This window comes from Lepidochelys kempii, chromosome 12 (genome assembly GCF_965140285.1).
Source record: "Lepidochelys kempii isolate rLepKem1 chromosome 12, rLepKem1.hap1, whole genome shotgun sequence".
NCBI lineage: Eukaryota > Metazoa > Chordata > Testudines > Cheloniidae > Lepidochelys > Lepidochelys kempii.
Window position 1 is genome coordinate 12,000,380 of NC_136391.1, and position 139,653 is coordinate 12,140,032.

Here is a 139,653-nt window from a genome sequence, read left to right on the forward strand (position 1 = left end):
GCACGTTTTTAGGGAGAGAGAACGCTGTGTCTGGGAGTGCAAACGAGCAGGGCCTTGTCCAACACTTTCCTCTATCAGAAAATGGGTTACCAGGCCATCTCTTACTCTATTAGGGACTTTGTGTGTGTGTTGGGGGGGTATCTTCAGAGTTTGGGATCTGTGGGGGAAGATATGGGGGGGTCGGGGGGCTTCTAAAGAAAGTGAAGTGACAGAGATTTGAGCTTGGAGCCATATGCCTCTTCTGAGGGAGTCTGTTTCTAGGAGGTAGGAGGGGGAGGAATTTTTATTCTTCTGCAGGGGTTGCAAAGAGGTCCCTGGAATTACTGAGCTGTGACAAGGGATAGCGTAAGAGGGGCGTTCGCTTTGCTAATCCTGAGATTTATGAGACTCTGCCTCTCCCTAAGTAAACATGTAGTGGAGTTGGATGGACTCTTTCTCTCCAGTGTCTCCTTACCAGAAATGGGTCTTAGGGACCACTCTAAGGCATGGGGAGGGTCTGCTCTCTCAAGCAGGCATCTGTGTGTGGGGACGGAAATAGTGAGTTACTGCTTGGCTGGAGGTGTCAGACACACAGGTTCTGCTATGATGGGAGCCATTTAGCTGAGCCATCTCACAGAGGTTGTGAGCCTGCTTTGCCTGAGCAATCTTTCATAAAGGCTGTGGTTGAAGCCTAAAGAAGCTGACTCTGTGTGAGGCATTTGCTACTTTCCCCAGTGAGACACAGGAACACACTGAGGAGATGGTACCTGAAAGGAGCAGGATATGGCACCAAATCTCTCTAATTCCTGACTGATGCTGCTTTGATGGACATATTGTCCATATTGCCTTACAAAGTACAGAGTGAGTCTTTAGCACATTGTTCACACAATCAGGCATGGCTTCCTTGAAAGTATTTTAATTACTCAGCAGGCCCTGAGGTCGCATCTAATAGCAACATACTTTTCTGTCATCCAGGGGATGTGATAAAGTGACTCATCTTGCGCCCTCATTTAATGGAGAATCAGGGACAACATTTTACATCTCTGGGGCAGAGGAAATGCCTCGTAATAATTGTGAGAGACTTCTTCTGGCTGACACTCTGAAATAAGGACCAATCATGCAAGCTTTACTATCCTGAGTTGTCCCATTAACAACAGAATTCCTCTGTCTCTCAGCTCCACCTATTATTCCTTGTCTTATACTTAGGCCTGGTCAATACTAAAAAGTTAGGTCAACCCAGTTATGTCACTCAGAGGTGTGAAAAATCCACCCCCCCCGTGCAACACAGTTAAACTGACCCAACCCCCGGTGTAGACAGTGCTAGGACCTAGCGACTGCCTCCAGGAGGTAGAGTACCTATGCCGAGGGGAGAACCCTCATGTCAGCATAGGGAATGTCTACACTGATGCAGTTGTGCCACGGTAACATTTCAAGTGTAGACGAGCCCATAGATTGTAAGCTCTTTGGACAGGGACCATTTTCTTGTTCTGTGTTTGTACAGTGCCGAGCAGTGCTACCTCAATACAAATCAATAATAATGTAACGAGTAATCACCCTAGCCTTGGGCATAGCCACCAGTGGAAACTACTCACAGTAGTAAGAACCCCGTGAGTATTTGCAGGATCAGGCCCCTTACATGCTGGTTGGAGGAAGCGCCAACGTCCCTTAGGGCTAGTCTACACTGGCAGCATTTTCACGTGGCTTGTGTAGTCACAGCAGAGCGCTGAGAGTGAGCTCTCCCAGCGCCCTAAAAAAACCACCCAGCGCTGGGGAACTGTTTACGCTGGCACTTTACAGCGCTGAAACTCACTGCGCTCAGGGGGGTGTTTTTTCACACACCCCGAGCGAGGGAAGGAGGAGGATCCTGGGAACTACAGGCCAGTCAGCCTCACCTCAGTCCCCGGAAAAATCATGGAGCAGGTCCTCAAAGAATCAATCCTGAAGCACTTACATGAGAGGAAAGTGATCAGGAACAGTCAGCATGGATTCACCAAGAGAAGGTCATGCCTGACTAATCTAATCGCCTTCTATGATGAGATTACTGGTTCTGTGGATGAAGGGAAAGCAGTGGATGTATTGTTTCTTGACTTTAGCAAAGCTTTTGACACGATCTCCCACAGTATTCTTGTCAGCAAGTTAAAGAAGTATGGGCTGGATGAATGCACTATAAGGTGGGTAGAAAGTTGGCTAGATTGTCAGGCTCAACGGGGTAGTGATCAATGGCTCCATGTCTAGTTGGCAGCCGGTGTCAAGTGGAGTGCCCCAGGGGTCGGTCCTGGGGCCGGTTTTGTTCAATATCTTCATAAATGATCTGGAGGATGGTGTGGATTGCACTCTCAGCAAATTTGCGGATGATACTAAACTGGGAGGAATGGTTGATACGCTGGAGGGCAGGGATAGGATACAGAGGGACTAGACAAATTGGAGGATTGGGCCAAAAGAAATGTGATGAGGTTGAATAAGGATAAGTGCAGGGTCCTGCACTTAGGACGGAAGAACCCAATGCACAGCTACAGACTAGGGACCCAAAGGCTAGGCAGCAGTTCTGCGGAAAAGGACCTAGGGGTGACAGTGGACGAGAAGCTGGATATGAGTCAGCAGTGTGCCCTTGTTGCCAAGAAGGCCAATGGCATTTTGGGATGTATAAGTAGGGGCATAGTGAGCAGATCGAGGGACGTGATCGTTCCCCTCTATTCGACATTGGTGAGGCCTCATCTGGAGTACTGTGTCCAGTTTTGGGCCCCACACTACAAGAAGGATGTGGATAAATTGGAGAGAGTCCAGCGAAGGGCAACAAAAATGATTAGGGGTCTGGAACACATGACTTATGAGGAGAGGCTGAGGGAACTGGGATTGTTTAGTCTGCAGAAGAGAAGAATGAGAGGGGATTTGATAGCTGCTTTCAACTACCTGAGAGGTGGTTCCAAAGAGGATGGTTCTAGACTATTCTCAGTGGTAGAAGAGGACAGGACAAGGAGTAATGGTCTCAAGTTGCAGTGGGGGAGGTTTAGGTTGGATATTAGGAAAAACTTCTTCACTAGGAGGGTGGTGAAACACTGAAATGCATTACCTAGGGAGGTGGTAGAATCTCCTTCCTTAGAAGTTTTTAAGGTCAGGCTTGACAAAGCCCTGGCTGGGATGATTTAATTGGGGATTGGTCCTGCTTTGAGCAGGGGGTTGGACTAGATGACCTCCTGAGGTCCCTTCCAACCCTGATATTCTATGATTCTATGATTCTAAGTTGCAGCGCTGTAAATTGCCAGTGCAGACAAGCCCTTAGATAGAAGAAGGGAAACCACACAGGCTTCAGAATGGCATGCTGGTGTGAGAGCATTCTATCTGCAGCCATTTCACTGTACATTGACAGATTTTCACAAATAAACTTTGCTGTAGGTTGTTAGCCTGCATGTTTACTATTTATGGGCAGATCTAAAGGAATATGACGTGATGACACATGATGACTGGCACATTTAGCAGTCCCCTAGTATTTCTCAATTTGATAGCCATAACCGTTCTGAGAAGCTTTTGGGTGACCTCAGAACAGTGATTGTGCAAGCTATACCATTCTCAAAATAAGATTTATATCTACAAAATAAGGACCCCAGCATAATTTTAAGCAGCAACGTTGATTAGAGTGACTATATAATGACCATTTAAAAAAGAATCCTAAACTTATTTTCCTCTTTATAGAAGATGTTGTTTGGACTCTTAGGTAATTACAGTACTTTAATTTTAACATTTTAAACTCCTTGATTTTTGTAAATAAATTACAATAGCTGTCCTACCAGGTTACTGTCCATTAGCCTGGGTAAAAAGCTGACAATGCCCTTTGGGATTAAAACACTGTGTTTTGAAGAAGAAAAAAAGAAGACAATGACAATATTCTGTCACTTAGACACTGAAAATAGAAGAGAAGCTATTTTTAAGAACTGTTAAATATTTCTGGCTTTTCAATCACGCCTTGGGCATAAAGGATAAAGTAAAAAAGAGAAGTAGATATATTTCAATTCTATTAGAAACATTGGGGGTTGGAAGGAAGTCAATGGTTGTTAAATGGAAAAGGACAAAATCAATAGGGAAAACTTTTATTTTCAGACTTCAGATGGTGGTATAAAAAATTAAGAATTAAAAAAAATATAAATAACCATTAAAATAGGAAACACTACATATATTTAAAAAATCATTAAGAAACTGAATTGAACATATAAAGGCAAAGAAATTCAGCATTAAGGCTCTAACTCCAGACTAGATTCAACTGAGAACCTGCTGTCTCTAAAATTTAGAATAGTTCTTGTAGTAAGTAATTCACAGTTACTGCAACCTAGTGATCACTGGGAAGATATGACTTTAAAACAGTGACCATACAGAACAGCACCCAATCACACTAAGATTGCTCTGTATTTTCTAGCTGGCATAAAGCTGCTTGAAATACACAAGGGAGGGAGTAGGCCTAGATAATTGAATTATGCCTAGAAGACCCCTCCATCCAAGATGTTGTACACAACTCTTAAAACGCTCCGGCAGTTGAACCTAGAGGACATTTATAATAATAGTGCACTTGCACAAAGCCAACATTTGATATTTTGGTGCCACTGGATAGAGTGGCTTATTCTAAAAATCATTGTCTCTGTTCCTATATATTTATATATACTGTACATTCTTTGTCACACAATATAACAGAATGTAGAAGGAAAATCTGACTACTTGTAAATATTTTTGGTGCTTAACTCAACATCTGTAGAATATGGATCATGTGATAGATAAAGCCATTTTAATAGCTGACAAAAAGGAATATGTTTGCATTGTTAAGTACAGCGTATTGTTAAACTACTTTCTGTACTCAATAGCCACAACAATAGGAATTTAATTCCATCCCTGTTACTTTTCGGTGTGTATAGTTCAACTGCACAGAAATGGCACAGACATATACAGCAAAGACAACCTTCTTCACCAAGAGAAGAGACTAATAACAAACCACTGAAAGTGAAGCACTGAGTCTTCACTTCAGAAGGATGCAAAATTATATCCCAAAGGATAGTATTGAAAGAAAGCAAATGACATGAATGTGCACTTAAAGTCACTCTTGTCTCATAATTGAGATGCATCCATCTCTGTGTATATAGTTGGTCTCTAAACAATGAGGTGGCAGAAATTTTTAAAGGAATTACGTTTTTTATTTATTTCTCCAAGACAAGAGTTTCTTTAATTAATGCTGATTTTCTGCTCCCTCCTCCACTTCTATCTCTATCAAAGCTCACAAATTTGGTCACTTATGGATTTTATGGCACTGAAAGATATAAGGAAATGGAAAACCAGTCTGTAAGTTCATTTGAAACCAAGTAATAGAAAGGAGGCATTGAAAACAGAGAGCAGAAGCTGTCTTCCCTCAAAAGATCAGTAGATGAGCTCTGAGCCAGCCTGGTCCAAGCATAATCAAGAGAGCTTTGAACTTGACTTTTCGTTTATTCCCAGTTTAGTTTAATGTATTGGCTTTTTCCTCAACCTGTCAGTTGTCATATTGATAGCCAGTGTTGAAGCTGAAAGGAAACAGAAGCCATTATTTATTTGATAATATATTATTGATTTAAATTATAGTGATGAGAGTAAGTATGAAATAAGGGAGATGACAAATCTTGAATTACAGAAAAGCAGGAAAAATTTACTACCAGTATTATTTTCAAAAGGAATCCCAGTTTCTATTAACAACCAGTTTATCTGATACAGCGATCATTTAATAATCTGACCGTTTTAAAATGCACAACAATTGGACATTAGGGAAACCTAACTAAGATACTAGTTGCATCATAAGATAGGCACACTGCTTAATGTTTTGTTAAGATGCTTAAATGAGATTAACGTCCAAAAATCATGATGGTTTTCTGCTACTGATGCTGGCTATTTGGAAACAGTAACTGAAGTCAATACACAGGCTTCAGTGATTGACACAGCATCCAAGAACTCCATTGGCAGAGCCTCGCTCCTGCTTTTTTCAAATTATGCCTTTCTACTTTTTGTATATTTTCCCAACCTCCATAATTTAAATCCAAAACTGCTGAAAAGAGGTGTTCTACCATTATGTATTTGGGTTCACGTGTTCAGAGTGGTGCAGAAATGTGTGCGTATAACCCATGTCTGCATGTTCATGTGCAGTAATTACAGCGAAAAGATGGAAACACACATTTGAAAACTTGAGCCATAATCACTTACATCTGAGGCATTAAAATAGAGGGGAAGCTATCTATACTATATCCCTCTAAAATATATAGAAAGAATTCTCCTTCATATATAGCGAGGGTTTTGCCTATTCAATTTCTTGCTTTTGTTTCCAACTAAATACAAAGAGCCAAATTTTCACATTATTTTTCATGACCAACGTCTGAATCAGCAATGCAAGTTTTGAGCTATTGTGCATAATTCTGAGTTACTTTTAACCATGAAGGCAAAAAATGATACAGTATGAATGTTGATAGTGCAGAATGGGCTATTTGTATCCTTTCTCACTTGTAGGAAAGCATTTTTCAACAGTCTCATTTTATTTGCTAAGTCGAAGGCATATTTGACATGGTTGCTTGAAGACCATCCATGCAAAACAAGGAACATGTTCAACCTGTAAGCATATGGGGGAAACCTATTACATCTCAGTATCGGGTCATCTCAGCATGACCATTTTGTAAATGTGTTCTTGTCACAGGATATTTGCTTGTCTCTTTGTCATGACTGGTGGCACATATTTGGAGTTAGAGGTAGAAACCATCAATCCAGATCCCTATGAAATAACTTCTGTGAGGGAAGAAGCATCTCATAATGCTTTATTTTTTTAAAAACTGCACGATAGTCTGGGATCAATCCTTGCCAAGATGTCCTTTGATGAGATCTCACCATGATCACATATGAACAAAAATGCTTGGAACTAGATCTGCTGTGGGATAACCTCATGGACTCTGTAGGGTCATATTGTTAAAATGGTAAAAGATAGGTACCAAAAGTCCTACAAGGCCAATGCCCATGGCATTTTCCCACCCATAAAGCAACATACTGGCAAAAAAGCAGAAAGGAAATAAACCCACTTTCATTTGCCAATCAAGCTTGCTAAGGGTGCAAAGGATAAGGGAGCGGGCAGGGAGGTAGGGAAAAGGAATACACACCTTAAACTGCCTCACGTTCCCTTGTGCCACAAGATGGTGTTCGTTCTCAGGTGTGATGCAGTAAGCTAGTCTCTAAACAAGAGTGGAGGCACACAGGAAAGAAAGATAGCCATGTTAGATCTGCAGATAGGGGATGCTACCCCTGGGTTTACAGGGAAATAGTGTGAGTTTTATACAAATCAGTGACTTAATTTTTCATATCATTGAGCCCAGAGAGGACCTAATCATTGAGAGACCAATGTGTATTATAATTTATAAGCTTCTTGATGGTAGTCCTAATCCTACAGCAACAGCAGAATGTTTATGCTAAATTTTAGCTGGTCCCTGCCAGCATGGGAAAAGGGTCCCAGGAGCTACTCGGCATCACAGCCCTTGAACTCCCTGAATGCAAGGATTGCTGGAGGCTAGTAACAATGCAAACAGGTGAAGAAAGGTGCATGGAAGGGTACCCCTCCATATTATCCACAAAGCCTAGGTTGTAGTGTCATTTGGGAGCATACACAAACGTTGCTCTGGTATGCACTTCTATGGGCATTGTGCATGTCTCCAGGAGCATGCACTATTGTAGGTTCCCTCTATTGCAGCCCTTTTAGTTTTGGGTATTGCTAAGGTTCAAGCTTTGTGAGCAAACCTGAGCTTGCCCTATAGTTTTGTGTCATCAGATTGTGCAAGCACGTGAAACTCAGTGGGTTAGAGTGAGGTTTTGTGTGTCGCTTGAAAGGGATTTGCAAACCCAAGAGAACTGAACAAAATAAAGGGTTTGCACAAACCCCAGTGAAATGAAAGCCAAAGGTTTTGCAGAACACTTATTGCACAGGGCTGGATTGTAACCCTACAAACCAACAGGAGTAAAAGGCAGTGCAGGAATCAGATTGTAACTCAGAGGGCCTCAGTCAGGTTCCTGGCTCCTTGTTTGCAGTGGTTCTGCTAATTAACCTGGTGTGTTGGGGGGTGGAGTCAAATCTTCATCTGCTCCCTGCCCACTCTCATCCATCTGAGCAGGAGAAGGAATAGCCGACCAGCAGTGGTTGCTGTCTTCTCCATGCTTGTACTGTAGGTAGCCTGCACAGTGGTATAAGAAGGATCCTACTCCTTCTTACTCCCCCATGCATGCAAGAAGGCTCACAGTTGAGCCCAGGACATTGTATCTCTTACCTTTCTCTTGTCCTAACATATAGGAGACTATTTGAATTTGAAGCTCAGAAATAAAAGATTGAACTATATAATAATATGCCTGGCTACCTGACAACTCTATTTGTACAACAATTTAAAAGAGAATTAAATTCTACCTGAACTAAAGGGCCAGATCCAAAACCTTTTGAAGTCAATTGTCACCTTTCCATTGGCATCAGCAGACTTTGCATCAGACCCACAGTGCATTTTCTGCACTTGTTCCACACACAGATCTTCTGCTGAGGTCAATAGAACATCTGCGTGCAAAACACATGAAAAATATGAAGTGTTCAGGTCATGTGCTGGGGAGAAAAAAGGAAAAACTGTTGCAGTCGTTGGCTATCATCAATTGTTTCTAAGAAACCATAAAATGCTTCTTCATGGCAGTCTGAATTTTGACAAACCAAGAGGCATCTTTTCAGATTATGGACAGATACTATGATTGGAATCCAACTGTTTGCAATAAACCAGATGGTATTCAAACTGTGCTTGCCTGAGTTTTAAAATACTGGACTATAAGGAAGATAAAACAATCGACATTACATTTCAATGTCTTCGGAGTACGTTTGGTATTTTTAAAGGGCTGAAAACAGATCTAAAGGTGGCTTCACTTTCTAAGCCCTATTTGTGGATTCCTTTGGAGCATGGATAAGAATTTCCAGTGACAGTGATGAGAAAATTAATATGATCAGTGAATATTAAACTTGTGTCATTTTGAAATGGTAATTTGAGGCAAGTACAGAGCAGTGAAATTGTAACGAAAAATAATTAGATGTATTTTTTTCACCATAGAAACCAGGTTCCTCTTAAGCAGAACAATAACACATTAGATTAACATTACACACAATAACAGTATGTTAAAAGAACATTTTTAAGGTAGCATAGTCAAGCACTCAGAAGTTAGGAAATTAGGTCAGAATTAGGGTTACCTATGGAACTTTTCTTCAGCCCCTTTCTGTGTATGCATTTGATAGTCTTTCCTTACATGACCACATACTAGTTTTGCCACAGGATGCCTGCCTCAGTCAGTGTACAGGACGGATGATGCTCAATTCATGAGCAGCTATTCAATATCCTGTTTTCTCCTCATTATTCAGTGTGTTGCCTCATGCCTTATTTACTGCATGCTAGTCAAACCCTGCTCTGAAGATAGAACTATTAATTTCCATGTGGGCTTTTCTGTGGTGCTCATCATTACCATATTGGAGCGGAAGACAAACTTTAATTTATTTTTCAGCATCTCTGTTAAATGAGGAGGTGTTAGCCTCATTTGACAGATGGGGAACTGAGGCACAGAGTTAAAAGTATCCACTAATATTGAGTGCCCAGTTTGAGGTGCCTGGGATCGAATTTTTCAGAGCACTTAGCATTGTGTAGCACTTTGCGGTATATCTTCAAAGCAGTGCTCCCCTTGGCTTCAGTTGCTTCTCTGAGTGCTCAACACTTCTGCATATCAGACCCCAGGCACCAGGAAAATAAGGAACACGCAATTAGTGACCTCCTGGAACAGTTTGTTTTAAGTGACTGAGCCAGCATGACACAGGAACTTAGTGGCAGAGGCAGGGGTAGAATCCAATTCCCCAGGACAACATTCAACTGCCTTAACCACGAGACCTTCTTTTCTCTTCTTGCAGTCCCCTGCCTCATTTTACTACTAGGGCTAAATGGGAAAGTGGAATTCCACTTCATAAAAACTTTCAAGAGTTCAATATTTGTTTTTATTCTACATCCAAATAACACAGGGAACTTTCACAAAAATGTGTGTGTGTGTTTGTGTGTGTGTGAGAAAGAGCGAGAGAGGGAAAGATCCTCCCCACCCCAGAATAGCCAAGATTTTAGCTATTAGCTATAGGATTTAGTTAATCTAATGTGTTATTGTTCTGCTTAAGAGGAATACTTACTAGGATACTCACCTGTGATGTGGAAGACCGAGGTCAAGTCCCTACTCCAAATCAGGCAGACCAACAACATGCATGTCCCACATCCCAGCTTTCATCAAAAAATTCCCATTCAGCACTGTCCCCTACACACCTTTCAACTTCTGTAACAAATGTAACAAGGGCCCTACAGATATCCTCTCCAGAACAGGTCCATCCTGGGAAGTTAATGAGGCAGGGGTCACGTGGAAAAAATATGTGATCATGTGATTTAAGACTGTAATGCATGTGCAAAAGAGGACAGGGCCGGATTAATGCAGTGGCTATAGGAGCTGCAGCCCAGGGCCTCGGGCTAAGGATGTGGCCCACTGCTTCTTTTCATCCAGCCCATGGCAAATCTCTGTACTGTGGGCTGGACACAGGTCCTCGAGCCGCCTGCAACCCCTAGGCAAAGGGCATTCAGTGAATCTCTGCATGCTGCCCCCCTCCCCAGTGCCAGTTCCACAGCTCCAATTGGCCGGGTACTGCAGCCAATGGGAGCTGCGAGGGTGGTGCCTGTGGGCAGGGGCAGAGTGCCCTGTGCAGAGCAGCCTGGCCCCTCTGCGTAGGGGCTGGATATGTTGGCCACCTAGCGGGGCAGAGCAGAGTAGCACCAGGGCCGGCAGGGATCCTGCCTTAGCCCTGTTGCGCTGCCAACCAGGAGCTGCCCGAGGTAAGCACCTCCCAGCTGGAGCCTGCAACCCACACCCCCTCCTGCACCCCAATCCTCTGCCCCCGCCCTGAGCCCACTCCAAACCCACAGGGGCCCCACAAAATCTAATAGCCCCGGGCCCACAGGAGAGTTAATCCAGCCCTGAAAGAGGGCCAAATTAGGATTTCAAAGGCAATCTTAATTCTGGCATTTCTAACTTCTGAATGCTTGACTTTGCAACTCTGATATTCTTTTAATGTAGTTTGCCTGTAATTTCCTATAACATATAAAATGATATAGGTCCTAAAAATACCTATAAAACAAAAACCAACATCCATCATATGATCTGATATATTTACACCTACAAGGTACATCAACAGGGTTGGAACATTTAGACCCAACACACAGACCTCTGCTACTTGAACTAATGGAGTAACTGATAGCAGTAGTAGCTTGTCATCCTCTTTGTTGAACAACACTGGAGGGGGATGAGACAATTTGCCAGTGGGTTTCGCAGACATTTACTGACAGCAAAGGAATGGTGAGACATGGGAATCTTGGGTTCCGTTCAAGGCTGCAGAGGGGAGTTTGTCTAGTGGGCACAGCCTCTTCTGCGCATTTCCCCCAAAGCTTGAATTCCTTTTGTCCCATCCCCTCCAACCTGTCCCTGTCTCCTCATCTCATTGCCCAGCAAATCCTAGTCTCACCCCTCTGGACTCCCCATACCAATCCCCTTGCCCAGCAATTCCCAGTGCTACCCCAAACACACACTTGCCAACATTAGACAATGGCTCCTTGGTCTAGGGTATGATTCTTGCTTTGGGTGTGAAAGGGCCCGGGGTTCAAATCCCGGACAAACCCGCTGCAAAGGGGGGCGTGAGCCTTTCTATTGGGGGAGGTTTTAGGTCGGATATTAGGAAAAACTTTTTCACTAGGAGGGTGGTGAAGCACTGGAATGGGTTACCTAGGTAGGTGGTGGAATCTCCTTCCTGAGAGGTTTTTAAGGTCAGGCTTGACAGAGCCCTCGCTGGGATGATTTAGTTGGGGATTGGTTCTGCTTTGAGCAGGGGGTTGGACTAGATGACCTCCTGAGGTCCCTTCCAATTCTGATAGTCTATGATTCTATGTTTCCAATCCCCATATAATCTATTCCAATCTGCCTCCCAGGCTCCTCATCCAATCTCAGTGTCCCCCAGCCCCCACTCATTGTCCACTCTTTACCCACCTACTGGCTCTGGTATCTCCCCATTTCCCTCCCTAGCCACTCCCAATCTCCATCCCAACCTAACTCCCATTCCCAGTTTCCCTTCTCTACTCCCCCCCCTCAATCTTGCACTACCCTCTTGTCCTTTTCCCAATCTACTCCCCTTTCCTCTTTCACAGGTCTTACTCTCGCCCCTCTGCATTCAAATCAGGCAGCTGCCTGGGCCCAGCATGGGGAAGTCATTGAGAGTCCAGGAGAGACGGTCTCCCTGCTTTCAGTTCAGGTGCCTGGCGGAGCCTGCAGGAGCCCAGAGCTGCAATTGCAGGGAACAATATGCTCAATCCCAGGTTGGAGCATCCCAATGTGGACTGAATCTTTGGGGAATCTAGCTGCAAAAATCTAACAACTTGTCTACTTGAAAGTTAATTTGGATAAAGATATTAAAGCTTAATTGCTATTCCTGAATAGCTGCCCCTCAATAACTCTGTGTAGACAAGCCTTCAGAAGTCTTTACTAAGCACATGTGAACGACAATTTTTCAAAGCTTATCACTTGCCCACATTTCAGCTGATTTTCATAGGGATAGCCAAAGGCACATTCCTGACACAAAGTCTACCCCCTACCAAATTCCAAGTCCCTGCTCTAAAGCATGGGGGCTCTCGGGCGATTCAAATTTCCCCCAGAATTTTTTAATAAGAACGTATTTTTCACAACTTCATTTTTGGTAATGACTCCTCTATTTTGGCTGACATTTTCCAAGATTATTCAGCCTGAGGTAGGCACCCAGCATGAAAACATTATAAGCAACTGAAAACAGGGTCTATTAATGGGAAGTGTCAAGCAACCTTCAAACCAGATGATGTCACCAGCTCCATCTATAATTACCCACCCTCCAACTTTTTTGTAATATCAACTATATCAACAATAAACATTTGGAACCATATTTTCAGATGAAAGGCCTAATCTCTTTTAATCACCTCATGAAGTGCCCAGATTTTCAGAGATGCACAGCACTCCTGTTGTGAATCATGGGCCAAATTGATGGCTAGGGAAAGCAACTGGAATGGGTCCACTCTTTATTCTGGATGCTGTATTTGAAGGCATCCATTTATATATGTTGCTACAGTTGAGAAAAATCTATTAATTCAACTTCAAAATGTGCATAAATCAAAAAAATATGCTTTTATGAACTATAATGGGGCATTCTGGCAGACTAATTTCTGTCTAGAAACTGGAATAGGGTGTATTAAATCCAGCTTGTAATTCCAACCAGTTAGAAAGCTGGATCTGAAAGGTCACATAACGAGGAATGTGTCTAGGGAGCTAGAGAAGCAAACTGTTAGCTCAAATCCAGTACATTCATTTCATCATAACATTTCATGACATTTTATTAGCACTCCACTTACTTCTTTAAAGGTCCCACGCACGTTCAGAAATTTATAGATAATGTAGGCAGGCACAAGGATCATTGAAGACAATGCTATTCCCCAGCCAATGCGATTTGCCCAGAAAGGGAAGGTATAGTCATCATAGGTCAGAGGTTTGAAGTTTATAATACTGACTATCACCACAAACTAAGGAAGGAAAAATAGAAAGCACCACAATTTTAGTCCTTTGGAAAAACTCCAAGTGGAAAACAAGCCTCATCTGTTAGATCAGGCAGGATGCCCAGTGCAAAGGGGATACTTAGACCCGTGCAATAGGCCCTACCTTCAGCCTATTTACAATGTGTCCCTTTTAGATGACAGTGTGGAACCTTTTAGGGCACTCACGAATGATATTAATGGTCAGAAAAATCCCAAAATTCCAGCCAGGCTATTTGTATCTGCCCTGTGTACTAGTGAATATCACCGGCAGATGACACACTGCTGTGGAAGGGGTATTTCGTCCCCTACTTCTGAAGCAGATGGGGAATCTGACTTGTTATTCTGTAGTTTACACTAGAGTTAGAGATGGGGAAGTTCTCAAGGCTGAAGTCCTGGGTCCAGGACAGGACTACAGGCCGAGATTTTAAAAGGGTCCCTGAGGACTCCTCAAGATCCCTCTTTGTCCTTTTCCCCAGGGTACTAGTAATGCTTCATAAGGATGGAACTGTCCCAATATACCTTTCTCTGCTAGACTGAAGAGCCTGTTATTAAATATTTGTTCCCCTCATAGATACTTACAGACTGTAGTCAAGTCACCCCTTAAGCTTCTCTTTGTTAAGATAAATAGATTAAGCTCTTTTAGTCTATCAGTATAAGGCAAGTTTCCTCATCATTCCTGTGGCTCTTCTCCGAACCCTCTCTAATTTATCAACATCTTTCTTAAAATTGTGGGCATCAGAACTGGGCATGCTATTCCAGCAGTAGTTGCACCACTGTCAAATATAGAGGTAAATAACCTTTCTGCTCCTACTTGAGATTCCTCTGTTTGTTCATCCAAGGATTGCATTAGCTCTTTTGGCCACAGTGTCGCATTGGGAGCTCTCGTACACCATGAGCCACAAATCTTTTTCGGATAGAATCCTCTATGCTATAAGTATGACCTACATTCTTTATTTCTAGATGTATACCTTTACTCATATTGAAATGCATATTGTTTGTTTTCAAGCAGTTTACCAAGTAATCCAGATCCCTCTGACTCAGTGACCTGTCCTCTTCATTATTTACCACTTCCCCCATTTTTTGTGTCATCTGCAAACTTTATCTGTGATTATTTTATGTTTTCTGACCGGACATTGAGAAAAATGTTAAACAACGCTGGGCCAAGAGCTAATCCCTGTGGGAACCCACTGGAAACACAACCACTCAGTAGTTCCCCATTTACAATTACATTGTGAGACCTATCAGTTAGCCAGTTTTTAATCCATCTACTGTGTGCCATGTTCAGTTCATATCATTAGAAAGGTTTCTCAAGTGTGTGTGTGTCCACCTGTCCCCAGAATAGCCATTAGCCCAGTGGTTACAGCATGGATGTGGGAACCCAGATTCAAGTCTCTGCTCCAAACCAGGCAGAGCAGGAATTTGAGCCTCTCACATCACGTGTGTGAGTGCTCTCACCACCAGGCCATTTGGTATTATTGACTAGACTCAGATTGGACTCTGTGTGTGTTGGTTTTATTTTGTGACAAAAATGGAAAGGTTTCTAGTTTCATCCTGATGCGGATATGGAGTGGGACAGTTTTTGAAAATATTTGTGGGTCAGGAAAACCATTGCTTGCATGCTCAAGGAAAAAAGCCTTGGTGGGTAAAAAAGCTCTTCTGACTAAAGATTTTTGGGACAGCTTAGCCAGATGTCCCACTCTCTCAATGTACAGCAGCACTTTCTATCCCACTTAAACAAATAAGATGCTTGAGGGTATTTTTTTTTTGTAGGTGCTGCTCTATGTTGAACATGAGCTACTGAAAACTGGAAAACTCAGCCACTCTTATGCCCATCAAAATGTATCTTCCTTGGATTGTGTGTCCTATTGAAAGAAGTTAGATTTGTAGTACAATGCAGGCTAGAAACATTTTGAATCACTTATTGATTCAGTATAATATGTTTAAGTTTTGTTAGAGATATTGTAGTACAATACTAATAGAATCAGTCACCAGAAATATCTTTAAATGTTGTATTTGTCAGAAGATAGATTGGATGACTATCAGTATGTGTATATCATCTCAATGTGCAAAGTACATTGGTAATTTCTTTTTGTCCCCTGGGCTATTCCACCTTGGGCCGTGCAACCACTTCCGATTAAAATGTCCAGAGACTGGGGGTTTCTCTACACGTGAAGGGCTACAGAAGCACTTCAGTGTAGACACTACCTATGCTAACGGGAGGGGTTCTCCCATCACCATAGGAAATCCAACTCCCCAAGAGTTGGTAGCTAGGTCAACAGAAGAATTCTTCCGTCACCTTAATGCTGTCTACACGGGGACTTAGGTCGGTTTAACTATGCCATCCAGGGGTGTGGATTTTTCACACTCCTACACAACGTAGTTAAGCCAAAGTAATTTTCTAGTGTAGACCAGGTCTCGAAAGTCAAAGGCTACTGAGATAGCTTTTTCAAATCAGCAAGAATGCCAGCAATGCTATCTACTCACAAATGTTGGTTCATCTCGTGATTTTTTTTTTTTTTGGCTGGCATTCAATAGCTGTGAGAAATGTGGGCATAATGCTTCAACAAGACACTTCCTAATGCGAAGATAGATATGTGGATATCTAAAACTCCTAAGATAAATGTTTGATATAGTATTCTATGGAAATACCCGTTTATATTTAGGAACATAGGAATTGCTATACTAAATTAGAAGAGGGAGCTTTCTAATCCATTATCCTGGACAGTGGTCAGTACCAGATGCTTTTGAGGAAAGTGAATAACCTCTACACTAGGCAATTATGGGATAACCTTCCCCCAGGTAAAATTTTCTCTTAAAAACCATTTGTTAGAGGCCGGTTTATGTTGTGAAGCATGCAGGTTTAATCCCTTCCAAAATTATTTTCAAATTAAACATGTAACTATTATAACTCATTATTTTTGGTATCCTTTTTTGACCAATTGTTTTTTGAATCCTGCAAAGTTCTTAGCCTTGTTGATCTCATGTGGCAATGAGTTCCACAGGGTAAGTTGTGTTAAAAACTATCAGCTTTGTATTTGTCATCTTATTCTTTCATTATAAGGCTAACAGAAGTCCTTGATCAACCTTCTCTGTGCCATTCATTATACTGTATAATTTATGCCTCCTCTTATTAATATCCTGTAAATTAAACAATCCCACTCTTTTCTCATTGTCTCTGAGCCCCCTCTAATTCTGCTACATCTTTTCAATTCAGATTTTCCCTCTGGTTTAAAACAAAACAAAAAAAAAAAAAAAGAAAGAAAGAAAAAAGCATTTCCATTGCTTTATTTTCAGAATTTATAATGGATACAAAATATAGATTTAAAAATTGTATGGACTATGTTTTTCCCCTAATAAATCATGTTTACAGTGTCCATATAACCTTTTAAGACACCTGAAAAAAACCAGACTATTAGAATCAAGCTACTCAATGTTCTCTAAAATGGTGTACTCTCCCCACAGGTATTAGAAAGTATCTATCTATAGTAGTTACACTCAGTCAATGATTGACAATATTGGACCTTAATTCTGGAAGTCTTCTAGGACTGTATGCATGGCTAGAGGATGCAGCATCCACTGATCCAGAAAGGTGCCTATTTTCATTTTTACAGTAGATATTAAAGCATATACTTCAGAGAGATTAGCAATTCTTTTTTAATTCGCTTTCCAATTATCTCCTGCCTCCACTGAAGTGGGTAGTTATCTAACCCTGACCATGCAGTTCATCACCAAGTAATTGAGAGAACAATTGGTAACATATTTATATCAGAATGAGCTTATTTGGAAAGACAGTGTCCATTATGATGCAGCCCACATCCTACACACAGACATCTGTGAGCAATTGTGTGATTGAAAATAGAGCCAAGGTTATATCCCAAATACCCAAATTGACATGAAGCCTGGTAGCCAGGAAAACACCATAAGAACATCTTTCATTTACTTCCCTAGAGCTAGGTTCATGCTGTAAAATTGAATCCAGAACTTGGCTTTCCGTTCTCAAAAGTTGGGTTGGAGGGAGTGTGGTACACAAGAAAGCTAGATCCAGCATTTTCATTCAAACTATTGTAGATTGGGATCTGAATCCAAACATTTGTGTGGATTTGGTTGCAGGATCTATCCCTGAGGGTCACAACTGATACTAAGTTTATATTTATAACTAGCATTTAGAGGGCTGCTAAAGGGTTTATTAAATGGTTAATCAATCATTAGAATTTAACAGGTCAACAGGTTGTTTATATAATAATGATTTATAACCATCTCTATATACCTTCTACTGATGTGGTTATAATTATCTTCAACATACAGTCTTCATGTCTGTAACATATTTATAACATCTTTTGATAATTTATTAACCTTCTATAGAACACCTACAAATGGAACATTAATATAAAGTACGACTGACTGACTTCAGTGTATGCTTCATTGGCTCATTACTGATTGGATGCTACCAGATGCTAGGTATGCTATTAAAATGTTTTCCTTTTTAAAAATGTATCTGTGTATCCCATCATAAATATGTCTTGATAAGAATGTCTTGTGTCATTAACAGTTTGATAGCTAATTTTGATCTTTGAGACAATATCGGATCCAGATTTGATGTAGCTATATGGCAGATCACTACTGCTTTAAATTTGAAATTGAAGGCATAAACTTTAATGCAACGGAAAATATCCTAGGTCACAGTGATGTCAAAATCTCCATATATTCACCATGACCTTTTGATCTACAAATAAACTGGAGTGAATGTATAAATACCCAATATAAAACTGCAGTCTTTAGTTTCGACTCTAACCTTTACATAAAACTACCAAATGCTACCTTCACATTTCAGGGAGAAAAAATCCTCAAATGTAATGAAACATCTGTTTATTTTCCTTAATACACGTCAGAAGGCTTACAAGCTATATTTAATGTGTCTCTTTCCTCTCTATGTCACACAGCTAACCATTTGGAGTAATTGCACCCTCCATATTCTAGTACATTAGTCCACATTTGTGATCTTCATACCCTCCAAATAAAAAATACACTAATAACTGAATTATGTTCTATAGTACATATATAACAAATAGTTGTAAAAATTTTATATGTAGTCACAGTCTTGTGCATATTGTTGTGATTTTACTATTCAAAAACAAAGCACATACATAAATGGTAACGCCTCAAGAAGTTATGTGCTTAGTTGACACACATTTGTTTAATGATGGCTGAGTGAAATTTAGAACTGAATAACCCCTTCCTTCCCCCAAATATTTTGATTTGCCTAAAACATTAGGTATAAACATCACCACTCCATATTGAGTTATTTATTTTACATTTTGGGGCTGGCCCTGAATTGGCAGCATGTTATTTGTGTTGAGATTAAGTCGATTGGAAGACAGCATTTGTACATTTTGCTCTGAATGTTACAAACATGATAGTTTCAGTGGTATAATCATTAAATAGTTTCCCTTTGCACTGTGTGTATTATACTTTTGAACTTCATCAATGAAGTATCAATAGGAAACATATTGGATACTGCTTTTACCAGTTATGTTTCACATTTTGCACCAAGCATTTGCCTATCAAAAGCTAAACTCAGTTATAGTCAGGGGTGTTACTCATCAAAAGATAAACACCGAAGCCCCAATAGCTATGAGAAAAACATTTCTCCCCTTGGACAAGTTATTGCAAAATTGTATTTCAGGGATTTTACATCTTCCATTGAAGCATCTGATATTGACTGTGGTTAGAAAGAGAATATTGGACTAGATGCTAGATGGACCCTGGTTTGATCCGGTATGGCAATTCCTATGTTTGGTTCCTTATGGAGGGCAATCTGCAATTCTGTATAACTGGCAACATCTGGAATCATGTACCTGATTACCCTATAGATTTCTTTGTGGGGAGGAAAAAGTTGTTCTTTTGGTTATTTTTTAAACCAATATGTTTGACATCTGCTGGGCATCAGTGAAGTCATAATGAGACATATTTATCCTTGAAGTGGAAGCACAGAACCACAGCCAGTGATGGGCAGAGGATCCAGAATACACAAAGTAGATTGGATTCAGTTTCCATCTATAATCATATAATTCCTTCCAGACAGTACATGCAGGATTTTCTTTAATATCCAGTAACTGAGTATAGTTAGCGTTAGCTTTTTTTTGTTTTGTTTTGGTAACATCTCTGACCTCTTTGGTAACATTAGTTTCAATCAGACTGATTAAGAGTAGCAATTTCACCTTTAAATGAAAGATATTGTGGTTAAAAAACAGGGAATGGGAGTCAGGAGATTTTGGTTCTCTTTCCGGTTTTATCACAGACATTCTCTGAGATCCAGGGGATGTGATATAAACACTCTCTGCCTCCTTGTCTCTATCCGGATAACAAAGATAATATGTACTTGTGTCAAGGGTATTGTGGGAGCCTTATATAGTTATGTGTAAAGAACATTGAGATCTTTGAATGGAAAGTGATGCATAATATGTACAAAGTATTATCTCAGCTAATGGTTTTATCAAAATTGGACAAAACTGGTGACATTTCTTCTATGAAGTTTCTCTCTCTGGTTTTCACTAGTCATTTTGTGTAGTTTTTAGGTCCTCAGAATTGAACTTCCCTGAAACTGCAAATGCCCAAAACATAATACAGATCGGTTTGCATTTAACACTTACAAATTTGAAGCTGTCATTTTACATATTCAAAATTTTGTACAAAAGTACTAGGACAACTACCATCTTGGGCTTACAGAGAGGAGACAGGAAGGGGAAAAAGCCCCCATGGATACTCTTACCCTCATATCAAACATGCTTCCAGAGGCACAACTGGTCAAAAGGAGGAGGAAATGTACCATGGTGTGATGAAAGCAGACCAAGTGCAACACATGCCAAGGCCCCAGACCTTACTGAACACTAACAAATGCATAGTTGGAAACCAGCCTTGCTTACCTGTGTGTTAGCATCATCAGAATAGATATTAGATGTTAAGTTGATAAGAATGTGTTTAGTGTTTAGACTTTATATAATGCTTGTAGGACGCTGCATTACTGATCTCACTTATAACCTCTATAGCCCGTGGTATAAAGTTATATTGAGTGTTTGCATTGTAAACCTCTGTAATTGTGTAACTCACCGAACAGGAAAAGAAGCTTTAATTAAGGGAAAGTGCTCATCCTGAATACAATCAGATGGCCCACTGAAGGCAAATGAGGCATTGTGTAGCATCAAAGGACAGAGGCTGTGTTGACTGCATTCCTAACTCCCTCCAGGAAGGAGAGACCTACGCATGAACTCAACCCACCAGTTTTGGACTCTGGAGTAGAGGGGATAAAAACCCCCTGACAAGGGGAAACTGAGGCTATGTCTACACCACATCATTGGCAGCAGCACAGCTGCATCAATGCAGCTGCGCAGGTCTAGCACTTCCGGTGAAGACGCTCTAGGCCGATCGGTGAAGAGCTTTCCCACGGCTTAGTAACTCCTGCCTCCATGAGAGGTGGTAGCTCTCCTGCTGACATAGTGCTGTCTATGCCGGCGCTTAGGTTGGTATAACTTATGTCGCTCAGGGGTGTGGATTATTCACACCCCTGAGTGACAAAGTATACCACAGTAATTTGTAGTTTACACACAGCCTGAATCTCTTTTATGCTGTCTGGATTCTGAGGGACAAGGATTCTTAAATATAAGTATTGAGATCCCCATGCTTGGTGTGGGGTAGCCTTGAAAGACACTGGTCAAAAGTGATTTGGCAGGTTACTACAGCTTGGTCACTTTTTGAATCACAAACTGAAACTCATTTATGTATACATGCTTGCTTGCATTAACCTGTAAATAAGTGGGAACAGGTAGGAGCCCATATCCTGTTGCAGTAGAATTTCTGACTCTAGAGGACCAAGGAGTTGAGGACTTGAACAACCAGGAACTTTAGTTGTACTGTACAAGAGGATGATCTGCCTGCAATACAGCCATGGGCTGATATTCTGTGTCAGATAATGCAGGTAGCTGGGTAGTCTATGCCTTTACTTCATCTCCAGTGGAGTTCTCTTCAGAAGGACAGGTCCTGACACTTTAGATTTCTCTTCCTTCCCTCCCCCTTCCATTCATGTTCCCAAGAAGGAAGTCAGTCCAAAAGGGGTGTGCTTTTAAAATGGAATTCATGGCAACTGAAATGAGGGAAGTGAATTTGAAGCTGGGGGCATAATGACTGTTTTTGGTAAGACAGAACATAAACTTGACCTATAACCCAACAAGACACCAAGGATTCATCAGCCTTATAGTCTGTACAGTGATCAGAGGAGAATAAAATGAGAAATATGTAAACCTCAGCATTAATATAAACACTTACCACCACACACACACACACAGTTCTCCAAGCCAACTTCAATAGAGCCAATAGATCTACACACAGATCTGATGATGGAGATACCTCAAAAGATTAAAATGTTTAGTTGAACCTCTTGAGGACCCTTCCAGGCCAAATGGCCTTTAAATCCCATACAGTTAACCTCTACCTCCTACCTGGTGTTCACTTTCTGCAAAAAAGAATTTGAGGACTGTACTGCTCCTTCCTTCAACACACACACACACACGCACACTGTCTTCGGATAGGGAGAGCATTCCCACCATCAGAGGGTTTGGTGGGTTACCAAGCAGAGCCACTATCTCCAGTTTGGGGAACTGCATTAGGTGGTCTTGACCACTACCCATTGTTTTCCCTGTCTGACAAATTTCACCCAAAATGTAGCCTCTCCAAATGTGAAAACGAGTCAAAATGGCTTCTGCTATCCTGGCTGACAACATTGGGGATAACAGCGAGTAACAGAGCCAGCCTTAGGGTCCAGTAATCAGGGCAGTTGCTCTGGACACCTGGTTCTGAGGGTGCCAAATTAACATCCAGGATGTGTGTCTGCATCCAAATTGGGTGGGCAGAGTATTTGTTTTGTTCTCCTCAGCTGTTTGGAGAGCACTGGAAATCAAAACTGCCCTGGGCAACAAAACATGTAGCGTAGGCCCTGATGAGTAATGTTATGAATTTGCTTAATATCTTGCTTTTAGTATGAATAAGCTGGTAGGAAGCATCCTCATAGTGTTCTTTCCAGGACAAAATAAATAAATAAATCACCCCTTACCAATAAAAAAGCAGGGCTAACAAATTTCCAACACAGTCGCCAGTAGAGGCCCGGTTTGAAGCCCATCATTTGTTGGATGTCTTCACTGAATCTGTCCACACCTGCAAGTTAAGCACAAACAGAAGATACACAGACTTCAAGTTGGCAAAAATGATTAGACGGTGGCAAAAAACCAAACAAATTTGTTATTTGTAGTCTCAGAAAAATATACATGAGTTACTTCCAAACCAGAAATTGCGTAAGGATGAAGGACCCCATTTTAGCTAACAGGAATTTTGCAATGGAGTTCAAAGGGACCAGGGTTTCTCCCTAATTGCCCATTCACATGATATTCTAACTGTAAATCACATGACTGCTGAGAAAGACATGTTGAGCTTCATTTTCAGTTAAGCCACAATGCATTTCAAACATTAAAGTGGCAAAATGAATACAGATGCTTTTTTTATTATGCCTATAGGCTATTGTACTTGTAGTCAAATTACACAACTCACTCATAGTCATGTAAAAAAACCCACAAAGAAGGCACTGATTGTAAAGTAAATCCACATATTTGTAAGTCTTCAGAGGAGCTACCAGTTTTTCAGCGCAGTGTGAAGAAATACACATTCCCTTTGTAATGCATGCCATTTCATCTTTCGGTAACCTTCTCTAGAATCTGCCTAGTTGCTTATCTTTCAGTTTAGAATAAGAATATGAGCCACCATACTGGGTCACACCGTGGTCCATCTTGCCCAATATCCTGTCTCCATGCTAGAGCTTCAGGGGGATTGTACAGACCATGGCAATTATGGAGTGATCCACTCCTGTCTTCTACTTCCAGCTTCTGATAGAGGTTTAGGGTAGAGACCTACACGGGACAAGTGTAGAGACCTGCAGTTCCACGGGACCCACTGCCATAATAGCAAGTGTGAGTGGGAGCAGGATTAAGGAATAGCCCCATGCAGGGCTCTAGTTTAGGGTTTCCCCAAGCCTGGTGGTGGTTCCTTCATAACTCGGCTAATAGCCATTGCTGGACCTATCACCTATGAATTTATCCAGTTCTTTTTTTAAACCAGTTATACTTTTGGCCATCACAACATTCCATGGCAATGAGTTCCACAGCTTAGTTGTGCATTATATGAAAAAATACTTCCTCTTGTTTGTATGAAACCTGCTGCCTATTAATTTTATCAGGTGACCCCTGGTTGTTGTAGTGTGAGAAAGGGTAAATAACACTTCTCTGTTCACACCATTCATGATTTTAGACCTCTATCATATCCCTCCTTGGTCATCTCTTTTCTAAGCTACCCAGCCCTAAACTCATAGATAGACTCATAGATACTAAGGTCAGAAGGGACCATTATGATCATCTAGTCTGACCTCCTGCACAACTCAGGCCACAGAATCTCACCCACCCACTCCTGCAATAAACCTTTCACCTATGCCTGAGCTATTGAAGTCCTCAAATCATGGTTTAAAGACTTCAAGGTGCAGAGAATCCTCCAGCAAGTGACCCGTGTCCCATGCTACAGAGGAAGGTGAAAAACCGAAGCCTTTCCATACCCTTGATAATCTTTGTTGCCCTTCTCTGAACCTTCTCCAGTTCCACTGTACATTTTTTGAGATGGGGCAACCAGAACTGTCCATAATATTCAAAGTGGGGACATATCATAGAGTTATATAGTGGCATTATGATATTTTCTGACTTATTTTCTATCTATTTCCTACTAGCCCTAATATGCCGTTAGCCTTTTTGACTGCTGCTGCGCATTAAGCTGACATTTTCCTATAATTATCCACGGTGATCCCAAGATCTCTTTCCTGGGTGATAACAGCTAATTTAGAGCCCATCCTTGCATATGTATAGTTGGGATTATTTTCTCCACTGTGCATTATTTTGCACATATCAATGTTGAATTTCATCTTCCCTTTTGTTGCCCAGTCACCCAGTTTTGTGAGATCCTTGTGTAACGCTTCGCTGTCTGCTTTGAACTTAAATAGCTTGAATAATTTTGTAGCATCTGCAAACTTCACTGTTCACCCCCTTTTCCAGGTTATTAATGAGTATAATGACATAACAAGAAGGCTACAATGCCCTGGTTTAGATTTCCCAAAGCATTGCAGGAAACTACTCAATAATACCAAAACTATTATCTCGGTACACGTTGTCAATATCTCCTAATTTAACACTGCTGACAGAGAAGATACCTTAGAAAATAAATGACATGTTCACATGTGTAAAAAAGTAAAAAGCAGCAATTATAGGAAAAGTTTGGGAGTTTTGATTGTTGAAATCATTGGGCAGCCAGGGACAGAGGGTTTGCTTGATGAGACTGCAACATCAGACTCTAAATAATTGTAATCAAACTTGCTGTGTTAAATGAATGACATAGAACATGTGTTTATAAACACGGCAGACTCACCTGGATCACTTGATCAGCATTTATAAATTCGTATTAGCAGTTGCAAATACATGAGCCTATTACTTTCGTCATGAGCCAAACCTTATATAACCAAACACTACTTAAAAACTGTAGCTGAAAGTTAGCTACATCCAATGGTTGTTACTGTGCTCTGTGGAAAGAGGCATCCATGAAAATGAGAAGCAGAACAGACTTCTATGCAATTGACATTGGCTAGAGAAGAGTAGCAGACAGTCTCTCTCAAATTAACCAAACTATCATTTAAGCACTTAGGTGTTCCTCTAAACCATCTAGATAGCTAAGGTTCTCAATACCTTATTTGTTTCTTCTTCTTCTTTGTGTGTGTGTGTGGTACGTGTGAGAGGTGTCATGTATACAGCACTAAAAGCTAGAACCCTCTGGGTGACCAGACACAGTATACACAGTGGCAGTACAAGTTTCTTCCTACTGTCCTATCAGTGAACTGGAGGAAGCTCCTGGGCCTGTCCACTTAAGGTCTTTCTAAGGCACCCATCAAAAAGTGTTATTTGGGCTAGGACTTCAAGATCAGAATATAGTTCAGCTTCCATTGTGACTCAGTCTTTGGAATCTCTGTTGAAATAGCATCATGGTTGCCAATTAGTGCCAGCATGAAACTGGTGTGAGAGGAGAATCAGGCCCTTAAAGGAGAATCAGGCCCATATCTCATCAGGAACATAAAGCCAAGGATGAAATATGATTATTTTCATGTATTTCCTTTTAGATGATACACCTAAATTCTCATGTATATATATTTAATATATAGACATAAGCAGCAGTGGAAGACATAAAAATAAAAACTTCTGGAGCCACCCAACCTACCTGGGCAAGCACCCATCCTTTACCTCACTGACACCATCCTCTACTTGTCCCTTTCTCAGAAGCCTGAGAAAATAAACATTTTTGTAGCATTTTCTTTAAATTCAGGGTGTCAGGCTCCATGGGACCAAAGATGGACATTTGTTCCAGAGATGAGAACCTCTCGTAGGAAACATCCTATCTCCAGCCACAGCTCATTTAACTCGAGGTCTGTTAGCGTGAGTACCTCCGCACATATCATATTCTGTGGCAATGCATGAGGAAAAGGATATGGTTTTTTTCAGATAGGCAGGCCTTAAACCCTATAGAGCTCCATAGGGCTTCTAAACCATATTTCACCCCTGAACAAGTTGGGAGCCAATGGGTAGGCATGAGGTCCTTCCTGTGAAAGTCTCCAGTAGGCTACCGTAGTCTGCAGTAGCTGAAGGTTCTGAGAGTCTACAGGGGTAGTCCCATGTAAAATGTATTGCAACTAGTCTCAAACTGATAAAGACATGTCTAATTGTAGAAAGCTCAGTATACGGAAGAAAAAATTATAAAAATCATGCTAACTCATATTCATTGGATCTTTCTTGAACTTCATTCCTGACTGAAAATACTTACATTCCACCCATAGTATTTTATTAGAACAGAAATTTATGTATTAACTGGCAGTTTTAATTTGTTATGCAAAATAATTGTAAAATGTCCACCTTCCATAAGGTTAGAATGCAAATTTCTCCCCCCGCCCCCCCAACCTCCAGCTTTGTATCTGTTGCTGAAATCCTTGAATTGAATTTCTCCTGGTAGCCTTTCCCAATAGGACATATCACTTTGCAAAAGTTTAATCTGTGCCAAGACTATTTTCCCACATCAGTTTATAATTACATGACCACTACTGCTGTGATAGCTTGGAAAAAATTTCCTGGTCAGAACCACCATAAAATAAACACATAAATAAAAAAAGATTCCTTGCTTGTAAGCCTAGAGACAACACAAATAAAGTAATTAGAGAAATCTTCAAGAGAAAAAATGGCTCTTGGCTTCAGTGCTCAATACTTCTCTTTGACCGGTGTCACACGCTCATGTAGATGTACTGAACTTCCAAGTATTAATACACTGGAGAAGGATGTTGCAGCTTGCAGGTTTGTTTTTCATCCCAAAACTAATGGGCAAAGAGCCACAAGTTTGAAGGCTTTTTCTCATAGGAACTTGTTTACGAGAGTTGAAAGGTGTCACCACAGTACTAATGCCTATTCTTAGGGAACAATTCAAATGGAACCAGTTGACTTGCATAACTTCGCTTCAGTAACCACATTTAACTAATTCTTTCCCCCCAGCATAGCATTTTGTAACTAAAGTCTTTTCGATCATGGGATATATGACTTGCAACTCTGCAAATAAAGGCACTTTGTTCCCACATCCCCCTCTTTGCAGTTTCAATATAGCAGTACAGCTCTGCTCCATCACTGTCAATATGAAGAACATACCAAATCCTTGATATTCTTAACCTACAATTCTTCACCTATAGAAGGATTTTTTTCCTATGATCTGTTTCTGTGTAGCTACAGGATTCAGCCCACCTGCTTGCACTGTTTCTCATATTTTATTAAACTTGTTTAACTCTGATATGCTGGCTTTAAAATTTTGTAGGAGCTGATTCTCATTTACATCAGTGTCTCTTTACATGGTCAGAACAGCAACTGAGAATCAGGCTTATAGTCCATCAGACAATACTGCTGTTTAGTGCTTTAGAAATGTGCAATTTAAAGGCCTCAATTCAGCAACATACTTGAGCATCTGCTTAACTTTAAGCTCAGGAGTAATCCATTCCTTTTCAGCAAAACACTCTAGCCACTTTACTGTAGTTACAATGCATACTTCTTTATTCTTTTATTTCTATTCACACTCTGACAATCTCAAACTAACTCTGCAAACCTGTGCTGACTATCATCTCTGTAAAGTTTACTTTTATTTTTAACATTTTAAATGGTTATATATAAAATCTTCTCCCCCATTTTAATCATGTGACTTTAACATTTGACTTTCCTAATTCTGCCCAGTTCAGTTAGATAAAGTATTCTTCCCAACTTCCTATCCTAAATTCTTTGAATCTTGATTTGTACGGTTGATCAGTGGCTGCATGCCACCAAAGCAGCTGTCTGTTACTATGGGTGATTTATACACGCTCAACAACCTTTTGCAACCCTAAAAACAGAGCATGTAGGTTCTATAAATATAAATTAGTAACCTTTATTAAGTGCTTCTGAAATCTTTTAAAGTAAAAAGAGTCATATACTTTAAATGTAAGAGGTGATGATACATGCTTCAGTTAGTTGCCTTGTCCTTTAAGATCAAACCCTGCTCTCTCATCATTTGAGTCCTCTAAAAGTAGCTTTCAAATGACATGCTTCATTTTTGTTTTCAAATAATAGCTCTGAAAAGGGGCCTCCATAGCAGACGTGTATATATATCTATATATATTGCTCACTTTCTTCACATTTCTTGAAAGCCACTTTCCCAGTTTCATTTGTGCTTCTATAACATGGCACATGGGGGAAAAAAAACCCCTACATATTGGTGGCTCTTGCAATCATGAGAAGGATTTGATATCATAAACCCAACATTTGATTGAATCACCAGTTGAGAGAATCTATATCACTTTTAATACATGACTGCCAGGGTGATCTCTGTTTCTCATTGGGAAAGTAGTTATGATGCGCTTAAGTTTTATGACCAAATACCCTAAATAAATACATTTGTGCTAAAGAGAATTTCACTGCAATCTCTGAAATACATAAACAGCAAAGCTGTTTTATCAATGTGTCCACACTAATGTTTTGTTTCAGAGTAGCAGCTGTGTTAGTCTGTATGCGCAAAAAGAAAAGGAGGACTTGTGGCACCTTAGAGACTAACAAATTTATTTGAGCATAAGCTTTCGTGAGCTACAGCTCACTTCAAATAAATTTGTTCATCTCTAAGGTGCCACAAGTCCTCCTTTTCTTTTTACTAATGTTTTGTTACTTCACTTATGACAGTTGGCATGGTTCTTGCATAAATAATTGTTCTGGACATAGCCATCAAATTTATAGGTGTAAAAGAACAGCTTAATAAAAATATGGCAAATAGATCCCAGTTGTAACTGAAAATTATCCTTTAACACAGCAATATTCTTTCATCTCAACTGCATAAAGACTACTGTATTTAGTCAGGGTGAAATTTCATACACTGCAGATGCCCCTGCACAATTGTCTGCTGTGTGATTTGCTTATGGCGTCATTATGGATTTAAGGAGTAAATCATCCCTGTGCTGAGGGCTAGCATGAGGCCCAGAGACCACTCAAATCCTACATAAACCACAGTGGAGCCCACTGGCCCTGGAGAGAAACTGTTTTCTCTTATCTGAAAGAAGTAGGTGTCCAAAAAGTAACATGATGATCAGTTCTCAGTATCTGGAATCCTAAAGTTTTATATATATATAAAGAAGTAACATCTCCCCAATGTATTCATGAATTCCAAATTTCTGTTCATTCCAACCACATTTGCACCATTTGTGTTTGCTTTTTCATGACTATTTCTGTGACTGTTTTTGTTCGCATGAATGTTTGTAGAGGTATTACATTCATGCTTGTACTGGTATCTATGCATGGGTGCCAGAGATGGGGAAGGAGAGTCACTGTCCCCCACCACTTTTTAAACAAGGGGGGCATGCCCTCCCCCCCACTTTTGAGAATCTGAACTCAGCAGGGGCCCAGCTGAGGTTCCCACCCTCCTAGTCTCTGACTGGAGCTGGGTGGTGTAATGGCAGATTCCATTCACTGCTGGCATGATGGAGGGGTGGCTGGGCCAAATTTGAGTGAGTGATAGTGTGACCTGGCACACAGAATTACAACGCCACTCAAGTTTGGCCCGTTTTGATTGCTTCTCCTCCCTCTTTTGCAATCTGTTCAGCGGCACTCCTGTATCGACGTGTGAATGGATGTGTGCATGAACAAAAGCATAATGTCGAAAGTCAGTTCCTGGCTAATATTTGTCTCCCCATCATCCAAATGGATCCACCCATTTAACTCAAACATTCCGAACAAACCCACCCATGGGTTGAGCCCAAGTATGGAAAGTTTCAGTCCAAATGGATTTTTTTTTTTAAGAAGATTCTGAGCAACTGAAAATGCGAGGCAGGAATGGAAATAGGAATTCATTTTTCACAAATGTTAAGCTTATTCCTTCATAGAAACATGCCATGACAGGGATTGTGACTTGTAAAGCCTATGTGGAACTTTTCCTGGCAGTGGTGCTAATTAACAGATTTTAATTTGGGGTGGGAGGGGTTTTTCTGAGAATGTGTATCAAGCAAAGCATACCTTATGTAAACACAAGGAAAACTGAATGCCAACTAAAGTATTGTTACTTGCTTAAACAAACCAATTCCCACTCCCCTGTAAAAAAATCTTTGGAACAAAAGCTTCACAGTTAATGGACATAGGTATTACGTGAACTAAATATTTCCACATTTTTGGTCTGTGCCAAAATGTCAAGTTTGCCTTCGGGCTAAGCTAATGTTCCTGCTGGGTCGCTAAGGGAACTGGGGTCTATCAGAAAACAAAAGGTGGTCAAGACCATGCCAGATTAAATCAGTCAACGATTTAAATAGCACCTGGGGCTGCAATAAATTGTTCTTTATAGAGCAGCAGCTTTTATTGTGTCAGTAAAAACATTTATCAGCTGCTTGAGACAAACTAATAGCTATTTTCCCAATTATAGGGGGGGGGGGGGCAGGGAAAGAGATGATGAGCAAAGAGAGAAGTTCTACCAAGTAAGTGAATTCTGACTGAGCTCAGATCATAGAATCATAGAGTATCCGGGTTGGAAGGGACCTCAGGAGATGATTTACTTTGTGGACTTCATCCAAGCCTAGCTATTGTGAAGCACAATAAATCCCATTTTAATAATGGAAGATAACTCTTCATCACTAAAGAAACAATGCTATTTTTATGCCTCAGCTGCCAAACTAGAGTAGGAGCATCCCTCTCTTTGACACATTTACCTCTCTTAAAAAGCAGTTTCCTCTAAAATCTAGTGCCTTTAATTGTTTTATAAGAAAGCAGCATTAAAACCTGTGAGATTTACACTACCTCTGATGGACAGAATTACCATTGCAAAGATTGTGTGTTTGACGTTCTTTGCTTTCCTTAGATGCAGCAATTGTGGACGTCACCCCTTCAGATCACTTGCTTGCCAAAAATTTCCATTTGGGAGTTTAACTAGAAAAATAAAGTGATGTGTGCAGGTGGGATGAGATGACGGCCGAGGGAGGCAAATGGGAGTAGAGCAAGGGTACCTGAGAACTTTATAAAGCACACAATGACAGTTATAAAGCACTATCTCTAAAAAGAAAATAAGATGACTGTCAGGAAAAGAAGAATAATTTCACCAGTAATCAGGACAGCTAGCTCAGTATATACTTGGATGAGTCACAAAGTCTCTAGGGGAAAATATATGCTTGAATGCTGGCCGGCTATGTCCTTGAACTCTGATTATGGTGAGGAGAGAAGAGGTGGCTGGATAGAAAAGAAAGAGTGAGAGGTTGATTAATGTTTTTGACTTTTTAATGGCAACTATCTTAAGGTACGATAGATGAATTGATGCTGTCAAAACAGGACTATTTGCCATGAGTAAGAACTATTTACCCAAGTACAACTTTATATTACGGGACCCTTAGGACATTCAATATATTCCTAAAGTGTGTGGTGGAGCAAAGAGATAGGCTTACTATTAATATTGCATTGCTCAGATGATTATCGTTTGAGTGGTCTACTGAATTGCCAAAATATTTAGAATGCCTTTGACAGAACTGGGGGGGGGAAGTCTTCCTGGATGGTGTCCTCAATAACTGGGAAACAACTGGCTTGAAAGCAGAACAGAAATTAAAAATAAGCAAAGTAACCCCAAAGTCACCAAAGGAGGAGCCTGGATGGTGCATTGTATTTTGAAAGAGGAAAAGTGGAATTGTTGCATGTACCTTGTATCTGAACTCAATACAGAGCTGCTTTTGCTTACAGAATAGTAATTTGGAAGCATGTTTTCAACATTTATGCTGTCTGAAAAGTCAGCCAGAAACATGACAGATGGGGTTACAAAAAACATGGCAAATTTAGTTGTATTCAGAGTTGGGGCATTAGTTATTTGCAGGAGAATTTTGAAAAACCCACACCACCACCACCACACCAGGTGATTTGGGAATAGGTGATTGGGAATAAAAATAGGCCATTACACTGTATTATGATTTACACTGCCTGATGTATATTTGTGAAAATGTACATTAGCAGATCATTTAAGGAAAAAAATATGCCAGAGGTTTATAATATAATATAGTTTCCCACACTCATTTCAAGTTACATTATGGAATCCCCAGGGAGAATCCAGAATTTCTTTGAACATTTGGCTATTCAGAGAAGGAGGTTATTATAATTTCATCAGCTTTGACAGGGACAAGTTCAAGAAATGCTATAGTCCCTCCCAAGAGAAGTAGAGTATCATTTCCATTACATATGTAGAGTACAATATGGCTAATACAGACCAAATTCTGCCCAAAGTGTTCAGCATGATTCAGTGACCAATGGAGCTTTAAAGTGCCCTCCATTTCTCAGCTGGTGTTCTTCCTTGCATTGGACAAACATTGAGTTTCAGTTTTGTTTTTTTTTAAAAAAGAAACAAATATCTGGAGCCTTAAAATTCCACCTGTTCTGTAAGAAGTTAACAGCCCCCAACATTTAGTCCTTTGGGTTGAAAGGACATGAGAAGCTTCAGGGACAATGGCTAGTGAGCGTTAAAAAACCCATTGAGCATCACATGCTGAACAGAAGAAATATAGGCCTGATTCTTCCAGCTTCACTCACATTTATTATCTTACTATCCCATTGCTATCCAATAATTGGCAGAACTGAGCCCTGGGTACATAGTATCCTATTAATCCAAGTAACAAACAGTTTCACTTCCATTCTTCAGGAATAAAAAAAGTCTCCTCTGTCATTGCTGAATTGTACAGGATCATTATGTTGCATATATAAACACAATCATGTTAATATACAGTAATAAGTGCCATTTATTGTTGATACACAGTGGAGCTATCTAGCTGCCTCACAAACAAGAGGCAATCAAAACTCTTAATTTTAGCAATAGAAAAGCCTGCCAACAATATAAAAAGGAGTTCAGACCCTTTTTAAGACAGATAATTCCTTGTGTCTTCTCAAATCAGAACGAAACACAGTCTAAAGGTCTAAGGCAAAAATACTGACACTCTGCACCTGAAACCAAAAGGTGGCAAGCACCACCTGAGGAGTTTAAGCTGGAAGAAGCTTTTATCCATCTGAAACCCAGTCCGCTATAGGCAGGAATACATTTTCCAAAGCAAAATATATAAGAAAAAAAAATCAGTTTACGTAATGTAAATTCTCTACATAAGCATGATTTGATACAACTGATCACAGGTATACAGCAAAGCAGTGAACGAGGTGGAAGGGTTGTACATTTAGAAATAGTAGATGCTACAATTCCATTAGCAGTCAGGGTTATCTTAGATTTCAAGTGGCTTTCCAACAGTTTCATCGCTAACACTCCTGTTTCTTGGCAGACATACACGACACAGGACATTTTCTACAAGATTACACCAGTTTTAAAATTCCTGTCATTTAAGTACTGAGTCTATCCCGATTTAGTGTCCCATTATATTAATAAACTAAATACACTTGCTGTTCCTCTCGCTAAGGTCACCTAAATGCATTTATATTGGTTTGGAGGAAAATGAGCAGTGGCTGGCTGCCAACGTTGGGTTATTTTTGCACTGGGAAAGCAAAAATAAATTTCACTGTTTCTTCTTCCTTATGTAACTGTCCTGTATTTTTAATGCTCCATTCTGTGTTTATAGTACTTGAGGGAACAGAAAATACAAATGTCCAAATTCTGCTTTTCAGATATTGTTTGTGCAACTGCCAAGGAGATAAATGGAAGCCATGTGCATGCATTTGAGAGCAGAATTGGACCCATACTTTGTGTAAGCATTATTCTCCTTTAGGGTTCACTGGCATACCATTGCATTGGGGTTGGTGCAAAGCCACTCCGGCATGAAGGGAGTTCCAGTGGCCGTCAGAATATCTCCTGAAGCCTGGCCTGCAAGGGAGTTTGCTGTGCACCCCCGGGATAATAGGAACAGAGTTGTCCCTAAACTCTCACTGTGCCTTGCCCTTATGGAAGTCTCCTTATACCCCTCCAAACCCCCCAGTATGCATCCCTTTTGGGGGACATGCAATCAGGTGTTAGGTGCCCCGTTATCATTGACTTTTAATAGGAGTTGGGCACCTAACTTCCTTTTGCACCTTTGAAAAATCTCCTCAGAATTACCAAAGTGTGTCAATTGGGAAAGATTGCTGTTTGGATTTATGGAACGGTCTCACACAGACCTTAGTGTCTATGGAGAGCTCCCAAGCCTGGCTCATCATATCCTTGTTAATATACATAATTATGGTGACACCATCCTTTGGGCTGATGCATACAGAGGGAGATTTTTAAAGGCGCAAAGGACAGTTAGGTGCCTAACTGCCATTAGAAACTAAACTGCTACACAATACCTCATGTTAATATATATGTCCTATTTCTAGTGTTCACCAGTTCATTGATGGATATGCTCATACACTAGGCATCATACGTTGACAGATATAACAAAACAAAATTCAGTGCTACAGGAGTATTTCATCATCCACTATATTACTAAAGCAGACAAGAACTGCGCAGTAAGAAATGAATACAAGCCTATAGGGTCAAGCCACCATGTGTCCATTGTGTAGGTCATGGAGAGACCACAAAGATTCCACGGTCCCTGTGGGTAGCAGACAGGTTCTGTGGGAGGTAGGGACAGTGTCCATGGCTCCGCAACTAAGCTAATCCACTAGCCTGAAATTTTGCATGGTTTAGAGGCATGATTGCAATCCAAAGGGTGTATTAACAGCTGTAACACCTTGGGAAGAGTGGGAGGATTCTCCCTCTCCAGTGATCCTCTGCCCAAGACAGTTTATTTTGGCTTTGTGCAAGGCTCCAAAATTTGGCCCATAGAACATATATATTCGTGTCACTATTTGTAAATCAGATGAAGATCACTGCATTGAAACTACTGCTCTTCTGATTTCTCCTATACAATATACTTCCATTATTACTTACAGCTGTGGGCCACTGTATCATGGGGACAGCAAACATTTTACAAGACTTTTTGTCATCACAAAAAAAAGAAAAGAAAAGAAAAGAAAAGAAAAGAAAAGAAAAGAAAAGCACTTACCATAAAACCAGGAAACTCCAATTGCCTCCATTAAAACAGCAAACAGGATTGAAGTTCCAGCTGCAAATGTATCCAGTAGTGTGAGGATGTAAATTCCTCCCTGTGGCATAAAAAAATCCAACAAGTATCATAGATTCATAGATTCCAAGGCCAGAAGGGACCACTGTGCTCATGTAGTCTGAGTTCCTACATAACATGGGCCAGAGAGTGTCCCCAAAATTATTCCTGGAGCAGATCTTTTACAAAAACATCCAATCCTGATTTAAAAATGGTCAGTGAGGGAGAATGCACCATGAGCCTTGGTAAACTGTTCCAATGGTTAATTATTCTCAACATTAAAAACATATGCCTTATTTCCGGTCTGAATTTGTTTATCTTGAATTTCCAGCCATTGGATTATGGTATACCTTTCTCTGCTAGATTGAAGAACCCATTATTAAATATTTGTTCCCCATGTAGAGATGTATAGACTAATCAAGTCAGCCCTTAAGCTTCTCTTTGTTAAACTGAATAGATTAAGGTCATTGAGTCTATCACTAGAAGGCAGGTTTTCTAATCCTTTAATCATTCTTGTGGCTCTTCTCTGAACCCTCCCAATTTATCAACATCCTTCATGAATTCCCCTGTTGATGCATTGTAGGGCTCCATTAGCCCTTTTGGCCACAGCATCACACTGGCAGTTCATGTTCCCCCAAATATCCACCACGACCCTCAATTCTTTTTCAGAGTCACTGCTTCCGAAGATGGAGTTTCTCCATCCTGTAAGTATGGCCTACATTCTTTGTTTCTAGCTGTACACATTTAGATGTAGCTGTATTAAAACTGTATAAGTGACCTGCCCTTTTCATTATTCACCACGCCCCCAATTTTTATGTCATCTGCAAACTTTATCAAGGATGATTTTGTATTTTCTTCCAGGTAATTGAAAAAATGTTAACTAGTGTAGGGCCAAGAACACATCCCTGTGGGACCCCCATTTGAAACACACTCGACGATGAGTCCTCATTTATAAGGCCTATTATTATCTGGGACATCCCTATTAGCCTTTTAAATATTGGCACATTTTCTTTCTTCCAGTCTTCTGGAACTTTCCCCGTGATCCAAGACATTGAAAATCAACATTAACTGTCTAGTGAGTTCCTCAGCCAGCTCTTTTAAAACTCTTGGATGAATGTCATCTGGACTTGCTGATTTAAAAATGTTTAACTGTAATAGTTGCTGTTTAACATCCTCCTGAGATACTACTGGAATGGAAAGAGTGTTATCATCATCCGCTTCCCCCCCCAAAATACAGAATAGATATAGATATTGAACACTTCTGCCTTTCTGCATTATTACTGATAATTCTACCATTTCCATATAGTAATGGGCCAATACAATTGTCAGGATTGTTCTTCCTAGTATCCTTGTCGTTAACTCTGATGGTCATATATTTCTCTTTGTGTTCCTTTTCTTCCTTTATCAGTTTCTATAGTTCCTAGCTTCTGATTTATATTCATAATTATCAGCTTCCCCTTTCTTCCATTATTATATATTTTTATTTTTTATATTTACCATCACTTCCCCTCTAAACCAGGTCAATTTTTTAAAGCAATACAGCCTTCCTTGATTATGAGATTGTGACTTTTTGGGCATCTAGTTAAGTGTTCTTAAACAATCCCCAATTATGATTCAGATTTTTCTGATTAAATTCTTCCTCCCAGTTGATCTGGCTCATAATTGTTTTCCGCTTTGTGAAACTGGCCCTCTTAAAGCACCAAATATATATATTACTGGTCTGCTTCATATTGTAAATATGATCAAGTCATGATCACTTGTTCCTAAGCTACAATTAAGTTTTAATTCTTTGATCAGTTCCTCTTTATCTGTCAAGATTCGATCTAATATAGAATTCCGCCATGTTGGATGCAACAGCTTTTCATTTAGCAAATGGTCGTCTATAATATTTAGAAATTCCAAGGATATTTTAATACTGGCAGCATGAGACCTCGAGAATGTGTCACTCAAATTGAAATACCCCACGGTCACGCAGTTTTTCCCCCCTACACATTATGGTTAGAGCGTAAGGAGCTGGTCATCCCGTTCCCTAGTGTGATTTGCTGGTGTGTAGCAAATGCCAACTAATACTCCATCTTGTGCTTTATACATTAGGACACTGATTCATAAGCATTCAAGATCATTTTCCTTGGAGTTATGAGTGACTCAGAAACTGATAATGCCATTTTTGACGTAGAGCGCCACTTCCCTTTTGCCCACTCAATCCTTCCTAAATAGGTTATAACCACTGCTTTTAATATTCCAGTCTTACACATCATCCCACCAGGTTTCAGTTATACCAACTAGATTGCTTATTTATGAGCATAAATTCAATTTAAATTCAATCTTGTTTGTTATCCTGGTTCTGAGCACTGGTGTATAGGCAATTAAAGAATTTTTTCTCTTCATATCCTCTGCTTCCTTCATTAACTTTGTTTTCAACATCTTGATTCTGTGCTAAATGAGCGCTCATATTTTCCCTGTTTTTACTCTCCCCTTTCGTTATTAGTTTAATGACCTCCTGTCTACTCTAGCCAGACTACCCCTGAGGAGATTGGACAGCCTCCACCAGTAGAAGGGGAACGAAACTATACTGCCCCCTCTCCCTGTAGAAGGTCAACCAATGTACCACAAAACCAAAATCTCCCACCCTCCACCACTTAGCTCACTAGTGGTTCACTTCCAGAATCTTCTGCCTTCTGTCTTCCTTGTTTGTGGGACAGGAAGGATCTCAGAGAAGATTGTTTCGAGTTTATTCTTCTTCAGGACACTTGCGAGTTCCCTGAAGTCATCTATTATCTGGGAGATGTCCAATGATGCCATGTCATTAGTGCCGAAGTGAATCGTCATGAATGGATCCTTGCCCATTGACTTCAGAAGCCTATCCAATCTTGAGTGAGGTCTTCTGTCTTGGCTCCAGGAAGACAGCACACTGTCCTGTTATCCATCTGTCCCTTGCAGAATGATCTTTTGGTTCTTTTGAGTACAAAATGTCCAACAAGGATCATCAGTCTTTCTTGGACAGTTGGAGAACTCTTTGTGGATATGCTTGATTTTCATACTGGTTGTCCTGTACATCTTTCCATTCCCTAGGACCAGCTGGATCTTGAGAGGAATCTTCTATAGTTTCCATACTGGAGGACCTGGTATTGATTGGAAACTTCTAACTGTGTGGAATTCCTCCTGGTCGTCATCTCTCTGGTGGCCTCAGCCTATTCATCCTCATCTGTCTCCAGCTGTGAGAATGCTGATATGATCTCTTGCCTCTGGTGGTTATGAACTGCCAGGCCTCCTCTCTGATTTCCTGTTTCCCTGACTTTTTGGTGGTCAGCTCCTTTCCTCCTTGAACCTGGGGGTACGGATGCTTCCCAGACCTGTCTAGGAACTCCTCTGCTTCTCAGTAGCATCTCTATTTACCCTTCCAGTTCAAGAATGTTTTCCTCCAGCACAGCCACCAACTTGCACTTCATGCACAGGGAATGCGCTTCTTGTTTCGGCAGGAAAGAAAACATGGCAAATCTGCTGTGGGTCACCACCACTGTTCCATCACTGGTCATCTTAAAATCAGACGTAGAGCTGAACCTGGAAGGAAAGCCTCTCACATGCCCTCTCTCAACTCTGTCCAAAACGCTCCTGTTAGCTGCCTCTGTTCGTGGCCTTTGAATTTGCCAAGCAAGTGATTTTTTATACCAGATCTCCCTGTTTAGCTCAGTTCAGCTTCGCCCCCACCACCAGGGCGTGATTAACTCCTCAGGTTTCAGAGTAACAGCCGTGTTAGTCTGTATTTGCAAAAAGAAAAGGAGTACTTGTGGCACCTTATGCATCTGATGAAGTGAGCTGTAGCTCACGAAAGCTTATGCTCAAATAAATTGGTTAGTCGCTAAGGTGCCACAAGTACTCCTTTTCTATTAACTCCTCAGAGACTTCAAATAGCAGGGCTCATCAGAGCTCTTAAAGAAACAGTTACAATTCTTTTACTTTCAAAGTTTATCCTCCAGGTACCAGAGGTCTGATACGTAGAAATATAATAGTCTCAGTATGTTTAACCAAGGAGTGGAAAGCTTGGGCATCCCTTGGTCTGCATGGGAAATGGTGGGTTTGAATGAACAACCCTTGTAAATGGGCTTAGCCTTCACCCACAAAATGGGACCTAAAAATGGATGGAATTCTTAGCTCCTCTGGAGTGGGAGTTGAGGTCTCTCAGTGCATTGCAGAACTTCTCAGCAACCTGCAGGATTGAGCCTAAACTACAGCTAGCATAGAGTTACTTCTCAAAGGCATTGGTGTGTTACAGTCATGGCTGCTACCACTCCACTTCTTCCCATAGCCAGGTTTGAGGTCCAGTGGATCTGCAGTCTTGGATCCAATGTTCTATTCCTGTGCTCCTGTAGAGTGGCCCACTGCATACAAATGGCTGTGAAGTCTCCATTGCCTGCTCCCCTGTACAGTAGGAGAGCCCTGGCTATGCTGTGGTTTGAGTCTTTTTCTGTGGCTGAAGTGTGGTGACAGGATTTCACCCTACATAAATATCCCCTCTCCTCTGAAATATACATCCCCTAAAATGCATTGATTTGGAACTGTAAGTTGCATTTACGAGATTCTTGCAAAATTGTTTTTCAGACACTCTGAGCTGGATTTGACTTTGTTTTATTTGATTGGTGTTTGAGTAAACTATTAAATGTCTAATTTTATTAAATGTCTAATTTTATTTAGTGTAGAGTGAAGAGAATGGGGGGGGTTGTTGGCAGATGGAGCTCCCTATCATTTTGAAATGAAGCAAAGCAGAATATTTTAAGACATTGTTACCATTTCATCCTAGCAAACAGCGGAGAGAACTTCCAGCCATGGTAGATTCTAACAATCTTATTTATAAACAAACCCACTATGAATATGCCTGCTTCTTGTGTAGATTTTGTTTTATAGTATCTTTAACAATTTTAAAAAGGGGATAAATACCATTCGTTTTGTAGATTTGATGATGATTTTACTCTGTTTAATCAACAAAGACATAGTTTAGCTTTTCTCTTGTTATAGCATACAGAGACTTTCTACCAGAGGTGTCACTATTTACAGTAACCAATGGAGACAGCTGTCGAGGCTTTTCTGAGTTATAAACTCTGGAGATCTGGCCAAAGTTTGGATTAACATGGGGCACCTAACAAACTGAATGGCAAATATTTTAGCAAGAAGCAAAAGACTGTTTATTGAATGGTGTTTTAGGTGAGAAAATCTGCTCCACACCTGTTCATTATTTGAATGCCTTTATTTTAGAAATCCAGCAAGGTGGCTGATGAAAGGTGTGTGTATGAAAAACAGACTGCTTCAAAAATAGATCCCAAAGATTTTCAAGGGGAAATTCAACTGATTATTTTATCTCTATGGTTCATAGATTCATAGATTCATAGATATTTAGGCCAGAAGGGACCATTATGATCATCTAGTCTGACCTCCTGCACAATGCAGGCCACAGAATTTCACCCACCACTCCTAAAAAAGACCTCACACCTATATCTGTGCTATTGAAGTCCTCAAATTGTAGTTTGAAGACCTCAAGGAGCAGAGAATCCTCCAGCAAGTGACCCGTGCCCCATGCTACAGAGGAAGGCGAAAAACCTCCAGGGCCTTCCAATCTGCCCTGGAGGAAAATTCCTTCCCGACCCCAAATATGGCGATCAGCTAAACCCTGAGCATATGGGCAAGATTCATCAGCCAGATACTACAGAAAATTCTTTCCCGGGTAACTTGGATCTTACCCCATCTAAAAACCCATCACAGGCCATTGGGCCTATTTACCATGAATATTTAATTACCAAAACCATGTTATCCCATCATACCATCTCCTCCATAAACTTATCGAGTTTAATCTTAAAGCAAGATAGATCTTTTGCCCCCACTACTTCCCTCGGAAGGCTATTCCAAAACTTCACTCCTCTGATGGTTAGAAACCTTCGTCTAATTTCTAATCTAAATTTCCTAGTGGCCAGTTTATATCCATTTGTTCTTGTGTCCACATTGGTACTGAGTTTAAATAATTCCTCTCCCTCTCTGGTATTTATCCCTCTGATATATTTATAGAGAGCAATCATATCTCCCCTCAACCTTCTTTTAGTTAGGCTAAACAAGCCAAGCTCCCTGAGTCTCCTTTCATAAGACAAGTTTTCCATTCCTCGGATCATCCTAGTAGCCCTTCTCTGTACCTGTTCCAGTTTGAATTCATCCTTCTTAAACATGGGAGACCAGAACTGCACACAGTATTCCAGGTGAGGTCTCACCAGTGCCTTATATAACGGTACTAAAACCTCCTTATCCCTACTGGAAATACCTCTCCTGATGCATCCCAAGACAACATTAGCTTTTTTCACAGCCATATCACATTGGCAGCTCATAGTCATCCTATGATCAACCAATACTCCAAGGTCCTTTTCCTCCTCCGTTACTTCTAGTTGATGCGTCCCTAGCTTATAACTAAAATTCTTGTTATTAATCCCTAAATGCATGACCTTACACTTCTCACTATTAAATTTCATCCTATTCCTATTACTCCAGTTTACAAGGTCATCCAGATCCTCCTGTAGGGTATCCCTGTCCTTCTCTAAATTAGCAATACCTCCCAGCTTTGTATCATCTGCAAACTTTATTAGCACACTCCCACTTTTTGTGCCCAGGTCAGTAATAAAAAGATTAAATAAGATTGGTCCCAAAACTGATCCTTGAGGAACTCCACTGGTAACCTCCCTCCAACTTGACAGTTCACCTTTCAGTAGGACCCGTTGTAGTCTCCCCTTTAACCAATTCCCTATCCACCTTTCAATTTTCCTATTGATGCCCATCTTATCCAATTTAACTAATAATTCCCCATGTGGCACAGTATCAAACGCCTTACTAAAATCTAAGTAAATTAGATCCACTGTGTTTCCTTTATCTAAAAAATCTGTTACTCTCTCAAAGAAGGAGATCAGGTTGGTTTGGCACGATCTACCTTTTGTAAAACCATGTTGTATTTTGTCCCATTTACCATTGACTTCAATGTCCTTAACTACCTTCTCCTTCAAAATTTTTTCCAAGACCTTGCATACTACAGATGTCAAACTAACAGGCCTATAATTACTTGGATCACTTTTTTTCCCTTTCTTAAAAATAGGAACTATGTTAGCAATTCTCCAATCATACGGTACAACCCCTGAGTTTACAGATTCATTAAAAATTCTTGCTAATGGGCTTGCAATTTCTTGTGCCAATTCTTTTAATATTCTTGGATGAAGATTATCTGGGCCCCCCGATTTAGTCCCATTAAGCTAAATTGGTCTCACAGGGGTTTTAATTTCTACTTTGTACACATGTGACATCAACTTTTTCTGTTACATGAACTTATGTCTTGGTACCTGTCAAGGCAATTCAGTGCAGTCTAGTTTGTTTGAGAATTTAATCCCACAGAGGTGCCATAATTTGAAAGACACTGAACTAGATTCTCATGTGGTCTGAACTGACATCGTGCTGTTGAAGTAAATGGAGTTACACCAATTTAGACCAGCTAAAGATCTGACCCATTGTGTTTCTTCAAACCCATTGTCCAAGCCTATTGTTAACCCAGATGAAACCTTGAACAAGGAAGTAGTATGTCCAGCTGCATTAGATGACAGAGAAAGCTGAAAAATGTAAAAAGAGTCAATATGTATTATTAGTATAAATTATCTGTATTATTAATGTAAGACTTACTTTTAGTCTTTGAAAACCCTTTCTAGTTAATGAAACACTGTAATGAAAAAACTACCAGGAAAATGCATTGTGTTAAACTTTAAAACTTCTGTATTATTCACTAATTGGTACCATTTTAATAACTTTCTGCTAACTTGTTGATCTGTGAGTCAGTGGAATGCTGATAGACAGGGATGTGGTCATAGTATCCCAGCACTGGTGCGTTCATTATGGCTACCTCAGGTATAATGCATATGGTAGCATTATGGGGTGCATGATCAGCAGTGGCCCTCACCTTCCTGGTACTAGTTGGCATACAGAGAAGAGCAAGGCCAGCCCAGAACAGACATATCCTCTCTGGTGTATTGTGCTGCCAGGACTTGCAGTGCCTCGCTCCTTTGCCTGTAGACAGCAAAAACAGCCACGGTATGACTGCCACCTGTGCAGAGGGTTCCCTGCACCCTTTCCCCACCTCCAGCGCGTCTATGCAGCCATTATTTTTCTGCTTTCTATTTGTAATGTAGGGAGCAGGTTGCATTATACCCCCGATATTCAAAAATAGGAAGGTTCCTTCACTGAAATGCATCCAACCCAAATGTATCCAACCCAACTATGATCTGCTACGCTGCCAAGCTATTATCGTGTTCTGGGAAGGGTGATAGGATTATTGTACTGAAGTGTAGTTTTACAAGAAGTAAATGCTTCTTATTGATTAATTATCTTGTTCTGTTGTGAAGAGAGAGTTTTCAGATGCTTACGGGTGTGATCCCCAAAACGCTTTCCCCTACACACAAGAGTAAGCAGTGACCATAATCCCATTTCAGATGATCAAGCTGGGGTAGAAGTAAGCATGATGCATGAGAATAAAGGTTTGTGAGATCAATTGATAGATAATAGCCTTGTAAAAAACAGGAGGTGAAAGGCATTGTTTATAGAAGAATTAATATAATATTCAGACAATAATGTTGGTTTCAGAGTAACAGCCGTGTTAGTCTGTATTCGCAAAAAGAAAAGGAGTACTTGTGGCACCTTAGAGACTAACCAATTTATTTGAGCATGAGCTTTCGTGAGCTACAGCTCACTTCATCAGATGCATGCCGTGGAAACTGCAGCAGACTTTATATATACACAGAGAATATGAAAAAATACCTCCTCCCACCCCACTGTCCAGCTGGTAATAGCTTATCTAAAGTGATCATCAGGTGGGCCATTTCCAGCACAAATCCAGGTTTTCTCACCCTCCACCCCCCCACACAAATTCACTCTCCTGCTGGTGATAGCCCATCCAAAGTGACAACTCTTTACACAATGTGCATGATAATAAAGTTGGGCCATTTCCTGCACAAATCCAGGTTCTCTCACCCCCTCACCCCCCTCCCAAAAACCACACACACAAACTCACTATCCTGCTGGTAATAGCTCATCCAAAGTGACCATTCTCCCTACAATGTGCATAATTAAGTTGTCACTTTGGATGGGCTATCACCAGCAGGAGAGTGAATTTGTGGGGGGAGGGGGGGTGGAGGGTGAGAAAACCTGGATTTGTGCTGGAAATGGCCCACCTGATGATCACTTTAGATAAGCTATTACCAGCTGGACAATGGGGTGGGAGGAGGTATTTTTTCATATTCTCTGTGTATATATAAAGTCTGCTGCAGTTTCCACGGCATGCATCTGATGAAGTGAGCTGTAGCTCACGAAAGCTCATGCTCAAATAAATTGGTTAGTCTCTAAGGTGCCACAAGTACTCCTTTTCTTTTTACAATAATGTTGGTTATAATTAAACTTCCCAGGTACACAAAGAGATAAATCCCAGCCTACAGTAATTCTGTCTCTTTTATAGGAATAGTTGCATTGTTAAGTTAACTTGCTAATGGAAACCCTTGCAGTACTTACATTGGTGATACAAAAAAGAGCCACCAGGAAAGTGCCAAAGGAGACGCCAAATGTGAAAAGCTTTCTGTGCCGCTTCAGTATTTGGAAATCATCTGCTAACCCAGTGATGACGGCTTCCATTCCACCCATCTAAGGAAAAGGATTACAGCAATCTAAGTTAGGCAATAATGACAGAGACATTTTACCCACAAACAAACAGAAGGGTATAAATAAGTTTGAGATTCATCTCTATTTCCTTTTGTGATTTCTAGCATTGATTGAGTTTCTTCTCTTTAGTTAAAAGGTGTTATGCCTTCTGTAAAATGTGCATATGATTTCACTCTGGACTATTCTTCCTTGTTCTTGTTCATACTTGCATATAGTTGAAGTGTTAGAAATCAGAATAAATAGGTCTCAATTTCCCTCACCTGGTGGCTGCTATTTTTATTGATAAGGAACAGTAAAATGGAGATTGGAGCTAAACAATGTGGCAAATCAAACAACATTGTTACCTCTGTATATTGGGGATAGAGAGACAACCCTTAATGCTGAGAATTTTATAGTAACAAAAATTCTTGATGATACCATAGAAGAATATTAGTTTGCCCTCTGGACATAACCACTATATGCTAGCCATTTTTTGCTGTTGGGAGAAATTGACTATGGTAGCTGAAATGTTTTCCAAGCTTTCATTGATCCTCCTGTAGAATACAGGTTCCTGATCATGAGCTTTATGTCCTGTGCTGTAATGCAAGCATTTTGGGTTTTTTTTTTGTAGGGTTAGATCAGAATGACTCCAAGTCTCCTCCTCAGAGCCAGCCGTCAGTGTTTTGCTGCCCAGGTCAGAAAGGATTTTTGGCACTCCACACAGCTGAGCAATAAATAAATAAATAAATAAATAACCAAGCAGTGGTTTCCCCCTCCCTCCCATGCCTGTCCTGCTGTTGCTTTGGTGATCCTGGAAGCTCGTGCCCAGGGCAACCACCTGATTGCCAACTCCCTAAGGCCAACCCTGCTCCTGCTAGGGATGAACAAGCCATCTTAATTTGTTTAAGAATCAGTTAAGTAGTTGGGAAGACTCAATATAGGATATTTCCTGCAAATGGAAGAAACATGTGGCAAATACTTGGGGATTGGGGGAGAGGGGGCAGCAGATTGGAGACAACAACATCTCTGTTTCAAATCAATTGCTGAGAATAATCTCTGTAGTATCTGAATGATTCACTTCTGAAACCAGAGGACTGCAGAGGGAAGGGCAAACATTCTTTTAGCAAATCTGATACTCGAGTAAAATGTCAAAGCAGAGTGTGGGGTTTTATCCATGTGACTTCTGTAAGCATCAACATGAATCATACAGTTAAATCTCAGTGCACTGCTTAAATATGGGTTCATATTTTTTGTGGTCACAAAGATTTACTACACTGCTACTTTGAGAGACTCAGAGAAGTTAGAAGTGGAAAAGTAGCCTTCAGATTCTCTACTCCATTTTATCAGTTCAGGACTGCTTCCTAATCTAGTGCTTTGTTCATCCCCATTGTTAATATCCTATGTAGAGATGGTTGCATGCTGAAAAAAACATTACAGACATTCACTCTAATTCCTAATCCCATTAGTTTGCTGTCCACTAACACATTCATAAGGAAGTTTCTCTTTCCATAAACATTTGGGGGCGTTCCAGAAAACTGTCTCCATATGTCAATAAGGGGTTTTGTGCACGAACAAGGGTGTTGATGCATTATTCCTCTATTTTTTTTCTAGTTTGTTTTCTAATCAGGGATAAGCAACAGTATCACGTGTCCTAGGTGACCGAGCTCACAGCACGTAGAGTGGGTAATCAAGGGAAACAGTCTGCAAACAACCCCACAGTTGCTTGCATAAAACCAGTAAATAATTATGAGCAGCAGCTGCTTGATATGGCATTGATGTAGCTGTGGTGGTGCACAGAATGGAATTCATCTTGAACGGTCCCCTGGAAGACTTCTCTTTCAGCAAGAGTCAGTATGGGCATGGGGGTGGGGTGCCTATCCCACACAAGGCCTGACTAGAGAGAAAGGGACAATTAGCCCTGTGACAGGCTGCGCCTGGAGGAGAGTCAGGGCTGATAAGCTTTTAACTGATGATGAAGCCCAGCTGAGCAAGGAGAAGGCTAAGCTGCTATAAAACCAGGAAGTAGAGAGCAAGATGGAGGCTGCAATACAGAAGGCCTGCAGTCACTTTTTGGGCTTACAGAGGGAAAGGAGCAAACCAGGGGGAGAATAGAAGCCCTGAGACCCTGGCCCTGAAGGAAGGGCGTGCACAGAGAAGGGTGGAGAAGGAGCCTGATAGAGGCGAAGCAGGAAGCAGCCCAGGGAAACAGCAGCAAGGTTTAGGATATTGAAGACCTTAGCTTGGGAAGTGGCACAGGCTGGACAACGGAGCAGAAGACTGCCTGGGAAAGTCATCCAATGGGACTTGGATACCCTGGAAGGACAAAATGATAGTGACCTGGCTGGAGGGCTCAGCCATGAAGGGGGAGCACCCTGAGTGATGAAGAGGAAGTGACTCCAGAAAAAGAGTGTGAGATCATGGGGCAAGAAACTGAAGGAGGGGGCATCAGAATGGGTGTGAGCTCATCCCCAGATGGGCCACAAGGACACTACACAGCAGTGAGCAGAGCACCTCATGACAGGGAGGATTTAGGATTCTTAAATCCCTCAAAATTGCATCTTCCAACCTCCTTCATTCACAGTTGGCCTTGTGTTCTGCTTCCTTCAGCCTCAACTCTACAAAACTTCTGTAAAACCATACCTTCTTCTGTACATGACCCCACAATTGCAGTGTCATCTTGTTCTCAACTTGTGCGAGACTGCAACTGGCCAGGATCATCTAAGTATCTCCTTGTCTGTGACAAAAATCAAACCAATGGATGTTAAGAATCCACTGTAACTTCTGACTCTGAAAACTGTTTAGATTCCTCTCCTCAGCTGTTTTTAATGGCCATGTTTTGTGCTCCATAAAGCAGGGTAATGAAAGCAAAGCTCTGCATGTCTCTATAAAATGAATGACTTGCGGATGGTGCACGTAGATGGCAATGACATTGAATGGGGGTAAATACTTTTCTATGTCTGGCTAGTTGATTGATTGACACAGGCGGTTCTATAACCGGAGGAGTCACGCTGGATTGGTCTTCCCCCCGTGGCATGTCAGTGTCTTCAAAGGCCTTTGACTGGGTGATGGGATGTCACTAAGATAGAAGTGTTCAATGTAGTCGTGTTGACAACTCCCCCTCTCTTCCCCTGCGAGAAAATAATTCTGAACAGCAAATAAATAGGCAAACATCAAAGCCTGACCAAGAACAGAAAATGCTAGACTTTCCACAGTTTATCCACTTTGAGTAATTTGATCCCCTTCCACTGAAAAATTATTATTCTACAATTTAAGGTGCTGACCCTTCAAACATTTACACATGTGCTTTACCATGGTAGAGTTAAACAAATCCCTAAATGTTTGCATGATTGGGCCTAGTAGCGCTCAACCTATAATATACAACCTAGATTTTACTTTTCTTAATTTTGACTCATAACTACTGGTTATTCTTGCCACCCTAATCTACTCTTCTCCTTCCTTCATGTTTGTTTATGGTACAAATAGGTCCAGACTGGAACCCCAGATCTGACTTTGCTTCAAGTTTTTAGAATAAGGTTCCAGAGTCTCAATTTTACAACTTGATCTAATCACTAGCAAGCCTGAAGTGAAATCCAGAATTCAAAGAGCTGGGAAGAGTTCACAGCTGGAGCTGAACTTCACAGCTCTGACCCCTTCTAGAATATGTCCTTCAAATACTTGCAGATGACTATCAAAGCTCCTTTGTGTGATCTCTTCTCCCCCCCCGACCCTGCACCCCCAGCTTTGTTCCCTCTCTTGTCTCTGTTTTTCCTTCCCTTTCTATTTCTGAAAATGAGTGAACTTTCTTCTTGGCAATTCTTATTTTGGAATAGTAAAAATTTCCTCATGAACATGACTAGACTGTTCACAGTTCTGTTCTTCAAAGATGCTATTTACTTTTCCCAGAAGAAAATTAACTTTTATGTTAAGTAGAAAAGGAAGTCTTGATTCCTCTTTGGCAAGAATACGGTGGTAGAAGTGCTGTTAGGGTACTTAGAATATTTCATCTTGGGTTGAAGTTTCTCTTATCTTTTTTTATCCCAGGACAATATACTTTCACTTTGTAGAAAGCACAAATACTCCCCCTTCATGTTGAATGAAGTTCAGTCCTAAATCTAAAACTGAATTTAACTGTAAAATGAGGCAGCCCATCTTAGTGCTCATTTTTTACCATTCCTAAATATCTATTATCTGTCAACATACAGATGACATTGTTGCCTTTTGCCAAGACACCTAACAAACACAAAATAATAGTGTAAATGAAATTGATTTTTAAAAAATGATCACAATGAGACTATTGTTATAAGGAAACTATCTTACATACAGTTCCATATTATAGGAAATCAAAGATATAATTAGATTCTATCCTCAGCCTTTGTGTCATGAGTATCACTTAGGATGTCGTGGGAAATAACAAATACAAATCTCTAATACAAAATAGTACAGAACCATAGGCAGGCAATTTAGCATCTTGTTCCCGTGCTTTTTCCAAGTTCATTTTTAGGCTCTGAGTATGCTGCTGTAGAAATGAATGGTAAAATTCTCATTCGAGTCAGTGATGCAGTGTGCTTAAAGTGTAATAACTTTGAGCCCAACCCAGAATCATGGAAACACAGTTTGCTGGTTCATAAATTAGATGGCCCTTCACAAGCCTTTTGCACACTGTGAATCTATGATTAAATAAACTGCTGAGTGCAATGCTACTTGGTGTATTGGCCTTACCTATGAAAACAGATACATTGAGAGCAGAGCATGTGGCTTCTGAAACCTAGTGGAATCAGACTGGTGCCTCCGTACTTATTACCAGAGAATGTTATTAAAAGAAAAATGATAGGCATGGAAGATACGCACAGAACTGTCAATGCCCAGTGTGAGAAGCATTATGAAGAACACCACTGCCCAAAATGTTGATCCTGAAAGGGTTGAAATGGCTTCTGGATAAAGGATGAAAACTAATCCAGCTCCTGAAAAGCAAGAGGAAAGAAAAACTCATTTCTGCATGGAGGCTTTTGTTAAATTTTTAAAGCTATAAAAAGGTTCATGAAAATAAGATTTGACCTACCTAGATTCTTATATTGGTGTCCCTCACCATAGTATCTGAACAACTCAGACTCTGGCTGAGTCAATGAAGTCCTCACATCATGGTTTAAAGATTTAAAGTTACAGAGAATCCAAAATTTATACTAGTTTAAACCTGCAAGTGACCCATATCCCATCCTGCAGAGGAAGGTGAAAACCCCCCAGAGTCTCTGCCAATCTGTTCCAGGGGAAAATTTCTTCTCGATCTCAAATATGGTGATCAGTTAGATCTTGAGCATGTGTCCAGGACCTACCAGCCAGACACCTGGGAAAGAATTCTCTAATAACTCAGAGCCCTCTCCATCTATTGTCCTATCACTAGCTGTTGGAGATTTTTGCTGCTAGCAGTCGCAGATAGACTACATGCCATTGTAGGCAGGCTCATCATACCATCTCCTCCATAAATTTATCAAGCTCAGTCTTGAAGCCAGTTAGATTTTTGAAGCCATTCTCAGGCCCAGATGCACAAAGGTACTTAGGTGTTGCAACTACAGAGTCAGTCTCACAATCTATCTGGCCCAATTAATTTTTTTAATGCAAAGTGGAATTTTTTCAACAAGAGAGACTGAGAGACACATCGGAATATCCCAGAGTGCAGTGACTACAGCACTCACCTGAGAGGTCAAGAACCTCTCAAACGCCTTCAAATCCCTTGCCCTGATGAAGAATAGGGAGGAATTGAATCAGGGTCTCCCATATCCCAGGTGAATACCTTAACCCTTGGCTAAATGTTATAAGGAAGGCCACCACTTCCCACTCACTCCACAACATTTTATGTGGAGTTGGGGGTCCCTAGCCTCTGTTTGCTAGAAGCTGGGAATGAGTGACAGGGGGATGGATCACTGGATGATTACCTGCTCTGTTCATTCCCTCTGAGGCACCTGGCACTGGCCACTGTCAGAAGACAGGATACAGGGCTAGATGGACCCTTCGTCTGACCCAGTAGGGCCGTTCTTATGTTCTAGATCGGGCCCTGCAGGTGAGCTGGCAGGGAAATGCCTATCTGTATCTGGTTTGAGGGTTGCACTGAGGCTTAGGTATCAGGCAGGTACCTGGACACCTGACTGGGTCAGCAGTGCTAATACCCAGAGGCAGAAACTTAGGCACCAAGGGAACTTTTACAGTCAAAGTTCAGGCATGGAGCGAATTTAGGGGTTGGTTATACGGATCACAGGAGTGTCTACACCTGGAATTTAGAAGCCTTAGTCTCTTTGTGGATCTAGGCCTCAAATCGTAACCATGAACCTGATATTCTTACCTATTTATTTCCATTCCTTGGCTCTGTGTAGGAGAGGGCCATATTTGAACGTTGTTGAGGCAGGAACCTTTGGAACTAGCCAGTAGTCTCAGTAGATTATGTATGTGTTCAGTACAGACCTGCCCCTTTAACGTGTTGCGTGCTTCCAGCCAGGGGCCAAGCACCCTCAACTCCCTGGAGCTTGGACCACTCAACGCCTTGCAGCGACTACAATTCAACAACATGCTTACACCTGTGCCTGCCTTGGAGCGCTTGAGTGGCCCCATTCAGGTCACAGCTCACGTACCCAGAGTTGGCATGTGCCATGGCATGAGCAGGCAGACACATGAGAGCTCTGTCCCAGCTACTGCATCAAAACCAGTGGTGTAGCCGGGGATAGCACAGGCAGGAGCTCAGGCTACTGGCCTGAGTACAAACCCGCCCAGTCCCCAGAGTACGTTCTTGGGCAGCTAGCCCAAACCACCACCTGTGCTCGATCCAGCTACATGGCTATTTTGGGAGTGTTAGCTCAAGCAAAGCTAGGGTGTCTGCCAATTCACAGTGGGAAGCATGCTCCCAATTGCAGTGTAGACGTACCCTAAGTGGCTTGCTGAATCAGGGCCACAGCTGAGTCCCTTGTAGGTGGGCTTCTTTGTCTTGTTTAATTTGAAATGAACATAAACAAATTTGCAGGGCAGCACTGGAGCAGGTGGTTAATTTTTCAGTAAATCTGGAGTAAAATGAACTTCCTACCTTCAGTGGCTACATCTTCAATTTTTACTTTGTGCTCATGAGCCATGTAGCCCAGTATGGAGAAAATGGCAAATCCTGAGATGAAGCTTGTGACACAGTTGATTGTGCTAGTCAGCAAAGCATCCCTAATATGAGAGAGAGAGAGAGAGAAGAACGATCTAGTGAAAAGCACTTTAGGAAGTAGGTAGGAATTGTGTTATTATGGCAATAAAATTCTGGTGGAAAAGAGAAACATGCCAATTAAGTAATCATCCTGATGATCAAAGGCTCATACGAGCACATTGTGCTGCGAAAGACTCACTGTTATTTCCTAAATTGTTTTGAAATTAATCTGTGTTCAAAAATGTAAAAAAACTATAATAAATTGTAAGATGGTCTTAGCTGGCAACAATAATGGAACAGGGAAGTAACCAGAAGTGAACAAAAGGCTACACGGGGAAATGAATACTAGCAAATACCAATCGATACCTATAAACAATTGTGAATGTTTTCAGACAACATCAGGTATGCATTTTAGTGAACTTTGATGCCATTTTCAAGGTATTGCATAGAATCTGTTCATCAATCCTTCCGGTTAAGCAGGCATTTCAGATAAGGTGCATGGAAAGACCTCATCCGGCTCCCATTGAAATCAATAGCAAAACTCCCATGAACATCAATGAGATTGGAATCTGACCCAACCATCATCATTGTATAATATAAAGAGGTAACCATCAGTTTAGTCATGAATCTGACAAAAATGCTGATAACTTTATTATTAATCTGCTATTGTTTTAGATCAATGACAGGACCCACAAAGGAAAATCCAGGTTCAGCCCTGGGAGTTATCACAGAATCATAGAATATCAGGGTTGGAAGAGATCCCAGGAGGTCATCTAGTCCAACCCCCTGCTCAAAGCAGAACGAACACCAACTAAATCATCCCAGCCAGGGCTTTGTCAAGCCCAACCTTAAAAACTTCTAAGGAAGGAGATTTCACCACCTCCCTAGGTAACGCATTCCAGTGTTATGTACATTTATGTCAAAATTAAATCTGGCCACAGTTGTCAACATTAATTTGGAATGTCAGCCCCATCCTAATACACGTATTACAACTGGTCACCTGGTTCTGAACTTCAACTTTTAATTGAACATTTTTTGTTGAAATTCCAAATGTTTACAAAAAGAGGACATTGCTCCTCCCCACCCTCCATTTTGCACTAGCTCTAGCATTTATTTGTGGTGCGTACATTAATGCAAAGAAAGTGATCATAATTTGTTAGGTATTTAATGAGTCAGAGGCTGAGAATGTTTCCCCCTTTCCTCCCCATTGTTAAAGATCAGTAACAGCAAGATTTTATAAACCTCATTGTCTTTTGCAAGGCTGTCATCTTCATAATGACACCTGCAAATATACCTCACGGGCTGTTCGCTGTAAACTGCTCTGTTCAAATTTTCTCTAGCAAATCTGTCCTTCATACATTTTTTTTTAAAGTTTAGCCAGCTCTTCCATGTAAACTTATGGTAATACATTCCCCCAGAGCACAGGAGAAAGTTCCACCTCAGCATGATAATTCCCCAGAACTATGAATGTTTGATGTTTAGTGGCATCGGGGAGCCAGCTGCAGCAGGATCAGTCTCCTAGCAACACACTGGGCATAGCTGACCCTAGCAGGAGCTGCTTTGCCTCATTGACTGTACTTCCTGACAGGTGGGGATGGCGGAGCTAAGCTACACCTTGACCCAGTAGTGGCCAGAGCTTGCCGGCTGCTCACCGCATTGCACACTGCAGCTGTGCTGAACCCTGCTTCCTGTGCCTTTTCTTTCTCCCATCCAGCCTATGCCTGCCCATGTCCAGCCTCCTCTTGTGCCCACTTCAGTTCCTAGCCTTCCCCATCCTTGACGCCTTTGGCTCTGACCCCCAGCTCAGCTCCCCGACCGTGTCTCCAGCTAGCCCATTGGCTCTGGCATCCGTCTTCTGATCCCTGTGTCTGACCCTCAGCTTTGCTCCCATCTACACCCATGGTTGTCCTTTGGCATTGATCCTTGACTCTGTGCTAAGCCCCAGACCAGGCAACCCCTATGACTCCGACTGTTAGGCCCAACCACCCACATCCTGTTCATGATCCTGACAAGTGGCATAAAGACAAGCCTTATGCAAAATGTAAGTAATATGATTAATTGGCTTTAGTCATGTCATGAACTCCATTCCACAGAGGATTGTTCAATACTTTCAGCCTTAAGTATGCAATACCCAGGCTTCACAGGCCCCTAGTTAAAATCAAATGAACCACAACAGGATTGTCAAAATAGATCTGTTTTACAAGTAGATATAATGAGTTCCATACAGTCTGCTGTTGGAGAAGACCTTTAAAATTGAGGTCCTGTCTCCAGTGTGTGGACACCAGTCATACACCATAGTGCTTTTGTTAATGATAGAGTTTGCCTTAGCCAGAGTTTCCACATCTGTCACATTTAATTACCTCACTGCACCCAGATTTGACTGTATTTCTGTAGAGCAGTGTGTACATAAGAGGAAGGACTAACTCAGGCCTATATACTTGTAAAATTTTCTTTGGACTCCTTCAGGAGAAAATTTGCCAAGTATCTGCAGGGGTGAAAGTAACTTAAGAGACTTACCGGTACACAGGGCCAGGATCTTGAGCAAGGTGTGTGTATGTGTGCAGGGGGTTGGGGGTCACTCGGGCGGAAGGGGCAGGGCCTTGGGTGGAAGGGGTGGGGCCTTTAAATCCCCGGGCCCTTTAAATCACCGCCGGAGCCTGAGGGCTCCTGGCCACTACCACTATCCCGGGGCTCTGGTGGTGATTTAAAGGGCCCGGGACTCTGGCTGTGGTAGTGGCAGCCGGAAGCCCCGGGCCCTTTTAATTTTTCGGCCTGGGGAACCTGCCCCCTGCCAGTATGGTTGGCTGTGTATCGGCTCTTACCAATATGCCGGACCGGACCGGCTTACCTTCACCTCTGAATATCTGTGAAATATTATGGCCAAGGTCATCATTACCATTTCCCTCAATTCCAGAACATTCACATGTAAGTAGCTTTTTCCATTTGCATCATCAACCACATACTTTACCCCATTTTTAAGCTGACAGATTTACGTGCAAAATATAGAAGTTGACAAAATGTTGTGTTGCAATGCTTCAGCACTTCAGACTCTCTGGCTCTGATTTGCCACTGTGTTGCCCCAGTTTTACACCTGCGTAACTATTGATTTCAGTGGAGTTCCACTGGCGTAAAACAACTGGAGTAATATAGTGGTGAATCATGCCCTTTATTTGGAAATACAATGCTAATTTAAATGTGTTTTGTTCCACTTCAGTAAAGCGTTGCCAATGTAATAAAGATGTCACTGACATACTCCACAGTATTTTACCAAAGAATGGATTCATTTAAGTGTCAATTGTCTTTGAATGGAAGCTGGTTTATAGGATTAAAGATAAAACATAATATTTTAGAAACACTGCAGATCGCTCTACAATACAGCCAGAGTGATTCTGGTAAACTACATAAGACAAGTGTAATAAGCTCAGCACAGTTTAATGTAATTTGAGGTATTGCCTCAAGGCATTTATTTTAAGTTCCAGAGTGTATTTCATGGCAAATTTACTCAGGGTACAGAATAAAACAATTATGTAGGAAACATCTTAAAGCCAGGCTTCCTAGAAATCTGTAAGATTAATGTTAACCTAATTGTAGAATGCAATGATTGCCACTTTGGAGAATAGCTATTATTAGAGGTGTCATTTTTACTACAGCATTACCCACATTAATGTCACCTAACATGAAAACCCACTTGTGAATCTAAAGTTACAGTGGGCTTGGTCCAAAGCTCACTGAAATCAATTGGAATCTCTCCGTGGACTTCAAAGGACTTTGGATCAAGCCCTGTGTTCAGAGAATTGAACAAATTTAACAGACTGTTCCAGCAAACTAAAATCTCTATAGTCTTTTGTGCTTTTTATGGACTGCTATAGGCGTGTTTGTTAAAGGCATGGTAGGTGCCCATTTTCCTCTTTATGGTAATATATCCAGTACTACTATATTCCAGCAAATTTTAGGAAAACGATATATTGCTAAACTAGGCTTACCATTCAAGTGTCACAGTGTGTCTGTGCAAGTCCTTTTGGTGAGACCCGTGACTAGGCTACTGGCCCAGGCAGGGAATAAGGGCGCCCTTATACCCCTTCATGGGCTTCATGCTACTACACGCCTAGAGCAGGGAGGAGTGGCGTGGCACTGTGATTGAGAGGTCTGTCTCAAACTCCTGCAACTACTTCTGGGATGGTGCAGCTTATGCACCACTCAGGGCTGTTTCTACAGTCACCACCAAGCCCTTTGCTTCCTAGCTTTTACTCACAGATGTTTTCAAAAGGAGCTACTGTAGGTAACTGTTAGCACCCAGCCCAGGACTATCTAACATGCAGCGATGTTCTCTGATGCTTTCTATTATGGGTATGTTCAGGCACTCCAGTTTATTCCTCTGGTGAGGCTATCTTACAGGAACTCCATTTTTGTTGTCTTTTTGCATTACAAATATTCTGGATTAAAATCCATATTTTTGAATAAAATCCTAAACTGGATTTACAAGCAATGCATTATTAAACCCGAAAGACATTTTGTGGTTTACTTGTCATTCTTTGTGCTTTTTGCACTTCTCTTAGGTTGGGCATTTCAAAGAGACTAGTCAGTCTGGCCCACAAATGCTGACCCACACACACAAACACTAGGCAAATGAAATGCCCCAGAATGTGAGTCCTTTAAAGCCAAACTAGCCACAATAATGGAGACCTTGGGGAAACACTTTAATTAAAATTTGTACAAAAAAAGTATCCCTTTGATCGGTAAAAAAACCCTTCAAAATTCAAAGTTTTTCAGCTAGTTCCATTCTTTAGGTCTTTTTGATAAAGCAGCATAGTAGACACACACAGAACAATTAAAACACACATTCAAATGATTGACATTAAAATGTAAAGTAACAGTGTCTGTCTCTTACTATTTCTCTGTACAGTGCCTCCCACAATGGGACCTCCAGCCCTGGTTGGGACCCCTATGCACAATGGCCCTGATTCAGCAAAGCACGTATGTACATGTTGAACTTGAACTATGTGTTTTGCTGAATCAAGGCCTACTGAAAAAAAAATCACAAATAGGTAATCTGGAAACATAAAATCCCTTTAGGATTTGACTCTAAACTCCTCGTTTCTGTTAAACTTGAACAAACGAGGAAACATCCTCCTGCTTCTCTGGGGTTGTGGACCAATCAGATTTCAATGAATATTCTCTCTTGTCTCTAGTGCTACTTGTGAAAGACAAATATAATTGCAGTTTACACAGCTTTCTAAAATTAATCCTATACTGTTGGACAGGAGAGCCAATAACTTTGCAGGTTCTTATTGCTGAACTTTCAGCAAAGAAGTACTTTGGGTGTGTTTGGGTCACGTTTTGGGTTGGTTCTTATGTCCAAATCAGAATGCCAGTCAATAATAAAATCACAATTAAATGAATGAAGTACACTAGTGCATATTAGGTTGTAATTATCAGTTCCACTGGCTAAGTAAATAACAATACATAATAGAACATACCTGTTACCTGTATAACGTACTATTATATAAAACAGATATATTTTATTATATTATAGGTATATTATATAGGATACCATTATATATATAATCAGAAGTAAAAAAACTCCAAAGCTAACATGAAAATAGAGTTCTTGAATTGTGAAATACGTATCAAGAAATAAATACATAAAAAATTAGATTACATTCCAAATTTCTCAGATATTTTATTGGAACCTTGGTATCAGAGTGCAAGTAAAGTGAGTCTGAAATCAGAGCTTTTTAAAGTCAATTGTCATTATCAGGTAGTAATGAGAAATAGACTCTCTTACCTATAACAGTTGTTGTCAAACTTATTATAACTAGCAAATGCAATTAAAACTCCAAACCCAGCTCCTAAAGAGTAAAATATCTGAGTGGCTGCGTCAATCCATACCTGCATAAAGAGATGAAAATTATTAGATGTGTTAGCTTAGTTTAAAAGAGAAAAGTTGAGTGACATGACAGAACTGTATGGTTAGAACTAGCTTTGGATATCTATTGAAATAATATCTCATCATACTCCATGACTACAGAACCATAAATATTTCCCAGCCCGTCAAGAACCAAGGCATGGGACTGGACTATTGGGACTGGACTGGACTAAGTCAAGGACTGGACTATTTCAACAAAGAGGCAAACTCTAAAGCAATAGCAAAACCTAAGTGTGTGCAGAGTGGTATTATAGGAGTGCTGGTAGCTTATTGAACTTCCACAGGGTACAGAAATGATTAATTGATTTTTTTGCTGCGTTGTGGCAATACACTTCCCACTAGCGCTGGGTTAATTTGGATTGCACAGTCAGAAATAAAAATAGTCAACAGGTTAGGAGTTATGGAATGTTTTCCTTTCCCACAGGAGAGTTTATTGCATGGGACCATTATTACAGTTTATATGATGCTTTCTTCCATCAGAGGTCGAAGTCTGATTGACATGCTTTGAATAGGACGTCTAAGAGATATTCCTTCTCAAGTCTCACTCATTTAAAGGGCCAAGAACTATTGCTATGATAGTCATTAAGTTCCACCACTTCATCTGCTCAGACTGTATAGAGCCCATTCCAGAGCCAATGCCTGGATTTTAAACTAGGATCCTGAAAATACAGGCAGAGGAGGTCAGATGAACTGTTTTATGAAGGTTTTCAAATGTCTCTTCCCTCAAGTATCACATTGAGAAGTCAAAAGCTCACGGCTTGATCCCAAGAGGTTCTGAAGCTAAGAGGAGCTGAGAGTCCTCAGCACCTCACAGACTCAGAATGTTTGGATTTAGCCGAATCTGCCAAATATAGCCCGAGGCTAAAACACCTGTGGGTGTGTGTTGAGCAAAAGAACTCTAGGATGTATTGCTATCAGCTGCTGGTGCTGCTAACACTCCACATCCCACTTGTTGGAAAAGTTGCGCAAAGTCTCAACACAAGGAATTTTTTAAAATAAACTATACTTGGGAATGCCATACTGACACCACAAGGTACTTGTATTGCTTTTTGATAGGTCACTGGCTCTTTGCCACTTTGTGTCCTGCCACTGGATTTGTAGCTGCTTATGCTAGTTCTGTATTTTTGGCCCAATTCAAAAGCACTTAAGTCTCACTGGCTTTAAGATGACTTTAGCACATGCTGTATAGGGATGGATTTAAGCATGGGCTTAGAGTTAAGCACGTGCTTCTGTGCCTTGCTAAATCTGAACCTTGGATTGAAATAATCCTCTGTGTTAACCCAATTAGCTGCTGTGCAGATCGAGATAAGGAGTAAGCAGCAGAAGACAGAAGTCATTAAAAAGTCAAGGTTCCATGCAAAATATTCCTTGTAATAACAAACAGGATGCAACACAGAGACAATGGGGCTGGGCTCTTCTACAATTTACGCTGATGTTATTCTACTAATTTCAATAGAGTTACTTCTGACTCACGCCGTGATCCAGTTTAACTGTATCCTATAGTATTTGAATTTGTATGTACCATTACAAAAAATTCTGGGAGGTTGTAGTCAGTCTTTCACTCCAAGCTTCCTTCCTGTTTATATTACTATAACTTTTGTTCCTACACTACTTCTTCCATGTATGGACTTGCAATATTACTGCACAATACAGAGAGGAAGGGGAAATACTAAGTGAATCCCCAGACATGATGTAATTTTCAGGAAACTTCTTATGATGTCCAAAGGAGCAAATACCTCCTTCCTGGCCTAGAATTCCTGATGACTCTGGTTTTATTAATCACTCACTGCTGTTCCTTTTGTGGAACAGAAGTACTGCTGCCATTTACAAAGATTTTTAAATTAATCACTTGATTTTTGTGCCGTGGAGCCAACAGTATCAAGCTTTGTGCTGCTGGACTTGTCAGCAAGGAATGTATGTAGGCCCTGTTCCCTTCAGATCTCTTCAAAACAACATTTCTATCTGTATTCTTAATGGGTCTGATCTGGCACAGTGCTTGTTTTACTGGCAATGGAAGCCTCTCATGAGTTGCTGAACACCTTGCAGCAGTGAGCCCTATAAACTCTTGGCATGAGGGGACCTTATGCCTTTTACATTAGGACTTTTGATCCTAGAGCAGAGCAGATTGTAGAACAATGCAATTTATCTGTGACTTTTATTTGCTGCTGTTCTTCACTGGGGAAAAAATATTCATAAATCAAAGGCTCTTGCCGAAACACACTGAACTGGTACTCAGGCAGCTGTCAAATCTCCCAAAGGCCCAATAACAAGGATTAAGCACACAAACACGTCAATAGAGCCAGCAGGGGCCCCAGCTTCCTCGACAGGGGGTTGCAGAAAGAATAACTCAACAGGCAACTTGGCTTTCCTCTTTCTTGTAAGTGGTCTTCCATCTTTCATCATCCTGCAGGCATTCTCTGTCGGTCTCTCTCTCTCTCTCTCTCTCTCTTATATAAGTAATCTGGAAAACTTGGTGTCAAACAAATATCTTTGTGGCTAGCCAGGTAGCAGCTGTGTAAACTTAAAGCCCAAAAGAGCAATACACAAATATATTCTACAAATGCAGAACACAATTTGAGGACCAGATCCTGAGCTGGTGTGAAGTCAGCATAGCCCCATTTACTTCCAGCTGAGGATCTGGCTCTGAATATTTATTGTTTTCCAAACATCACTTAAAATACTAAGGAAAATGAAATAACTCATGTCCCTTCCCCTGTATTGAGCTACACAGACACACCCCCGTTACTGCATATTACACATTTCTGGTATGATGGGAGTGACATTGCTTTGGTGACAGACATGACTCAAGCTGTAATATTTGATCTGGATTTGAAGCACCCCAAAGTGAGTGGGTTCAGATTTGAAGATGTGCTGTGCTATACTGCAACCTACTGTCAATGAAGAGACCTGAACATTGGCTGTTGCATACAGCGGATAAAATTAACATTACCAAAAAAAAAAAAAATAAAAAGGGAGGGAAGGGACTGTTTTGATTACAACACATGAAGTAGTCCTGGATTTTGGTACTCAAGCTTCGTATTAACTTTGTCTAGTTTTTCTAACTCTGATGGGCCTCTCTTTAGGTGTTTTCATGCCAGTTTGTTTCTTCTTGCGTTTTTCCAGTTTTCTATTTTGTATCTATTTGAAAAGCACTTAACATTTTCAAGCTGGTCTGTACCAAGGGGATGCCATTGCTTAAGGACTCGTTCTTTTTTCTCCCTAAGTAAAAACAAACAAATAAAAAAAACCCAGCCCTGGGATAAAATCTGTTTGTGATCACTAAATTACTTCCCTCTGGGGCTTTGGAAAGGCTGGTAATTTCATAACGAATTTGAGTGAGTTGACTTGCAGATCTTTTTAATACAATAGGCTGAGGGCAGAAGTTATTCTAATATACAGTAGGTTGAATGTTCTCAGGGCGCTAAGGCCTATAGGGCTATATTGGCTACAAACTGAAAGTATGTGGCCACATTTGCTTTGGCTGACTTACAATGTCAGGCAAAGCTATCGACATATGTACTTTAAGTTTCTAATTCCTTACTACTGAAAGTCTCAGTCATTATAAAGTACAATAAAATGGCTTGCACTGGAATGGCCCTGACAAGTCAGGTATTCATTACCAAACCTCAAATCAGATACTCAACCAAAATTTCAAGTGCCTATTCAAACTGGGAAACATAATCCAAAATGATTTTTTCTCCAAGAAAATCTTCATTTTCAATTAAAAGCTATTTTCTGTAGTCATTAGTTTTCAATGGAAAAATGTCAATCCGCTCTGCTCATTATTCTCTACTAGCAACTGCTGAACATAAAGGGCCAGAAAATAACCAGATCTTACCAACTATTTCCCCAGCATGCAGGAGCTCTCCGCTGGCACAGAGCTGATGCAGCCTGCCTTTGCAGTACCCCGTGGCCACACAGGAAGCGCGTCATCATAGGTAAGGTTTGTGGTCAAAACATGTACAGTTTCTTAGGGACAGGAAGGAGGAATAAGATGAAGCAGCCCCTAGGCTATTCTACTAGTACCAGTGCCCAGAATTGTGCAGATTCATCCTGATACGGCTCCCTGATGCTTTCCTCACTATCAGAGAGTCAGAAACTCTGCACAGTACAGAAACTAGAGGAACGTTCATGTGCCAACAAACATAAATACATCATTTGAGAAACTAACACTAACAATTTAATAACAGCTTCCATTTCTATTAACTCGGACAATAGATAGGAGGGTCTGCAAGGGCTATTATTTCATTATAGGAAGCGAAGATGGAAGAGAGAACTTACCGTAGCTTCTTTTAACCTTCTGAAATCTATGTGAAGGTAAGCATTTATTCCATTGTATGCACCAGGCAATGTGATTCCATGGATTAACAATACAAATAATACAACGTAAGGCAAAGTGGCTGTTATCCACACAACCTGCAGGGGACAAACAGACACCAAATGTTAAATAACCTACTGTTACACAAACTGGAAGTTTTATAAACATGTTGGAGAATCCAGTTGTCCCTTTGTTGCATCTGTTCTCTGGAGGATGTCTTGATTGTTTATCATAAGGGGCACTGTCCTAGCAAAAAAGAACTGTTAGTTACCAGTCATACAGACTAGGAAAATTGCCACAAGTAAAGATAGGTAGTATGTTAAAGTATGAGATGGGTTTGGCAAGTGAGATTATATGTCAGCAGTGGAATGACTATATTATTAATGGTTGTATTAAACTTCTGAGCAAGTTCAGTATGAATTATTTCCAGAAGCATAAGTAGACATGAGCAGATATTTGCTGTAAAAACCATAGAAATATACAAAGCAACTCAGACAGCAAGAATTCTCAGATGTCTTCCACGGCTAGGACTTCTGATTGAGATTGATTCATTCACCATACATTGCCAAGAAATGTTCCATTTTTTCTAATCAACTAAGTAAAATATCAACATGAAAATGAGGAAATGCTGACATTTACGGAAAATATATGGCATAAATGGAGGGTTATAATTGAACTGTTTGTACAATTATACTGTTGTAATTGAAAAGCCAAATAAAGAAAGGCTGTGCATTGAAAGACTAACGAAAGGCTGGGCATTCGACCACATGATTGAAATTAAACCACGGTATGTGAACATTAACTGATTAAAACTGTTGAGGTGGTAGCTAATTTATCAAAATCAAAAATATTCTGAGGTTTGGAAGCTAAAAACTCCTTTTCAGCAAGTTAATAAAGTTGCATCAAGGTCTAATGTCTTAATTCTAAAATATCCAAATGATGTGTCAGTAAATATCCAGGTGGTTTTACTTCAGCTCTTGAGGTACTTCAAAGAATAGTTGCCGAAACCTTTGGAAGTGATAAAGTGTTTAAGTTAGAACGCATGTTTATTTAATAAAAGCAAGGGCCCTTAAACAATACAATGAAAGCTTTAAGCAAGTTTTGCAGAGAACAAGAGACAATCTTTAACCTTTATCCAACTCCAACAGAAGTCAAAGGGAAGACTCACCCATTGACTTTAATGGGCTTTATATCAAGCCTCTAATACTGAACTTAAAGTTAAAAAGCTAACAGAATTTTGCAATGCTGGACACCACTGGAGCAAAGATGATGTAATTGTTGACTCAGATAAAACAGGAGCTGTATCTGAAATGTCCACTCCACTTTGTAGAACAGATAGACAAAGATCTAAAGCTTTGGTCCTAGTGACACTCTTGGGTACAATGATTTACAGGCCCTATTCCCCTTCCCCCCCACCCCAAAGTCACTTTCTAAAAAGGACAAACAACAATATTGAGATACAAGAGCAATATTAGCTCTACCTTTCCTGAAGTCTTCACTCCTTTCCACAGACTAAAGAAAAGAATTATTACTACCACCAAGAGGCATAGAGAGAGCTGCCATCGGGGCGAGCCAAGGTCATGGATTCCACTGCTTTCATGCAGATGCAGTACACCTCGTCTAGACATAAGAGGGGAAGAGAGACAAAAACAAAACAAAAAAACCATCAGGTCACTTCTCATCCTGTGGGCTGCAAGTAGACATGAAAGCTTAATGACAATATATCAGTGGCTTCTCTGCTTAGATTCATAGATACTAAGGTCAGAAGGGACCATTATGATCATCTAGTCTGACCTCCTGCACAACGCAGGCCACAGAATCTCACCCACCCACTCCTGCGATAAACCTCTCACCTATGTCTGAGCTATCGAAGTCCTCAAATCGTGGTTTACAGACTTCAAGGTGCAGAGAATCCTCCAGCAAGTGACCCATGCCCCATGCTACAGAGGAAGGCGAAAATCCACCAGGGCCGCTTCCAATGTGCCCTGGAGGAAAATTCCTTCACGACCCCAAATATGGCGGTCAGCTAAACCCTGAGCATATGGGCATATGCTTGATATAGTTTTTAATAGAGCTGGTCAACATTTTGCATATTTCAATGGACAAAAAAGTTAATATTTTTTCTATTTTGATTAAACCACAGAAAATAAAATGAATGTGTGGACACCCCCTTATTCTCCAGCAGTACAGCTGTTTGAAATATTTCAGATTTTGAAAATGATGAAAAAATATCAATTTTCATATGTATGTGTATATGGTATATGCACCAATACTCTTCCCTCATTTTTGACCAGTTCTAGATTTTACTTAGGCCAATGTCAACTAGAAATCTGGGTCACCACAGCATCAGGAAATGGGAGGTTAAATAATACAACTGTTTTGCTTTGCTAGCTCATCACATCTAATAAAGATGAGTTGCCATAATCTTTTGGCTGGATCTTCAATTTCTGTCTTAATTGGATGAAAAATGCGTTTAAAAATATCATGCCACAGTAAGTAGCTGCTCTGTTTTTATTACATCGTAGGGCCAATAACAGGTAAGGAATGAAAGTACATGGATCAGTGTGTATGTGATGCCCATTGAAGAGTCTTCTCTTTTTTAGAAATTAAAAGGTGAGCTTTAGTTTATATTTTAAGAACAATGAGTGCTAAGACCTGCAGAAACATTAACAAAAATATACAGATAGACTCCTTATGATGCTTAACAAAAAAAAATTCTTCAACCAAATTTATGGACATAAATAGGTTGGGCTTCTTTAGAATAAACCCACAAAGTCTCATTTAAACCTTTTCTCAAAATGTGAATGGAACCCACCTCAAATCTTAATATTCAGAAAAGTTAAACCTGATTCTGCATGCCTTGTTGAACTCACTGAACATTCATTTCCCCCAAATATTCTTTTGAATTTTTAAATGAGTATGCTTCAGTGGTGATCGTTTTCCATGAAAGATCTCACAAATGATCTCACTGTTAGAAACATTTGCCAAAAGATCAATTTCAAATGTGGGTTTGTAAGTAGTTGCACTGGAAGCTTGATTCCAAGAGATCTGTTCCTTTCATCTGGAAAAAGAATCATAACATGGGGGAAGTTTTTGTTTGTTTGTTTCTTAAACCTCAGCAATTTAATGCTAAGGCAGCTGGGGACCAGCTGGACTGAGGGAGTCCCCCTAACCATTATCCCTGTACCAGCTGCAGGGATGAGGACGGTGGCTTCACAACAGCTTTGAGGATTCCCTAACACATGAGATTCTCCAGGGTCGAAGCATCTGGGTGGAGGGCCACTTGGCATTGGCAGAGTAATGCAAAATGACCAGAGTCCATTCCTAGACTGGGACCACCTTCTCCACCAACTGAAGAACAATTCCATATCTCCTCCAACATTGTGAAGAAGTGCTTTTAAGCCTGTCATTTAATGTGTTCTGAGGTAACATAAGCCCTACAGACCTATTTAAAATATCATCAGCTTGAGTGGACATAAACTGGAATATTTATTTTCAAGTCAGACCTGTCGTCACCTGTCTCTCTTCTCAAATCCTTAGTTGATTCACAACTAGTCCAGAAACCTGTCAAAACACAGTATTAATGGAATCAACCTATTTATTTGTTTTTGCTTTTTTGCCACCAACCTCTTTAAGCAGATCTAAATCTAAAAGTACCCAATGGAGGATGGAGAGTGAAACTTGCTGACAGAGGTACTACTTCCGTTTTATAATAAAGTTCTCTAACTCCATTAACAAAACAAGGAAATTGTCAGGTTAGTAACAGCCACAGAGAAAGACAGCAAAGGAAGGCGAAAGTCAGAAGATGTAGTAAAATAATCAGTGATCGTAAGGAAAATCAGTAAACAAAATATTAAGAAAAAGTGATGAAAGATGAAAAACGGAAGTGCGGAAAAACATTACCATATTATTTTTACCTGTGGGGTGGGGTTGGGGGGAGAGAAGAACAATTAGAAAGTAGATAAGGGACTCATTACATTAGGCTGAGCAAGACACAAGAAGTGTTGATAAATCGTTTAGTACGACTTTTAGGCTTTGTAATATTGCAGCCTGACCCCAGAACACAGGGCCGGTGGCATTCAGCTGGAACAGCATTGAAACAATGCTGAGGAACCTCCAGAGAGATAGGAAAACAAGAATTGCTGTAGTGGTGCATCTCGTCCAGTTTCTTGTCAAGGGTGGGTGTAAATGCAAAAGGCCTAATTCTTGTAATTTACATGAAGGCTACTTTACATGACTCTGGCAATGTAAAGGGGACTTAAAGTGGCCATGAATTACAACTGCACCACCTTTGAGGCCCTTTGCATTGTCAGGGCTGTAAACTACCATATAACCAGGCCCGAAGAGTCTTCCTGCCTATCTGTGGAGGTGGGAGAGGCAGGGCTGTGTGGGGTTTCAGACTAGAGGATATTACTGTCAGGGACTTTGCTGTCTCTCTCAGGGAGATTTTATGTTTGCCCTTTTATTGTTATTTTGGAAGCAGTACGTGTTTGGCTCTTTGTGTCTGGAAAGCAGTTCTCCCCACGGGCAGACTCCTCCTACCTGCCCTGCTCCCTTCAGCCTGCTCTTCCTGGACAGATTTCACTCCCCTATTTCCTCCTGGATGGACTACTGTTTCCCCTTCCTCACCTGTATCCTTGAATTTCCACCCATGTGAGGCAGTTCATCTCAACTGAAACCAGAAGACAACTGGCCATCAGTAGTGAGCTATTTATTACACCCTTGCCTTCTGTTCTGCCTCCATAATACATCAAAGTCCTCTCTGATTGATTCTGGATACCAAGGAGCCAAGATAAGGTCCTGCATTTACAATCAGAGCTTTCATTAAACTGAAGAGGCAGGGTAGCCTTAGAGATAGAACACTGGACTGGGACTCAAGAGATGTGTATTCTATTCCTAGCTCTGCTATGGGGTAACCCTGAACAAGTTGCTGCTCCCTGTGTCATTTTCCCCATCTGTAAAGGGATAGTGATATTATCGCTGTTGTGAAGTGCTTTGAGATCAATGGATGAAAAGTGCAATATAATAGTTAGGTATTTTTATTAGGTCATCTCTGACCTGAGCCCATCATATCCCCTTTGTGAGCTATTTTGAAAAGTGTTCTTTTAGAACCATTGAAGTATTAAAGCATAACAAGGAAACCTAACTCAATAGAAAGAACACTATATTGTCCATTTAAATATTTTTAAGCCATAGCCTGGGAAAAAAACAAAAACAATAGCTTTCAGAATGGTATTGCCCTTTGTACAACCAAATCCTATGGAGAAACTCCTCAGTAGCTTATTTGTGTGACTAATTCTTACTGAGAGATTCACAGCACTGTACATTGCAAGTATCAGAGATTATTGCACAAGCAGGTGGACTTGAGTATATTAAAATAGAGGCTGTGGTTCCAGTCCATGTCCAATGATAATTCCAAGTTCAATTAAAAGGCTTGTTTTGCCATTGTGATGCAGTTTACAGACCCCACACAGAGACTAAGGGAGTGAAGGAGCTGTACTGGGCCAAAAGGGCCCCACCCTTCAACAGCTGTGGAACATGTTCCAAATAGATGAGCTGGTCAGAAGGGGCCTCTGAAGCAGGGGGAGAGAATGGCTGAAGGGAGGAAGCCAGTTTACAGCCCTGGGAACAGAACAATCTACAGGAGAAGGGTCTGGACTGTGGGTAAGATCTCAATTGGGAGGGTAAAGGCCTGAGCCTTTTCCCTCCCCCACTCCCTGCTGAGAGAGACTAAATGAACATGGGGAAGAGATCTGGGGAATGCTTATTTGGCCAGCTGAGCTGCTGACACTGATTGGGAACTCCCTGCTGGAGCAGGAGAGGGCAGCAGCCACACACCAAACTGCAGATAGAGAGGGGGAAGTAGGGAACAGCCCAGGGGATGCTGATAAGGTGCACCAGGAAGAGGTGACTGAGACATTCCACACCTCTCCCCTTTGGGCCCTGGTCTGTAACAGGAGGGAGAGGTAGGGCCCAGGTCCCCCTAACTTCACACCCCCCTCTTCCATCCGACCAGGAGAACCCTGGAGCACTGGGCAATGAAGATCACACACAGCTTGACCACTAGACCCGCTGACCACCAGGCAAATTAATCTAAGGACTTTGGGGGTGGAAGGACTGTTGAGCCATGGCCTGCCAGTCTCTGAGCAAAACCAGCTACAGCCATCCTCAATTTTTTAGTTGAAAGAGGTATTGGTTTACATTCGTGTTGGACCAATAGAAGGAATTTCACATACACAATATACAGAAAGGCAGGTTTCAATGGCAAAGTATATCTGCCCTCAGAGGGATTTGTTGATGAATTGATATTTTGGCAAATACATCATACAATCTGACAGTCATTCATTTTGACACGCTTGTATTAAAAACAGAAGTATGTTTCTTGTCCTTATGTTAGAACATATAAACTTCTGGATATTAACTGATGTAGTGATGTTTTTGACAAATGCATTTGTTGTCAAAAGCCTCAATGTTGGTTTTTTTTTTTTTTTTTTTATCTTAAATCTTACAGGAGAAAACTTTTGACATCTAAATCTTCTGAGGACAAGTAATTTTAGGGTATGTGGGTTATGGTATAGGCACCTATAGAGATGTCTATTGGAGTTGCAAGTGCCCAGTTCCTCCAAAATTCAGACATTAAAGATTTATCAAGTTAGCCTCCCAAAATTTGTGGCACTTAAAATTAGAGGCCGCTTTTGAAAATTTGGGCTTAATTTACTTTCCCAGGATCACAGAGCAATAGAAACGCCTATAGAGAGACAGAACCTAAACCAAGAGTTCTGAGATCTAGTCCCTACTCTGATCTAGACTAATTATCACTTTAATTTTTAAGTTTAGACAGCCATCCTGGTCAGAAGATGCTAGAGGGACTTACACTATATACTGTATGTCAGTGGTTCTCAACCTATTTACCATTGTGGGCCACATATGAAGCTCTGTGTGTGTTATGTGGGCCACATCCACGCAATAGATGTACTACTTGTATGGCCCTCAGGATGTCACATGGGCTGCACATGTGTGCTGATTGAGCTGAGGTGGCCCAAGGCTGCAGGATGAGAGTGACTGCTGTGTGTAAACTACAGAAACTAAAATTACTGCTCTCTGCTAATTACATTTATAATGCAATTTGAAATGTGTTCATTGTGCTCATTCCTGCAATTGGAAGAATCACATACGTGTATCCATCAAGTTGTGGTCATAATTTTAAATAATTATTGGTGCTGGTTTCCTTAAATGTGTAATGTACAGTGTATACTACAAAGTACGTACAAAGAGACAGGCAATTTATCAGTGGCTCTGGCTGGTATATTATGAACTGCTGGTTGATCTAAAAGAAATGGTATTAGATTTTGATGAATGTTAATCCTGAGCTGATAAATGGCCGCTTTGGGATTTAACTCTTCACAGAGAGAGAATATTAATCCCAACCCACTGAAGTCTTTGCTCTACTTAATGTTGCCATTTAATTATTAATACTGGCCTCCCTTGTTATGTGTACAAGGCTTAGGCACATTAAAGTTTACACTGCACTTTGAAGCAGCTGCTTGTTAAAGCTGATTTTTGCACCAACTCTCTTGAGGTTTGCAAATAAAAATAGAACACTTTGGTTTAACCCCTTGGATGCTCTAATGAATAGCAGAAACACAAAGTGAGACATATTAGCCTAAGTAAGAAGCAAAGCAACAAGGGCATTTCAAGAAAATTCATGTCCTCTGAAATATGTATCATTTGTGGTTGCCAATGGAGTATTCCTTGACTAACAGTTTTGTAAACTCTTACCATGCAGGTCTGTTAACCAAAGTCCCAATTCTGCAATGAGCTCACTAAATACTTGCACCTATGCTTGCATGGAGACACTCTGATTTCAATGGGGCAGCATGCAAGTACAAGGGTTTGGCAGTATGGAGCTCATTGCAGGAGCAGGGTCCAAGTGCCCTTGACTGCTGCATGATAAGGACATGAACACACAAATCCTCCTTTCATGGCTAAAGTTTACTATAATACTAAGCTGTGGAAAGTCCACATAGAGAGGCTCTGCCTCAGGTTGTCAAGATTTCAAATCTAGGGAAACTCAACAGGAGCTGACTTCAGCTCTTGTAATCCTTTATAGGGCAAGAGGCAGTTGCTCAGATAGCTGGATACTCTCACCAAACCACACGGCTTTATTCATGAAAAGTAACACTTTGAATTGCTCCTAGAAGTTAATGGAAAATGAGTGTATTGCATGCAGGACAGGTGTAATCTATTGATGTTGACTCTGCAATATACCATTGCTTGGAGCCCCTCTGGAAACTTAAACTAGCATAGATGTTACTAAGTCCCCTAGTTTCAGGTTTTGCTATAAAATCTAAATTCAGATCAGGTTTGCTAAGGTTTATGAACCCCTCAAATAGAGCTGGTCAAGTATGACAATTTCCTAAGAATATGCAAGCACATTTAAATGATCTCGTTTGCTTTGTACTCACATTTCATTTGTGTTCCCCTTTCTATGAGTAGGCCTCAAACAAATTTTACTGATGTGAATTCTTGTGGGAAACAAATATCCCAGCTGTACATGAGAGTATTTGTGGGAACGTGATTTTAAATTTGCACACAAGTATTTGTACCAGAAAGGCTTTCACACTCATCCAATCAGAGAAAAGAATCAATAGCATGGGACTTTGACTTATTTGACTGTCTCAAAATGTCTAACATGTTAAAATAGAAAATATACAATATTCTCAGAGAACTGTTAACCATCAGTTCATGGGGTTATAAACAATTTGCTAAAATATTTCTTGAATGCTTCTGAATAGCTAATAAACCTGAGGTAATTTGCTTATGGCTCTTCCAGTGGCAGAAGACAGCAAGATTCACTGGATAAATTATTCAATATGGGGCCTGATCCAAAACCCACTGAAGTCAATGGGAGTCTTTTCATTGCCTTCAGTGGATTTGGAACAGGTCTATGGGACAGACACACAAAGCTAGAACCAAGCTCAGTATTTGCATGAGTCCTTCTGAAGAGAAACTCCCCAGTTTTACCCAGCCCTAACCTTTGTCAGAAACATCTGGAAATCCCTCCTTTTCAATGACCATTCCAAAGAGGTGATTAAGTTAGGGATCCAGAAAAATTATTATGGACGTCTTGCTTTCCTAATCAAACCTTCAGATTTGTATTTTGGATCTGGCTGCAGCGTGAGCTCAGGAGAAAACTCTGAGAGGCTCAAAGCTGAACAATGCTGTACACACTTATGAACTAGATCTTGTTGCCTGCTAAACTCGAATATAATTGAAAGTTGCTGACAACTCCTGACCCTTTTCAGCCTAGCATGAGCTAGGATTTTTCTTCTTATGGAACATAACCAACAGAATATCAGACTGTCCCTTTCCATTCATTTTTGGCAATGCTTAAAGAGGTGCTAGGACTCAAGCCATTTTTTAATTTCATAATTGATGCGGCAAGCCCAGAGGCACCGGGGCTCTGACCTGCCTGGCCCAGAGGCGCCGGGCATCAGCTATGGCACAAATTAAGCCCTGGATTTTGGCCTCTGATGTCATGTTATTTGTGACCAGAATTGCTGACACTTGCTCCTGAAACAATTTTAAACAGATACTTAAGTCTGTTCTGTTATACTGAATGGAAGGCTATTAACAGGATTGTGTTAGTCAGCATTCAACAAAGTAAGCCAACACACTTTAAAACAGTGTATGCTCAAGAAGGGGAACTCACTGGCAAGAAATTGAGGGCAAGAATTCAGCAGGATTAAAAAAAGGGTTAGACATTATAAAAGTAAGTGTGTGTGTGTGTATACACACACACACAATCCCTGCAGGTACTTAAGAGGATACAAAAATTAAGGGATAAACCCTCATACTTAAGGGGATTACCTAAATTACTGATTTATGGTGGGTAGGAAAAAATTCTCTCCTATAGAGAGTTTATTCCATAACTGTCTACACTGGGGTTTGCTACAGCTTTCTCTGAAGCACCTTCCTCTGGCCTCTGGCAAGAGACAGGATACTGGACTATGTGGCCCACTGGTCTGATCTCTTATGGTATTTCCTATTAGGAACTACTGTCCAAACCAGTAACCGCGCAGTTGGCCAAATAAAGTTAAGTCACTTCAATTTTGATTTTGTGATTACATTCTCACATGCAGAGTTAATGTGCTGCAGAAAACTGTTACTTCACGCATCATAAATTTACGTTCGTAAGTATAATAAATGTGGACTCCGTTGATTCAAGCTTGTTTGAACTTCCATGTGGTTGCTTGCATAGCCTTTTTACAATTCATTACTCATATCTGGCCAGCCTTGCATACATTTAGTAGCAAAACTTCTGTGAATTTCTTCCACTGAATAGGGCATGAAAATTTGCTTGTAAAACATGTGTTATTATTACACAAGAGAAAAGGATTACAGTCCTGAGAAAATAGCTGTAACTCATTGCATTGCTGACAGTTTGGTAACAAAACCTTCCAAGGAGCAAGAAGGGAGAGAACAAAGATACAGTATGTCTATATTCAGATAAAATGTTTGAATAAGTAAGATAGGTTTGGGAACAATTTTTTTTTTTCAAGTGAGGCATTTTCTTAAAGTTGCTACTTATGACTTATTTTAACAAAGTTAAAGCAGATGGAAGGCAGTTTGCATTCTCCAGGGTGAATTCTAAACCAGAGGAAAAGGAAATAATTAAAGTAATACATGTCTCCAAAGTAATGTGGAGCTGATGTTTTATTTCTAGCTGGATTTTTCTTGACTTATTATTCCCAGCAAAAGAGCATAAGCTGTGAGCCCTACCACTCCACTATTGGCATGTCATAGGAAGAATAAAAGAAGCAGATTACATAACATTTATCTTGCCTGATTTTAAATGTATAAATAAATTTATGATTTATTTCGACCATCTCTAATGAGGTACTACAGAAGACCCATTCCCATGGTCCGTGTTCAGGCAAAGTTCCCATTGACGTCAATGGGAATTTTGCCCGTTTGGAGGCTGGAGGATTGGAACTAGAATTTATCTAATGAAACATGGTATTAAGCAGACATAAATGGAGAGTTCAACCAAAATTATCTACTAACTTGTATTGCTGGGAAATGACAGCTTATGTTTCTGTGCAAACCAATTAACTGTGTGAGCTTCCCCCCACTAAACTAGATTCTCAGGAGATGCAGATCAGCTCCAGTTAAGTCAATGGTGCCTCACGGCTCTGAAACTTGCCCCAGTTAAAATAGGACCGCCCCTCTTCCTCTTGAGCCATTCTACAATCTCAGGGGTGCTGGAGTACAGCTCTCTGACCTCAGCTCCTGGAACGCCCCTATGCTGGGAGGAGCCAAGAGCAGAAGAGCTCTGCCAGTCGTATGACTGCAGGGATTCCCCTACTCCAGATCTCCAGCTAGTTGTTTAAGCCAGTTTTGTTGCTAAGCATACATGCAACACAAGCATGTAGGGGCAAAATTAGAAAGGCCAAGGAAAGATTAAACTAACTAGAGGCAGAAAAGGTAACAAGAAAACATTTTACAAATACATTAGAAGCAAGAGGAAGACCAAGCCCAGGGTCAGCCCATTACTCAATGAAGGGGGAAAGACAATAACAGAAAATGTTGAAATGGTGGAACTGCTAAATGCATTTTTTTGTTACACCAAAAAATTTAGTAGCAATCCGTGTCCGACACATTGAAAATGAGGTAGGATCTGAGGCTAAAATAGGGAAAGAACAAATTAAAGATTTGACAAGTTAGATATCTTTGTCACCAGGGCCTGATAAAATGCATCCTAGAATACTCAACAAGCTGACTGGGGAGATATTTGAGCCATTAGTCATTATCTTAAAACACTCCTGGAAGACAGGAGAGATTCCAGAGGACAGGAAGAAGGCAAATATAGTGCCAATCTATAAAAAGGGGGATAAGGACAACCTGGGGAATTACATACTACTCAGTTTAACTTTGTTACCCACAAAGATAATGGAGCTAATAATCAAGCAATCAATTTGCAAACACCTAGAAAATGATAAGTAGTGGTCAACATGGATTTGTCAAGAACAAATCATGTTAAACCAACCTAATAGCTTTCTTTGTCAAGGTAACAAGCCTTGTGGATGGGGGAAAAGGGTAGATGTGGTATATCTTGACTTTAATAAGGCTTTTGATACTGTCTTGCATGACCTCCTCATCAACAAACTAGGGAAATGTAACCTAGATGGAGCTACCATAAGATGAATGCATATCTGCTTGGAAAACCGTTCCCAGAGAGTAGTTATCAATGGTTCAGGGTCAAGCTGGAAAGGCATATCTAGTGGGGTCCTGCAGAGATCAGTCCTGGGTCTGGTTCTGTTCAATATCATCATCAATCATTTAGATAATGGCATAGAGAGTATACTTATAAAGCTGAGAAGGGTTGCAAGTGCTTTGGAGGGTAGGATTAAAATTCAAAATGATCTGGAGAAATGGCCTGAAGTAAATAGAATGAAATTCAGTAAGGACAAATGTGAAGCATTCTACTTAGGAAGAAACAATCTACTGCACACATACAAAATGGGAAATGACTACCTAGGAAGACATACTGCGGAAAGGGATTTGGGGTCATAGTGGATCACAAGCTAAATATGAGTCAACAGTGTAACACTGCTGAAAAAAAAAAAAGCGAACATCATTCTGGGATGTATTAGCAGGAGTGTTGTAAGCACCACATAAGAAGTAATTCTTCCACTCTACTCTGCGCTGATAAGGCCTCAACTGAAATATTGTGTCCACTTCTGGGTGCCACTTTTCAGGAAAGATGTGGAAAAATTGCAGAAAGTCCAGAGAAGAACAACAAACTTTATTAAATGTCTGGAAAATAGGACCTATGAGGAAAGATTGAAAGAATTGAGTTTGTTTAGTCTGGAGAGGAGAAGACTGAGGGGGGCAAATGATAGTTTTCAAGTACATAAAAGGTTTTTACAAGGAGGAGGGTGAAAAATTGTTGCTCTTAACCTCCGAGGATAGGACTAGAAGCAATGGGCTTAAATTGCAGCAAGGGAGGTTTAGGTTGGACATTAGGAAAAAATTCCTAACTGTCAGGATAGATAAGCACTGGAACAAATTGCTTAGGGAGTTTGTGGAATCTCCATCACTGGAGGTTTTCAAGAGCAGATTAGCCAAACACCTGTCAGGCATGGTTTAGTTACTATGTAGCCCTGCCATGAGTGTAGGGGACTGGACTGGATGACCTACTGAGGTCCCTTCTAGTCCTACACTTCTATGATTCTAAGGAGCAGTGGCACAAAGGAGGGTAGAGCTCACATCCAGATTTGTCCCTATGTATGTGCCACCACAGCAGCCTCATTAGAGCCCACTTCAAAAATATGGAGGCTGGATAGGAGCTGTAGCTTTGTTCGCTTATGCTCTGATCACAGAGTGGATTTTTTCCTTCTTTTCTATTTTCCCCAGTGAGAGCTCAATGTTTCTCCAGATGACAAGCCAAAACACAAAAGAGAAGTTGAAACCTCCCACAGCAAAACTATTGCCCTAAATAACTGTTCTTACCATTATGCATATCATACAGTGGCCAACACAACAAACCTTAAACCAATAAAAGTGGTTAGAAACCTTTGCAATTCCACAGATTAAACAGACATGCTCTACCCTGACTCCACCCATCAGAAACCAGTTAGCCAACCCAAGAAAATAATATTTCTAACGCAAAGCAATAGAGTAACTGTGTGAAAAGAGCTATGCATTGCAACAATCTATCTCATTAGGAAGTGCAGTTGTCCTGCAGCAAAGATTTGTTTAGGAAAGAGTAATGAAGACAATCCTCCAGGAATAAGTGGGTGAAATTCCTGTACAAATCTCAAATTCAGTAGTGATTCAAGCAGTGGGGCAAGATGGTTAAAAAATTAATATAAATTCACTAATCAGCCATGCAATACATGTGCAAGATTAGTGTAAGTGACATACTAAGGGGCAGAAGAGGTTTATGTCAGGAAAAGAAAACAGGTCTTATTTTAACCAGAACCTCCTTCTTAATGTGATTTCCTGCTACACTCTTACTTTCAGGTCCCTCAGTGTCAGTTACACACATTTTTTGGAAACCCACCAAAAGCCATAGCAGTGTCAATTAACATTACTTTATCACTTACACCCATTTGCTGACCATGTCACATGTAACATGGAACTGACACACTATGGATTTGGTTCTCCATTCTGTAAACACTTCATGGGTGTGAGTTAGAACCACTGAAAGAGACACCTTTATTAAAAGGTTGAATCCAATTCTGGAGCTTGGATCTGAACACCTCTAAACTTTGAGTAACCTCAGATCCCAAACTGAGCTTTATAAGCTAACCAAAACTCTGGATCTGAGCACATCATACACTTTGTGATTCTTCTCCCACATTTTACAGATGGGCAATCAGAGGTCATAGACAGGTTAAGTTATTAGCCTTGTTACTCTTCCCATTTTTGCCATATAATCTATTTCTTAGTAAATACAGGTGTTGGGATTTCAAAAATGCCCAAGTTTTAGGACTATGAATCCCAGGGCAAGCCAAATGCCATTTATGTTCCTAATTCACTTAGGCTTTTTTAAAATCCCACCAGAGATGTATGTTACTTGGCAGAGCTGAGAATACAGATCTCTTGACTTTTAGTCTTGTGTTTTAGCAGAGTCACAAGTTGAGTTGTGTTTCACAGAGCAGTAAAAGTTTACTCAGGCTTAAAGGTGTCAGATATCACACCACCTAGAAGAATGGTGAGTGTCTTATTCAGAGAGAACCACAACAATTCCTAACTCTAAGTAAGATGTGATGGCAAAATGGATATAACCCAAAGGTTACTAGACAATTGGTGAGCAATATAGAAATAGACAGAACAAGTAAGATGACATGGGAGCTGGGATTGTTTAGCCTGCAGAAGAGAAGAATGAGGGGGGATTTGATAGCTGCTTTCAACTACCTGAAAGGGGGTTCCAAAGAGGATGGCTCTAGACTGTTCTCAATGGTAGCAGATGACAGAACGAGGAGTAATGGTCTCAAGTTGCAGTGGGGGAGGTTTAGATTGGATATTAGGAAAAACTTTTTCACTAAGAGGGTGGTGAAACACTGGAATGCGTTACCTAGGGAGGTGGTAGAATCTCCTTCCTTAGAGGTTTTTAAGGTCAGGCTTGACAAAGCCCTGGCTGGGATGATTTAACTGGGAATTGGTCCTGCTTTGAGCAGGGGGTTGGACTAGATGACCTTCTGGGGTCCCTTCCAACCCTGATATTCTATGAATCTATGACTATGATGATTGTTGTAACAAATCTGAGGGCCAGATTTTTAAAGCTAATTAAATGCCCAGCTCCCATGGAAATCAGTTAGGCACCTAAATACCTTTTAAAAATCTGACTCCAAGAATACACACAAGTTTTAAGAGAAAACTTTTCTAAAATGACATTAACATTAAAATTTGAAGTTGTGTAATTACCACTTGGAAGTGTTCCCAGATTGTTCAGATCTCTTCTTCTTTCACCCCAATAGCATAGTCTCCAGTGTAGAATTTACTGCATCTTTTTGCTGTAATTAACCCCGATACTAAGAGAAGTGGTTTTTTTCTGTCGGGAAGAGGCCAATTTCCTGGCTGACATTACTCAGCATTGTATCAAGTTCCTATACCATCACAGCCACTCAGTAGACCCTTGCAAAGCACAGAGTTTAGCAAACCTGTATCTTCTCCCAATGGTTGTACTGTATGCCACGCCCAACTTTTCAAATTTACAAACATTAAAGAGGAAAAACGAGTCATTAATGTGTCAGTGCAGTAACCATGGACCCACAAGATCCCAACTGTAGCCCAGCCATGTATGCCACGCTGAACAGGTTAGGCTGCTTGTGGGGGGAATGATGACTGTTCCCAGTGTTGAGAACATGGTCAGTGCTCACTAGATAAATATACATTGCCAGGGTTACAATTACAAAACAGAAATACTAATTAATAATCTGAATCAATTTAGTAGTGGATGAGATTAGTCTGGTGTCCAGCCAGTGCTCCCCTTTCACTAACCCAATCACATCTTTCCCTGGAAGAGGAGAAGGGTCCAGAACCCAATAAGTCATAGTAAGACTTACAAAACAAGAATGTCTGAGACAATAGAGTGTATCTTCATCATTCAATTGTATTCCCAATTGCAATGGGTCCTGTTACCACTACGCACCCGAAGAGGACTTTTAGTTTGAAGTGTCTCAAAGCCTATGTGACTGATTCTGCCCCTGTTACCATCAACAGCAGAACTCAGTCTCACTTAAATGGGAATAGGATCAAGCCTTGTGTTTTGCAACTGCTACCCTCTCCTCCCTGCACTGTGCTTCATCCCATTTCACCGAGCTGGTGAAGCAGAAAAGGAAAAGGAGATCTCCTCAGAGATATCTGGCAAGCAGAGAAGCTAAATTTGTTGGGTAAATGATTAGTTTCAAACTATTCAGACAGCTTTATTCTGTATGTATTATTCCTTTGCCTAACACAAGTGTCATCTTGGTGTAGAATGAAAAAAAGCTGCATGTGGGTGGGGGGGCAGGGCAGAGATTTTGTGCTTTGTCTCTGACTCCACAGCACTTAGTGGCATCACTTAGCTGAACTGGGGAAACTGAGGCACAGAAGGAATGTGTGACTTGCTTAAAGTCACACAGCAGGTCAGTGGTACTACCAGGTGTATAACTCAGGTCTCCTGACTCCTAGTCTAAGGACCTGTCCCCTAGGCCATGCTCCTCACCGGAGAGAAGCTTTTAGAGACATGTGAACAAACACCTCAACTAAACTGGAAATTTGAAGCAACAGCAAAGGCGACTCGACACTTACTCATAAAATTCAGCAGCAGGAGTGAGTTTGTACTTGGAGTACTTGGTGCCATTGCCAAGCACCGAGGCGTTGAAGAGTTTGGGATCTGTACAGTTTAGGCTATTCCAGCTGTTGCCGCAGTTTGTCCAGGGAAGCTCAAATGTGAATGATGAAAACAGATAATACAGAGACCAAGCTATGATAACGTTGTAGTAGAAACCCACGTAAAGAGCTATGAGTATCACGGCATAGCCTACACCTAAAGACAAAGGAAAACTAGATTATACATTGCATTTCACATACAACAATATACTCCAACCGTATTGTCTGAAAGCAGAACCATGCTTTTTTTTTTTTTTTTAAATTAGATAAGGGCAGCTCCTAAACACAAGCTTGTTTTTGCCTAGTATTTTGTAAGAACTTAGCAAAGGGTTATAAATATAGTGGCTGGTCACAAAAACTGACCATTTAAAATAATAATTCCATGAAACGGACCTGGTGTTTAATAAAGCTTGTTGTGTTTGCTGGAAACTGGAAATTTTGCTATTAAAGGACACGACTCTGCTCTGATCCAGCGCTGCTAGAGTCCGTGTTCTGTATTCATAGGGGAAAACTCACCCAGTGCAGAGGGCCATAAGCCCTGTGTTAATAGGGCCATTCGCTTCACCTGAGTAAAGTTCAGGTTCAGGGTAATCCACCTCCCTCCCCGTAAAGTTAAGGCCAGAGCATGGGGCTGCAGTGAAGTACCCCTACAGCTGCTGTTCCCATCTGTGGGCTTCAATAGTGGCTGCTGCCCATCCCAACCTGCAAACAGCCTTGTGACTACAGACTGATTTCCTCTCCTGGCGTATTCCCATTGCCATTCTCTGCGCTGGTTTACATGAATCTAACATGAAAACTCATTCCGGATTATGCAAGGTGTGTGGAGACTGTGGAACCCCCAATGAGGGATTTAAGTGGGTCCCGGGCATTTGGCTGACCCTTCAAACCACGGTGAATTTCAACCTTTGGGCCAAATTTTACCCTGACTTTCAACCCCATACTGTATTACCTCAATGGATCTGCAGAGTGTAACTAAGGGCAGAACTTAACCCTAAATCCTTAAATAGTATGCAGGGCCTTGTACGGACCCTCCAGCCTGGGGTGAACTCAACCCTGCACATTCCCTATTGGCCCTTCTAGATCTGAGTTTCTTTGGAATATCGTGAGGTGTGTCTGGAGTTTCAGTGTAGGCTTTCTTCAGTGAGCATTTGTTCTCACCATGAAAACAGACCCTTGTAAGCAATTAGTCACTGTCACATATTCTGAGGGGGTACTCTGGTACTAACAACAGGTCAGAGTGGAGGTTCGTTCTCAGAATTGTGACAAGAAGCTTGCTATGCTTCAGCCAGTGCCATCAGTTTCTTTCTTATATGGGCAGCAGTGTTTGCCGAATGCTACATTTAAGCCATTTGGATTATCTCTAAAGAGACAAAGACTATCCAGTCTTCTACAGGCAGCATCACTGTGGTCTCTCAATACCTAAGTGTAAGCCTTCATTTATAGTTTTAATCAGTCCAGAAACAGGATACTAATAATGGCATGAGAGTCTTGCTGATAATCACATGCCACCAGGTTTTTATGCACCTTGACAAATCAAGGAAGACACAGATTGCTGTAGATAGAGTACCAGAGACTTGGGGAAATGGTCTGTGAAACTGCTACAATAATATTGTTCCATTACGTAATCGAAAGAGGTTTTCAGTTCATGTAAGGAGTAGCTGCCAAATCCCTAGGAGCCAACAGTCTAAAGAGTAAATTGTGTCAAGCATGGTCTGTGTTTGTCAGGAGAAAGTTAACTAATGTTTTACATAGGAATCATGTTTACATAGGAGTTTGTTTATCTCTGACTTCTAGCAAAAGGTGGTAAAAACAAACTTGAAACTGTCTTAAAAATCATGGGGTTTGGATGGCTTCTGCATGTTGGCAGTGAAACTGTATTGAAAAATGATAGTAAAGAAAGCAGTGGAAACCACCCTAGATGATGTATGTTAGAATGTACATACCCACCTCAAAGACTGTATACTGCATAGAAATGGGGGGGGATTTTGTTTTTAAAACCACCTCACACATATATGCTGTTTCCTCAATTCTAGAGAGAAAATGGTTGCAATTTAATGTGAAAATTCAAAGGAACTAGACCAAACCTATCCCCGGGGTCACTCCACTGACAACAATAGGATAACTCCAGGTATGAATTTGCTCCATTGTTTCTGGATCTAGCCTTTTATTTATTTAACTTTGTCCCACCCAGACTGCTCATATAAACCCTATAAAGTCTTGTGATGCAAATGGGCTGTGCTGTAAAGGTTACAAGATACATTTTTGATCCCTTGCCTTATGGGAGTGCTTCATTAAGATTAGAGTCTTAGGTTTCATAGCTAAAATTAGCACTATAGTGCTTTTTCATTTAGATAAACTATTATAAATTTGAGGGTAGACCATGCACATTTCATTTCAGTAACAGATTTGAGTTAACCCAGAGATATATCCAAAGAACTGGTGTATTTAACAAAGTACTGAAATATATTTATGCATCTTATTAGAAGCTGTGATTGAAACTTTACTAACAGTATCCCTTTGCTGGGATTTAAAATATAACCATATTTCTTATTCTTTTAGAATCCAATATTCTATGTGCCTTGTATTATACTATTCAGAAATACAAACATTTAGCAATGGACTCTAATGCACACTTAGGCAGATTTGACAGTCTCAGCTTAAAAAACAGCTGGATTGTTAACAAGCCTCTACATGAAATCCTAAACATGAAATAAACCTTGAGTTTCCTTTCTCATCTTCTTGTCATGCCTGAAGTCAATGGAAAGACTCTCATTGACTTGAATGGTTTATGGATCAGACTTTGTGAGATCCTCCAAGCCAAATGTTACAGTCCTGACAAGTAAAATTCCCATTGCCATTAAAAAAAATTAGCTAACATCAGTCAGAATAAAAGAACAGGAGTACTTGTAGCACCTTAGAGACTAACAAATTTATTAGAGCATAAGCTTTCGTGGGCTACCAGCCCACTTCATCAGATGCACAGAACGGAACATATAGTAAGAAGAAATATATATACATACAAACTGGGAGAGGCTAATTAGTTAAGATGAGCTATTATCGCAGGAGAAAAAAAACTTTTGTAGTGATAATCAAGTTGGCCCATTTAGATAGTTGACAAGAAGGTGTGAGGATACTTAACTTAAGGAAATAGATTCAATATGTGTAATGACCCAGCCACTCCCAATCTCTATTCAAACCCAAGTTAATGGTATCTAGTTTGCATATTAATTCAAGCTCAGCAATTTCTCGTTGGAGTCTGTTTTTGAAGCTTTTCTGTTGCAAAATTGCCACCCTTAAATCTGTTACTGAGTGGCCAGAGAGGTTGAAGTGTTCTCCTACCGGTTTTTGAATGTTATGATTCCCGATGTTAGATTTGTGTCCATTTATTCTTTTGCGTAGAGACTGTTCAGTTTGGCCAATGTACATGATAACAGCTCATCTTAACTAATTAGCTTCTCACAGTTTGTATGGTAACTTCCAACTTATCTGTGTGTGTGTGTATATATATATATATATCTATCTATCTTACTATATGTTCCATTCTATGCATCCAATGAAGTGGGCTGTAGCCCATGAAAGTTTATGCTCAAATAAATTTGTTAGTCTCTAAGGTGCCACAAGTCCTCCTGTTCTTTCTGCAGATACAGACTAACACGGCAGCTACTCTGAAACCTATTAGTGAGAATATTTTTTGACTAGGGATGTCATGATTCTGGGGGTGGGAGGAATATCGCTCATGGGTTTAGTAACAGGATAACAACAGAAATGGGCAAAACTAAGCAGTTATATTTTGAAAGGTTTCATGCCTACTTTTAATTAGGTGTCCATCTATGCTTGTCTATTCATCTCGAACTTCACTATGAGTTTTGGGTGCGATTGAGAGCATGATCTCAAAGCAGAATGCAGTAAAACTGCACTTTTCTCTTGGTTTTGAGTTCTAACCCCCACAAAAAGGAAAACGCTACAAGAGTTCAACACAACAATAAAAGCCTAAAATTATCTGAAGATAGCCCATGGTCAAGCTCCAGTTCAGCCAAGAGGAGATTGCCACTGTGAAGCTCATTACCGTTCACCGATAGTTTTACATTGTCTGGACTTCATGCTCCTAAGAAAACCAAGAAGCCTGGTGAGCACACATGTTGTGGGTTTGGGTTAGTTTTCAGTCATTTCACACAATTCTGAATTGCAGAATCTTTCACCTAGAAGGCTACATGGACCCAATCGGGTACAGGATGGTAGCAATCCAAAATCATTGCTAGTTGGCACTTTCTTGATGGGGCCTCATAAAGTATTAATATTTTACACAAAGCATATCATATCTTACATCCTGAAGGATATCACAAGCACTGAGCTCTATATCTCAATACCCACACAAATATCTACACACCCACACAAGATACCACTGGGAACGCAACCACCTGTTCGATGGAGAAAATGTAAGCACCTAGTACTCAGCGTGCAATGCAACAGTAGGGGGATTAGAGACCTTTAGGCCCAGACCCTCAAAGCTATTTAGGCACCTAACACCAATGGGAGTTAGGGACCTAGATACCTTTGAGGATCTGGGCCATAGTCAGTGCCCTTGGAGTTTTAATCCCCCAGCAAAACAAGTAACATTTTGGCTTTCAATGCCTCAAAAAGAAAACCCTAGAGAATAAACTGAATGGAAAACCTAATTTATCTATGTAAGAATTGTGACAGGCTCACTGGACCCTTCTGGGATTTGAATCTGTGATTCCAAAGAGTTTAACATGTGAGGTTTACATCACAAGAAACAACAACCACAACAAATGGCTTTAATTGGCACCCTTGATGGAGTTTTGACAAAGAGACCAAAAACTGCAATGAACAAGGAGTCTGAACTAGACTCTCCTCCCCCGCCCCTTAAAAGATTCCCCTGCTTTTTCCCGTGTTGGGCTTGTTCTGTGATCACAAGAGGACCTTAGATTACAGGCTTATCAAATAGGCCATCAACTTTCTTGCTATCTAAGAAAGAAAGTAGACCCTTTCTATTTTTGTTATCAGACTTGTTTAAAACCCTCACATTCTCCTCAAACCAAGTGGAGAACTGGCACATACCTTTGAAAACTGGACAGATTTTCCACACCGTAGCAGCCCCTTCCCGGTTGTACTGTCCCAGTGCTAACTCCATGTAGAACAAGGGCATTCCAGCAATGATTAGGAAGAGGATGTAGGGGATAAGAAAGGCACCTGGAAAAACAGAATTACAAGCAGCCATTGAAATCTAGGCTTTTGTGATGATGTATTATTACTATATTACTTTTATTCTGGGTATTTCCATAGAGCCTAGGAGCCCTAGTCATGGCCCAGGACCCCTTGTGCTAGGGGCTGTACAAACACAGAACAGAAAGACAATCCCTGCCCCAAAGAGTTTATAATCTAAATATAAAAGCGTCTATATCAGCAAAACAAACACAGGGTGGGAGAAGGGGTAGGCCACACAAGCAGAGTGAAAAATGTGATAGCAGCAAGTGTCATGTTCAGGAATGTCTGTACAGCGCAAAAAAAAAACAAAAAACAAGCCACCCAACTGCATCTTTCAGAGCCCAGGTCAACTGACTTGGGCTTGTGAGGTTCATGCTGCAGAGCTGAAAATAGCAGTATAGCCATTCAGGCTCAGACGGGAGCTTGGACTCAGAGACTCGGCAAGGGGGAAAAAGACACAGAGCCTGGGCTCCAGCCTGAGTGGGAATGTCTACGCTGCTCTGTAATTTTAGCTCTGTAGCATGAGCCCAAGTCAGCAGAGTCTCAGACTCGCTGCTGTAGGTATTTTTGCCGTGTAGCTAATTGTGGAACTAAGGGTATAGTTTGTCTGTCTGTCTTTGGGGTAGATTTAGTTAGGAGGGGGTCCGCTAAATGGAATGAAAAGGGAAGTGAAAGGAATGGGTGGAGGGGGAGGAGAAGATGATCAGGTGAAGAGTGAAGTTGAACTGAAGTGATTTATTATGAGGAGGGAGGGTTGGCATAAACAGCCCGTCAGCACAGACCATTCGACAGTTTTGATTGAATGTCCTTTGGTCCCTGCATTTTGCTTTCCTCTCTACCATTAAAGTGTTTCTAGTTCTTTTACCTTTGCAGTGACAGAGCAAACTGTCTCTGGGAATCAGGAAGGACAAGATCATGCTTTCTAACAAGTTTGCTTGCTCACTTCATTTGTTTGTTTGGGTCCCAAAGACCAGACCCCTGAGAAAAGCATTTAGCATGGAATATATATTCCTCTAGTATTACAAAACTCCAGTAGTCTGGTTTCAGAGGTTAAAAAGCCAGTGAGCAGGCCCTGCGAAATTTATCCTTAATGGGATAACAAACTCAGGCATGGTGCAAAGCCAACTTTCACCAATAAAAGAAAAGGGAAGCCTTTCTGTCAGGCTCTCTTTACCTGAGCATGCTGGCAAAGGGCAGAATTTGGTTCCCTTTATAATGTAGGTTTTTGCACCTCTTGGTAGGTGTGTTATAGGTCAGCAATAGGTTACTAGGTGCTATATAAAGGATCCTATAAGAATATCCTTGGGAGGTCATACAGGTAGGGGACTAGAGAAGCTGTCTTGCTTGAAAAAAGTAACAGTATAAGGAGTGTGTGAATTATTGTGGCTGCTGGCATAATAAACATCCTCCTTTTAAGAAATGGCTCCTCTGCGGTGGTGGTCAGAGTCTCCTAACTGCTTGTTGATGCTTTGTCACTATGCACGATGTCTGTAGGCCATAATTGTCTCGCTTTAATTTGTAAGCAGACTATCACTCCATTACATTGTAACATGACAAACCGTAGGGCACGCCCCATGTTGCATCTTCATGGGGTGCCTAACCGGACTTGATTTCATGGGGTGCCTAACCGGACTTGATTTTGGACAGTGGTCCACAACTTTTCAGCACACACAGATCCTTAAGAAATGGCAAATCCTGCTGCGTCAGCGCTCTCTCATAAAAATGGTCTTAAGCCACTTGAATGTTAAAAGATGGGGGGTTTTTGCCAAGAAAAACGTAAATAATTTAATATAGAATTGATCTGAACATTTCTTAGCTAGATCACACCATGATATCTAAACCACAGAAGCTAAAAAGACTCCCAGAGGAATGGACATCCTCACGTGACGCCATAAAGCACTTATAGCATGTGTCATGTTTAATAATGCATTCCGTCCTGGTGTTCCGCAGACCATGGACTTGCCAGGTTATCAAAATGTGGTTTTCATTTTTATTGCATAACTAGGTCCAGAAAACTTTAATTCTTTTATAATTTGTGAAAATAAAATATAGCAGGATTGTTGTACTAACTAGGTTGCAGACAGAGTAAATACATATCCAGAATGACTTCTCTCCCTAAGAAAACAAATGTTCTCCAATCAGTATGAGGCTAATTTATACACCTAAGTTTAATTAGGGTTACAATTGTAATTAGGGAGATACCTGTTTAAATGACCCATATAATCAAAGAATAAATAAACTGTCCAAATTACATTTGTGGCGGTTTAGGCAATACAGGGGGGAAAAAAATTTGGGAATAAAAGGAAGGTGTAAACCTGGTTCTGTGCATCATGCTCTGCTGTACTGGTTTGTGCATTTGAAAACTCTGTTCCCTTGAAGGCAAAATGTTAAATCTCCACTTTGTTTCTAAAAATAAAAACCTAGACTCAGATTTGTTTAATCTATCCCTATAATGTAGCTTAAAGTGTTGGAGCAACTGTCCAAAACATGAAAATAAGTAGAACTGATTGAATACTTAAAAAAAACAAAAACGAAACAAAAAAACCCTGCAAATACTCCATCATAGAGAAAAAGCCTGCACGGCTGTGTTCTAACCCTACCTTTGGTGTTTGTTTTCCACAAATATTTTAACAAAATAACTAGCAGGAGTGTTCAGAAAATGAATTTCAAGTGAATACTGAAGAACATGAATGGAAAAGCAAACAAATTGTTTAGTCACAGCAGACATCAAATTCAAAGGATTATGCAGCTCATCCAATCAAGGAAAGGAAATCTGCTATGCAATCAAGAGGACAGTGTTTGAAAACTGAAATCTTGCAATGAAACACCTAGAGACCAAGAAATATTCACAGAATAAATAAATTTAAACATACTTTGCAGACAAATCATGAATAGGGAAGAGCAGATATACATTACATCTCTCATCATGTTTTTGTTCTGTGTTTGTACAGTGCCTAGCACAATGGGGTCCTGTTCAATGACTGAGGTCCTACATGTCACCGTAAGAAAGATAATATAATAATTCAGTACTGATCATATGTACTTTTTTAGTAGTGATGCTATTGTGAGCTGTTACATTTTAATAAGAATTTGGGGAGGCATTCTTAAATATATTTAAGCGCCCAACTCCCACTGATTTCTAATAACTCGAACTGCAATAGGTGTTGAAACACAGTCAAGTATAGGATACATTGTTCTCATGATGGCCAATATCTAACTAATTACATTAGGTGTTATACTTTCAGAGATCTTGTCTGTCTTGGGCAGTATTACAATGAGTAAAACTGACTCACAAACCTAGCATGTTGCAGAGAGGCACTTCTTGTAGGAGTTTGCACAAAGAGCTACTTGATTAACTTTAATGTCAAGAGACAGTAGAAAACACAACACTACATATTGAGCAGGGATGTTTTTGTTTGAAGCAATTAATAAAAAGGCTGTGTAATGCACATAAATATTAAATCATAGTTAAAAATATGTGTTTTCCAAGTGTGACTAATATGTTGATTGAACTCTGAAGTGTTTCGTACTTAAATGATACTTAAACAAACAAGCACATTAGGCTGCAAGTGAACCCAGGTTTAATGAGGTTCTTCTGGAAAGATTCACTATTTGTTATGTTTCAGAGTAGCAGCCGTGTTAGTCTGTATTCGCAAAAAGAAAAGGAGTACTTGTGGCACCTTAGAGACTAACCAATTTATTTGAGCATGAGCTTTCGTGAGCTACAGCTCAGTTCGTCGGATGCATACTGCGGAAAATACAGAAGATGTTTGTTTTTATACACACAAATCATGAAAAAATGGGTGTTTATCACTACAAAAGGTTCTCTCTCCCCCCACCCCACTCGCCTGCTGGTAATAGCTTATGTAAAGTGATCACTCTCCTTACAACGTGTTTGATAATCAAGGTGGGCCATTTGTGTCATTTTCAACAAGAGGCTGTTACGTGATATAGAAGTATCTCACACCAGAGAGTTCCCTTTCATGTAAATATATTTATAATGGTGGTAGGTGAAATTTTCAAAGTCTGGATCAACAACCAAATGCTGATCCTTATTTGAAAGGTATCTGTCTCCAAAAATGATCTGGAAATCTCAGGAGACTTCTGGTGCAGCCAGCTTCAGAAAACAGCAAAAGTTTGACCTTTCTGGCATTGTTCTGACATTTCTTCTTCCACTCCTAGCCAAAGCCCAGAAGCACGCAGGTGCACAAATAATGAAAAATAACAGGGGAAAAAGAACAGGAGTACTTGTGGCACCTTAGAGACTAACCAATTTATTTGAGCATAAGCTTTCGTGAGCTACAGCTCACTTCATCGGATGCATTCAGAGCTGTAGCTCACGAAGCTTATGCTCAAATAAATTTGGTTAGTCTTTAAGGTGCCACAAGTCCTCCATTTCTTTCTGCGGATACAGACTAACACGGCTGCTACTTTGAAACCTGTCATTATGCAAGGGGAAAAGAAATTAACCAAGCTCTGTTTGATCTCCAAAAAGCTTGCTTCAGGTATGGTTTGAGTTTATGGAGAAGGTTTTGTATGTCGTCCCTAATATATTCAACAGGACTGCTTCCTAGTTTTAAACTGGACCCTATATTCATTTCATGGACTCTTCAAAAGAGAATATGATTGTATCCATGCTGCGTCAGCCTGACTGTGGCAAAAGCCAGTCTCACTGAGCATAAATTTTATTGCCCTTGCCCTCTACCCCCTTGACTAGGAGCTACTGATGGGAGAAGGCAGTGGACAAAATTGCTTGTGAAAGGTGTGTATGTTGTGGCTCCGTGACACAGGCCAGGAAAAGCTCCACCACAGAGCAGTGTAACATGGGTAGGAGCTGTGGTTGGGAAGGGAGAGTAGAGCTGAGATTCCACCTCTTCAGATTTTATCACCATATTGGAAGGGAGTTGGGTGGCTAACTGCAAAAACCTTATGAGTGCATGGTTCCTGGGGACACAGAGACTAGTGCAGAAGACCTGGACCACTGCATAAATGCCTCATCTCATCTCCATATGACATTTCCCTTTAGATCTCAGAGTATCTGAGGATGAAAGAAAACCATGCTGCCACAACTCGCTCTACATGAGATCAAACCTTGCACCTCTTTCCACCCACACCAGAACTATCTGAAGGAACCTACAAGCTGAAACCTCACATAAATGGTTTCCTAACCAGTCGTAGGTTTCCTGTAGGCTGGTCAGAATATGGCCCAGAGTTTACAATCACAGTTAGAATCCCTGAGCCCAGTGACAAAAACATCTTGTTACAACAACGTTTATAGTAGTGAAATCTACCAAAAGAGTTTTCAACAATATCCATTTTGCTTCAATATTCAAAATATTTTTGAAATGGCCTTTTTTGGAGCGTAGAGAAGAGAATTGCAACAAATATCTTTCAATCAGGCCTAAAAGAAAGATTTATCTCCATTTTAGAGATCAGAGAAGGAAAATTCTAAGTTGATGAGGATCAAAACAAGGTGCCACCTATTTTGAATGAATGTATTAATAGATATAACAGACAGGCTGGGCAAACTTACCTAAAACAATTTGCCTTGGTGCATTCGTGACTCTTTTGAATTTGCTTTCCATGAATAGTCCAGTGAACAAGTTTACGGGCAGCAAACTGTGAACAATCATTGTCGGGCATTTGCAGTGAAGAGTGTTTCAAGTATTCAGCTAGAAACTTGATTCTAAAAATGATGGTGTTTCAGGCAGGAAACTGAAAAACAAACTCATCTCTGTGCCCAATCAAAATTGCTTGGTTTTTTTCAAACTGTTAAAGAATACGGAAAGTAGTATCAATAGGTCATAAGCAATAAGAGAATGAAATATATATGCTTGGACAATTAAGAAAATGTGTGGCCATGTAATCTGTTCAGACAGTTGTGAATTGAAGAGGGTCAGATGCAATTAGCAAATAGCTTTTTATTGTGTTATCTTTCTTAAGCTGTTCTCCAAGAGCCTGACTTAGCTCCTGGGGCCCTGTTGTACCAGGCACCGTACAAACACAATTTTCAAAGGCAATCCTAAGGAGCTTGATATCTAGGTTAGAAAAAGACAACCACAGACAGAGAAAACAGGGTCAACAGTAATACAAGAATGTCCTAGCACAGCAAACAAGTTCTGGCTCACCACCTGACTAACTACGATCAGCTGGTGTGCATAGCCCTAGAGAGAGAATCTGAAAGTGGATAAGCTTGTGCCTAGCTGGATTTTGTCAGAGTTTTCGTGACCATGGGACATTATGGGAGACAGCATAAAGGTGTTGGAAGGAGTAGCTGACTCGTAGGTGGGGAAGATTGGGAATATTGATAGAGCAAAGGCAGCATTTGATGTGTGGAGCAAGTGGAGCTATATCGTGAAGGTGCTTGTGCCTGGAAAAGGGAGTGCTCCAATCTGGCTAGTCCTTGAGAGGGAGGTGGGTCTCAGCCCCACCTGTAACAGTCAGCTCTCCAGGTGCAGAAAATGAAGAGTCATGTGACCTCAGCAGGTGTCTGGAATAGATAAGGGAGAGGCCTGGATAGATAGTGTGGGGAAATTTCTGTAAAGAGTTAGAAAGGGCCCTACAGGAGCTTATGAGATACTAGGGAAGAAAGAGGTACAAGGATTTATTGGCCTTTCTAGGAGCCTGTGAGATAATTGGGGAGAGAAAACTGTAGTAAGTTAGTAGGCCCTGGGGGCAGATCCTGAGGCACCAGGGGAAGTAAATATTGTACCTACATAGGCTTGGGAGTGACCTGCTAAGCCAAAGAAGGCTCCAGTCAGGAAGGCCTGGGAGTGTCTTAAGGAAGAGTGGGGAAGGATGATATGTAAGCCTTAAAGAACATGAACTTCTGATTTCTACCCTCAGGACCTGATTTTGGAACTGTTTGATAGTAAGCCAGAGCAAGTAAGGGTGTTATTGGCTATGAGAAAGCCTTTGTGATGTCAGTGAGGAGCCCTGTAGAGAGGAAGACTGAGGCAGGGGTGTTGCAAGGACACCCCATGCCCTGAAGGGGTGTTCTGGAGGTAGTGACCCTATTACAGGGAGACAAATATAAAGAGGAGGAGGCTTGATCTAAGTCACAAGCCAAGAAGATGCTTTAACAGCTTTTTGAATGGTGGTGATGATGTGAAGCACAGATAAAGTAGGTTACAGTACTGAAGACTAACACTGTATTGTAAATAGTTTGTCCACATCTAACAAAAAATCAGTGTTATACCTTGCAAATTTCAGCAACTCCTTTGTAATATTTCATACCATAACACCTTCCAAGAATGCTAGTAGGTTTTTCTCAGAAGCTTATTCTTTTACTCTACGAAGAATGAAATTATATGGTAATGAGTAATGTATAGCATCTCTTACGAAGCCCTCTTACTACAACCCCCTCTAATCCTGCTTGATTTTATCAGTGAGTCAATTTATGCCCTCATTTTCAGTTTTGGGTCAACACTTCTGATATCGTTGGGCTCCTTTCACCCAAATGAAAGGGGGGGGAATAAACAGGCTGAAGTGTTTTAGTGCAATTCACTGGCTGACCTCCTTCAAAGTCTAAATACACTGTTGCTAATCTTCCACTGCCATGTTACTTATGGCTGTGTATTTTTAAACACTGATCACTGCGTAGTAACAGAAAGGGTTACCACATCTCCGCCAGACAAACTCAGTTATCTCCTCTGCTTTCTGTTGTAAGTGTAATGAGCTAAAGAGACCCATTAGAAGCTATTTTGAACATATTAAAGAGAGTTAAATATATCCAGCCACTCAGAGCAGCATGATTCATTCATAAGTAATAGCTAAGTCATTGAGTAAGGTCCTATTTACATAAATTAATGAAAAGATCACCTTTTACAATGGTGTATAATTTAAAGATAATCACAGGAACAGCCAAAAGGGCAGCAAAGGCCCATTTGGTTCAGCAAGAATTTTAAAGAGCAATCAAAGCAGAAAGCATGAGTTTGAGAAAACATAGGCATTCCAGGAAGAGGATCAAGAGCCAGTGGAGATGACAGTGTGGTAATGGGAGCAGTGCTGGTAGCTGAAGCTTCAGAGGGATCTTCAAGTATAACTGCATGTATGTTATACACCAGTGATCTCAGTTGGGGAGGGAGGGGTGTCATAAAAGCACAAATAACATCAGTGTCAGAAGACAGGCAGCAATATCTTGGTTACCTCCTCTGTCTTTCCATTGGAGGAAAATGGAGAGCTGTCCAGAAATGGGAAATTCTCTCAGGTAGAGGAGGGCTCAATGTAGTAATTAGATCACCATGGAGATGGTTTGTGGAAAGATGGAAGAGCCTTAAAATGAGGAACTAGCTCCAGATAAAATATATAGATGAGTCTAGGAGGGAAAGAGGGGAGAGGCTTCACTGGTATCTAACTTATATTTATGGAAGATCTTGGAGGACAGCTTAGACTTCATAATGCTAGGAAGTGAAAGTAACTCATAAAACTATTCTCTTTAAATGACTGAGCATAGTTGTTGACTAACAGCATTGTACAAATTCTGTTTTCCATAGCATGCCAACATGAAAAATAGTGCCTGGTACAGCCACCTTCCTCACAACATACAGCAATTCCCATACTTGAACAGACCAATTGTCTAGCTTGTCTGGTATTCTATTCTGTGCAGATTCTTATACTATACTCATTACCATATAGTATATTAGCACCTTCCAGTAGTGCATTGTGTCATACGATGACACATCTGTCACATCCTGCTAGTGCCCTACCCACCTTCCTCTTGAACATCAGGTGTAGGCCACTACCAGCTCCATGGCACTTGCCCCAATGGAGCATTGCTCTGTTTCAGTATGGTGATTTCTCTAATTTGTAAGGCACACACTAGAAGAAAACCTCAGTTGTAGCACTTCTGTATAGAAAGAGTCCTGTTCGACTCTCTGCCCCTGCTACTTGTTTAGGGGCATGGCCAGGTGTTTAAGGCCTTTCCCCTCCTCAGATCTATACTTGATTGTACAAGGCCAAAATATTGTTTGTCAGGGCTGCAGAGATCATATTATACCAGCTCATAGCTGCATCACTGTCACAATAACATAACCCCCTTAGTTATAGTCACCTAGATTGTGGGTTGATGTCAATTCTAACAATTACATTCAAGAATGAAATTAGCCCATAGTCTTTATTGACTTGAAAGTCGAGCTGCCACCATTTGTGCCCACATTTTTCCATTGGCACTGTGACTCTTTGCAAGTGACCTGGCCAGTTTAGCCAGGTCACAAATACCAAAAAGGTCAAGTGTAGCAAAGGCTGCCTGCGGAACATTTAGCTCTATCCCTTAGGGAAATCTCTCTTCCATCACTCATGTTCAATTAGCACTCGAGGTGGGGAGGCTGAAGGAAGTTCACAGCACTAAAAACTCAGCTCAGAGTGTGACTGCTAGGCTTCTGAAAACATCTAGTTACCAATGAACATGCTTAAGAGAGTTATTAGTACAGTTTTCCCCATTCTATCACCTTACTGCATTAGCATAGGTGCCCCTATAAAGGGAACATGATGCGTATCCTTGCAATCACCTGAGGTACAGCAAAGTATCTAAGAGAGAAGTTCATCTGTAAATGAATGAAGCCAATGAAGCCCCAGACACAAGCTGCAGGATCATCTTGGAAAGTCAGCAGGCAAACACTTGTCAACCTGTACATTAGGAAATCTGCGTCAAGGACAACAAATTCAAGGCTTCCCCCCGCCCTGAGTGGATAAGAAACATTTGTGGGTGATTAGAACAGAAAAGAGCTGTTTTTTCAGTCCATGGACCCATGTAACTGGGTGTAAAAAATTAGAAATCAAAATCTTATATATTAGTATACTAGGTTTCCATTGAAAGATGATGGACTGAGCAGTCATTTTCTGTGGTGTTCCGTAGGAAGCTATGTACATGACAGGAGATGCAGAGGAGTCCCTGCTTGCTGCAAGGGGGAGCTAAGGAAACGGCCATTTTGTTTCCATTCATATGCAGAATATTAGTCACAGTTCTCTCATTTGCTCTCAGAGGGACTGTATTTGTTCGTCTCAATCCAGAGTAATCAAGACAATGTTTTCACCATTCAGATTCATAGGCTCGAAGGGACCATTAGATCATGTAGTATATATATTCCTATATATCATAGACCATAGAATTTCACCCAGTTACACATGTACTGAGGCCAATAACTTGTGTTTGGCTAAAGAATATCTTACAGAAAGGCATCTAGAAGACATCAAGCAATGGCAAATCCACAAAGTCCCTTGATAGTTTGTTCCAATGGTTACTCACCCTCACTGTCAGAAGTGTGTGCCTTATTTCTATTTTGAATTTGTCTGGCTATAACTTCCAGCATTTGGTTCTTGTTTTTCTGCCTTTTTCTGCTAAATGTAAGAGCCTTTTAGTACCTGCTATTCTCTCCTTATGAATGTACTTTTACACTAATCTAGTCACCTCTCAATATTCTTTTTCATAAGCTATAGAAGATTGAGCAAACTAAGCTACTGTACTGTAGACTGTCAGCTTTCCTCTTCTCTACTGAAATGCTCTATTTACTCAGTGGGCTTTGTGTACTAATTTCAGAGGGCATAATGAGGAAGGATGTGGCTGTGACTCGTGGGCCATTTTAGGAGCTGCACAGTTGCCATGGGGAAGACTCTGCAAGCATCTGAAAATTTGGTAGGAGGTGCCCGAAGTGCAGTAGTCAATGCTGCTTGACTGCCCTAAGTAGTGTTTTAGCTTTTTAAGAAGTGTGACTTTTGGTCAGAATATTACACAAATATTTCCGGAAAACCAAAGCATCATGCTATACACACACCAGAGAGAGCACGATGGTTTTAGTGTTTAGAACAATGTTGTACAGAGAATACATTTGCCATTAGGTCAAGGATGAGCGTTTTTGAAAAAACTATCTGCTCTTGTTGAGGTAGCTAGGAGGTTAACCCTTGACGTCAATGGGAGTCAAGTTAGACCAGCATTGGATACTTTTGAAAATCTTTTGGTTCCCTATGAAAAATCAACGTGACAGGTAAATTACAAGTAGTACAAATGGAATGAGCTTCTGCCCTCTATTGCCTCTCTCTTGTGGGGAAAGATTAAACTGATGCTTCAAATGTCATTTGTTTGGCCAGAATGGAGTGTCAACGTTGCATTTCTGGGATGGCTTCTGCTGGAACATGCAAACTTAAACATGGTTCCTGGATGCATAGGGCAAGATACTGCAAACCCGAGGGTGCTGTGAGAGTGGGGAAGAGCCACAATGCAGCTGGATGCCTGCGGGGTGAATTCTGCCAGAGTTAGTGAGAGCTGGTGTTGAGGGGGCTCCTGTGTAGTTCAGCTTGCATCTAGCCAGCTCTGGGAGCTGCTTTGGGGGTTTCCACCCCTGCTCAGCCCTTTAGAACACGGTTAGCATCCATGAGGGCACTAGGATGGAGCAGGGATTGACAGCCTATGTACCACAGACCATTAAATTTCAGTTACCTCTGTATTGAGCCCCCTTAACTTGTGTTTGGCTAAAGCTTCCCATTCAGTAAGGCATTCAGTAAGGCATCTTGATTTGAAGACATCAAGAGATGGAGAATCTGCTTCTTCCCTTGATAGTTTATTCCATGGTTAATCACCCTTGCTGTTAAAAACGTGTCTTATTTCTAATTTGAATTTGTCTGGCTTCAGCTTCCAGCCACTGGTTCTTATGCCTTTCTCTGCAAGATCAAGAGCCCTTCAGTACCTGGTATTTTCTCCCCATGATACACTGTAATCAAGTCACCTCTGCCTCCTTTTGATAAGCTAAACAAATTGAGCTATTTAAGTCTGTCACTATAAGACTTTTCCCTTTTTTTTTTAAGCCCATAAATCATTTTTCTGGTTATTTTGCTGCACACTCTTCAGTTTTAAAACATCCTTTAAAAAATGTGATCAGAACTGAACACAAAACTGTACACAGAGGAAAAATCACCTCCCTGCTTCTTCTCACTACTCCTCTGTTTATACAACAAAGGATATTAGCCCTTTTTGCCACAGCATCACACTGGGAGCGCATGTTGTTGCTTGTCACTACAATCCCTAAATCTTTTTCAGAGTCACTGTGTTCCAAATGGTCTGCATTCCTTGTTCCTAGGTGTGAAACTCTGGATTTCAAAAGGCATTTTGTTGGAATGGGCCTAGCTTCCCAAGTGATCCAGATTGCTCTGTACTCCTGCTCTCTCTGAATCATTATTTACTTCTCCGCCAATCGGTGTGTCAGCCGCAAAATATATCAGCAGTGAGTTTTGATATATTTCCACATGATTGATAAAAATCTTGGGCCCTGTTTGCACATGAGCTTGATGCTCCTGTGCCAGGCACTCAGATTCTGTCTGTATTCTGAGAGACTGTATTTTTAATACTGTGCCATTCTGCAAGCTTAAAGGAGTAATGTAGTTTCTTTTTCTCAGGGCAACTTCACATGGAGGCAGCCACATTTAAAGACTACTTCTCCCCCCCGCCAGGTTTTCTTTAGTTATTTGACAAAACAAAAAACTACCCCAAATGCAAGCACTCTCTGGGGAGCATGCAGTACCCATTTTTAGGCAGCATGAGATTCATAACTGTACCAAAGTGAAGCAAAGTGCTCAACACATCTTAAATCAGCTCTAGACAAGTGTCAGGCAGCTTTCAAGATGATTAATGTACAAACCAATGGGAGGTAAATGATTCTTCTCTAGCAGAGTTTTAGAGCAAGTATAAACATCATGAGGTACACTTAAAACTTGTCCTACTGTTCAGTGATTAATCCTATCTTAAGTTCAATTTTTGGACTGAATGACCAAACCAAAACACCCCCTGTCCTTCCAGGTTTTACTCGAGGTCTATTTGTAATATCTTAGTACAGAAAATATTATCTTGCACTCCTTGCACTGCAGAATCCTGCAAATTTCTGCTATCAGCCAATATATAACAGAATATATTCTGTCTCAGTAGTGAATGATAGTTATAATTTCCTACCTGTAAGAATCCCAGTAAATCAAAGTGCTGTTTTGCTCTGTCATTTTAAGTAGAGTCTTCAGTACCAATGGTTTTGCGGATGCCAGTATGGGCAACTGATGAAACACACTCTTGAACAAATATTGTGCATATTTTTTTGCCATTAAAAACATCTGCCGTTTAATTATAATTTTTTGTTATAGAGCTAAGAACCCATAAAAGGTACAGTTATGTACCTCGTACAACTGGATTTAAGTAAAAAGTATGCTCGCTAACTGTAATCAATACCTTACTAAAGTGAGGCTAACTAGGACAGGGTACAATATTTTAATTAATTTGTTTGTAAACTCTCTCTGGCTGCAGTGATTTACATAAGGGATTATTCTGGCACCCAATTTACCACTGCAGTAACAGCTGCTGTTGCCCAAACTGCCTTGGAAAATACAAAAACGTTCTCTCATTTATTTTAAAAGATTTCAGGCACTATCAGCTCAGATCACTATATATGATTTTAAAATTACTGAATCAGAGTAGCTTCCAGCTGTGGATTCTTTATCCGACTACCCTTCAAGTAGAGCTGTTTGGGAAACTAGAAAATTCCACAAGAATATGGCTAATTTTTATTGAAAGCACTCACAATTGGAAAGCTTCAAGGAGCCCCATTTATTATGTATGATAGGGTAGCACTGGCAACATGCTAGATGCAAAGCATGTATAAAATGATGCCCCTGCCTTGAAGAGCTATCCCAAAGATTCTTAAATTACACCTTATGGCAAGGTTCTCAGCAAAAAGTCTTGTGTAAATCGTACCACCCCAATAGTTGCCACAGGAAGACTAGATCACTGAAACCCTATTGCCCAGTTCTCTTGCCACTGTCCCATCCCCACATCCAAAGGGATTAATGGTAGTAATTTGGTTCTGGCCTAAACCACAGCAAGCTACAATAATCCCTGCATTGGCTGAACCATTCTGGCTGTTGCAATAGAATAGCTAGGTACTAAACTTCATCTTTTCTCTGCCCACTTGTTTTCTGAGGGGAGAAAGCAGGCACACCGGCTTTTATCTAGGCTCGAAGCAAAGGTGTTTTTTTTTCCAGTTTTATTTAATAGATTTTCTTTTTAGTCCATGAGCAACAAACAAAGAAGCCTAGTTCCCCCTCCGTCCAAATTTGCCAGTACTCACTCTGTCATTGCCACTGTGTCCACGGCCTCTTAGCTAGAAATTCCATCTAAGAATGTGAAAATGACCTCAGGGTCCATAATAACTCACTGCTAAGATGAAATGAAGATCCAATAACATTTGAAAGCAAGGTATTTCCAAACTAAGGTTTTACATAGAAAACAGAAGGCAAGTTTTATGCTATGACTGCACAGTACTCTACAGTAAATCCATGTTGCCTGGGTAGTTTTTGGACTGTGTTGTGCAGCAGAAAAAGGAAACCTCTCATTGATCGTTATTACTGCTAGTCTCTTTATACCTCATTATTGTAGGGCAAAAAACACACACACACACACACAAAAAACCCAACACATTTAAGTGAACTCTAAGATGTCCAGATCTGTTAATTTAGGGTTAGAGATTCTTTGTCACCAGCCCTTTTGTAAGGGGCAATGCATAATTGTGACTCCACGACTAAATCAGGAGGGACCAAATTGCAAATCAGAGTCTGATCCCGGACTTCCCCTACTTGCTTCAGGGGAGAAGTAATCTGCACCAGCCACATACCCAGTGTTACCAACATTCAAAAAGGTATGAATCGGGTCCTGGAAAAATCAAGAGTTTTGCTTAACACCGCAAGATTTTTTTAAAAAAAAATTGGGTTATTTTTATTTGACTTCTGAGCCTTTCGGGTGCACTTGGTTCACATTTTCAGACTTTCCTCTACAATCACGAGTTTGTAGTTTGGAATGAAAGCTGAGAGTCTCCCCCAGTCACTTGTCTCGGTGAGCTGGGACTCTAGGTAAAAACCCTAATGCAACATAATTCTCATGATAAAATGGTGGTCATTTAAAGCCCTGAATACTTTGCACAAGTTACTTCACCCTGCACTGGCTCCGCTGTGCTGGCTGGCATGTGGAGACCAGGGGGAGAGTCAAAACTCCATCCACTCCCCACCCATCTGCCTGGGTCGGTGAATAGTAGCCCCATGGAGGCTGCTCTCCCTGGGGTGCTGTGATCTGCGATAAGGAAGCCCTGTGCAGTGCAGGAAAGGAGTGCCTTATGCTCCTGCAGGGGTGCATAGACCATAATGTGACCTTTATGGAGTCCGTTTAAATCTAGTTCCTTTAACGAGAACCACAATTTATACAAATCTAACATTATTTACAGGGCGTAGTATTGAGTGAAGACTTGCTCTTACAAAGTGAAAATCTTCTACATCAGCTTAGTACTGAGACTTTTTTCTATTGTCTTCCTCAGTTTCTCCTCTGGAAGTCTGCCTACTCAAAAGTCCTTCAGATATCCAAGTCAGCTACCTGGGGTGAAATCCTGGCCCCGATGAAAAGCTTGCAGTGAATTCCTTGGGGATAAGGTTTCTCCTTTGTGTTTTACAAATAAGAACAAGAACATGGATCTATGGATTTTAAACTAATAATATGAAGCTATGTATGTACAAGTAACAAATTACAGAGAAGCTACAAACTATCAAATTATTCCCAAAAATAAAATCCTGAAGGGCCGCGTTCTCCTCAGCAACCTCCCCAGTGATCTCATGTACTGGACCCTTTCACTTCTCTTTAGATAAAAGACAAATGCATCCCTTAGCACATGAAATTCCTTGATTTTGTCATTAATCTTAAAATAAAATATGCCTATGAAGCAATTTCATCCATGGTATCATTACTAATCTCTTAACAGCAAGGCACAAAAGCTTTTCAGCCTCCTAAGGGATCAATCTCTTTGAACATCCATGGAGAGTTGCAGTCCCGTGTTCTGATGAAAGTCAGGTAACAAATGTAGTTCTGATTCAGCTAGTGACTCATGATCCTTGTGTTTCTATAACACTTGTGTGAAAATTTCTAATATTGTAATTACTCCAACTTATTTAACGGTTCTCTCTCATCAAAGCAAACATTTAACTTGTATCCCCAGCTGTTTGAAAGATTGTCATGCACAAGTAGGATCAGACTTTGAGACCTGGTGAGAGGGGGATGCAAGTTTTAATGTTGTAAAAAATACAGGCTATGGTTCTGTGTTCTAGGATTGCAGTAGTGAATGTAATATGGAAATGTGGATTATTCACTGTCCATATTTAAAACAGTTCTGTAAGTTTGCACAGGTAGGCCCTCGAAGATTTAAACCCTTCTGAGAAATAATCCCTGCCCTTTTCCTTCCTTCCAATAAAGGGACATGCCTCCACTTTTATGTTAGCCTTGTTTCAAATGGACCAATGGCAGGTTAATTTGAGCGACACACTGTTCATTTTTGCAAAGTGTTCCCATCACCATTACTGCAAAAGCCAGCTCATTGGTGCAATTAGGCAGCATTGAAAGGTGCCATTCCTAGAATATCCTAATATATTAAGTGAGTCAGAAGATCCAAGAAAAAGAGCCAGTTGTGAAAGACCATTTTCATTATTATACAGTTGTCTGAGCTCCTAATCATCTGGCTATTTAAATACAGTACATTGACTTTACATTAATTATCCGTTTGTAAGGTTTTATTGCTCCACCTTGTGGTCTGAAAAAAGTTTTGGTCTGTTACATTGCTCTATAGAATACGAGACTATCAGAGAAAAATGCCAGTCCTTCCTTTTCCCCTGCATTTAAAATGACATTTTCCCCTTCAGTAGTACCACACTGGACCCATTCTAAAAAATGTCCTAAGCAAACCTCTGATTATTGTTTTCTTTAGGTTTGATCAACTCAGGATAAAAGCTTATTTCATTGGTTCATTGACAACTTAAATAACATACATTTTTCCATGCCCTTGATGGGCCAGAAGGCCAGCTGTTGGGTTCAAACAATTCTGCAGGCTCACATGAAGAAGAATCCTATGCAGTTTTCTACCAGCTGTACTCCCAGCACATCAATGACACACAAAACTGTTAGTCAACCTAAGGATGCTGTCGTAAGATGTGGTTCTTTAATCACTCTGCTCCTAATTTCAATGTGTGGAAATCCAGGGCTATTCCTGCCACCTCCCCCCACCAACCCAAAAGTGCTGATAAAAAAAATTATAAGGGAGTGAGACCTCGATCCTTCTAGCACTGAAATCTATATTCCCATTGACTTCAGTGGGGCAGAATCAAACTGATAGGCAGCTCTTGTGCTCCAAGGTTTCTTTGTTATGCTGATGTGACAAGCTTGTTCTAAGGAAAGACTTTATAACAGAGTGGGCTGCAAGTCTTATATACATATATAATTCTAATAATAGTCTGATAGTGATGGATTCCTATTTTACACATGCTTAAAGGGTAGAATATGAACTCAAACAGTAGTAATAACTAAACAATAACAAACCAGTTAATACATGTCAAGAGAACAGCATCAGCAATTGTCCACATTTTTGCAAGCAAATGATTGTGTTCATGACTATTTAGACAAAGATTGGGAGCACTGGAAATTAGCATCCTCTTGCGAAAGGCATGTCGACAATGGAGGCAGCTTTCCTCACCGCTTCCCCAACTATCGGAGAGCTTTGATCATAAAGAACTGCTTAAGGAGTGGCAAAAGATAATTAACTGTCCATTTCTACCTGACTTCTGAATTTTATGTCACTTTGTTTCATGGAATTTCATCCACTTGAAACTTTGAAATGTCTTTTTGGATGAAAATAAGTAAGACAGAAGTATTTAATCAGTCCTCTGGCAGACAGGTTCAGCCTTAGAACTGTAGTCCCTAAATCTCAGAGTAATGTGCTGTCCCCTCTGTCATACTTCAGGAGAGACACTGCAAGGCATATTTAATTACAAAATAGGGGGGGAAAGATAAGTACAAAATCAAATAGTGAATAGTGCTGATAAGGTACATTAGTTGAGAAGTTCTCATCTATGACCTTCCCAACGTAAGATATAAATAAATAACAAAAGAACAACATATCCAAATGCAGGCAATGCTCCCTTCTGTGGTTCTGGTCCTAGTGCTTAAGGAATAAGGCTAAAGCTAGGCAGACAGATCCTATATCCAGGCACATAAGTGGCCTGAAGGTGCTGAGCAATTGAAGCTCAGTCATCATAGTCTGTCCAATGATTTAAGTGGGAGCAGTGAATGTTCAACACCTCTACTAGGGTGACTAGACAGCAAGTGTGAAACATTGAGACCGGTGGGTGGGTGGGGGGGCTGATAGGAGTCTATATAAGAAAAAGGCCCCAAAATCGGGACTGTCCCTATAAAATTGGGACATCTGGTCACCCTAACCTCTACAAATAAGATTTTGTGCCTAAAATAAGGATTCAGGTGCCTGATTTTTTTAAGCAGCCAAGATTGGGAAATGTTGGCCTGATGCCTTTAATATGGAACATCTATTCTAACTTAGGGAACAGTGCAGAAGCACTAGGCAGTGGAAGGATGAAGACATGCTTCTTAAAACTATTTGCGATGCTCTGAAACATTTGCCTGCATTAAAATTTGCAGCAAGTGGACCAGTGTATGACAGACTGATTCTAATCATAGTTTCTATCAGGGTTTATCTAAACACAAGTTAAAATAGTACAACCCTCTCAAGCCTCACTCCCCCACCCCTTTGTGTGTAAACAATTTATTAGAGCCCTGCAGATCCAGATATTCACTTTATATACGCAGATATCCGCATCCGTGGACCATTTTTTGCAGATCGTAGATGGATGCGGATCCAAATTTTATACCTAAAACCCTGCAAATCTGTGGATATCCATGGATCATTTTTGCAGATCAGATGAGGACACACATTTTGTATTCGTGCAGAGTTCCAACAATTATATAAGTACAATGGTGCTTTATATGGATATACTGTATGGAGAGCAGAATAGTCTATAATGCTATAACCATCTTTATATGGATATAGTTTCATCCACACTACACATTATATTGATATAACTATTTCTCTTAGGGGTGTGACTTATTTTTTACTGAAATAATTAAACTGGTCAAAAACTGTGTGTAGACCAGCATGAATTCCCTCCCTCAGCTGTCTCTTACAAATGTTTCAGCAGGTGCAGTGAAAAGGGTTTGTTGATTATTCTCTTTAAGGGTCTTTTCTGCTTTCCATTGCCTCTATAGTTCCCACTGAATTCAATAAGAGTTTAAACAGAGATCAGTGAGAGAATGGGTCTGGCATTTCAGCTTGGATAAGTATCCAAAAATTAGGATTCTTAACCAAACTACACTGAACTCCTGGGTCTGCTTCATTAGGCTGCTATACTTACAAGAGAAGGCTTTCTAATGTCACTTTTAGAACTTCCCTCTTCAGATAAACTAGAAATATGGTGAGAACAGGCTTTCTGGTGATACTTCAGCACTTCCGTTTCAGCAGAAGCACAAGAGGATGAAAATAAAAACATGAATCAAACCTTTCAAAAGGACACCCACCTTTAATTGTGATGTGGTACTGTTTTGCCCATCTTTGCCGTAGATGCTACTGAAATTGTATCAATGGATTTCTAATCCTTAATTGTGCACTATCTGTTCCTTCAGTCCCATTCAGCACTGTTAAAAAGGGACATCTGCATTCTGTCAGCACAACTGATTAATCTGCCAACAGTAACACTAACCTTGTTTATTATATGGCAAGCACTGCATTAAGGAAGGGTGTTAAGCACCTTCTGTAGTTCCTAGAAAACCATTTTCTTTTTCTGTGGGAGTGTGGATTGGGGCTTCTATCCAAACAGATCACAAAAAAGGATTTATTAGTGGCAAATCTGGTCTGCCTTACTCACTCTCACTGACCTCAGGATAATCCTGAATAGGATATATATAGCCCTAAGACATTTCACTACCATTAACCTGCTGTTGAACATCAAACTGCAGCCTGCTGGAAGCTGTTCAGAAAGATGCACATTTTCAATTCAGAGGTGATTTAGCTGGAAGTTTGTATTACCAGTGTTGCTAACTCTCATGAATTTGTCATGAGTCTCATGATTGTTTTTCCTTAAGGCCCCAGCTCCTGGAGTCAAGTGGATATGTGATAATTTCATTCTTAAAGGAAAAGTAAACTTCTAGCCTTCGTGACTGTGGAGAGAGCTTCAAAATGTGACACCCCATCCCCCCGTGCACCCTAAAGACTCAAAAAAGCAGAAGGCAAATCTATTACTTTTACATAATCTCATGATTTTAAAGCCAATCTCATGATTTTTTTGGGAGCCTGACTCAAGATTTTTGAACATTTGGGGTCAGTAAGACTGTATTACTAGTATCTTGTCATTTATGAGATTTCATAGTACCCTGAACTCAAAAGTCAGAAACTCAATTTAGAATAGGTAGGGATTTGATCTCTTGAGACAGGAAGAATTAGTTATTCCTTCTCATATATTGGTAACATTTATTAAGTATCTGATGTAAATCAAGTAAGCAGGGCCACACGGACCTGTAACCCCACGAGACCTGGGCCTGGGACACAGCAATTCTGGGGCACCATTCTGGTGAGGTAGCAATACTGATGGTCAAGTGGAGGAGAAGCAGCAGGGAGTTTGTGAGAAGCATGTGACCAGTATTCTATTAGGTGCACAGCTGGTTAGCTCGGCGGCTGAGGAATGAAGAAGTGGCCCTGAAAAGAAGGGGATGTTGTCATGTGGTGGGGACACTGCAATCCCTTAATCTGATCTTTTTCCAATCTGCCATTTCCACGATACATTGGGACCAAAGGCTTTTGCTTATGAACACATTGCAGAGAGGGCCAGGCATAACGTTTTGAATGATCCATGGGAGTTCACTGGCTTGACACAGCTTTGCTAATAAAACTTGGATACTCTGTATTAGGAAACCAAACTTAACCACTACATTTGAATCCAAACTTTTTATTGCTCAATGAGGCCCACTCCAGGGTAGAGCTTTCAGTGAAATTGACTGAAATTACTTGAGATGTTGATTATATAATTTCAAGGGAACACAAAAAGACAATACTCCATAGGTTACTGTCATGTGACACAGAAAGTAGGATAATCAGGTTTTTTATGGTATGCTGCATTTCTCTGCTAAAATGTATTGATTGTTGGTGAATTGTGCTTTGAACCAAACATAGACAGGTACAGTCCTGGAAATCTGTTAGTCTAAAACACTGAGGAGGAAAAGTGTCTCTGAGGAGATTAAAATATATCTATTATGATACCCAAGGAACTGTTAAAATATGTTCCTGTGGCTTTTTTGTGAATGTATAAAAAGCTTAATTTGAGTCTTATGGTATAATAAGGATCTGGTGACTAATCTGACAATTACATGCTTCCTAATAAAAAGTTTGAACATGGTCAGTCTTACCAAGTAGTTCGGATCACAAAGAAAAGTGCAGGATAGTGTAACAAGTCTTTTCTTTTATAAATCTGAATTCAAAATATTCTAGATGGTGGGTCACATTTCATTTTGTTTACAAACCGCAAGAAAACTTTAAAAATGAATGAATATTAAAATAATATGTTATTGCTCCGTTAATTTAATGCAAAGTATCACCTTACACCCACAAGGAGTACACCAATTAATCATACCAGGCATTACTCAGCATGTAGTTGCTCAACTTCATTTGGCATCAGTGTGGGATATTAGATACATTCTAAACTACCAATATAAATCCTATTCCAAGTTTCTGAGAATCTAATTCTAAAGCTACTAGCTGTGCTGGAAAACTCTTCAGGGCTCTATTTGGCAATCCTCACTCAGGGAAAACCGCTCATTGAATGCAAGCTCACGAGAAATGTAGAAGAAGAGGTCAGGCATCAGACTTGATGTAAGTACGGTGATATTGCCTGATCAAGGAAGGGGTGATCAGACCCATAGATACACAAATAAAGCCAGGAACTGCTTTAAAAAAACCTCTTGCCAGAGGTTTATATGAGAAGTTAGTTCTAATAAGGCTTAAGAATTTATGAGAGTATGAAAATCAGTGAAAACTGGCATACTTGATAGCAAGGCATTTCACAATTTACCTACTGGAAGCTGTAGTTTTCTTTTGTGTTGTGAAGACTACTGAAGTACAAATAATTCACAATAACAGCTGATAGCCCAAACTATTGTGGAAACATTCAAGGACCTCCCAGCTCTAGAGTATCATTTTGTCTGTCTGCCAGAAGCTGCAGTATCTGTATGTAGTTTTTGCTGTCACAGAGTAAATTAGTTTAGAAGATACAGTGGCCTTATTGATTTCACTGAGTGCAGGACTGAGAACTGGATCAGGACCAGTGTATTTGAACTAAAAGTTTCCTCTTAAATAAATCTTTGACCTGTTTCAAACTGAAACTCTGGCAGACATTGAATGCTGACTTTACCTGCAAGATAAGCAAAATAAAAATGAACACTCAAACTTTTTAAATCTCGCTAAAGTTTTTTTTGTTGTTGTTTTGCTTTGCTTTTTAATGAGTTGTTGAAGGATATTTTTGAGAGCTACAGTTGCTCAGGCAGGGTTACATTCTATCCTCTATGTGCAGAAATCCCATTGGAGTAATTCCACAAGATATGCCAAAAACAGATATTTCTAGCTGTTTGTTTAACAGTCTAATGCTACTGGGTCCTTCTTACTCTTTGTTGTTATTTTATTGGGAGCTGGTAAAAACAGAAAGATTTTTTAATTTATTTTTAACAGCGGTGATGCAGTTTATGAACTTGCACATTGTGACAAACTAGTAACCAATGGTACGACCCCGCACTCCTTGCATGTGTGCTACTCCCATTCAAGCGAATGGAAATTGCCTTTGTGTGGAACTTTAGGTTCCATCCCCAAAGGGCCATATCTCCAGTTCTTACACAGGAAAGCCCCTGAAGTTTGCCTGACAAAGGAACTCAAGGATTTGACTAATAAGAGCTGGGTATGTATATACGTACACATCCTTGTTAACGTTCAGCTTTGAATGAGGTGAGTCCAGTGTGTATTCCGACTTCCCTCCTGTAAAAAGTAAGTTGCTTCCTACAAGTGCTCTCACTTTGACATCATGAACAACTTAATCTTTACAAGCCTGGAAAGACTCTAGTGCGCTGTGTTTTCATTGACAATGTCTAACCTATTCAGAGTAGCACAGGAACCCAGACAGCACTCACACAGCATCCCCCCTTCCTATTGTAATAGGGGGATTTTCTTCCACATAACGCTTTCAGGAAGGATCTTTCGTGTGCTTGGATGTTCCTGTTTGCAGTGAGCCCCTAATATTGCCTTATGGATTATAGATTTTGGAATGGGAATATAATTCTGTTCACCAATCTATCACATGGTACTCTGAATTCAAAAATCACAGATAGCCGTAAGAAGGAAAACAGAGCGGTTAGTTCGGTCTTAGCATTTGAGAGAACTTGTTGCAGGCCACTCCCTCGCAGCAATCGACTATAGGAACATCAGCCTTAGTCACATTTGTCTACAAGCGCTAGAATGTCCTCTAACTCTTCGTTTGTTTACTTCATAAATCTCAGCACGCTGTAGTTTGAAAGTTTCCCTCTTTCTCTTGTGCAGTCAGATCCTTTAAGAAGACCCTTATAAACACCAAAAGGAGAACAGAAACCATTAATGGGGTTTTTTTAAATTCCTTTTTTAAGTTTCTGGACATTTATTCAATGGGTGTGTTCGCCAACACCAGGAATCCAAGTGGATACTGCACCTCTGGCTAACTGAGCAGCCAAACCAAAAGCTACTTTGATCGCTGTATCACTTCCTATTTTTGTTGCTTTTCAAATCACATTTTTTGTGTCTCTGCCTGTGACATCTCCTGAATGGATGTGTACGCCAGCAGTTATATGCTCCTTGCTCAAACTCTTCACTAAATTTGAGTCAGCAAAACTCACTAAATGCTGGTGGCATTCTCCTCCGCAGCAGTGAGAGAAAAGCAGTGTTGCCATCGTTTTGCTCCTACAATAGCAACTTTCACAGGCGCTGCTGTATTTGCAAATCGAGCCTTTGAGAACACCTGTGGTTCTCTGGGATGGCGAGAAGGGAGTGAAACCCAGAAGGCATTCCTCTTCTCTGCATTGAGTTGCACCTCTGCTACTGCAGGGAAAACACCTGTAGAACAAGAACCCTTCTATGTCCAAATGTGTAGCCAAACTTCACCCCGGCGAAGTATTGAGCTGGCTTGAAACTACCTAAAGCAGGTTCACCCACCCTTAGTCTCCTCTGCCCAGCTCACTGAGGCAGAGACTTCTACTTCCTAACCAAGCAAGCCCAATGCCTATATCAAACATGGTGGTGGTGGATGGAAAAGCATTCAGATACCAGAAAGATAACTGTGGTCGAGTGAGACTTGATAGAAGGTAGTAGCCAAGACCACTCTGTTGTTCTGTTTCCCACTCCTCAGGCCTGAGCTATACTAGGAAAAGGTGCCATGTCTGAACACAATTAGCTGACACACTGCTGACCCTGGGCTAAGATCCGGACAAGCCACGTTCAATATCTAGTTGTGATTATGCCCTGCAGTTTAACCAAGGCTCTGAGGCAGCCCTTCCCTGGTTATCTTCCATGCTGAGAACAGCTCTTAAAGAAAAGCCCTGGCTAAGTGACTGCCATCCTCTCAGAAGCTGACACTCCTGAGCATTAATGACAACCCATCCTTTTCTCCTCAACAAAAACAAACCTGCTCCAGGGCCAGAAGGAGCTGTCCTGCTTAGAATGTGTTAAGGGGAAAGGGAAGGCTGACTGTGAGGGAGGAAGGTAGAGGAGCAGAGACAGCAAAATAGTATTTACAGTCTCCAGACCAATGAGCAGCGCTGCTCTGAGTTTCTGAAGAATCTGTTAGCACTGGGGGACCTCTCAGCAATAACCCTAATTTCACTTTCCTGCTGGTGGGAAGAGTGAAAGCTTCCGAGTGGCTGATTGCAGGGTGCTCTTACGTTAGCTCTATCTGTCATCCATGCATATTTCCAGAGAGTTCAACAGTGAGGTTGACTTCTTAACATTATATAACCCAAAGACTAAATCAGAGGGTCATGTGAGAGTTTTTGGTCCAAGAGACAGAATCCACTAAAAAGCTAGGCACATACCAGCTGCCATCTCCCACTTTTTTCCAGAAAATCGTGCTAGCGGTGTCTAAATTGCCCTGGCTGAAGTTAGAATGAACACACAGGAAGATGCAGAATCCTGCCCCCCCCAACCCCACCCCGCCAAATGCCTGAACTAGTAGCAGGCTACTCAGGGAACGGGGAAGAATCTGAGTGGAAGTGACTCAGAATCATGGGGTAAATGCAGTGAGTTTGACCATTGTAGAATTTACTTCTTTCTGTTACTCTACAGCAAAATAGAGGGACTATGCCTCTCTCTCCCTGAAAATAAACTACAATCTGTTCACTGAATGTCAAGTAAACAAAAGCTCTCCGAATGGTGCATACAGGTAGAATGGCATGGATAGTGATAGTTGATACACCTGCAATAGACCTCAAGGGTCACCTGCCTGTTTCCTTACAAAGGGGCAGTGCCTGGCACAACAGTATCGTGGAGTGTCTGAGCTATCTTGGATTGAATCAAAGTATATTTGGGGGCAATTTTTTTCAGTTCCTGTACAGCTGGCACACATCTGTATGGGTAGCAGGAGTATGGTTTACCTGATCCCCCTCCAAATATTGGGTAGTATTAAAGCAGGCTAAGTTTTTAAGTACCAGCCTTTACTGGTATCAGCTTAAGTTTTAAGGAAGAGACAGTGAAGGTGCAATAACCCACCGTACAACTCAGTTTCAGCTATCTACACTGAGTGGGATTTTCCCGCACCATGTATTTTCTCATAGGAAAGAAAGACTTTTTATGCTACGAATGTGAAACCGTTAGTCTTTATCACCAAGCAACCACATCACCAAGACATAAATAGCTGTGTGTCACAGTACATGCTTTCCATCCAGCCATCCTTCTACCCAGAGCATTGAACGCTCAGGCAAACAGTCTTCCATCTGGTAGATGGGGTCTGTTCTAGGTGTGATTTGTAGGCACCCACAGATAGTGTTACTCCATTGCATAGTGTGTGTGGGGAGGGGAAGCGGGGGGGCATCACCACTAGCAGCACCTTAAATTTCACAGGGATGAAAGAGGCCTCATTGTGTTTAAGGTCTTGCTATAGATGTGCTAGACTGTTTGAATTGAATATAATTAAGGTGGGGTTTTTTGGTTTGTTTTTGCCAGTGATGTCAAAAAATAGAAAACCCCTTCTGCACAAGTCTTCTGCCCGCTGGAGACAAAACAAAAACAAAACAAAAACCGGCTCCAACTGCATACTGGATCGTGGAAATCAAATCCAAAACAAAAGCGGTGTCTCCCTCAGAAACTTTCTCACTGGCCAAGCTACCACTTTTCCAGATGCTCTTTTACTGTTCGTAGGTATCCCCCCCCCTCCCTTACACTCCACTCACATCTTTTGCAAAAACAAGCAGCCTGACGTAAAACCAGCTCTAAAGGACTAAAGTGGCAGCCGAAAGTCGTAGCATCAGTTCAAAACTTTTACTCTGAGGGAGGTGGGGGCTGTAATTCCGAACTGATCGATTTCAGCGGAATACACTGCAAGGGAGCGCTGAACCTTGTGGGCTGATGCTCTGCAGGCTACGAGGAAGGGAACAGACTTTCTAGGGGGATGAGGGTGTGCTCCCTGCCCTCGTGCCCTGTCGCTATTAACCAGTGACAGTGACTGCGGATCATTAAGGAGAGGCTAGAGAACCACAGCGCAGCTATGATTTCAGTCAGTCTGCAGTACAAAAGAAAAAGAAAAAAAAAGCAAAGCTTTGGAAACTCTGGGAAGTGAATACAGCACTGCGGTCTGCAAAAGCTCTAGCCCTGGGGATGGGAAAGACCCAGTAAAATTGTGCTCTTACCCCCTCCATTTTTGTAGCAGAGGTAGGGAAATCTCCAGACATTGGCCAGGTCCACAGCGAATCCAATGACCGAGAGAAGGAAATCGATCTTCTTGCCCCAGGTCTCCCGCTCCGGCTGCCCCTCGGCGCTGTACTGAAGGCTGGAGGCGGCCGGCAGGAGGCTGCTGCTGGTGTATTGCACCCCGTTCTGCTCCTTCACCAGCAGCAGCTCCACGTCCTTCTTGGGCGGCGGCGGCGGCTGGCCGGAGCCGTCCTGCACGGGGGCCACCGCCGACACTCTGCGCTCGGGCTGGATCGGTTTGTTCATCCTCGCCTTGAGCACCCCGAAGGAGAGCTGGGCGGGGGGGAGAAGGGGAGAACGGAAGTGCCCTTTCCACGGGAGGCGACTCTGGGCGCACCCGCCCGGCGGTGCTGGGGGAGCCGTAATAAGGCAGGCACATGGGCCGGGAGAGGGGGGGATCCCGAGCGGCTGCACGGGACGGAGCCTCGGCTCCGGGGTGCTGGGGGGAGCCCAAGTCACAAACTCGGGGCCCAGGAGCGGCACCTGCGGCCAGGCTGGCGGCGAGCCCCTGGGTGAGGCGCGGGACCAGCGCCCAGGCCACCCACCTCCGCCGAGGGGTCCCTGGCGTGGGGCGCTGCCGGCTCCTTGCCCCGCTCCCCACGTCCCGCTGGCTAAATAGGGAACAGCCCCAGCCACTCCCCTTGCACCTGAAAATGTCAAACCTCCCTACGCCCGCGCCGCCCCGCGCCCGGTCCTACCGCCCGGGCAGAGCCCGGCCCCGCACCAGGGGCAGGCAGGCAGCGCTGCGTCTCCGCCTCCGCCGGCGCAGCCCCGGCCGCCCCCCACCGCCGCCTCGGGCCGCTGCCCGGCTGGAGCCCGCCAACTTTCGGCTGCCGGAGCCCGCCGCAGAGGCAGGTTCCGCTGCTCTGGCGGCGCGGGGTTGAGCAGGGCAATTGGGGGCCGCGGGGGGAGCCGGCGCTGGAGGGGGGCGGTAGCGCCAGGGTGCCTGGGCGGCCGGGTCCCCCGCCCCGGAGCAGGGGTCGGCAGACTTGGTCCCCGTTTCGCCAGCAGAATGTGCGGGCCCGGCACTGGCTGGCTGGGGTCGGGGCACAGGTGCTGGGGCCAGGGATGCTGGCTTCAAGCGGTTCCCAGGGTACACCAGGGTTGCAGTTTGGTTCAGTGGCTCGCAGCACCCCCGGATCAGGGTATTTCCAGCCCTGCTGCTTTGGTGTAAGAAGAGTAGAATTAGGGGACAGAACTAGGGGCCTAGAATTGTCTGAATCCAGGGGGTAGGGGGGTCTCCAGAGCTGATCTGTTGTCATCAGGATCTGGGGGTGTGTATGATTCCTTCCCCCCAGAGCAGTGGCTAGACTTGGTCTCCCTTTAGGCAGTGGAATTTGGGGGTAGCGGCCAAACACTGGTAGGGTCCAACTTTTTTGCCTTTTCCCCAGTGATCCTACTAAGCAGCCACCGCCCCAGCCTAACTTCAGGTCAGGTCGCAGGCCCACTTGCTTTCATGCATGCTGCCCCCAGTACTATTCTAGCCTTTGTGAGGGGGGGGGCTGCGCCTGCATTTGGAATTGATTTATAATCCACCAGTGCCATCCGCCAGCATGACCTGACAAGGCATTTCAGGTGCCTCCTTGAGCTCAGAAGGTGAGAAAGGAACACAGTTAGGAGAGGGGTAATGTTCGGGAATGGAAATCCCTCATCCCAGGTCACACAACTGGCAGCCTTCCTGAGCCTTAGCTGTGCCTTGGCTCCGACCCCCGATCTAGGTAAAACAACTCTATGCTTGTGGAAACTCTCTAGAGTTAGAGCACACTGTGGACACATGGCACCCAGATATTCATATTTCCTGCCTTCAGCATGGCTGAATAAATCACACACACACAACTCCTTCCCCCCTCCTGACACAACCCCCCAGACATATGCTCATGCTTCCGATCTGCACGCTGCCCCATGTCGTACTTTACTGCACAGGCTTCCTCTGTAAAGACTCCATCATATGCGCTCGCTCGCGCACACACACAACTAGCCTTTATAGAGCCTACATATGCTAACACTGCCCTCTACGCACACACACTAGCTATACAGATAGGGCACACTGACTCCATGCCAGTACAGCCTAGCCCCACGCACCTCCCCATAGCCCGCACCCCGTGAACGCTCCATCCCGTGTGCACACACCAGACACAAATTCCTGGGAACCACCACCCTGCCCTTCATACACACACTTCACACCACAGCTAGAACCTATCAACACCTGCTGCCTTAGAAACAATCACCTCCTCTAGACACACACACATTCTCCAAAAACCGTCAGCACGTGCACAGCCCCCTCCCACTCAATTAGGAGCATCTGCACCTTGGGACAAACACAAATCCTGCACCTTGGGATAAACACAAATCTAGACATAAAGAAACTGCACTCCCAACCCCACCTTGCAGTGCCCTGAAGCAAACATGCGGGCAAACTCACCAGATGGCCCTGAGAAGGTCTCTGTCCTATGTCCTGGCAGTCAGGGGGCTGGGGGAAGTAATGAAGGAGGGATCGCTCTCCCTGAGGTCTACCACACTAGTCCTTCTTTTCTTTGGGACTGGAAATGTCTTCTGGAGCAGAAGCTGCAGGTGATCCACCAAGGAGCTTTTAAACCCCGGCTCCCCTCTCTCCACGTGATTGAATTACTGTCCCTCTGGCTAGTCCCTTCCGGACAAACAAGATAAAATCTTGCTAGGAGCAGATGGGAACACCTTTTTTCCCACAAAGGGGAATTGGAAGGGTGGGGGGTGATCTTGGTTCTAATGAGATTGTGGGGGGTGGGAGGGGAATCCAGGAAGCCCCCACTTATTTTCAATATATGTGATAATTGCTCTTACATGGAAAGTGTGGGCAATCTGGCTAATGTAATATCTGCTGCACCCTCAAGGTAAGAAAGTCTCAATTGGATTTTTAAAAACTTGCTTAATCTTGAATCTGTCTGGATCCTGTTATGCCTAATGGGGCCTGACAGCTGTTTGAGTTACAGGCAGGAAAAGGGAATACTAAGTGTGGTAAGAAACCTCAGTGGGGCAGAGCAAGATGGCAGGCAGTTAGTTGCATGTTACTCTGAGCTAGGGCATATCTTGGGATGGGTTTTGTTTGCATCAGATGGTTGAATGCCATTGGTTGCTTTCAAGTTGGCCTTAATTGTTCAAAGTTAGAGATGCCCTGAGATCTCTAATGTTTGGAGAAAACCCTCTTGTGTTGGCATAAGAGTAGTCTAGATTTAGCATTATGCTTCCAAATTTCCACTGAGGCAGCTGGGCTATCTGCTTGTGTGAAGCCCCACAATGTGGGTTGTCAGCAGGGTCTGAATCCATGGCCTATCAACATAGCACAGACATCTCCCACTGGAGTTAAAGAACTAACTACATTAGCTAGAGGCAGTACTAGGCTGTTATCCCTCATGTGGCCCAGCTGCTCAAAAAGAACATGACAAACACTGTGTAAATGCAACATACTTGCCACCTAACATTTTAGGTAACTAAACCTGATACCTCCCAAATGATCATGACTTTGCAAGTAGTCAACGGGTAATATCACAAGGCTAACTGCAACTAAAATTGTAATGGAGATGAAGCTTGTCTCCTGCACTCTAGAACCAAAACTTTTATAGATAAAAAGCAGTTAATGTGAAGGAACAAGAGAAATAAGAATACCTTATGTATACATTGCCGTTCATCCCCAAAGATATTAAATTCCTTTACAAGTTTGATCTTATACAGACGATAAATGGAGACACCTCTGGGATGGAAGGCGGCAGCTGTTTAAGTTGCACATAGCAACCCTAGCCACCAAATTTAGGACAGGAAGGAAGAAGAATATTGCAAAAGTTGAAACTTAATTACTAATACAGAATAGTGTTTAGTGTTCCAGAACAGAACGAATGGCTGAGGAAAGATCAGTACAGATAGCAAGCTGGGATGAGATTGAACAGGGGTGGGTGTGAGGAGGTTGAAGTCTTGAAGGGCAAAACCAGTGTTTTCCTTGAGGGTTCTGCTCAGGGAAGACAGTTTTAACTTAGGACCTAATGGAGGGTCCCCAAGAGATGCTGCATCAGTAGATGACCTGACCACTCTAAGCCCTTCCTAGCTAGCACTAATTGCCTGTGGGAGCTGTAGTTCAGCCCTTCCTCACCTCAAAAATGAAGCAGGGGCTTTGGGATGTTTTGCGTCATTCAATTCCCTGACCAAAGAGACATTTAGGTGCTGGGGTCCAATGTATTCCAGCGCTGAATCATTCATTGTCTGGCCATGCTGCAAGAAAGTCAGGGGCAATAGCTGTAGTTTCATTAGGCCAACTTTATGCACTTAAAATATCTGGTAATACTTGGCAATAAATTGTACCATGCAGGCCACCATTTTCCTAATCCTTTCCACAGAATCTCCAAACTGGTGCCAGTCATCCTGCTGGTGAGACCCCATCGCCCTCCCCTTTTAAGAGGTTTAAGGAGTTAAAAAAGCAGGCAGAGGATTGGCTCCCTGCTGCATGAGACATAGGAATTTTAGTCCCTTTCTTACTCAGATCCCTTATGGGATGCTTTCTTTTTACTTCCATTTCCAATCCATTTTATTCGATAACCATATCCCTTCCATACCAAGTTCCTGCACTGGACATCCACCACAATTTTTGCATCTTGTCTTGTGACATTATAATCTAAGCCATCTACTCCATCCTACCAGGTCCTGGAACTGCTGTGGGAAAGGCAAAAAAACAACAACCACCCCACCTCTGCCAGTGTGGTGGGGAGGGAACAATTCCTTCCTGCCCCCTCCCCCCAAGGAAGAAGGCAACTAGCATAATGCTCATAGTGGGTCAAGGCAGTCCAGCCCTTTTACCCAGTTCATGGGTGGCTGCTGTCTGGTCCCAATGAAAGGGGGCCTCTCCAGGGCTGCATGAGTTATAAATACCGCCCATTCTCTTCTGGTCACCAAGAAGGGCAGTGCAGTGATCTCCTGACTGGGCCCCAACTGCTCCCTCCTTCCCATCTGTTGTAGGGGACCCCATTATAGGAGCAAAATCCCTCTCTTTCTCACTAGCCAGACAAAAATCCATTGCTTGGGAGGTTGAGCACAATCTCAATGGTTTTCTGCTGTGGAGAGCTCATGCAACTGGGAAATAAGGGAGTCGAGTAATACAGACTAAGATGAAGCCTTGTCTTCTGCTAGATCTAGGCCTCATTGTATGGGTTGACCATCAGTCTGTCTTGGAGGGCTGTTGTAGTATTTCTCAGTAAGGAGATGATGAGCAAGAATAATTGTTTTATAGAACTGTGACGGTGGGGACTAGGGTTGGCCCTACATACATTGAATCACTAGCCAAAAAAAGACATCTTGCACTGACTCTCTAAAGAAAGGATACTATGACAACAGTTTAGAAACCATACAACACTACAAACCTTGAAGAGATTACTTTTACCTATGGTTTTGTAAATGAGCTACTAAGCAAACCCACTCCTGAACTGGCCAAGACACTGGGATTAACATTACTTGTAGCAAATACCACCTTTTAATGAACAGCAGGAATCAAGTTGTCCATTACATGCTTCACTAGAAAGCTGATGTCCCTAGTATTACAGTGTCCCTGTCACTGGGTTGCAGTGTCACTTCGGATTCAGTATGAAGACTAATGCCTACGTTATCATCAATTCCTACAGGAATTGAGTGTTCTCTGATTTTTCTCTTCTCGAAGGATAACTAAGCCTACCCTCATTTTGGTCTATTGAAATCTGGTTGAAAATATTTAGTCTTAGTTCTCATTTCGGGATGTCTACACAGCAATTAGACACCCAGGGCTGGCCCATGCCAGGTGACTTGGGCTCACGGGGTTCAGGCTGCGGGGCTGTTTCTTTGCTGTGTAGACTTCTGGGCTCGGGTTTGGGCTGGAGCGCAGGCTTTAGGACCCTGCGAGACAGGAGGTTCCCAAAGGTCAAGTTCCTGTACGAGCCCAAATGTCTACACAGCAATGGAACAACCCCACAGCCTGAGCCCCCAGAGCCTGAGTCAGCTGGCCACAGGTTTTTCTTTGTTGTGTAAACATACCCTTCATTGCATTGAGGTAGTTGGTAAGGCCAAGGGACAGAAGGTGCTCAGAATTGCTGTGGACATACCTAAGCCAGGAGTTATAGAGTAGCTGTATGCCCCTTCTTTTTCGTCCCTCTCCCCTTTTCTTATAGTGGCACTGCTCTCTTGTGATGTGCCTGTTGGAGGAATTCTCAAAGAGCGTTTTAACTTATTTCATGTAAGAATTGTGGGGAAACATTGGTCTCATGGAATTATGTGCGTCTCCAAATCAAGGTAGTCACAAGATACTTCATTAGTAGTAGTAGTTTACAGTAGTGTCTATAGGCCCCAACCAAGATTGTACGGTGTCAAGCAAAATGGGACCCTAAACACACAGAGAGCGCCCCACAGATCTTACAGTCTAATAAATATGAAGACACTTTGAAATTTGGATGAGCTTGAGGTTTAGAGGAAGCTTTTCATCATTAGACTGCCTTTAGAGGGCATTGGCTGGTAAATGTGACTCTAAAATATTAGGAATTTAGTGGCTGTTCCAACTCCAGTTGAAGAGACTTTAAGCAACAACATAAAGCAAGTCTCTCTTTGATACTTATGATAAGATGGCAGGTGGAGGAAGTGTAAAATGTGGTTCCTTTGATTTTTTGTGTAAAGAGTGAGAAAATAATGAGACCCTAAGTGTATTGTGTACAACACTGAATATTAAACATACTCGAGGTCAGCTTTACCCGTAGAGACACAACTCCCATTGACTTTAACGAGACTCATGCTTAACATCCAAAGGCACAAATGGACCACAAACGTACTCTCTTCTCAACTGGAAAACAGCAACTGACTCATTAATTTCACTAAATCCAAAGCAAACAATGAAAACATCTGAATTATTCACAGGGGGAGATTGCTATTTGTACTACTATTAATCTTTGGGGTCAAATTATGTCCTCTGATTCAAATACAAAGCTCCCTTTATGGCCAGTGGGAATTACATGCCCATATTTGAAGAGAGGGAATGAACAGAAACTCCACTTGTCTAAATCCTACTTGTCATCTTTGGCTTTGCAAAGGAAACCCAGGAATAAGTAATTTGTATTAAATAAACAAGCTACCTCCCCAGTGAAGAATGCACAAAATCTATGGTTCATGCTATTACCTAATATTTCTATTGTGGTAGCACTTAACAGCTATCCAGGTCAGGGACTTAAGTGTTAGGTGCTGTACATACACAGGCACCATACAAACAGTTGTAAAAATTAGGTTCATTTTGGACATCTACAGATGATGATCTTTCAGTTTCTGTATGGCACATTCAGATCCATTCAGTAGTGGGGAAAAAGGTGTCTTCAGTGGATATATATATATATATTTTTTTTAAATCTGTAGGCCAATATATGCTACAAGGGCCTGATTGACCTCATTGACCTTTGAATTAAGCTTTGTTTCCTAAAGAGGAAAGAGGAAGAAAAGCCACTTAATATTTGAAGATTTTCCCAAGATGTTAACCCACTGAGTAAGACGCCTTTTTAAACTAAGGTGAAAATGCAGGTAATCTTTGTATTTATTTTAACGGACATTAATATTTATAATTTGCAGTATTAGCAGAGAGCTGGGGTAAAGCATCCTACCAGAAAATATTTCACTTCTCAGCATATGAAGGTTGCTTTGCTTTTTTTTTTTTTTAATATACATGTTTACTTCATGTGTGTATTGACTCAGTTCCTTGGGCCCAAATTCTCTCTGATCCTACAGCAATTGGTTTATAAAGGTACTTAGATTTATAAAATTACTTGGTACTAGGAAATCTCCAGTTGCTCTGAGTGCAGCATTTACCCAACCACAGCACCAAGTAGCGAATTAGTGAATTAGCTTCCGAGCTAACATTGAGTAGTTTGGACAGTTGTAAGTAAATTGTTTTTGTTGAGCTGATTGTTTTAAAATTAAGCCTGCAAGCACTGGAAGCATCAGCAGCACCCAAGGAGACTCAGAGCCTATCTTCAAAGTTATGACAAGTCAGCCACTTGGCAGCTCTCGCAGTGACCTATATTTTAATGTGGGCTATTGGATTATTTCTAAAGAGGCTTCTTAGGCATAAAAGAATTATGCTCATTGGCTGGTCTGTGGCAAAAATACAATTGAATTAAGGGTTGAAATAATTTAGGATCCAGCTGGACAAGTTGTCCCTGCGGCTGAGCAGTAACAGATATATTAAGCTTTGGAAATTACACAGGAAAAGGTATAATTGATCCAAGGTAAACTCACTACTTTATATTAAATAAAGTAATGCTGATAAGCTGAAAGGTTGGAAACAAGGAGCTGAATTGAAAAAAGAAAATGGAAAGTCTGGGTAAAATGAGTTTACTTTTAGATCCTAAATGCATTGGGTGCTGTACACTTTCACATCCAAAAAGCAACAAGAGGTGCTGGGTGCCTTATTTTTTGGGTGCCCAACTTGATACCCCTCCAGAGGGGCCAGATTTTCAGAGAGTAGGTGGCTCTGCACTTTGTGAAAGTCAGTCCCCCTGAAGGTGTGTCAAGTTGGGCAGTTAGAATCATTAGTCACACTGGAACATCTTGTCCACTCTGACAGTCCATTTCCTATATACTCCTTTGTTAATTATTGTTGTTATTATTCAAGGCAAGTGAACCCAAAATATTAATGTCTAAAACAATTGCTGGCAAATAGTACTAGAATATATTAAACTCCATCCTTCAGACACACACAAATAGAATAGATAATGAATACTGACATATAGAACAGCGTCAGAGTGGGAACCTAAAGAACTGGGTCAAGGCAAGAAATATTTTTTTAATGATTTCTGTTCATTTAAAAATAAACAGGACCAAAACTTTACTCAGAAATACCAACTTCAGATAATGCATGCAGACATATTTGACCCCCCTAGAATTAAACAGGTGTAGATGAGGGTGGTGTCTGACCATTAGTTCTCACTTTAAACAGTAATTCTAGATTCACTTTTCCAAAGGTGGCACAAATATTTTTGTGGGCTGTTTCCTTATTTCACTAGGAACCAAAAATGCATCAAGCCCATGTTGGTGGTGGTGTTATAGAGACAGTGATGGGTGTAGATCTATCAAGTTGAGGGTTATATGTGCTTAACTTCAGACTGTATCAAAGTCTGGGGGGGCGTGGGAGAAGAAGGGGAACAACACAACAAATCCCTAGAGGCACAGTGTCCCTTTGTTCAGAATTCTCCTGACAAACATAGTCCTCTAGCTATGTATCTAATGGGGAAGATGAAATGGGCTGCCAGAAAGTGTGGCATTTATCTAGATCGTGTGTATCAATTAAGTGTCTGGAGATGTAATAATTGCAGTTCTTCAGCTGCAGTGTTCTGAATTGGCCTGCTTTTTCTGGCAGAAGCATTGTCTTGAATGCCTGGAAGCGGATACACAGTAAATGTAACTTTCAGGTTGATGCTGTGCAAGGATTTGCAAAACTCTTTTTGGGTTGCCCTAAAGCTCCCCCTGCTGGTTACAGTTCAGTTCAGTTTGAGGGATGAAGAGGGAAGGTTGTAGTGTGAAGATAACAATATGAAGAAGAACTGACCAAGGGCCCTGCTTGATGGTCCCGAAGGGGAACCTGCTACCTGTGTGTCTGTTCCTGTGTCCTGCTCTCTTATAAAATTTTCTGGTCTGCAGTCATCCAAGAGGCTTGGTGATTTTCTATAGAACTTGAAACCACCTGCTTGGAGGCCCTGTAGGCACAATCAGCCATAACAATACTAAAAAAGTTAATTATTTAAACCATAGAGTTAAATAATTTAGAAATTGTTTTAAAAGAATATTAAGGTTGAAAAGTCAAGCATTCAAACGTTAGAAAATACCATATTTAAGGCTGCCCATGCACCCTTCGTTCTGCCCCATTGGGCGTTCTAATCGTCTTGCCCAGCATCATGTCGGAACTCTGTGTCAGAGCCTGGAAATAGAATCTGACTCTCCTAGATCCCTGCCTTAAATATAAGAGAATGTCCTTTTTTCTTGTTGGAACCCTCTGCCTCATTCACAGTCTGACCCATCCACTGAATGCGGCAGTGGCCCTGTGAAACAAATAGAATGTGATCATGGAATTAAAGGCATCAAAATGCACCAGGGGTGTGGCTAAAGATAGGGCTATGAGGGCTTGTCCAATTGAAAAGCACGCACCGACTGATTGACACACATCAGTATAAGAGCTGAGGCTAGAACTCCTCTCATTCAGAGCTCTAGTTCTGTGCACGCTCAGTACTGCCGGCCATCTCCCATGATGTGATCATTCAGAATGAGTCACCTTCAGGAGGTTTTCTGATCCCTTTATGCCATTGATAGAGCATGCCCGATACCCCCGACACATGGGCATTCCTTGCCTGGCTCATGGCAATGATTCTACACCACTTCTCCTTTATCTCCTACCATAGGGGCATCTCAAAGTCAGAGGGAGGGAGTGTGGACTGAGTGCACTGTTCTCTAGCTGTTCTCTGATGCCAATGGCCCATGCAGAACCCAACCTGCATTGCTGTTCTCCAGCTCACAGGACTTCTTCGGAGACTTGTATGACCTAGTAGTATGAGAGAGGAACCCAATCCCTCACCCATTTGACCTCCCTTTCCATTGTGGTGACACTACTAAAATGGAACCCAACCCAAATCACTTCTAGTTTCATTTAAAAAAAAATGGAAAATGACAAGGTTGACTTTGCAAATTCAGAACCAAAAACTGGCCTCCTTGGTCCAACCCTAATTGGTGACATCTTTTAGGGCCATTCCTAATGTGAAGTAGATCCAAACTGCGGATCTATAAGGCTTCATAGCCTGGAAATGCTTGTACTTTAAGTTCACCTGTTCAGTGCCTATTTCCTAGAAGTACGCTTAAGGAACCCATTTTGAGACAGAACTGACCTCTCAGCCTTCAAATGGAATAATTGGTTTATTGACTGCTGGGGAAAATAAAACACACGATTTTCTAAAACTAGCACCAAACTCTGTCTGACCCCGCTCTGCCATGAGCAAACAAACAGCATGTGATATCAAGGAAATGGGAGTGAAAAAAACCCCAGTAGGTTTTAAACACAATTTGGATTTTAAAAAAATTGACTATGCCTTTGTTCATTTCAAATGAATCAGTTAAGACTCAGTCAGTAGAGAAATATTGCCCCCACTCCCTTCCTGCTCTGACTGTTAACTTTTCATAGATAATTCTATTCAGGGTGTAGTGATTGCATCCCAGTAAAATATAAACATGTAAACACTGCCGGTAAGCCATGAAAAATCACCCTCTTGTTGCTTAACTAGGGGAGAGATTTTTTGATTGCTGCATCATTTAGAACGTAGTAACTGTAGTAGCCTATAGGTTTTAAATACCAAATTACTTAATAGAACAGGGAGACTGATGACACTGTATCATCAAAACATAAACTGATTCTGTTTTATTTATTTATGGGATAATGATAATGGCAGAGGGTTAGTCGAGGCAACAAATTCCTTTTGAAGGATTAAACTCTGAAGTGAAGCCAGGGCATTTAATAACAGAAACCATACATAATTTGGATACTCTATGAATGTATATGACAAAGCAAGGCAGAATCAAGCATCCCCAACATTAAACATAATTTTTTCTAGCTCCATGAAGGTTTGCAAGTTGCGCAATGGGCCCCTCGGATTATCCATTGATCTCACTCGTTTGGTGATCCTTAGGTGTATTGTTCTTCAAGGCAGGGGTCAAAAATGAACTGCTGTTGAGAGTGTTCCATGAGGAAATAGACTGTAGTGACGACATGTACCATCGCTAAGGATTTCAGTATCTTTTGGGAGGGGATATCATTGTTTGGATTACAGGAGCTCCTACTATGAGCAGGGTTCCACTGGGCTAGGCACCGTACACACATGGAGGGCCAGCCTGGAAGACTTGACAATGTAAGCAGATAGGTCAGACAAAAGTAGGAGGGGAAACAAAGGTTCAGTGACTTGCTTAAACTCACGCAGCAGCTCAGTGGCAGCGCCGGCACTAGGACCCCGGTCCTTTGAGTCCCAGGCCAGCACCCTATCCACCAGACTACGCTGTCTCTCCAGCGTACCAGTCTGTCTTTTTTTCCTGAGCTGTCATTAGCTAAACTCCTTGCCTTAGAATTGCTTAGAACTGATGGGATTGTTTTTGAATATTTTTGAGGATGAGCAAACCCTCACCAACCACAAAATGTTCAGAAAGAAATGCCATAAGGGGGCCCTTTTAGAGACACTTTTCTTCCTGTCGGTTTCACCGTTGTGAGGGGGGTGGAAATGGAGTAAGGGGTGTGATCAAGCACTTGTTACAGAAGCTAAAAAGCCCTCCTTGGTCATGCAGCCAAACAAACTTACAACAAAAAATGGTCTCACACAGGATTGTATGGATGCCCCCTACCAAAAAAGCAGAATGGGGGGAGAAAAACAGGTGGGGGGTGTCAGGCCAAGGCAAAGCACTATGTGCCACATGCTATCATGGAAGATTACAGTGTGTTAGTGCAGGAAACGTAAGCGAATGCTGCTCTGAGTGACTTCTCTATTGGCAAGAACCTGCACCTCAGTTAGACATACTGTAAGTGTTTATATGGATAGCTAAGCCTTAAGTAGACATCTGCAAATAGGGAAGGTAGGTGGGTTTCGTCTCCAACTGCAAGAAGCTGGGAATAATTGGCTGTACGTTTTCATATGGGCCTTCCTACAGAACCTGCCAGCGCACAGCAGTCTCTCCCAGCCGTAATTCAGATTCCGAGCTCTTCAACAATGACCACACCTACTGCAGTTCCTGGGAGCAAGTTTCTCTCCTAGTGAGGTGCCAGGGTGTGGTGAGTTAGGCTCCACCCCTTAAGAGGGGCTGGACTGCCCTTTCATGAGAGGGTGAGGGAGAGAGGGATTTTCTGATAGGTTGCCAGCACTCCTAGTCCTGGCTTCCAAAGAACTGGCATGTTTTTTCTGTTTGGGGCTGATGCTATTTGTTTGGAGTTTACACTGGTAAGTTGCTTGAGCCAATGTGGGTAGAGACTTTGCTGGTTTCTGTCCTTTTGCTTTAACAAGAGCCCTATAATTAAACTTGAAATTATAGTGAAGCTTTTTTGTAGAGGAAGCAGATATGTTTGCTTAACCTGGACCTCCTGCGAGCCGACTTTCTGCAGCTCCTCGTTCCCTGGCTCTGACACATTCATGCCAAAACTATTTCTGAATGGCAAATCACCCAAAAGGAATGTTGCATCCTGACCCACATCAACATACGTGATCTTCATTCAACAAGTCTAGAAGAGTAAAATATGAGGAGAACCAGATCAGTGCCGTTTACAACTTATAATGGAGAGGGAGCTATTACATGAAAACTCTCTACATTTTGCTGTGAAAATCTCAAGTCTAGGCAAAATTAATGCTTGACCTGTAACTTCCAGCTGTAAAATTGCTGTATTCTCATTCAGCCTCTGAACATGTAGATAGCAGGCCTTGCAGCATCCACTGCTGCTAGTCAATGCCTTCATAGGCACTGATAAAAATGATATAAGAATTTGATTTTTATTTTTTGTAATATCAGCTGATGATATCAGTGTGTGTTTGTTAAGCATTTGTATCTATTTACATTTTCACCGGTGCAAAATTATGAGTTTTAGGCTTTTTTCCCCAATTTTTGTCAACTTAAAATTTCACAATTGTGAGAAATTATACAGGAGGGGTCTAACAATTATTTAATGACCATTGACACTGAGATTCAAAAAGTTAGAGTTTTATAACCATAAAACACTAATTGTCAACATCACATTAAAGTATACAAAGTAATAAGCCTTAAATCAAACTCTAATAAGTTCTCACGAAGCATTCTTCTTTCTTTCTGTCTGTAAATTTTGATGATCATCGATGGAAATATTTTTTCATTGATCGGTGTGTGTACGGTGAAATCGATGTTTACTGACATTTACAATAAAAATATCATGCTTCCAAACTTACATAAAAGGCACTTCATAATGTAACAGCAAAGCACTATTCCTCTATCTTGTGAATTGTTTATACATATTACATACACACAAATACTGATTAATACATACATACAAATATCACCTCCTTCCCCCTTTTTTGCTTCTTTCCCTCTTCTTTTCCTTTCCTTCCAAATCTTTTACTTTTTCAATGTGTCTCAGTCAACGTCTAGTTGCTCCAGCTCCTTCTAATAAGTGCTGCAGACACACACACAAAGAAGTTTGGGGCAAGTGCCTAGGGTACCTAGGGTCAGTATTCACAGTGAAAGAATTTATTGTAATGCATATGAAGACAGCAGTAGAGTTGTGGTTGGTATGGAAACCCAATTCTGTGTTCCTCTGGTGTTATAAAAGCTCAACCTTAACATCACAGGAATGCAGATTTCTAACCATTAGGCACCATTCTCCCTCATGTTAAAGCTTCCTCAGTTGATTTCCATACAATGTAATTATCATCTGTTTCCAACCAGAGCACATTCTCTCTTATTTCTCAGCAAATATACTTGATAACTTAATTTCAAGAGGCTGGGAATTAAAGGGTCAAATTTCTATCCATGGTAGATTATTTATTTATTTGTATTGCAGTGGAGACTAGAGGTCCAAATCAGGGATTGAGGTCCTATTGTGATAGGCATGTAAGAGGAAAAGAGGCTATGCCCCAAAGAGGTTACAATCTAAGTAACCAGAGATAACAAGTGATGGGGATTGAACCAAAATCCAAATCTTTAGAGGACTTTGGATCCAGATCTGAACTTGGCAGCTCTGGACTGTTTTAAAAATGCCAAATAAAGGCCTAGAAGGAGAGGCTTATAATGTCAGTGCTGATATTAACTTTAAGATACCTTGCTGCAACTGATGGAGGATTTCTTCTCTCTTGTTTAATCCTAGAGCTCCTGTTGGAGAAAAACTATCAGGGAGTAAAACTCAATGTGATTCAAACAAATCAACTTCCTTCTTAAAACATTGTTGCACTGAATACATTCAAAGTTCCTCTGGAACTGGTTACTTAATCAATTTAGTTTGCAGTCCCAGGAAGATATTCTCTCCTGGCTTCCAGTGGAGAGCTGAGCTCACCCCCATGTTTGTTATATTGTTAAATTTGGGGCCCTATCTTTTCAAATATTGGTTATTTGTTTTCAGAGCAAGGACCATATTTGCCCAGAATGCTCAGAAAACTGCCATTAACCCCGTACTAGTGATTCATCACTTCGTTAATCGAAGTATTGATGTTTGGGATATTTGGCATTTACATCCAACAATTCCCAAGTGTCATGCAATCAGAAGTCACTTTTGCTTAAATCTATATAGGTCTTCTGGAGACTATGTGTGGTGATACTAGGCAACACAGGCGGTGTTTAGTATGTTTGGGAACTGGAGGTCAAAAAAAAGAACTATAGATTGTTTGTGTCAGTCTCAGTAAAGAATGTATTCATTGCAATTGAGTCTGTTCTATTCTATATAGTTTCTTATCCTACCCCATTATGGAAGAAAACGAACTCCACTCTCAGGTTGGAAGCAACAAAATCAGAGACAGCTTTATTTGAGCAATTGCAAGGGAAGAATACAGCTGACAGAGAGCATCTCTGCCTCAGTTTCTCCAAAGTACAAGCAAAATCACCCAAGCATTTATACCTCTTTGTGATGTGCATTAATTAAAAACATCTGTATTTTATTTAGGCTATTTACTATCCATTCCAGTATTTTCTCAATTTCTCTTCCCGTTATCTTAAGGCTAGGTCACACTGACTATTCTGCTGTTTCCCACTCACTTCTGACGTGAGCCCTGCTTCTACAGGTCTCGCGATATTAGGCTAAGACTTAGCTCAACGGTTGGTCTGTCTCTGACACTTAAATGGCTGCACTTAAACCCTCTCTTTCTTTCCCTGCTTCCACACCATCTCTGTAATATCTGAGTGCCTTCCACTAGTGCATTAAGTGACATGACTACCATCTATGTCTTTCATATTCTACCCAAGGGGAGAATTGTGTGTGCAATGTAGTGTTTTTGTTTTGGTAAGACTTTTTTTTTTTTTTTTAATGTGCATCCTACTATGTATGTGTTAGAGGAGGCAGGTCAAAGAACTATGCCTTGCAGTTGGGTGGTACTACACCCAGCATGTGCCATGCTAATGTCCGTCACTTAAAGCCTTTCCAGACATTGAAACCAACAAAAATGCTTCACGTCTGAAACATTAGCATAGGCACCTGTTCCGTATTACATAACTGGAAGAAAAGTTAATGTTTTCTTTCTCCAACAAAGACTGGACCGAGTCGAGTGCCAAGTGTTTATTTGAGTTTTAATAATTGATCATTAAGGAAAAGCTGAGCAAAACAAACGGAGGCACTGAGCAGATATCTTCAGACTTGGAAATGGCCTGAGGCCCAGAAACGGGATCTCCAAAGCTGCGGCGAGTTCATCTTCAGCATTTTGGGTCAGACACATCTTCAGTTCATATATATTGCGAGTTAATGTAATAATTCTACAACTCCATTCCAAAAGTAAACACAAAATGAAATGGCACCAAGCAACCAACATAGAAATCCTTAAAATAACATATGGGTAGGATGAGACACGGCAGAATGAACCAACTGTCTTCAGGTGGACACACACCACCGAATCTTGTACTGAACTCCACACACCTGCTCCTAATTCACTCACCAGTGTACATAACAGATTACTATTGCTGAGTCAGAGCTGAGTCATAGAATATCAGGGCTGGAAGGGACCTCAGGAGGTCATCTAGTCTAACCCCCTGCTCAAAGCAGAACCAATCCCCAATTTTTGCCCCAGATCCCTAAATGGCCCCCTCAAGGATTGAACTCACAACCCAGGCCAATGCTCAAACCACTGAGCTATCCCTCCCCCCCTTGGGGACCTGATCCTGCATGCTTCCAGATTGACTTTAATGAGAATTTTGTGTATGCTAGCAATGAAAGCGCATGCTCTTAAAATAAGACTAAGCAATTATAAACAGTATGTGTAACATTGGAGGTAATAAGGCTGCACTGAGTCTTTTATGTTTTATTTTGGCAAGGTTTAGCTTATGACCACATTTCTTTTTCAAGCCCTAGTCTCCATCTCAGTTTGTCACTGGGACCAGCTGTCTCCTGCAGTGCAAGACAGATATGCAGGAGAAAAACAGAGATTAGAATTGAAGGATGCAACTTATCCTTTACCGTTAGGGGGGGCAATAAAAGCAGCAGCTGAATTGTTCCCTGCCAACCAGCCGCAGGTGGGTTCCTCTGAAATGTATCTGTTCCACTACTTGTAATTTATAACAATTAACATGTCAATACTGCCGCAAACCAAATCTGTGTGTTCCCCTTCACACTCTACTCTGTGACAGGGCTAGCTATGATTGGGTTCCAGGCAGAGCTCTCATAGAGTCCTTGTAAACAAGCATGCCTTGTTTTCCTGGAATGTGTTTCATTAGGGCCTGGGATTAGAGCTCTCGGAGAGGGGTACGATCCCCTTTTTCCTACTGTAAGGAGGATGAATGGTTCCCACATCTAAAGGCAATAGAGTAGGGCAGGTTCCAATATAGGTGTGCTCTCTTATGAAGAAAAATAAATGGGGAGAGGGGAGTGTCTGGCTCATGGAGCTAGTAAACTAGCTATTCAGAAGAGTGTTTGGAGGGGTAAGCCATTTAGCTACTCTGATATCAGAGTGGGGGCAGGGAAAGGCCTGCAAGAGGGTCTTAACCTGCATCAAACTACTGAATGTGCTGGGGATGTCTGTGGTATGCGGCTGATGTGTGGGCTCAGCTGCATGGTTATTGGGACATCGGCTTTGTTCCTCCACCAATGGTGTGAACACCACTTGACTGGCCTTCCTGCTCTGTTGGCTTGGCAAGTCTTGAGAGCAACTTGAAAGGAACTGTGGATTTCTTGAAAGGAATTGTGAATACTTGGATTTCTAATGAGCAACACATAATAAAGTAATTGTAGCGTCCTTCAATAATTGGGGCTGTTTTCCCCTCCTGCATAGCAAAATTAAACATTTCCAGGAAAAAGGCATATAACTAGTAAGTGGCAGGCCATGGGCCAGGTGATTCTCAGACCTGCAATATATGATCACATCCAAAATCTCCTCCTTTGTGAAAGGGTGGTCAAGCTTTGCAGATTATTCCCTGGTCAAGTTATATAAAGGCCATTGGCTGCAAAAAGATTTTTTCCTTGAATTATTTATAGTTCTTGACCTATATGAGGAAGTACAGAATTTTTCAAAGGTGCGGCTAATGATTTAAGACTCAAGAGTAACTACTCCCTATTCTGTTTCTGTATTCTGGATACCTACTAGGTCCTAGTCTTGTCTGATGATTCAGACACTCTTTGTACAGCCTCAAGTATTACATTATGTATGTATTTCTAAGGTGTTCATCGTTGTAACATGGTATTTGGGCACCAAAAATACCTGCTGCTCAGTACTACAAGGAGCTGAGCCTTCTGGGGGCAATTCAGGAAAGCACTTAAGCATGTGCTTATCTTTGAGCACATGACTCAATTTAAGTCAATGGGCCTAGTCCTATGCTTACAATTAAACACATGCTTAACCACAATTAAACACACGCTTAAGTGTTTTACTTGATCTATGCCATAGTGTTCAGCACCTTGGAGGATCGAACTGTTACCATCTGTTAAACTGGATTTGCTGTTATGATCTTATGTTTGTAGGCAGTTTCTGTTTCATATATGGCCTGGAACATGCTATGCTTCTTTTCTAAATTGATAATGTCATTCACTAGGTTTTAAATTTTCTAACCAATATCTTTATCTGTAGTTAGTTCCACAGCAAATAACATGCTTCTTCATGGTAAAGTTAAATGCTTCCCCTTTGATGTTGTGTGAAGTCTCCTCTTAGGTATCACATAACAATAATTGATTCTGGAGGATAAAAGAGTTCGCAGTTTCTCTGACACAGGATGGGGAGGGAGTGAGTACATCTTGATCATCCCATGGTCAGAAGTGCATTGGCAGGAAAATGCCTCAGCTAGTGAGGAGCAGTTCAAGGAAATAGTTTCAGAGACATGGAGGAGAACACTGCCTGGAACGGAACCAGAACTGGTTCTGGAATGGGAGGTGTATCTCAGACCTTTATGGAATGGAGAAGGGGCATGTGGGCAGTGATTTTTGAGGTTGGTAGGGTATTTGTTGCTTTTTAAAATATCCCAGTTTGTTAAATTTAATTTGGGCCAGGCAGTGAGGAAAGGCTCGTGTTAGATATGGATAAGATTTTTGTGATTTTTAAAGTCATGTTAAAGGTGTGTCTAGAATTTGGGATGGGCGCCTTTACACATAGGTATAAAATAAGATTAAAGCTGCTATCCAACCTCTGCCTAGACAAGCAGATCTGAGGCCTCCTCTGGGGCTTACATGAAATGTCAACTTATAGGGCCCTTCAGAGAATGGATGGCTTTATTTTTTCTCCCCTAGGTTGCCACTTTCTGTACCAGCTGCAGTTTCCAGGTAGATTTAAGTTGTAGGCCCATGTAGAGTACATTGTACAGTCTAGTTTGAGGAGACAAAGACATAGATTATAGTAGCAAAGTCTGCTTCTGAAAGAAATGTCCACACTCCCCTGGAGAGATGGAGCTGTGCGGGGGGAAGCGTTCCTAGAAACTGCTGCCATATAATCAATCAACAGCAGCTGGGAATCCCATACCATCCCCAGATAGTGAACTCTAGCAACAAATGGCAGGAGCAGATGTCCTCCTCAGTGTGTCTTCCATTTACAACTGCCAGCCAACCAGCATCACCTCAGACTCATCTGCATGGAGCTTCGGCCAGCTAACTCTAGCCTCTATTCTTGTCCATGTCTTGGTCTCACCTGTACTTTGGGTATGACATTCAACAATCTGTATCCAATGAGGTACGTGTCAGTAGCATAGTAAAAGCATCTCACCCATTGCTTCCTTATCTCACGCATTGTTTCCTTGTGCTCCCTGTCCATCTGTCTGAAGCCACCATCTACCTGTTGTCTTATACTTGGATTGTAAGCTGTGTGGGGCAGGGGCTATCTGCCTGTTATGTGTTTGGTCACTGTCTTGCACAATGGGGTCCTGGCATATGACTGGGGCTCTGAGGTGCTACTGCAATACAACTAATAAAGATAATAAATAATGATCCCAATGGCCTGATACAGTGGTTCTCAACTAGGGGTACATTTACCCCTAGGGGTACATCAATTCATCTAGATATTTGCCTAGTCATACAACAGGCTACATAAAAAGCACTAGCAAAGTAAGTACAAATTAAAATTTCATACAGACTGTGACTTTATACTATATACTGAAATGTAAGTATAATATTGATATTCCAATTGATGTATTTTATACATCAATATATACATATATAATACATATATATACAATATATACATATATAATTATATGGTAAAAATGAGAGATTAAGCAATTTTCCAGTAATAGGGTGCTGTGACACTTTTTGTAAGCAAGTAGTTTTTAAGTGAAGTGAAACTTGGGAGTATGCAAGACAAAATAGACTCCTGCAAGGGGTACAGTAGTCGGGAAAGGTTTGAGAGCCACTGGCCTGATACATGCAAGAGAGGAGCAAAGATGGAGACTAGTAGGACTCCGTCTGTGTGCTGACCTTTTGCTGGCCGGTTTTGGAGATAGGATGCAAGAATAGATGGCCCACTTATCTCATATGATACAGTCATGTTTGTGCACACACTGTGTTAGGGTGCATTTTGGCTGGCTTAATTTCTTAAATATATTTTAACAATACTGTACAAACCAGTAGCTTTTCCCAAGAAGCTGACACGCTTTGTAAGGAGAGAATGTGTTGTCCAGTTTACAGCAACAGCCCTTTCCCAGGTACCGTGGCATACACTTCCACAAGACGTGCTTGTCACCATGCTGTGGGAGAGATGTGTGCGTAAGAAATGAACCCACTAGGAATAAACACAGTTTTCCCCCCTCATCAATATTTGATCTGCTGTTTGTTTATCCACCCAAACTGGGACTAATGCATGCCAAGTTCTGCCTGTTGTTTGTTTTCCGGTTGATATGTTTCTCTTGGCAGGCTCTTCTGTGATATGGGCAGGACACTATTAACAAACTTAGAAAACAATGACTTAGAGGCTGAGTCTTTGATGAAAGGTTGATGGATTCTGTATGGGAAAATAGTGAGGAGACCTGGGGAGGAAAGTCAGAAGGGTTTGACTGACATGAAATTATCTGAGTTCTCAAACCCCACCCCAGGTTGAGAAATGAACTAACATAAGACTGATTTCATTCTGACTCCCCATTAGAAAGTCCACCACTGACTTCAATGAAAATCAGATTGGACTCTATGTGCATGCGATACATTCCTTAGACACTTGCCTGCCAGAGTACAGAGCCTACATGAACTGTGCAGAGACTCTAAGATCCGTTGCTTTTGGGGTGCAATATCTCACAGTGGACAGGATCAGTCTCTGATGAACTGTAAATGCCTACCAGTGGCAAGCAAAGCCGAGACAGTTGCAGGTGGGAAGGGCAGGCATTTAAAAAGAGAAACATCGATACTCAAAGTAGTGTATAAGGCAAAACCATGCACCCTCTTGGGCTAAACAATCTAATCTATATGATCTGCTCTCTCCTTGCACATTGTGGTTTTGATCTCATGCCAAACTTACCCACGTTTAGAGGGATCAAAGTTTGATTATTTCATCGAGTTTCAGAGAGACAGTGTGGTCTAGCGGGTAGGACACTGAACCAGGAGTTAGGAGACCTGGATTTTAATTCCAGCTCTTCCAATAACCTGGAGTGTGACCTCAGGCAAATACTTTGCCTCTCTGTGCCTCTGTTTCACTTCTCTCCCTTTGCCTTCTTTGTAAACTCTTCAGGACAGGGAGAGTTTCTCACTGTGTGTTTGTACAATGCCAGTCCAATGGCTTTTCAGTCTCAGGTGGGGTTTCTAGGTCCTGCTGTAATACAATTAACAGCATTAATTAAAACTGTATCATGTTAATAGTTTGATTTCACTTCAGCTCCATGCCCTGATCATTCCCTTCACAGGTTCATGACTGGAAGGTCCTTTTAGGGTCAAAAGTTAATCTTTCCATTTAGAAATGGTCCACATCGTGGGAAAGTTTAAGGATCCCTTTCCTACTTTCAAAGTGGAAAAGGCACAGATGGAAAAAAACTAAGCCTGACACTTACTTCAAAGGGGATTCTAGGATTGGGTTGGGTTTGAGTTAGAACTAGTCCAAACCTATGTTCAGGTTGTATGGATGTAAGTCCTAAGCATCGCTCTACCCATTGCTATTTATATGTATTAAACATATTCATTTTCCTTTCTCATATATTTTCTGTTACAAAGGATTTAGTGACCAGGTTGTCAAAGAAATTTAATTCAAGAAACTCTTTCAAGACTGCTATGCTTTCGTTCAAAGAGAAATGTGCATATCCTCACCACTTAGGCTATTTCTCCTTTGAATAGCTGCTCTATTTCATGGCTAGTTATCTCCAGTTTCAAAAAGGCTTCCTGCATTGAAGAAAACAGCTGCCCTAAAAGCTGTCAGCAGTGCTGAGTGATTCCTTTTAGTCTCCTACACTTTTTCCTGTTCACTTTCTTTTTTACACTTTAAGCAAACATTCTGAATGTTCCTAAAAATCTTTGATATCGGGAAGTATGAGCAGAAACGCAGTCTTACGCCACTTGGCCTTATCTTTGTCTGCAAGGCTGTTTACCTTTGGAAAGGAAATTGTTCTTCTTGAACAATTATAGTCTCAAAGCCCTTGCTGTAATCAGGTCTTTCTAATTTATATCACTTTGCTTGTAGCATATTGTCCAATGCTTAGGAAACATTCGGAGCAGTAATGTCCAGACACAACAGGGAAAGTTGTGGGGATTTTGTTTTTTAAAGAAAGCACATTTAAAAACAAAACAAAACTGAACTGATCTAGTATTAAATATTTGGGGCTCTTTTGTGCCACTAGAACAGAGCTAACAGTAGTAATCTCCATGGCTTAAACCAATATCTAATTAAGGGTATGTCTACATTGCACAGTTACCCTGGGCTTTTACCCGAGTTTTAGGCTTAACCTCGCTCCAGTGCACTCACAAAAACCTCTGACCCAAGGTTTGGAGATGCTTTAAGCCTAGGATAGCTGATCCAAGTGCTGTAGGTTAAATCAGAGCTTGAGTTTTGGCTGAAACCTGGTGACTTTGCAGTGAGGATATAGGCCAAATTACCTGAATGCTGATAGTCCCCCAATGCCTTCCCACAGTTCCCTGCAAAGGACAGACACAATTGATACAATTGACTGGGAAGGAATGCTAGGGTTCAGCACAAAGAACCCTGGGATATGCCTCCAAACTCACGCCGGTGAGTCTAGAAACAGTGAGGACACACTAATGGGGGTATGGCTTTGTTTACACCCTGGCTAGGCTAGATACCCAGACAGGAGTGCGAATAACGTGGATTAACTGTGCAATGCAGACACAGCCTTAGGGTATGTCTCCACTGCACCAGGGAGGTGTGATTCCCAGCGCAGACAGACTCGTGTTAGCTCAGCCTGAGTTCCCATGCTAAAAATAGCAGCTGAGGAGCCCCCCTTGAGTCAAGCTCACCCAGCCCCCTGTGTTTGAGCTCAGGTAGCTGGCCCAAGCTGCTGCCCATGTTGCAATCTCTACATTGCTGTGTTTAGCGCAGTAGCTTGAGTGGACCTAGTGTGAGCCTGTCTACCCACGTGGGGAATCACACCTCCCAGCTGCAGTGGAGACATGCTCTGAGACCAAGCTGAGACCGAAGCGAAGGGCAGATTATTTCACATTCGTCTGCTGACAGGTTCTGACTCCTTCCTCTGAAGCATCTGGTATTAGCCACTGTCCAAGACAGGACATTAGACTAGATGGACCTTGGATCTGATCCAGTCTGGCAATTCCTAACAGTAAGACATTGTTGTGTCATACCAGGAACAGACACACAAATCCTTCCCTACTCCCCCTTCATCACCTACCCCCCACCCTAGAGCAGGTCGTAACAGGCTGCTGGCCTATACGAGGATTACCAACTGCTTTAATGCAAGTCTTCTGGACATCTACTGTGTGTTTCTTGAAGCTCCAGGTCCTGTGTCCATGTGATTGTGAAAATCCCAGATCTCTTTAAAAATAATTAAGTTTCTAACCTCTTGATTGCAAAGAATCTAGAAACTGTGGGCACTAAAGGCATCAAGACAAAGACCCCAAACTAATGTCATGAGATGGGCTTAAAAATGAAAAGACGTTGAGTGGCGTGATACATGCTGTTTGAATCCTTGGGCTTTGAAATACTCCTCTCCCAGCAACATTCCCACACCAGCTCAGACTCTTCCCATTCTCCACCATTCCTCTCTTCCCTCCCCGCCAAAGTGCCCTGGGACGGGGAGTTGTACACCTACAAGCCAGTTTACTTTTGCGCATAGCGCACCGGCTGAGCAACCCTCAGTAAGTTGCTTGTCTGGATGACCAGTTAGTGCATGGGAAGCTGGGATGATCAAAACCCAGTGAGACAAACCTATTGACCCCACTTTATGTAAGCATCCTTATTCAGGAAGGCTGCTTAAGTATGTGTTTAAGAGCTTTCCTGAATCAGGGCCGTTAAGTGAACAGTTAACAGAAGATTTGGGATTTAAATAATTTCATTTTCATTTTAGTTCTGTAATTTTTGCATCCTTAAAGGACAAATATCACCTGCCTAGCAATGGATAATAACTGTTATGGATAAAAATGGTAATTACAGGGATTTGTTATATGAACATTAGCCTTCATGACGCCTCTGAAATAATAATAAAATTGTCACATAGTCTTTTCTTCTGAAGCTGAGAAATAGCCTTCCTTGTACTGTAAGGGTTGCAGGATTGGGTCTGATGATGATCAGGGCTAACGATGGCTCAAAACTTGTGTAAATACTAAAATGCCCAGTCCTTGTACATAAAATTCCAGGACTGGAATGAATAGAGCTGCCTTAACAGGATAACATACTCAAGCTCTGGTTACACAGTAGAGTGACATGATGATCTACATATGTTTGTTCAGATTAGAACAAAATAAAAAAAAAAAAACAACCCTAAAACCTTTAAAAGATAAACCCCTCATTTTAACCTGATTTTACATTTCAAATAGGGGGCAGAGAGAACCATTATACAGATACTCTAATATTCATTTGATTATTTGGCTATCTGAACATTTCAGCCTTAATGGAACAATGAGTTGAGATTTTCAAGTTATTTGAATATAGACTTAATGAACTGAAAGTAACAGTCTGAAAAATTAAGATAATAGGTATTTGGGGGTTTATCTACCTTGAACCTTTGTTAAAAAACCCTAATGCCCACATGAAGTAGTTTTTTAAGCATAAAAATCCCGTGTATCACCTAAATCTTATCAATCATGTTGCAGTGATTATGAAAGATTTAAAGCTAAATGGATGACATTATAAATCAAAATATCCGTGCTATTCACTCATTGTATTGATTCTCTGTTTTGTGATACTTTATGATTAGTCCTATCAATAATCATTTGCCAGTGCAATTTTTTCATGCTCTGCATTATCATCAGACTAAGGCCCCAAATCAACAAAACACATGGTTGATGGCAATGGGATTAAATACATGCTTAAGCACTTTGCTGAATTGGGGCCCTAAATGAGCCTTCAATGCTTTCTCCATTGTGACGCTGAATGTACCATGTCTTGAACTTTATCTGCATACTGTATTTGTATCAGATTAATTTTTTTGTTAGCATTTTGGCTTTATGAAATGTCAGAATCTGTCTTGAACTAATGAAATGGCCAAATTTCAACCAAGCTAAGAACATAGCTACTAAGCCTATAAGATGTTTACCTTCCACCTCTCTATGTATAGTAACTGTGTCTCTGCTCTCTTAAGAGCTACTGACAAACTTCACCTCATTGTTAATCAATCTAATAAATGTTATTTCATTGGAAAGGGTACTCTTAACTCCTGGGATTTAAAATTAATTAATTGTCATTAAAACCTGATACATCCTCTGATTACATGTGACTTCATCTTGTATGCTTGCCTGCACAGTTATGAATGCCAATTCCCACCAAGCCCTAGGATTTTAATTTTGAATCTGTTATGAATTTTCATTTTTACAGTCAAAGGCTGAACTAGTGGGTTTGGGGTTTTTGGAGGGGAGGGGAGAGGTATGTGTGGATTGAATGTGTGTTGGGGAAAAAGGGTTAGTTCCTATAAGGGCAAAAACTCCACAGTGAAAACAAAACAAAGCACAACCTTGGAAATAGCTCAAGGCAGAAGGCAATAGTGAATCAGGACCTGGTTTCACATCTGTGATGGATGCTAGGCAGCTGGCTATAGAGAAACTATTAGATCTAACAGTTGCTTTTCTGCTAGTCATCAATGTATTACTGACCTCACTGATCCTGTCCAGTTCTTTCTGGTAGGGTTCTATCAGAGGTGTTGGGGAATTTCTCATCAGTTAGAAGCCCTCTTGTATGGACTCCTATGCAGGTCAGTTTAATCACCATTGTTGTTAACTATCTCTGTGAAGAAGCCTGGTTAAGGCATGCTGGCATTCTTTCATCTCTGTTTCCATCTAAGCTGGCTTGACATCATCATGTTGCTTAGCTGACAAGAGCACAGTGGACGCCTGACAACTGGATGAATCACTCCCCATAAGAAGGTATTACTGGTAGAGCAGAGTAAACTGGATGACCTGGCCTGCCTTGTGATGGCCCTGGCTATTGAGTCACTTCACCCCCAAAAAAGTGAATCAGGTTCAAAATAATGTACCTTTTACCACAAGATGAGTGTCTTATGTACCAGGGGTCCACTGCTGTTGAATTCTTACACTTACCCTACGGTAAAATATAAAATGTACCATCCTTCAATGCTAAATTGAGAACCGTTTCCTTTATTTTAGCATGGCCTTTTAAAACTTTGCTTTCAGAGTCAGTTCCCCTCTGCCACTTAGATAGACATAGTGCCTGGTTTCTTCAAACTGCTTTTAGTTGGTCTTTTAAAAGCACCCAGAAGCCCTGAGGATGCCTAGAAATTAATTTATTCTCTTCTTGCACACCAACCAGATGTGCATCTATTGAGTTAGTGTCTCTCGTGCTCAGTTGATTCTCTCCAGTGGATGGTGGAACCATTGCTACATTCTGCAACCATTTGTGGCATTTTCCATTTCATGTATTGGGCTATATACCTTTTGAGCTGTGGTAGCCTCCCATTGTGTAACCCAATTGTTTCTATGCACTACAGTGTGGTGTTTCACTTATTGCATCCTACCCCCCTAAATACAAGGTGTGTGTATAAGCAACTCTTGCCATATAAAGGTCTGGAGAAAAAACTGTTTTGTCTATCCATTAACACTCCCTCTCTTACTTTAGTTACCTGGAACAAAAGTATCCTCCTTCTGTCCTGACACAAACCACGAACAACACTTCCAGTCTCCTCTGATGTGTGTGTAAGGCAAAATGCTCTTTGCTAAGAAATTCATATCCATTTTGCCTCTAAGGGCTTGTTTAAATGAACACTGACTGCATTTGCAAGCTAAGGGATGAATCTACCCTGCACTAACCTCCTGAGCAGCAAGTGCCCCTGTGGATGCATGTTAAAATCTCCCTAGAGCACACTGGTTTAAAACAGCAATACTTCAAAGTGCACTAGGGAACTTTTAGAGTACACCAGCAGGGTCCACACAGACACCCAGAGTGCAGCATGCTAGTACAAGGTAGGTTCACACCCAGTAAGCGTCTGTTTATACCAGCCCTCAGCGAATGGGGTACTGTATAGCCATGGCAAAGAGTGGTAGAGAGGTGGCCCCAGCCAATAACAAAGTTTAAGCTGGATCACACACACATCGATAACAAATTTTTGAATACTGGTAGTTCCTAACTTTGTGGGCATATCTGTTTGCTTAGCAGGAGGCGGCAACAAAAATATCCCGTCAGTTGGCTGAACAGGCAAGCCAAAAATCTGTCACAGGCTGGGATCTGTAAGTACACTTTCAAACACAGCTTCTGAAAGTGAGGGATCAACTGACTACATGTAGGAAGGTGTCTCAGAAATCATGATGGTTAGATCCTTCCACTGGTATATGCTATTGTGGGGTCAGAGCGCACATTCCTAGAGTTCAACTTACACTCAGACATAATTTCTATTTATGAATTATGGTTTGAATCACCGATTCCTTTTACTTGCCTATGATGTGTCCTCATTTACAGTCTGTGGACAGACAAGCATCTCAGAGTCT

At 41.3% G+C, this 139,653-nt stretch overlaps 1 protein-coding gene across 1 annotated transcript; it reads right to left on the minus strand.

The window, feature by feature from the left end:
• Window positions 1–4,061: 4,061 nt before the first annotated feature.
• Window positions 4,062–112,078, minus strand: SLC6A2 (solute carrier family 6 member 2). The gene is made up of 14 exons (XM_073307584.2): window positions 111,383–112,078; window positions 84,430–84,561; window positions 79,270–79,507; window positions 63,948–64,086; window positions 62,430–62,564; window positions 58,008–58,111; window positions 52,121–52,245; window positions 49,903–50,015; window positions 44,929–45,057; window positions 35,302–35,401; window positions 22,759–22,859; window positions 13,476–13,643; window positions 7,125–7,196; window positions 4,062–5,516 (listed from the first exon to the last, which is right to left on the minus strand). The coding sequence occupies exons 1-14, from the start codon at window positions 111,687–111,689 to the stop codon at window positions 5,493–5,495; spliced, it is 1,887 nt and encodes a 628-aa protein (XP_073163685.1). The 5' UTR covers window positions 111,690–112,078; the 3' UTR covers window positions 4,062–5,492.
• Window positions 112,079–139,653: the final 27,575 nt, after the last annotated feature.

Excerpts from the sequence above, each read along its gene's own strand:
- SLC6A2 (XM_073307584.2), bottom strand. The coding sequence starts at position 111,689 with ATGAACAAACCGATCCAGCCCGAGCGCAGAGTGTCGGCGGTGGCCCCC. Across the intron at positions 45,058-49,902 it reads CACTGGGCATTGACAGTTCT|ATGGGTGGAATGGAAGCCGT; the intron begins GTGCGTATCTTC and ends CCTTTTCCTTAG. Across the intron at positions 5,517-7,124 it reads GGAACGTGAGGCAGTTTAAG|CTTCAACACTGGCTATCAAT; the intron begins GTGTGTATTCCT and ends GTTTCCTTTCAG.